Source organism: Capricornis sumatraensis, unplaced genomic scaffold (assembly GCF_032405125.1).
Source record: "Capricornis sumatraensis isolate serow.1 unplaced genomic scaffold, serow.2 scaffold13, whole genome shotgun sequence".
Classification (NCBI taxonomy): Eukaryota; Metazoa; Chordata; class Mammalia; order Artiodactyla; family Bovidae; genus Capricornis; species Capricornis sumatraensis.
In genome coordinates, this window is record NW_027184624.1 from 1,648,614 (window position 1) to 1,792,792 (window position 144,179).

General features: G+C 38.2%; 2 protein-coding genes and 1 non-coding gene across 3 annotated transcripts; 2 read left to right on the forward strand and 1 right to left on the reverse strand.

Annotated features, from left to right (window-relative positions):
* The first annotated feature begins 26,410 nt into the window (after positions 1–26,410).
* Positions 26,411–26,482, forward strand: TRNAS-GGA (transfer RNA serine (anticodon GGA)). The gene has a single exon. It is a non-coding gene; the product is annotated as a tRNA-Ser (tRNA).
* A 9,255-nt stretch (positions 26,483–35,737) lies between these two features.
* LOC138072378 (CDGSH iron-sulfur domain-containing protein 1) lies at positions 35,738–53,724 on the reverse strand. Its single transcript, XM_068963472.1, has 3 exons — positions 53,615–53,724; positions 46,277–46,482; positions 35,738–36,125 (listed from the first exon to the last, which is right to left on the reverse strand). Exons 1-3 carry the CDS (start codon positions 53,637–53,639, stop codon positions 36,036–36,038), a joined length of 321 nt encoding a protein of 106 aa, XP_068819573.1. The 5' UTR covers positions 53,640–53,724; the 3' UTR covers positions 35,738–36,035.
* Positions 53,725–55,328: 1,604 nt separating this feature from the next.
* Positions 55,329–106,125, forward strand: LOC138072381 (inositol polyphosphate multikinase). Its single transcript, XM_068963474.1, has 6 exons — positions 55,329–55,518; positions 75,514–75,599; positions 82,000–82,096; positions 89,392–89,564; positions 104,327–104,408; positions 105,503–106,125. The coding sequence occupies exons 1-6, from the start codon at positions 55,329–55,331 to the stop codon at positions 106,123–106,125; spliced, it is 1,251 nt and encodes a 416-aa protein (XP_068819575.1).
* The last annotated feature ends 38,054 nt before the right edge of the window (positions 106,126–144,179 follow it).

Here is a 144,179-nt window from a genome sequence, read left to right on the forward strand (position 1 = left end):
GGCTTACCTTGGCCAAAACGGGATAAAGTGTGCATTCCTAATTTCTTTCTGTATTTCTTTCTCCTTTTCAGAAACTTTCCTCCAGAATATCCTTCTCCTACCTTCCCTCCTCTTTTCCTTCTCTTTCCCCTTCCCTCCCTTGCACTTAAGACTGCACAAGAGACTTTGCTTAACCCTCAGGGTGATAAATGTTCCTTAGCGTTTAAAAATCCATGCCTTCAACCTAAAAAGAGAAGGAATAAATCTTGAGGACATTATGCTAAGTGAAAATAAGCCAATCACTAGAAGACAAATACTATGCGATTCCACTTATATGAGGTATCAAATTCACAGAGCAAATAGAATAGTGGTTTCCAGGGTATAGGGAACAAAAAATAATAAAAGAAAAGAAAATATAAAGTAAAATAGATTGTCAGAAATCCTAAATGGCATCCCAATTGTAAATATTTAAATCCAAAAAAAGTCCACATTTAAATTAAGGAAATCACTTTTAAGCCCTTTTTACATATATAGAAACTAAGATTTAAAGAGAAAAAGTTATTTTGTGAGGTCACATAACCTGTAAGTGACAGACCAAATATTCCATGTTGTTAGCCATGGCACTTTAGTCCCTTCCACTCCACTAGAATACACTTTTTCTAAATGTATAATATATGCTGTCTCAACAAATAATCCCCCTCTCTTGAGAACAGTTGATCTCTCAGTGTGGGATGTGGCATTCACTCTGCCAACCCTTCTATTAGAGAGACAGCAGATGGGTGACTCAACTCGGAGCCAGTCCCTTTTGCACACTGTCTCTGGCTTTTATTTGTGAGAGAACTCCATCCATTGTTGTCCTAAAGAAAAGATACATACTCTATCATTAGATGATCAGGAAATGCAAGAGATGAGAAGAGATTGAAAATAAAACAATCTACCTTGTAAAACTTAAAAAGAAGTCATCTGCCTAACAAACAGTGAAGAGAAAACACATTTGTCCAGGAGAAAATGTGCAAGACTTTGGGCAGAGGCCCTCTGTTTGCTAGGAGACAACTGTGCTGTTTTGATGCTTTCCTGTTGGGAAATCAGTTTAATTCAGTTCAGTCGCTCAGTCGTGTCAGACTCTTTGTGACCCCATGGACTGCAGCACGCAGGCCTCCCTGTCCATCACCATCTCCTGAAGTTTACTCAAACTTATGTCCATTGAGTCGGTGATGCCATTCAACCATCTCATCCTCTGTCATCCTCTTCTCCTCCTGCCTTCAATCTTTCCCAGTATCAAGGTCTTTTCAAATGAGTCAGTTCTTCACCTCAGGTGGCCAAAGTATTGGAGTTTCAGCTTCAACATCAATCCTTCCAATGAGTAAATATTCAGGACTGATTTCCTTTATGATGGACTGGTTGGATCTCCTTGCAGTCTAAGGGATTCTCAATAGTTTTCTCCAGTACCACAGTTCAAAAGCATCAATTCTTCAGTGCTCAGCTTTCTTTATGGTCCATCTATCATATCCATACATGAGTACTGGAAAACCATAGGGAAATGGGAGAGGGCAATTGTATAGAAATGGGAAAATGTCTGGCTTTTGACAAAAACATCCCATAAAGGTGCACTTATGTAAGTGACTGCTATTTAGTTAATTTCTTAAGTCTCCCCAGCCCACCACTCTAGTAGGGGATGGGAAAAAACTGAGTCACCTCTGAACATTAACATCCTACCAACCCCCAAATAAAATAAATGTTTGGCATCTGGATTGAAGTTTCTTTTGCCTTTGCAGGAAAAAGGAGGTGGAATTAGTGAGGATGTAGGTGTTGTAGTTACATAGCTACTGTAGCCTTCATACCTTAAAAAAGAAAATCACCTTATTCTGCTGGTGTTAAAATATCTCAGAAAACTGACAGGTTTAAGAACATTAAGCCTCTTGGAATAGTTTTCAGATATTTCTAACACAGAATGCTGGGGAAGGGAAAGGGAAAGAGAGAGAGTGTGGGAGAGAGAGACGCAGGAACCACAAGAGAGAAAATTCACTATCAGAGGCAGGGAAACTGCAAAGTCATCTCTGAATGTCATTTAATACTAGATTCCACAATCCCCTGGGTTACTGTGTAGTTTAGCATTTGAGCAGCCATAATACAGCTGCCCTGAGCTGAGATTATAAAGGAGTAGAATTTAATGACAATTACATTACATAGAATTATAAACACATGAATTGACCCAGTGGCATGCCAAGTGAGCTGTACACCCTGGGTACAGACTATATGAGGCTCATTGTAGAGAATTTAAGAATAATATAAAACTGCCTGTGATAAAATTCTCCTACCCACAAAAATCTTTCATTGATGTAAATTCTAGACTACTGCTGCATCTCCTTTTGAGTTTTTAAAAGTACCTTTACTGTGATATAATCCACATACTGTAAAATTCATCTGTTTATACAATTAAATAATTTTTAGTATATTCACAGAGTTGTTCAGCCATCACCACAATCTGAGTAGGGAACATTTTCATCACCTGTTGGGTTTTAGTAATACATATGTAAGCTTCTAATTAGCACATCTTTATTACTAATCCTTAATAGCTGTGCATACTACACAGAAGTTAATCTAGAGAATTCCAAATATACTGTTGACTTCTGACCCAGTAGAATTTAAATATATCCATTCATTTGGAAAATAAGATCATAATGATCAAGAATTGTTAGGTCTCTGGGAAGTTTTTGCCTCCAACCCTTGTAATATATATATTCTTAACATTTTAACTGCAGATTCAAAATAAGCAATAATAGCTGTAAGCTTTTTGTTGTTGTTGTTGTCTTTTTTTCTGGTATGAAAATTTTAGATAAAGTTAATCAGATATGAAAATGCTTGCAAACAGTGAGAACCAGACTTGAATATCTGACAAAATACCACACCTTGAAATTGCTCCCCATAGAGCTATGCATAGAAATTGAGGATTAAGCTATACAACAACCAAATGTAAGGAAATGGTATATTTACATTAAAAAAAGAAGAAGAAGAGCTCAAAGAATGCCCAAAGGAACAATGAAAAATCCTGGTCTTACATTGCTAAAAGAAATCAAAAGTCAATGTTTGAATCCCAAGCTCTGGACACCCATTTTAAAGCAATGAATAAAAATAAATGTCAATATTTACTATTATTCGTTCATTTTTTTAGATTTTGTAATGTGATACAAAAAGTTGAAAGTGTTTACTAAATTGCCGAGAAAGTAATCTCTGAGAAAGAAAACATTTTAATAGAAAATGTTTGATTGTGGGGACATTTGAAAGCCTCTAGAATCATTCGTGAAGACAAAGACATGAAGCATATTGCAGTTTCTGGAATTTCTTGTTAAATTTTATTTTTATAACTCTGCCAAATTTATCCTCATGTTTAAGCCTTTCCCTAACTCTTTGTCTGTTTTTTTTTGTGTGAAAGAAACTTGTCCAAGTTAAAATTATTAAAACATGTTGTTTGCTCTAAAGATAGACCGACAAATCTATTGAATGTGAAGAGATGAAGAAGGTCTGCTTTGATGAAGTCACTGACAAATTTCTCTAAGTCAACACCCCCAAAACAGAAAATGTAATGTTAATTATTTCCGTCACAGACAAATCTGTACATATTTTTCTTTTCTTTCAAGAAATACATGAGTGCAATTTTAAAACAATGCTTATTTTTCCTTTGTTTTACTGAAATATTTTTAGTTTTTACCAGCATGCTTATAGATAGATAGATAGACCTTTTTTTGTTTTATATATATAATATATATGAAGCTAAATAAAACAAAAATTTCTCCATCTCTATTTCTTTTCTGGCCACTATTATTATTTATTCCCTTTTATAATCTTACTGAGGCTTCCTGAGTAACACTAGTGGTAAAGAATCCACCTGCCAAAGCAAGCGATGTAAGAAACTCAGGCGAGTTCAATCCCTGGGTTGGTCAGATCCCCTGGAATAGAACATTGCAACCCACTTCAGTATTCTTGCCTGAAAAATTCCATGGGCAGAGGAGCCTGGCAGGTTACTGTCCATGGGGCCACAAAGAGTCTGACATGACTGAGGGACTGAGCACACACACACAACACAATATTGCTAAAGCTAATTTTTTCTTGTAGAATAGAACGTGTTTAAAGCAACAACAATAAAATAATCTGCTCTGTCCAGTAAGCAAGCTATTTGATCACTACATTGATCATCTTTGAAAATTACTTTTACGTTTGGTTTCTTTTTTCTTTTTTTTCAAACCTATGTTATCATAAATAAAGATAAACTTAGCTGGGAAATTCCTGGCAGTCCAGTGGTTTGGACCCTGTATTTTCACTGCCCTGTGGGGTGGGGTCGGGGGGGATGGGAGTGGTGGGGAGATAACATTAATGACTTCCTGAGAGCACATCTGGTATTCACATGTGTGAGATGCTAAGACAGTTTCTCCAGTGCTTGAATCAATCATCCCAACTCAGTGGGTAGGTCTTACTGTTTTCAACTTACAGGTGAGGTTTAGAGAGGTTTAGCAAAGTAAACCAGAGAAGGCAATGGCACCCCACTCCAGTACTCTTGCCTGGAAAATCCCATGGACAGAGGAGCCTGGAAGGCTGTAGTCCATGGGGTCACTGAGGGTCAGACACGACTGAGCAACTTCACTTTCACTTTTCACTTTCATGCATTGGAGAAGGAAATGGCAACCCACTCCTGCGTTCTTGCCTGGAGAATCCCAGGGACAGGGGAGCCTGGTAGGCTGCCATCTATGGGGTCGCACAGAGTTGGACATGACTGAAGTGACTTAGCAGCAGCAGCAACAAAGTAAACAAGTTTACATAGTAACATGCTTTCTAACTACTGGATTTGAATCCAGGTCTACTTGGATGAGAGGCCTTGTGTTGTTGGTGTTTACAGCCTAACTGGGAATTCAGAACCCATAACTGAAGATTAAAAAGATAAAATAAATAATACATATCAAGTGCCTGACCAACAACTTTACTGAGTCAAAAAATGGAGCCATTAAAAAAAAAAAAAAAGAACCATCATTAGGAGCTCTCGCAGTTGAGCAGGTTTTGTGGGGAGAACATGGAGCAGGGCCTGGAGGAAGTATTTATATACAGAACTATAAAAGAAAGAGGAATCTGCCTAAATATACACATACAAAATATACATTTTCACAGAAAAGATAGCTATGGATAAAGCACATGCATATTCTTTTGCACCTTTTAAAAAATTTAATATCAGTGCATAAAGGTATGCCTTAATTTTCTTTAATATTTATTCATTTATTTTTGGCTATGTCCAGTCTTAGCTGCAGCACATGGGATCTTGACTTGGGGTACGTGGGCTTAGTGGCCCCTTGACATGTAGAATCTTAGTTTCCCAGCCAGGGGTTGAACCTGTGTCTCCTGCAGTGGAAGGTGAATTCTTAACCACTGGACAACAAGGAAGTCCTGAATTTTTTATTTTTAAAAATAGTGAAAAAATTCCTTCATAGAGGTTGGCACTAGTAGTTTTTAACTTACCTAGGACCAAATTATTTTCTTGTAGAAACAAAAGATTGATCCAGGCTTTCCTGGTGGCTCAGTGATAAAGAATCCACCCGCCAATGCAGGAGACATGGTTTCAATCCCTGGTTCAGGTACACACCACATGCCGCAGAGCAGCTAAGCCTGTGTGCCATAGCTATTGAGCCTGCACTCTAGAGCATGGGAGCCACAAGTACTGAAGTCCATGCACCCTAAAGCCTGTGCTGGGAAACAAGAAAAGCCACCATAGTTAGAAGCCCGAGCACCAAAACAAACAGTAGCTCCCCCTCTCCACATCTAGAGAAAAGCTCTTGCAGAAACTAAAACTCAGAACAGTTGGTGGAGGTGGGGAGAGGTTGGGGGGGCAGGGGAGTGGAGTTGGGGGTGGGAAAGATTGATCCATTAGTATTTGTCCTGTCTTCTGGGTCCAATAAAGCAGCCTACCATGAAAGTGCAGTCAATTCATTTCAGTCCATATTTCTGGAGCCTGTGAAGACTGAGGGGGAGAAATGGGAACATATTGCAAATACTAAGAGAAGAAAAAAAAAAATCCTTCTTCACCAAAACACCCACTTTCACACAGGAAGAAAGTACAGAGAAATCTTGAAAGAAGAGCCCTTTCTTTTTTTTTTTTTTTTCCTAAGGCCCCTCTCACAGCCTTGAGAAGTCTAGGACAGGCAAGGTGAGGGGGTTGGGGGTCCCAGTCTTCAGACAGGCAGGAAACTCTGGCAACAGAGGTCAGGCTTGAGTAAGTGCACTGAGAAAATGGATATCATCAAGGTGCTCAGCTAAGAAAAAGTCTGGGTGGTTGGTAGTGGAGAGGAGGGAGAAGCTTTAGAAGGGGAACCAGTGGGAAGGATGTATCGGGCCTCTTGAGAGGCAGAGAGGAAAGAGATTATAAAAGGAAAAGGTAAGGGGAAAGGATTTGTTGAAAATAGGTTTATTATAATCTCTTTCCTGCCTTTATCTCTTGAGTTTTTTTCCTCTTTAAAGCCACTTCAGTACCAACCTAGACTCAAGACCACTGTTTTCCTTCTATTGAGATACAAGCCAAAGCATCAGGTGGCCTCATCTTCCTCTTCTTGCCTCTTTCCTTCTCTGTACCAAATGGTTGGTGCAAACCCCGGCAGATGGTTACCTCCTTTGTAAATGGGATCTTATCCCTGAACTCCTTACCCACTGCAGCAGACAGGATACATAATGTAGGGTGAATCAATTATCGAAATGCAGGCAGGATTTGCTTTGCTGAAAAAACTCTGAGCTCTTTCTACTTCCAATTCCATCACCAGGTCCTCCAGAAAATATCCCCTCATATATCAACCTCAAGAAGAAAATACAGATAAGATGCTGCTGCTGCTGCTGCTGCTGCTACTGCTAAGTCGCTTCAGTCTTGTCGGACTTTGTGCGACCCCATAGATGGCAGCCTACCAGGCTCCCCGTCCCTGGGATTCTCCAGGCAAGAACACTGGAGGGGGTTGCCATTTCCTTCTCCAATGCATGAAAGTAAAAAGTGAAAGTGAAGTCATTCAGTCGTGTCTGACTCTGTGCGACCCCATGAACTGAAACCCACCAGGCTCCCCTGTCCATAGGATTTTCCAGGCAAGAGTACTGGTGTGGGGTGCCATTGCCTTCTCCGAGATAAGATGCTAGTGGGAACTAAAAGTTCAGTAACTTTATAAATTCATAGACTAGAAGTTTGGAAAGAATGTTAAAGGGTCACGTGGTCCCATCATTCAACAAATATGGGAATTTCCAGACCAGTGCTCTCTAATGACAAGAAACTCTAGTAAGTTTGGGAACAGACAGCTCCAGGCATTGTTTCATCATTAACACTTTACAATAAGTCTAAACTTGATTTCCTTGTACTATTCACCTTGTAATATCTTTAGTCATGAAATAAATTTAACTTCTCACTCCTTTGAATGCTTATAGTACTTACTGTCTATGTAATTTCTGTAGGACTTATTATAATTTGTATGAGATATTTAATATGACAGTTTATCAGGGAACACCTATTGCTGCTCTATAATGTAGCAGGCATTTGCTTACATCCTATTATTATCTCAATGACTAAAACAGGTTCATACCCTCGAATCTGGAAGTATGTAAGACCATAAGCAGATAATAATAATAATTGTTAAGTGCTATCTGTACTAGAGGTTTGAAGAAAATACTATGGAACAACAAAGGAGGAAATAATAGAACAGATGGATGGGGTACCATGAAAAAACACTTACTTCATCATTAAATAAATATTTTATCTAGGCTTTGCATTTGGCAGGTGAAGGAATGGGGAAGTGATTTTAGGAGACATTGGTTTCAGAGATTTCTTTTGGGCTCATAGAAAGGCAAATTAGAGCTTGGAGACCTGCAATTCCTTGCTCCTTGTGGTGGACAGACTTTAAAGATGGCCTTCACTGATGCTTGCCTCTGGTATTGATGCAATTGTGTAATCCCTTCCATTTTATTGTGGGTGGGTCCTGTATTTTGCTTCTAACCAACAGAACATTGCAAAGGTGACAGTCTGTCACTTCAGCAATTTTACTATACATGGAATAATGCCCATCTCAACAGCAATGATGAAACAAAGTCTGTATTGGGAGGCCTACATGGTAAAGAACTAAGGGTGGCCTTTGGCCAGCAACCAGCCAAAACTGAAGATGGCATCTGCTGATAGCAAGAAACTGAAGATCTCAGAACAACTGGCCACCCAGAACTGATCTCTGCTAACAATCACCTGAGTTTGAAACAGGTCCTTGCCCAGTCAGACCCTGAGATGAAATGAAAGACTGGCCAACACTTTGATCTTTGGCCCCATGGGGCCCTGAAATAAAGAGTCATGACCCACAAAAGCTGTGAGATAATAAATGTGTATTGTTTTAAGCTACTAGATTTCTGATGATACTATTATGTGCTGCATAACAGTATTGCTATAGATAAGTGATACCTCAATGCATTTTCTCTTCCTGTTCCTTTTCTTCTTCTTCATTATCTTCCTTTGTTTTAAAGCATCTCCTTTCTTCACTCTTTCTTTCTTTCAAAGAGAGGAACTAAGCTGACTTTTCTGCCAGTCAGTCCAGAATGTTCTCTCTCCTGTGTATTTATTCGGTTACACTGGGTCTTCGTTACTGTGTATGGGCTTTCTCTAGTTGCGATGCGTGGGGACTACTCTTGGTTGTGGTTCACAGGCTTCTCATACAGTGGCTTCTCTTGTTGCAGAGCACAGGCTCAAGGTGCATGGATTTCAGTAGTTGCAGCATGTTGATTTAGTTGCTCAGCAGCATGCGGAGTCTTTCATTCTGGACCAGGGATCAAACTTGTGTCCCCTGCATTGGCAAGCAGATTCTTACCTATCTGGGGGAACTCCTCTCTCTTCTATAAATACAGCACGTAATAACTTTCGCATTCATCTTTATCTAGGAGTGAGTGAAAAATGGAACTGCGCCATTGGGTTTGTGGAGTCAGAAAGATTTGGGTTTGAATCCTGATCCATGCACATAATACCTATATGAACTGAGGCAAGTTAGTTATTGAATCTCTCTGTGCTTCACTTTAAGTAAAATGGGCATAAAATTATTGAACCAGGGCGGAAGATTTAAATTTTAGGAATTTCCTTGTAGTCAAGCTGCTTCTTCTATGGGCATCTCTAAATACTATGCACTCTGAGCAGCAGAAGCACTAGCAGCTAACAGTTCTCTCTAGCAACGCCAAGTAGCATTAACTGCTGCTGCTGCTGCTGCTAAGTTGCTTCAGTCATGTCCAACTCTGTGTAACCCCATAGATGGCAGCCCACCGCATGAAAGTGAAAAGTGAAAGTGAAGTCATTGTCGCTCAGTCGTGTCTGACTCTTAGTGACCCCATGGACTGCAGCATACCAGACTCCTTTGTCCATAGGATTTTCCAGGCAAGAGTACTGGAGTGGGGTGCCATTGCCTTCTCCAAGTATTAACTAGTGCCAAATATAAAACAGGTCCTGATTGTACAGGAGTGCTTCACTCTTATAACATCTGGGGAAAATACCATTAGATATTAAATTTTAAGTCCTGGTTAGTTCTTCTAAGAAAATGTACTTATTCATCTGGGGAGAGGAAATAATTTGCATATTTATTTTAACCTATTGAAATAATGGGAGATTTCAATTTTGCTTTTATTTTGCCTTTATAATGATTTAAACAGAGATGACCCCATTTTAGCAGGCTCTGATGGAATACACACCATTCACTTAAACAGTATTCCTAGTGTCTATTTCGGGCAAAATGCATTTTACAAAATTCGCCTATCCTAGAAATGAGAAAATATTTTATAGAGGAAAGTAGTCAAGTAAATTAGGGGAAAAAAAAAAAAAACATTCCTTATATTGTTTAAAAAGAGAAGAGAAGACAGAAGAGAAGTGGCTGTATTCCTACTCCCAACAGACACAGGAGATGAAAGGACACTTTAAAAATTAGGTGTCCAGAATGTCCTGGTCTCTACCACAGGGCTTGGCAGTCTCTGTATTTATAGCTTCTTCCTAGTGGAGAGAAACTGAGGAATAAAAGGAAGAAAATAAGGCAGAAATGAGAGGACAGGAAGGAAAAGGACTGGGAGGAGCACATTTTTTTTGAGAAACTTCACCCTCCTTTTTTAACTCAATCACTCTCAAGGGCTACAGAAAATAATCCAAGGCCTTCAAGAAACAAGATGAAGCTCACATGCTGGGCATTTCTCAAACAGAAGTCTTAGTCTCACCAGGGTCTTAGTCTCATCAACATTATCTTGAGAAGACAGGCTAGGTGGAAGTAAGTGTAGGGAGAAACATTAAGCGCTAGCTACTTCTATATGGGAAGTAGAAAAGGGAAAGGAACAGAGAAGTTTATCCTATAGGAGAGGCTATAACAGTGTTTGAGAAAGGATGCAAAAGCTAAAGTAGAGATAGTAGAAACTTTCTTCTGGTCGTTCACCCCTTTGGACTGTAATGTTGGAACAGGACTGTGGAGGCCCTTTCGTTGTTGGGTTACAGGGAAATAGGTAGAAGAGGAGTCTGGGAGAAGATACATGAAAGCTGGGGCAGCACTTGGGGGTTATCTCTGGGCAGTAGCCATTTGCCATCTGGTTCAGAGGAACTTCAATAATTTCACATCTTGAATGCCCATCCTGGTGCTTCCTGGCCTGAGCATCAGCCCTGCCAGGGTCCCTGCCCAGGAGCCCCTCAGGTTCTTAACTATATTTTCCTGAAATCAGTGAGGCTAATAGCTCAGCCATTGGGCCAAATGCCCCTATTCCTTTTTCTTTTCTAGTTTTCAGCGCCCTGGAATGAAGTACTGAAGTATCATTACTTTTCCTTCCAAACAACAATACCACCACCACACAGGTTTTAAAGGAAGTTCACTCTATGATAAATATTCGTCCACAGTTTGCTTTTCCCATATAAACATTTCACAAGGATCTTCCCAAGGTTACAAACTCCAGAAGCAAAGATATACCATATATAAGAAAGAAAGGGATTTCCCTGGTGATTAGGGACTAAGATATCGTGCTTCCAATTGCAGGAAGCTCAGATTCCATTCCTGGTCAGGGATCTAGATCTCACCCACAGCAACTAAAATATCCTGCATCCTGCAGCTAAGACCCAGCTTAGCCAACTAAATATATATTTTTAAAGTATCGAATTAAAAAAACATAAAAAGTAGTGTTTCTTTGGTGTACAGACACAGCATAGAACTCATCCAACTCCATGGAATAGAATTCCTCCACCACCTACCAAAGGTTCCCCCAGTCCTCCATTTGAAACCCTCTGTCAATACATATGGGCTTCCCTGGTGGCTCAGATAGTAAAGAAACTGCCTGCAATACAGGAGATTTGGGTTCAATTTCTGGGTCAGGAAGATCCCCTGGAGAAAGGAATGGCTCCCCACTCCAGTATTCTGGCCTGGAGAATTCCGTGGACAGAGGAACCTGGTGGGCTACAGTTCATAGGGTTGGTCGCAAAAAGTCGGACACAACTGAGTGACTAACACACACATCACTATGTATAATTTGCATGTCCTGACTCCAGTATTGTCATTGGATTTGGTGCTATCCTGCTGTTACCATTAGTGCCCAGAGAAGAGCTACATCCAATGGGGACTTGTCACATGCAATGAGCCCTGCTTCCTCTGCTTTCTCCAGACCTCCCAAAAGGAACCATCCACATCCCAGATCTTACAGCCCTTTAGTGGCATCGTGTTCTGTGCAGCCCTCAGTGTTCTGTGTGCGGCCCCTGGAGAGCATGACATATCCCTGCCTGTCTTGTCCAGAGTGCTCAGATATGGTCTCAGCTCCCAGCTCTAGGAACACTCTGCAAGACCAATCTCTTCTTATTGTCCAAAACCCTCTCTCCCTTGGCATACTCTACCTTCTTCCTTCTCTTTCTTGGTTTGGATCTTTTAAATCCCTTTGCTACTCCCTCATTCCTGGGGTTTAAATTGTTCTTATTGCTTGGGTTATCAGATGGGGCCAGGGATTTTCAGATTTTAAAGGTAGAACAGGTGGTGCTAGTAATAAAGAACCTGCCTGCCAATGCAGGAGACATAAGAGACATGGGTTTGACTCCTGGGTCAGGAAGATCTCCTAGAGGAGGGCATGGCAACCCACTCCAGTATTCTTGCCTGGAGAATTCCATGGACAGCAGAGCCAGGCAGACTATAGTGCATGGGGTTCCAAAGAGTCAGACATGACTGAAGAGACTGAGCACACAAAGCTAAGGCAAGCAACAAGGAAGAGGCACTTTCTGTGCTCTGTACAACTGATGGAGTACCTTAAAAAAAGCCAGCTTTTCATGCTGTTAAAATTAGCCTCCTGTCAACACAGCTCCAATAGGCTGAAAGGATGTTTGTCTCCTTCTTGGCCTTGAGTTGCATTACCAAGGCTCCTGTCTGTTTTCACAGGCTTAGTACATATCACGAGTCATAAAAGAAATGTGAGGAAAAAAACCTTGCCCATCCATGCCTTACACCACTGTGTCCCCTAGAATTTTAAAGAAACTATTTTCAGTTTTTATTTATAGAACCTCACTCCCTCTCTCTCTCCTCCTCTCCTCTCTGCCAGTTTTCCCCAGCAAACCCTGGGCATAAGCCCATGGGGGGAGTAGAGACTTGGATCAATGAAAAAAGTGAGTAAAAACATCACGTGTTACTTAAAATCCCAACTTCCCAGTGATGACTAAGGCTTTGGTACTAGATTAAAAGCTTGTCTCCTTCTCTCTTTAAATTATAACATATTTTAAGCATACAGAAAGGCCAAGTTATATAAAAGACCCCAGTTCAATTCCTACTACTCAGATATAATGAATGTTTATGTTCTGTGATGTCGAATATTACAGATAAAGACATTTCATTCCCTTAGTTCTTTCTGGAGAGGTAGCTCCTCTTTTGAAGTTTTGGTGATCTTGGTATATGCTTTTATAATTTTATCCCATTTCTGAACACATAGCTATGTATAATATTGGTTATATAATGTTAGATATACAATGCATATGTATCAGTTCAGTTCAGTTCAGTCGCTCAGTCGTGTCTGACTCTTTGAGACCCCATGAATCGCAGCACGCCAGGCCTCCCTGTCCATCACCAACTCCCAGAGTTCACTCAGACTCACGTCCATCTAGTCAGTGATTCCATCCAGCCATGTTATCCTCTGTCGTCCCCTTCTCCTCCTGTTCCCAATCCCTCCAAGCATCAGAGTCTTTTCCAGTGAGTCAACTCTTCACATGAGGTGGCCAAAGTACTGGAGTTTCAGCTTTAGCATCATCACTTCCAAAGAAATCCCAGGGCTGATCTCCTTCAGAATGGACTGGTAGTATCTCCTTGCAGTCCAAGGGACTCTCAAGAGTCTTCTCCAACACCACAATTCAAAAGCATCAATTCTTCAGTGCTCAGCTTTCTTCACAGTCCAACTCTCACATCCATACATGACCACTGGAAAAACCATAGCCTTGACTAGATGGACCTTTGTTGGCAAAGTAATGTCTCTGCTTTTCAATATGCTATCTAGGTTGGTCAAAACTTTCTTCCCAAGGAGTAAGCGTCTTTTAATTTCATGGCTGCAGTCACCATCTGCAGTGATTTTGGAGCCCCCCAAAAAATAAATAAATAAAGTCTGACACTGTTTCCGCTGTTTCCCCATCTATTTCCCATGAAGTGATAGGACCAGAAGCCATGATCTTCGTTTTCTGAATGTTGAGCTTTAAGCCAACTTTTTCACTCTCCACTTTCACCTTCATCAAGAGGCTTTTTAGTTCCTCTTCACTTTCTGCCATAAGGGTGGTGTCATCTGCATATCTGAGGTTATTGATATTTCTCCTGGCAATCTTGATTCCAGCTTGTGCTTCTTCCAGCACATATATATATATATATATATATATATATATATATATATATATATATATATACACATATGTATATAGATGTTAAAATATTAGCCATATTGGTTAATGATTTAATCATTATAACCAGATAAATATTATTCAGAGCAGAGCCACATGCATATATTTTTCTCATTCTGTATCATATTTATTTGTCCTAGAATTTATCATGCATCTACTAACTCCAAAATGACTTATCTGTTATTGGTTTGGCCTGGTGATCATTGGCTATTGGTTCATATTTTAAAAAAGGCACTGAAATGCTGGCTTCAGCCTCTGAGTGTGTCAACAGGGTTTGCTGACCCATAGGTATTACTTTAAGGTTATCTATTTAAATTACAATTGTCAGTGTTTTCTCGCAACTATTCTGAGTTGCGGTGACACTATGAACCAGATGTTTGTGTCCACCCCACCTTTAAGTTTATATGTTGAAACCCTAATGTATTTGGAGGCAGGTCCTTTGGCAGGTAATACATTCATGGATATGGAGAACCTATTATGGGATTAGTGTCCTTGTAAGAAGAGCGAGAGGATTAGTCCTCTCTCGGCTCTCTACCACGTGTAGATACAACAAGGACACGTTCATCTGTAAACCAGGAAGTGGGTTCTCACCAGTCAGTCACCAGATCTTCTGAGCACCTTGATCTTGATCTTAGCCTCCAGAACTGTGGAAAATAAATGACTGCTATGTAAGCTACCCAGTCTATGATTATTCATGTTCAGTTTAGTTTAGTTCATTTCAGTTCAGTCGCTCAGTCATGTCTGACTCTTTGAGACCCCATGAATCGCAGCACGCCAGGCCTCCCTGTCCATCACCAACTCCCGGAGTTCACTCAGACTCACATCCATCTAGTCAGTGATGCCATCCAGCCATCTCATCCTCTGTCGTCCCCTTCTCCTCCTGCCTCCAATCCCTCCCAGCATCAGAGTCTTTTCCAGTGAGTCAACTCTTCACATGAGGTGGCCAAAGTACTGGAGTTTCAGCTTTAGCATCATCCCTTCCAAAGAAATCCCAGGGCTGATCTCCTTCAGAATAGACTGGTTGGATCTCCTTGCAGTCCAAGGGACTCTCAAGCGTCTTCTCCAACATCACAGTTCAAAAGCATCAATTCTTCAGCGCTCAGCCTTTTTCACAGTCCAACTCTCACATCTGTACATGACTACTGGAAAAACCATAGCCTTGACTAGACGGACCTTAGTCAGCAAAGTAATGTCTCTGCTTTTCAATATGCTATCTAGGTTGGTCATAACTTTTCTTCCAAGGAGTAAGCGTCTTTTAATTTCATGGCTGCAGTCACCATCTGCAGTGATTTTGGAGCTAAAAAAAAATAAAGTCTGACACTGTTTCCACAGTTTCCCCATCTATTTCCCATGAAGTGATGGGACCGGATGCCATCATGTTCATTTTCTGAATGTTGAGCTTTAGGCCAACTTTTTCACTCTCCTCTTTCACTTTCATCAAGAGGCTTTTTAGTTCCTCTTCACTTTCTGCCATAAGGGTGGTGTCATCTGCATATCTGAGGTTATTGATATTTCTCCCGGCAAACTTGATTCCAGCTTGTGTTTCTTCCAGTCCAGCGTTTCTCATGATGTACTCTGCATATTCATGTTACAGCATCCCAAACTGAATAAGAGTGGAAGGAGAACTGTAAAGGAGTTATAAGCAACTCATCAGGAAAAGGAGCTGCAGGTTTTCACATTTAATAACAGATATCAACTTAACCCTTCTGTTTTCAACCCAATTTCCTGCTAAGTTTAGGGCCTGGAATCCAGTGTCCACTCATGACAACCTTTCCTCAGAATGAATTTCAAGTCATCTTTCAGAGAATGGAGGCATGGGAGGGACAGACCTGCCCATACAAGCCTCACAGGAAATTTGATGAGGGGTGTATACAGCTTCCTAGTCAGATGTTGAATATATTCTCTTGTTTTTAGTGCCATACCCCTTCCCCCGTGGTCACAGTTACTCCAATTCCTGAATCTCTGTAGAATTCTATTTTCTTATCAACATTTTTACCATGAGATTAAAAAAAAATTTTTTTGTTACTACAAAAAGTTGACAAAAAACATAATATATGTCTGCTCCAATATCCCCCGCCCCCCAAACTCCCAGTTTCTTGTTTGTTTTTAAATTTTATTTATTGGGTATTTGTCATGCAAAAAAAAATTTGTTTTTAAAAATGAAGTAAAAAATGATAGCTTCTGTGTTTGTGTTATAAAATTCCGTCCCACTTCAGGAGTTAAGAAATACTGTCATTGGAATTCCCTGGCCGTCCAGTGGTTAGGACTCTGCCTCTTATTGCTGAAAGCCAGTGGGGGAACTAAAATCCTACAAGCCGCACAGCGCAGCCATACAGATATACATGTAGGGACTTCCCAGGTGGCACAATGGTAAAGAATCTGCCTGCTAACGCAGGAGACACAGAGATGCAGGTTTGATCCTTGGGTTGGGACGATCCCCTTGAGGAAGATATAGACACCCGCTCCAGTATTCTTGTCTGAAAAATTCCATAGATAGAGGAGCCAAGCAGGCTTCCATCAATGGGGTCTCAAAGGGTCGGATAAGACAGCACACACACACATACACACAACAACAGTTCTGTTTTTTCTTCCAGACAACAACTGTTTCATACAACAACAGTTCTGTCTTTTCTTCCAGAACTTTATAATCTCTCATCGTCTTTAATTTTGAGAGAGGATTAGCAGTTATTTTAAGATCTCAGGTAGCAGCAGGTATCCCATTCTTTCTTCCCAGCTGGCTATTTAGTTGTTTCAGCACAGTCCTGTGAATTGTTTATTCTTTTGATGATGATTAGAAATACCACTTTTCCTTTAAGTTTTTATTTGACTTAATGTCCTTTATAGGAGGTTTCTATTCTTTTCATAGATTTTTTGGGGGTGTGTGTGTAAATTCATGCTCCATTATCACACCATTTCAATTATTATTGTAGCTTAATAACAGGTTTAACTATCTGAGGTTGCTAATTTGGGGTTTAATAATAGGTTTTGCTTTCCTCCTACAGCAATCTGGAGAATGCTCTGTAAATGCTCAGGTCAAAAGCCTTGCAGTAATCCTTTCTCTTTTTCTAACAGGCTACATTCTAACAGACTACATTCATATCAGTAAAATCCAAGCTATTCTAGTTTCAAACTATATCCTGCATCTGACCAATGTACTACTATTCTATCCCAGATGAAGCTGCCATTATTTCTCTCAATTGAGTTATTGGAGCAAACTCTGGAATGGTGTCCACATTTCTGTGCTTGGTGTCCCTACAGTTATCTCCATACAGAAGCCTGTGTTGTATGTAAGTTAGATGTTAGCCTCCTCCTCAAAAACCTCCAGTAGCATTTGATCTTACTCAGAGTAAAGACAAATACAAAGCTCTAACCTCATCACCTCCCACTCCTTCCTTCACTCAGCTGCAGCCCCAGGGGCCTCCTTGCTATTCTTGAAACACATAAACAAAAAACACTTAGCATAATTTACTCCAGGTCATAAAAACTGCTGATCTGCCACCCATAACTTATTTTCCTCAGATGCCTATTTCAGTAGGCAGCAAAGAGGAAAGAAAGGGAGAAAGAAGTGCAAGTATGCTCATGTCATAATTTTTGAATAGATAGTAGTAAGACTCTACCTAATGAAATAGAGGAGAAAGTCTATTTTATAATAAAGGTAACAACTAAAATAAAAATATGAACTTCCCCAAACTGTCAGATGAAAAACATGTACCATTATAGAACAAGCAGAGTGTATATAGTGAAAATCTATTGTGGAAAAACTAAAAATAGGAAGGAAATCCTTACAAAAACTATGGAACTGAGACTCATCTAACTATTGTATCCATAGGAGGAAATATGTTAAGAACTACCCATTAAATAAAAGACTCCTTAGTTCAGTTCAGTCACTTAGTCGTGTCCAATTCTTTGCGACCCCATGAATCCCAGCACGCCAGGCCTCCCTGTCCATCACCAACTCCTGGAGTTCACTCAGACTCACGTCCATCGAGTCAGTGATGCCACCCAGCCATCTCATCCTCTGTCGTCCCCTTCTCCACCTGCCCCCAATCCCTCCCAGCATCAGAGCCTTTTCCAATGAGTCAACTCTTCACGTGAGGTGGCCAAAGTACTGGAGTTTCAGCTTTAGCATCATTCCTTCCAAAGAAATCCCAGGGCTGATCTCCTTCAGAATGGACTGGTTGGATCTCCTTGAATGGACTGATTAGATCTCCCTGCAGTCCAAGGGACTCTCAAGAGTCTTCTCCAACACCACAGTTCAAAAGCATCAATTCTTTGGCGCTCAGCGTTCTTCACAGTCCAACTCTCACATCCATACATGACCACCAGAAATACCATAGCCTTGACTAGATGGACCTTTGTTGGCAAAGTTATGTCTCTGCTTTTCAATATGCTATCTAGGTTGGTCATAACTTTCCTTCCAAGGAGTAAGCATCTTTTAATTTCCTGGCTGCAGTCACCATCTGCAGTGATTTTGGAGCCCCCCAAAATAAGGTCTGACACTGTTTCCACTGTTTCCCCATCTATTTGCCATGGAGTGATGGGACCTGATGCCATGATCTTTGTTTTCTGAATGTTGAGCTTTAAGCCAACTTTTTCACTCTCCGCTTTCACTTTCATCAAGAGGCTTTTTAGTTCCTCTTCACTTTCTGCCATAAGGATGGTGTCAACTGCATATCTGAGGTTATTGATATTTCTCCTGGCAATCTTGATTCCAGCTTGTGTTTCTTCCAGTCCAGCATTTCTCATGATGTACTCTGCATATAAGTTAAATAAGCAGGGTAACAATATATAGCCTTGACATACTCCTTTTCCTATTTGGAACCAGTCTGTTGTTCCATGTCCAAAGACTCCTAGTGAATTATAAAACAAAGACCTTTATGCACTTCTCTATGTTTATTCTGTACATAAAGTACTAAAATTATTCAGAAACTTTGTAAAGAAAAGGATGAACAAAAATATCCTAGGGAAATACAAATAAAAGGAAGTAAAAGTGAAAATTGCTCAGTCGTATCTGACTCTTTGTGACCCCATGGACTGTACAGTCCATAGAATTCTCCAGGCCAGAATACTAGAATGGGTAACCTTTCCCTTTCCCTTTCCCTTTTCCAGGGGATTTTCCCAACACAGGGACCGGACCCAGGTCTCCCACATTGCAGGTGGATTCTTTACCAGTTGAGCCACAAGGGAAGCCCAGAGTCCTAGAGTGGGTAGTGTATCCCTTCTCCAGTGGATCTTCCCAACCCAGGAATCAAACTGGGGTCTCCTGCATTGCAGGCAGATTCTTTACCAACTGAGCTATCAGGGAAGCCCAAAAGGAGGTAGAGTTTAGGATATTAATATCATATGAGATTAAATTCTGGAAAACAATCACAAAGATGATACTTCATAAACTGTCCAATATACAATGAAGTTCTTACGGACAGTTCTGCCCGACTCATATGTACAATTTGACCAAAATGGTTGGAAATTACAGGTGAGGATGGGGGTGTGGTAGTGACAGAGAATCTGGAGGCCCCTGTATTGCTGTCTATGGCCTGTTTTTCAGTCACTAAGTCTGTCCGACTCTGCGACCCCGTGGACTACAGCACCCCAGACTTCCCTGTCCTTCACTATCTCCCAGAGTTTGCTCAAACTCATGTTCATTGAGTTAGTCATGCTATCTAATTATTTCATCCTTGAATCATCATTTGAGTACCATGTTCACTTTTTAGGATGTATCCAGATACTGCCTGTACAGTTATTTACCTTATGCTTTTCTTTGAAGTGACATATTCTTTAACTGAAATAAGTTTATGTAATATAAAAACTGGTAAATATGAATGTCATATCTAAGAAAGGAAGCTATTCCTCAGATTTGAGAATGTAGTTCTATGTTACTAAATTCTTCAAATAAAGCCAAAAATCTACCTTATTCTATAAAAATCTTCTGATTTTCTTTTAATATTAGCTTAAAAGGGCAAACAACACTTGCCTGTGGCGCTTTGGGCCTTGCATCTACCAGTTCTTTGTGTTCTGTAGGTGCTGGGGACACACAAAAGGGAAATCTCCCTCTCCCTCTTCTCCTTTCATCCTCAGCCACTGATAACACCATCTGTGACTATAAACTCCTTATCTGAACTGTAAACGCCTTAAGAGCAAGGATTATGTCCTAATTGCATCCCTCTCTGCCTCCCTTCCCCTCCCAGGGTTTCTGGTACTTACCAGGGGTCCATTCATTCATTTTTTTGTTCAACAAATGTTAGGTAGCAGGAAAAATATTTCATAGCTTAATTGAAAAGGCTTATAAGTATAATTAGGATTCAGAAAATAAGCAGAGTTCTGTGGGCTGCAAAGAAGGGACACCTAATCCTAACAGAGAGAGTAGGGATGGTTCCCAGAGGAGGCAATAACTCTCTGAATTGATTGATTGTTATTAAAAAAAAAAATGTGTGGGGAGGCATTCCAAGAAGAGAAAGCAGGGTGGTATGAGATTTAAATTAGGCTGGGGTTGCTGATTCCTAGAGCACGCGTTGGGAATGATTAATGACAGTGCTGGAGGATAGTCAGCCTTGGTCACAAACAACTGTGTTGAATCTGTAACTTCATACGACAATTAGCACTCTGCACAACTTGATGACTATTCACATTTTTTCTCAATGGGTTTTTTCCCCTGCATTCTATAAATTTCTTGTTATTTTCTGACTGGGAACATCTCATTTATCCTTCATGTACCAGTTCAAATGCCAGTTTTTTTGAAAAATGATCTCAACCTCTCTGTAACTCCTTTTATTTTTGTTGTTCAGTTGCTCAGTCATGTCCCTAATAATGGAATTTGAATTGATTGAACCACGGTACTTTGCACATACTTTTATTTTAGCTGTAATTATTTTGTTTATGTGAAAGTGAAAGTGTTAGTCACTCAGTCATGTCTGACTCTGTGACCCTATGGACTGTAGCCTACCAGGCTTCTCTGTCCATGAAATTCTCCAGGCAAAAATACTGGAGTGGATTGCCATTTCCTTCTCCAGGGGATCTTCCCAATCTAGGATTTGAACCGGGGTCTCCCGCATTGCAGGCAGATTCTTTACTGTCTGAGCCATTATAGTTATTATTATTAATTCTCAAACTAAGCTGGGAATGTTTTGAGGTCAAGGGCTGCTTTTTAGTACATCTTTGTCTCCAAAACATCTGTTAAGATATTTCATATTTGTTCCTCAAATGACTATCTCCATATTAGTGTCTTGGAAGTACAAAAGGAATGGGAGATTGTCATTAACTTCTCAGAGGAAATAGCATTTGCGGATGTTGAACAGAAGTGACATACACACAAAAAAAGTGAAGGAGGGCATATATGCAAATGGAATGGCACACATGAAGATGTGCCTTTTTAAATAATATAATTTATTTATTTTTTATCATGTATTTTGGCTGTGCTGGCTCTTTGTTGCTGCGAGCACGCTCTCTCTAGTTGCAGTGCTCAGGCTTCTGTTTTAAGTGGCTCCTCTTGCTGTGGAGTGTGGGGCTCTAGGGTGCTTGGGCTTCAGTAGTTGTGGCTCACAGGCTTCAGAGCAGGGGCTCAGTAGCTGTGATGCATGGGCTTAGCTGCCCCTCAGCAAGTGGAATCTTCCTAGAGGGTTAGAACCTGTGTCCCCTGCATTGACAGGTGGATTCTTAGTTACTAGACCACCAGGGAAGCCAAAAAATATGATTTCTTATTAAATCATTTGGATTAAAATGATTGTCCAAGTGATTAGTGGGGATAAAGAAAATTTGATAATATTTGCCTAGGAGGAAGATTGTAATAAAATTCCATTTCACACTGAGCTCTTCTATTACTTTATCCTTGTTCAAACATTTTTGAGGTGGTGGAGCTACTTGTTCTTGTGTGTGCATGGGCTAGTGCCGTTGAACAGAGTATTATGACAGGTCTTCTAGTCCTGTGTTGTTGTTTAGTCACTAAGTCATGTCCAACTCTTTTGTGACCCCATGGATGGTAACCCCCCAATCTCCTCCATCCATAGGATGTACCAGGCAAGAATAGTGGAGAGAGTTGCCATTTCCTTCTCCATGGATCTTCCTAAACCAAGCATCAAACCCTTGTCTCCTACATTGGCAGGTGGATCCTTACCACGGAGCCACCAGGGAAACCCATATTTTATCCCTTACTAAATGTATTTTAAGTTTGTTTTTGGCTCTCCTGTGAAGTCTTTCCCAACTATTGAAACCTCAAGGGCTCCTGTATCCTTTCTGAATTTCTCTGGACTTTCTGCTGGTTTGGTTCAGTTCAGTCACTGAGTTGTGTCTGACTTGCAGCACGCCAGGCTTTCCTGTCCTTCATTAACTTCTGGAACTTGCTCAGACTCATGTCCATCGAGTCAGTGATGCCATCCAACCATCTCATCCTCTGTTGTCCCCCTTTCCTCCTGCCATCAATTTTTCCCAGCATCAGGGTCTCTTCCAATGAGTCAGTTCTTTGCCTCAGGTGGCCAAAGTATTGGAGTTTCAGCTTCAGCATAAGTCCTTCAAAGAATATTCAGGATTGATTTCGTTTAGGGTTGACTGGTTGGATCTCCTTGCAGTCCAAGGGACTCTCAAGAATCTTCTCCAATACCACAGTTTAAAAGCATCAATTCTTTGGTGCTCTGCTTTCTTTATGGTCCAACTTTCCCATCCATACATGGCTACTGGAAAAACCATATCTTTGACTAGATGGACCTATGTTGGCAAAGTAATGTCTCTGCTTTTTAATATGCTGTCTAGGTTAGTGATAGCTTTTCTTCCAAGGAGCAAGTGTTTTTTTTTTTAACTTCATGGCTGTAGAAACCATCTGAAATGATTTTGGAGTGCAAGAAAATAAAGTCTGTCACTGTTTCCATTGTTTCCCCATCCATTTTCCATGAAGTGATGGGACCAGATGCCATGATCTTAGTTTTCTGAATTTTGAGCTTTAAGCCAACTTTTTCACTCTCCTCTTTCACTTTCATCAAGAGACTCTTTAGTTTTTCACTTTCTGCTGTAAGGGTGGTATCATCTGCATATCTGAGGTTATTGATATTTCTCCCAGCAGTCTTGATTTCAGCTTGTACTTCATGCAGCCCAGCATGTTGCATGATGTACTCTGCATATAAGTTATATAAGCAGGATGACAATATACAGTTTTGATGTACTCCTTTCTCTATTTGGAACCAGTCTGTTGTTCCTTGTGCAGTTCTAACTGATGCTTTTTGACCTGCATACAGATTTCTCGGGAGGCAGGTCAGGTGGTCTGGTATTCCCATCTCTTTCAGAATTTTCCAGTTTGTTGTGATTCACACAGTCAAAGGCTTTGGCATAGTCAATAAAGCAGAAGTTTTTCTGGAACTCTCTTGCTTTTTCGATGATTCAGCGGATGTTGGCAATTTGATCTCTGTTTCCTCTGCTTTCTAAAACCAGCTTGAACATCTGGAAGTTCATAGTTCATGTACTGTTGAAGCCTGGCTTGGAGAATTTTGAGGATTACTTCACTAGTGTGTGAGATGAGTGCAATTGTGCGGTAGTTTGAACATTCTCTGGCATTGCCTTTCTTTGGGATTGGAATGAAAACTGACGTTTTCCATACTAGACCATTCAGGTATGACTTAAATCAAACCCATTACAATTATACAGTAGAAGTGACAAATAGATTCAAGGTATTAGATCTGATAGTGTGCCTGAAGAGCTATGGACAGAGGTTCTGCTGGTACATCTTCTGCAAAGGCAGGATTATTTCTTTTGCAATTGTATACTTTTTATTTTGATTTGTATTTGTAAAGTGACTTTTTGACTTGGAGCTGATACATGCAAAATATAAATATTTATGAGAAAGAGAAGAGAAGGAAGAATAAAAAATGAAAAACAAAACAAAAAATATGTAAATATTTACCACATATATAAATACACAGAGAGAAAGAACTGACTCTTCATTTCACCTTCCCAGATAATTATAAGTGTATTGATCCTTCTTACCAAGAAGAAAAGGGCTTTCCTGGTGTTTCAGACAGTAAAGAATCTTCCTGCAATGCAGGACACCCAGGTTTGATCCCTGGGTCAGGAAGATCCCCTGGAGAAGGGAATGGCTACCCACTCCAGTATTCTTGCCTAGGGAATGCCATGGACAGAGGAGCCTGGCAAGCTACATACAGTCCACAGTGTCAAAAAGAGTCAGACATGACTGAGCGACTAAGATAGAAAAATAAATCTTATTTCTCTTTGGAAATTAGGAGATTAAGCCTAGAGAAATGTACTTCACTTAGGAAGTATTTTAAAAGTTTCCTACCATTTAAGATGTGTTTGAAGGCAATAGGAGATTAGAAATATTATTTGATATTACACATGGACTGTTACCAAGCTCTTCTCCTGCAAGTGTGCATTTTTTTCTGTGCTTACTGATAAAGAACAATCTCAAATCCACTTGCTTTCATCTGCTTATTATTTAGAGTTTGATTCTGCCCTTAGGGTTTACATTCTCTTCTTCGTAGGACACTAATAAAAACTGAACTGGATGAAACAGTTTCTTTGAAATCTTGTTAGTCAACAGTACTGTCCAGTTCAGTCACTCAGTCATGTCCGACTCTTTGTGACCCCATGGACTGCAGCATACCAGGCTTCACTGTTCATCACCAACTCCTGAAGTTTACTCAAACTCATGTTCATTGAGTCATTGATGCCATCTAACCATCTCATCTTCTGTTGTCCCCTTTTCCTCCTGCCTTCAATCTTTCCCAGCATCAGGGTCTTTTCCAATGAGTTAGTTCTTCACCTCAGGTGGCCAAAGTATTGGAGTTTCAGCCTCAGCATCAGTCCTTCCAATGAATATTCAGGACTGATTTCCTTTAGGATGGACTGGTTGGATCTCCTTGCTGTCCAAGGGACTCTGAAGAGTTTTCTCCAACACCACAGTTCAGAAGCATCAGTTCTTTGGTGGTCAGCTTTCTTCATAGTCCAACTCTCACATCTATGCATGACTACTGGAAAAACCATAGCTTTGACTAGACGGACCTTTGTTTGCAAAGTAATGTCTCTGTTTTAATAAGCTGTCTAGGTTGGTCAGACTTCCCTGGTGGCTCAGATGTAAAGCATCTGCCTACAGTGTGGGAGACACGGTTTCAAACCCTGTGATGGGAAGATCTCCTGGAGAAGAAAATTGCAACCCACTCCTGTATTCTTTCCTGGAAAATCCCATGGACGGAGAAGCCTGGTAGGCTATAGTCCATGGGGTAAAGAGTTGGACACAACTGAGCGACTTCACTTTCGCTTTCTTTCTAGGTTGATCATAACTTTACTTCCAAGGAGCAAGCGTCTTTTAATTTCATGGCTGCAGTCACCATCTGCAGTGACTTCTGAAGCTCCCCAAAATGAAGTCTGTCACTATTTCTACTGTTTCCCCATCTATTTGCCATGAAGTGATGGGACCAGATGACGTAATCTTAGTTTTCTGAATGTTGAGTTTTAAGCCAACTTTTTCACTCTCCTCTTTCACTTTCATCAAGAGGCTCATTAGTTCTTCGTAGTTGTTCTAATCTCAATTCAGTTCAATTCAGTTGCTCAGTCGTGTCCGACTCTGCAACCCCATGAATCACAGCACACCAGACCTCCCTGTCCATCACCAACTCCCGGAGTTCACTCAGACTCAGGTCCATCGAGTCAGTGATGCTATCCAGCCATCTCATCCTCTGTCGTCCCCTTCTCCTCCTGTCCTCAATCCCTCCCAGCATCAGAGTCTTTTCCAATGAGTCAACTCTTCGCATGAGGTGGCCACAGTACTGCAGTTTCAGCTTTAGCATAATTCCTTCCAAAGAAACCCCAGGGCTGATATACTTCATAATGGACTGGTTGGATCTCCTTGCAGTCCAAGGGACTCTCAAGAGTCTTCTCCAACACCACAGTTCAAAAGCATCAATTCTTCAGTGCTCAGCTTTCTTCACAGTCCAACTCTCACATCCATACATAACTACTGGAAAAACCATAGCCTTGACTAGACGGACCTCAGTCGGCAAAGTAATGTCTCTGCTTTTGAATGTACTATCTAGGTTGGTCATAACTTTTCAGATTAAATGTTAATAAACTTGCAAAATGAGAAAACTCCACTCTACCTAGTACCTTGCCATAGAAATCTGTGGCCAGGTCTCCCCCTGGTGGTCATGGTAAAAAGTACATGAGAGTCTTCAGAACTTTGCATTTCTCACTAGGAATTTTCATTCTTTGGAGTAGACATTAACAGAAAAGCTGCTGCTGCTGCTGCGTCGCTTTAGTCTTGTCCGACTCTGTGCGACCCCACAGACGGCAGCCCATTAGGCTCCCCCGTCCCTGGAATGCTCCAGGCAAGAACACTGGAGTGGGTTCCCATTTCCTTCTCCAATGCATGAAAGTGAAAAGTGAAAGTGAAGTCGCTCAGTGGTGTAGGACTCTCAGTGACCCCATGAACTGCAGCCTACTAGGCTCCTCCGTCCATGGGATTTTCCAGGCAAGAGTACTGGGGTGCGTTGCCATTGTTTTCTCCGTAATAGAAAAGGGTAAAGGACAAAACGAGCTTCCCTGGTGGCTGAGAGGTTAAAGCGTCTGCCTGGAATGCGGGAGACCCCGGTTCGACCCCTGGGTAGGGAAGATCTCTTTAAGAAGGAAATGGCAACCCACTCCGGTACTCTTACCTGGAGAATCCCATGGAGGGAGGAGCCCAGTAAGTTACAGTCTACAGAGGACAAAAGACTTCCCTGTTGGCTCAGTCAGTAAAGAATCTGCCTGCCAATGTAGGAGACAAGGTTTCTATCCCTGGGTCAGGAAGATACCCTGGAGAAGGAAATGGTAACCCACTCCAGTATCTTTGCCTGGGAAATCCCATTAGTAGGAGGAGCCTGGTGGGCTACAGTCCAAGGAGTTGCAAGAGTCCAGTACGACTTAGTGACTAAACCACCAAAGGACAAAAGGGGAAGGAGAATAATGTAACAATGTTTGGGTTACTTTTCTCAGCTTAAATTTCCAATCTTATTACCTTTGTGTGGTATGCTTATTGCTTCAGTTTTTTCCAGCTTCTTGTTCAGGATACTGATAAAATAAAGCAAGTAACAATCCAAGCCTCCTTACACTCAAATCTAAATATGGTTGGTTGGCTATAGTTCTAACCAAACAATAGTTTTTGATTAAGAAAAGGTTTCTTTGAATTGAAATGGTCACGGCAGATGCAATAGCAGTGATTCCTACAGCATTTTGATACACTGTTAAACAGCTAAAATTCAATAAAGGACAATAATAACTGAGTACACCTACCTGGGGCTGAGCACAGTGTGAAGTGCTTCACATGCATTTCATCTTCATGACAGCTCTGTTAGATAGCCCTATCATTGCTGTTTTACAGGGCTCAACTAGGTTAAGTGATCTGATCAAGTTCACACAGTGGAAAACACAGAGTCCCTAGCTCTTAGTCACTTCAGTTGTGTCTGAGTCTTTGTGACCCTATGGACTGTAGCCCATCAGGCTCCTCTGTCCAAGGGATTCTTCCGGCACGAATAGTGAACTAGATTGCTATGCCCTTCTCCAGGGGATCTTCCTGACCCAGGGATCCAACCCATGTCTCTTACATCTACCTGCAATGGCAGGTGGGTTCTTTACCACCTTTAATGCCACATGGAAAGTCCTTTCACTTCACTATCTTTTTGCTTTGTTAGGGACCCTCTAGCATGCTCATGGATGGGCAGTGAGCAACTAGGATGATTTTAGTATAAATACCCACTTAACCTTCTTCAAAATTACTTTGTTGTATAGTAATTTTAGTACACTCCAGTACCCCAGTTGTTTGGGGGTACTGGGGAGATTTATGTAATGATTAAAATTTGAAACATTTTCTTTCCCAGGGCTGAAAAAAAGTGAGTCGTGCAGCATTACCAATGTCTTGGCAAATCAAACACCAAAAGCACAAGAGAATCACAGAACTGTAAACTGAACTTGTAAGTCACTAGAATTATGGAGTTATTAAGGTTCTTGCAAACAGCTGAGAAAAGAAACTAAATGCAAAGGAGAAAATGAAAGATATACCCATTTGGATGCAGAGTTCCAAAGAATAGCAAGGAGAGATAAGAAAGCCTTCCTCAGTGATCAATGCAAAGAAATAGAGGAAAATAACAGAATGGGAAAGACTAGAGATCTCTTCAAGAAAATTAGATATACCAAGGGAACACTTAGTGAAAAGATGGGCACAATAAAGGACAGAAATGGTATGGACCTAACAGAAGCAGAAGATATTAAGAAGAAAGATCTTCATGACCCAGATAACCATGATGGTGTGATCACTCACCTAGAGCCAGACATCCTGGAGTCCAAAGTCAAGTGGGCCTTAAGAAGCATCACGACAAAGTTAGTGGAGGTGATGGAATTCCAGCTGAGCTATTTCAAGTTCCAAAATATGATGCTGTGAAAGTGCTTCACTCAATATGCCAGCAAATTTGGAAAACTCAGCAGTGGCCACAGAACTGAAAAAGGTCAGTTTTCACTTCAATCCCAAAGAAAGGCAATGCCGAAGAATGTTCAAACTACTGCACAATTGCACTCATCTCACACACTAATAAAGTAATGCTCAAAATTCTCCAAACCAGGCTTAAACAGTATGTGAACTGTGAACTTCCAGATGTTCAACCTGGATTTAGAAAAGGCAGAGGAACCAGAGATAAAATTGCCAACATTCACTGGATCATAGAAAAAGAGAGTTCCAGAAAAACTTTTACTTCTGTTTTATTGACTACACCAAAGCCTTTGACTGTGGATCACAACAAACTGTGGAAAATTCTGAAAGAGATGGGAATACCAGACCACCTGACCTGCCTTCTGAGAAATCTGTATGCAGGTCAGGAAGCAACAGTTAGAACTGGACATAGAACAACAGACTGGTTCCAAATAGGGAAAGGAGTACATCAAAGCTGTATATTGTCACCCTGCTTATTTAACTTGCAGAGTACATCATGCAAAATGCTGGGCTGCATGAAGTACAAGCTAGAATCAAGATTGCTGGGAAAAATATCAATAACCTCGATATGCAGATGATACCACCCTTATGACAGAAAGTGAAGAAGAACTAGAGTCTCTTGATGAGAAAGAGGAGAGTGAAAAAGCTGGCTTAAAACTCAACATTCATTGGGAGAATGGCATTGAAATATGTATATTATCATATGTGAAATGGATCGTCAGTCCAGGTTTGATGCATGATACACGGTGCTCAGGGCTGGTGCACTGGGATGACCCAGAAGGATAGGATGGGGAGAGAGGTGGGAGGGGGGTTCAGGATGGGAAACACATGTACACCGTGGCAGGTTGATGTCAGTGTATGGCAAAACCAATACAATATTGTAAAGTAATTAGCCTCCAAAACACTCAATTTTAAAAAATGAGTCTGAAAAAACCAAAACAAAACAGCTCAACATTCAGGAAGCTAAGATCAAGGCCTCTGGTCCCATCACTTCATGGAAAATAAATGGGGAAACCACGGAAACAGTGACAGACTTTATTTTCTTGGGCTCCAAAATCACTACAGATGGTGACTTCAGCCATGAAGTTAAAAGACACTTGCTCCTTGGAAGAAAAGCTATGACTAATCTGGACAGCATATTAAAAAGCAGAGACACTACTTTGCTGACAAAGGTCCATCTAGTCAAAGGTATGGTTTTTCCAGTAGCCATGTACGGATGTGATACTTGGACCATAGAGAAAGCTGAGTGCCGAAGAATTGATGCTTTTAAACTGGGGTATTGGAGAAGACTCTTGAGAGTCCCTTGTACTGCAAGAAGATCCAACCAGTCAATCCTAAAGGAAATCAGTCCTGAATATTCATTGGAAGGGCTGATGTTAAAGCTGAAACTCCAATACTTTGGCCACCTGATATGAAGAACTGACTCATTGGAAAAGACTGTGATGCTGGGAAAGATTGAAGGCAGGAGGAGAAGGGGAAGACAGAGGATGAGATGCTTGGATGGCATCACCGAATTGATGGACATGAGTTTGAGTAAACTCCGGGAGTTGGTGATGGACAAGGGAAGCCTGGCATGCTACAGTCCATGGGGTCACAAAGAGTTGGACACGATTGAGCGACTGAACTGAAAGGTTCTTCAGGATCAGGGACTCACCTCAAGTGCATATGCTGGATGGCACTGTTAAATTAAGACATGTAGTTCTCATGGTATAATATTCCCATAACAAGAGAGTCTACAGCAGGTGGTTTTCAGGGTCAGGATAAAAACAGTACCCAACAATGAAGCAGCTAGAAGCAGCTTCCCAGTGGGTCCTGAGAAATAGTATTAAATGAGAAAGGGATGAGGTTGCTTTATATGATGATCAAAATGCTCTTCGCCCAAAGAACTGCAGAGGTGAAGAGATAAAGGTTCATGTGATGACTGCCAGGCAGACTGCAAGTTGGAAAGATAAAGGTTGACCAATTCTAAAAATATAAAATCATAATGATATTAAAGGGAACATATAATATCTTATTGTTTAGAATGAGGAGAGGAAGTCAGTATCAAGAAAGTTTATGGTAAAAGAGTGCTGTGTAGAGATGGAACACATAAGTGAAACTCCACTTTTCATAGTTGGGAGATTTCAAAATAAATTTAACACATTTAGTTAGCTAAGTTTAATGGTTGATACAGACATAAGAGACACCATCTTTCATGCCTATTTTATACATGGAGTGAGATGAGCTGCTGCCTAACCCAATAATGAAAGTTGTCAGTCAGTATTATCAGCAGAAAACCAATTTATCCTATAGTAGTGAGCATGCAGTGGGCAATGTTCAAAGTTATTTCAAATTAGAAATAAAGCTGAGAATCTATAAAACTCTATATGCTTACAAATGAAAAAAAAACTTTTGAAATAGCACTTGAAGAACCAAGTCTTGACAGAAATTGGCTTCTGTTCATCTGTAAGGGTCAAGCTGGAAGAACAAGAAAGACATAGACTATCCTCAAAGACACAGGTATTACCGCAAGTGAAGAACATCTAGTTTCTACATGGCCTAGCTGACAACATTCTCAGCCTGGCACTGTTCAGTTCCATATTTGAGGTTGAACTGCCTTTAATGTTGTTCAGAGATCTTAGGATAAACATCATACCAATACCCTTAATTTAAAATCTGAATGATATTTACCCATTTACTGATTAACATTTGATTTCTAGTCTTTCCCCTTGAGCATGATTACTGGTAACTTCAGCTCAACATGCAATTCTTTTGTTTATGAAATACTGTTTAAGTCCATAAAAAATACTGTTAACTGCACATCTGCATTTTCTGAGAAAAGTATTTCCCCTGCATTGGCAGGTGGATTCTTTACCACTGAGCCAGTAGGGAAGCCCAGATTGACATTATTTTTAATCTTGATCATGATAGTAAGTTGAGTGTAAGTAAAATCCACTTTTCCTACATTAATAACTTTGCATGAAGTTTCACTCATTGTCTTAAGTCATATATGATTATTTTCAAATTTGCAAACTAAATATCAAGATCAATAAACCTATTGTTTTAACATCTTTATAAAATAATAACTAAGTCCCAGAACTTTAGAAAAACTCTTGGTTTAGTGGTTCCCAGACTTTTAGATTTCATGGAGCAGTTCAAGTGGGAGCTAATATGAGGCTGTCAACACTTTATTTTGCCAAGAATATTGGAACCAACTAATACTACTAACAATAGTATTTCATAAAACAATAGTTCAATACCACAAAAGTAGGGATTAATCATGTAATAAAAATGGAGTTCAAGTTGATCGTCTATCAACCCTTTTTTTCACCCCTTTGGGGATGCTGAAATTTTAGTTGTGGCCTAGAATTGGGGAACAAATGCCTAACATGCCATTTTGTCCAAATGTTCTAATTAAAAGGCTAAGAGGTGGCTTTGCCTGACATCAGTTGGTGTTAAAATTGGGGAGGAAAAGCACAGCTCCTGACAGCTAGTAGAGTAAAATACCCTGAGAGACTCAAGCATTAAACATGTTGCTAATTAGGAGGAACCTTAACCAATTAAAAAAGTTATGTATTTATTTGGCTGAGCCAGGTCCTAGTTGCAGTGTGCAGGTTCTTTAATTGTGGCATGTGGGATCTTTTACTAATAGCTGCTGTGTGTGAATCCTTAGGTGAAGCATGTGGGATCTAGTTCCTTGGCCAGGGATTGAACCCAGGCCCCCTGCACTGGAAGTGTGGAGTCTTAGCCATTGGACAACCAGGGAAGTCCTACCAATGTTCATTTTAAAATCTCTGATAACTAATATAAAATCAAATAAATCCACCTACCTGGTAGAAAGAATTGGGGTACTGACTGCACCTGTTATAATGTCAAGGAAAATAACCCAAATCATAAATTATCATAATAATATAAACTATGTCATAGATGATATAATCCAAACTGTGAGCTCTTAATTCTATAAAGTGTTTTGTTCTCAATTACACAGTCTATAATAAATGCTTAATGAATATCTGCATGAATAGGTGTATATCACTCTAAATAGCTGCAAAACAATTTCTTCATAAGAAACTTCCCAACCTGGCAGATTCTTACTGCAGAAATCCATAAAACATAAATGATATAAAGAAAAAAAGATAGTGATGGTATGGGGGAGTCCCACTTGCTTTTTCTCTAATCAAAGGAAAAAGCAATCAGAAGTTTTAAGGTGTTTAAGTGAGAACAGTAACTGTACACAACACCTACTTAACTTTTAGGTTAGTAACATGAAAAGGTTTTAAAATCCTAAAGGAATTCTAGTTCAAAAGCATGTAATAGAATTTTACATGACCCTGGAACTACACTTATCTAATTAAATGCTATAGTAGATCTGCCTTTCACAATAAGGTGGTCATTTCCAATTTTACCATAAACATACTCACCCACCTATACCATTGATAAAGTTTTGACAATTGGCACTAGTTTTTTTTCTTCCGCTAGCTATAAAAATGCATGACTCATAATTTATCATTTTAAATTCAAAATTAAGACTACAGAATTCACTGGTGGTCCAGTGGTTAGGATTCACAACTTCCACAACAGGGGGCACGGGTTCAATCCTTTATCGGGGAACTGAGATGCCACATGCCATGGCCAGAAAAAAAAAAAAAAAAAAAAAGCTTCGTCTGTTTAAAGGATGTCCTTTCATCAGTAAATCTGGGAGTTCATAGATGTATTTTTCTTTAAAGCAATTCACCTTTAAAAGCATGATGCTATTGCTGACCTAGTCATACTTATTATTAAAAGGGGGGAAGAGGCATGAAAAAATTCACCCTAAGAATTTTTCAGGTAGAATCAGAGTTTGTATACCATTACCAAAAGCTCTGCCTCTCTGTACACTGGTGCCAGTCAAACCTCAGAGATGGTTTTGGATGTAGTAGAAAGGATGGCTTTTATTGCTTTACCAGGCAGAGGAAGACAAACCTGGCTTCACCCTTGAAACACTGTCTCAACTGGAGACCTTGATGAGGGTTTCTCTAACAGTGGATCAAAAGTGGGCTCTGATAAGATAAGGAACTCCTAATCTTGATGACTATGCCAAAGCCTTTGACTGTGTGGATCACAATAAACTGTGGAAAATTCTGAAAGATATGGGTATACCAGACCACCTGACCTGCCTCTTGAGAAATTTGTATGCAGGTCAGGAAGCAACAGTTAGAACTGCACACGGAACAACAGGCTGGTTCCCATTAGGAAAAGGAGCACATCAAGGCTGTATATTGTCACTGTGATTATTTAACTTGTATGCAGAGTACATCATGAGAAACGCTGGGCTGGAAGAAGCACAAGCTGGAATCAAGATTGCCAGGAGAAATATCAATAACCTCAGATATAAAGATGACACCACCCTTATGATAGAAAGTGAAGAACTAAAGAACTTCCTGATGAAAGTGAAAGAGGAGAGTGAAAAATTTGGCTTAAAGCTAAGCATTCAGAAAACAAAGATCATGGCATCTGGTCCCATCACTTGATGGGAAATAGATGGGGAAACAGTGTAAACAGTGGCAGACTTTATTTTGGGGGGCTCCAAAGTTACTGCAGATGGTGACTGCAGCCATGAAATAAAAAGACGCTTACTGCTTGGAAGAAAAGTTATGATCAACCTAGACAGCATATTAAAAAGCAGAGACACTACTTTGCCAACAAAGGTCCATCTAGTCAAGGCTATGGTTTTTCCAGTAGTCACGTATGGATGTGAGAGTTGGACTATAAAGAAAGCTGAGTGCCAAAGAATTGATGTTTTTGAACTGTGGTGTTGGAGAAGACTCTTGAGAGTCCCTTGGACTGCAAGGAGATCCAACCAGTCCATCCTAAAGGAAATCAGTCATGCATGTTCATTGGAAGAACTGATGCTGAAGCTGAATTCCAATACTTTGGCCACCTGATGCGAAGAGCTGACTCATTTGAAAAGACCCTGATGCTGGGGAAGATTGAAGGCAGGAGAAGGTGACAACAGAGGATGAGACGGCTGGATGGCATCATCGACTCGATGGACATGAGTTTAGTAAACTCTGGGAGTTGGTGACAGACAGAGAGGCCTGGTGTGCTGCAGCCCATGGGGTCGCAGAGTCGGACACGACTGAGTGACCGAAACTGAATCTTGATGAGTTTTTTTGCTCCTTTTAATCTTGCCTCAGGTGATTTCTTGGCTGCTCTTCTCTTGATTTGCAACTGTTCAAATCTACCCTTTGGAATTCGTGGAAGATCACAATGGCTGGAGTCTTGCCTACAAGAAATGGGGGACAGAAAGACCTGGTAGAAAGCCCCACAGGGTTCCACTCAGTTTCAGTAACTTTAGATTTTGTGAAGATATGTCTTGAAGACAAGTTTAACTAAGACACGTGCACTACTTAAAAACTGGTACACACAATTTTGGGATCAACTCTATCTACCATAATATACAAAGCAATATGTTAAAAAAAATGCCAATGAGCATATTTAATATAATAACACTGATGTTTGGTTTCACTGACTTCTGTTACTTCCAAGGTAATTCTGGATTCTACATGACCGATTACTACTGAGAATTCAAGCATCTGCAAAGAAATGAGTTTACCTATTAACTTTGTCAGTTTCCAAATATGTCTGCCTATATACTATTCCTGTCTTCATTATTTTATTGCTCCTAAATATCTTCAGTTTTCATATTCTTTCCTAAATCAGCAATGAAATGCAAAGTTACTGGTCTGTCTTTGAAGAATATTACATAAAGAAAAACTTGTCTTCAAATTTTTGCTTTTAAGATTATATAACTTAAAAGAGGATGTAATTCTTATGTTTCTCTCCAAAATAGTTTCTTTTGTAACCATATGCCTGGTAATTGAGAATGAGGAAATAAAAATCTTCCCATGCCTTTGATCTACCCTCATTATCACCATTTCTGCCAAGGATGTGTGTTTAGTGTTCAAGAGACTTGGCATTATGTGCTCCAATTCCTTCAGTGTCCCTAGTTCAAGTGCTTGCCACTTCTTGGTGAGAATTCTGGAACCTAACATTTTAAGACATCCTTCATGACAACTTAAAATCTCTTATTACTTTCATCTAAATTTTGACTATTGGTTTCCTTAATGGATTGATGAAATTTCCAGGAAGATGAATACAAAGAAGTTACTGTCCCTTTATTACTGACCTGGCCTACTTATAATTAAGCAGAATTAACATTCATTTTGATTGAAAACCCAGAAACTGTATTTTCTTAATATCAGTACTACGATCAAGGAAAAAACCAAGGTCATAACAGGCTTTTCCTAGATTGTTATTAGGAGATTAATGTAGCTTTAATCACACCCATTTTACTTTCTAGGCTAAGTAATATTAAATGGTGATTAATTCTTCTTTGAAACTTACAAGTACAATCTGCACATACATGATTTTGAGAATAATTTAATACGTTAACTTTGACATACAACTATATTCTAATGTCAGTTTTAAATGTAAAGAAACAGATCCTTACAAGACCAAAATAACCCACAGGCCATGAGATTGGTTTTTGTTTTTCCTTTTTTGTTTCAACAGATGTGCACCACAATGGTTCCACATGTAAGGCAAATGCCGTGAATATGAAAGCTACAGTTTACCACACATCTAGAACCCAGGGGAGGTGAATTAGACGGAAGTGGTAGTCATTCTAATTAAACAATCAGGAAACATCATGACAAGTTGGTTTGCAGCATCAAAAGTGTCCATTTAAGTGTCTTTTTTCTTAATGATCAGAGGTCCCACGTTGTCTCCAGTTTCTTCATTGTGTTTTGTGTGAGATCCATCACAGAGTGGGAACTAGGAAGAGAAAGAATGTGAAATGTCTAACTGCAAAATCAGTATTATGTTTGGCAGAGTAGGGTGTCACTTAATTCACATATATAACACAATAACTCAGTAGATTTTTCTTGGCTACCTTAGAGATGGTTTTCTGAATGAGCATACGTAAAGTGTACACACTAAGGAGGAGAAAGAAATTGACTTGTGGATAAAACACAGATCATTAACTGCATTTCCATTTGTGATATCTGCTTATGGATGTGAAAAACCTTTTTTATGTTTATGTACTAGTCATATTTCCTTTCTAGTGAATTGTATCCCTGACCTATCTACTGGAAAGAGTTTAGGTTCATAATTTGTTCAAAATCAATCTGTTCATTATCCTTTTGCTAATCAACTTTATAGCAATTTTTCACCCCAACCCTTTTTATTTTGCTTATTTATTCATATCCTTAATTTCTGTACTTTCATACAAATAAGCCAGTATTTCCCTTGTTAACATCCATCATGGAGACTTCTTTCTCCTGGAGATGTGATAAATTTCCATTTGTTTTCAAGATCTCACATTGGGGAAAAGGGACAAAACTAAATATTTAACACGGTGCTTCCCCAGAGCTCACTGCAAAATAAGAAGTCCTGCAAAATATTCTGATTTGGCTTCATTTCGTATACAAAAAACATATACAGTTCTCTTGGTTAACAACATATATTATTATTTTAAAGAGGAACTACTATTAAAAACATACACACACGGGGTGGGAGTTGGGAGGGGTGGTTCAGGAGGGAAAGGACATATGTATACCTGTGGCTGATTTATACTAACGTATGGCAGAACCAACACAATATTGTAAAGCAATTATTCTCCAATAAAAACACACACAGATACACAATTTTAACCTCAAATTTCCTAGGCTGACTGGATTTACAAACACTTCTTTGATGTCCATTATCATCAGGTTCTGTGGAGTGCAACTTGCAAAATGCTGTTCTAAGAACAGCACTTAAGAATCTGTCGCTTCAGTATTATTAGAAGTGATTGCCTCCCAAATTGTTATACATTCATTCAAAATTTTATCAAAACTAAGTCTACATATAAAGTGCTTATTTATAGGTTCCACAACATCAGCCTATTACGAGATAATGACTGTGTTTAAAATTGCTTCAGTATTAGGTAGGGCTGGTTTTCCTTCATATTTCTTCTTTGTTAAAACTTTCCAATTTACCCTTTACCTATTTATTCTTCCAAATAAACTTGAGAATTTTTTGGCCAAGTCCTATTTTATTTCTCTTCTGTTCTTCATCCTCAGGTCTCATGCATTTTTCTGATATGAACATTTCTGCTTTATATGTTTTACAGGCATTAAGTATATATTTTCATATCTGACTATTCTTGATATATATCACATATATATAAATATATATTTGTGTGTGTGTGCCTGTATATCACTTGTTTTTTGCAAGTATATCCTCTTTATTGTTAAATGATGAAAATAAGAATTCAACAATGTTTTTAGGTGTTTCTCAGGATTTTATAATTATCAGTAAATTATTTTCTTTCCTTCTATATTTTACCTTTTATTTTTATTTCATGTCAAATGATGATACCTAGAATCTTTGTTTTATTCTTTTTGTCTGGAATGTAACTTCACTCTAGAATAAGGTATACTCTTCCACTGAAGGAGCCTATTTAGAAGAGTAAAGTGCTAGGAGTCTTGGTCTGAAGAGTAAGATCACCTTATTACTCCATCAAGGAAGTATAATTTTCAGTACCTGAAACTAGACAATGATGGTATATAATCTTTAACCTTGATGAAATGTGTCAAAGACTAAAGTGACATTCAGTTGATGTTAAAGAAGTTCAATCTTAATTTTACTATCTGTATATAATTCTGAGAGGCAGTAAATTAGTTAAAAACTACCTTGAAAAAAACTCAAGTTATCATCATATTGTAAATTTCTAGATGTAAAATCTATCCTGGGGTAGCAATACAAATGTGATATATATGAAATTTAAATTGTTTCTGTCAATAAGATGTGGCACAGTATATTCATATTACAAACAAGTCCTTGTAGAAAAAGATGAACTCAAGCTTTCAGGGTTTTCTTGCATGGATGACAAAACAGGCCATATAAAAATCAAATGGAACTGTATTCCAAAGCAAAGAACAGCATTTCAAAGTGACATATATTTAATATACAAACACAGGTGATTTTACAGTGAGAAAAAAGGTTTGCAGTGTTAAAAAAAAAAAAAAAACTCCATTTTAAAAATAGGGATTAACATATACACACTGTATATAAAATAGGTTAACTATTTGGTTAATGTATACAGGAAAAGAAACTAGAGTGGATATACGTATATGTATAACTGATTCACTTTGCTGTACACCTGAAACTAAGACAACATTGTAAATCAATTATACTCCTCCCCTCCTCCAAAGGGCTTCCCTTGTGGTTCAGCTGGTAAAGAATCCTCCTGCAATGCAGGAGACCTGGGTTTGATCCCTAAGTTGGGAAGATTCCCTGGAGAAGGGAATAGCTACTCACCGCAGTATTCTGGCCTGGAGAATTCCATGGACTGTACAGTCCATGGGGTCACAGAGTCAGACACGACTGAGTGACTTTCACTTTTGTTTCTCCTCCAGAAAAAAGGAGTGACTAAGTAGACCCTGGCTATTTCTTAATTAACTTTTATGCTTTTTTTTTCTAAGTATATAAACCTCTGCATGCCTTTAAAATGTAAACTCAGGATTCAAAATCATTCTGTTCAGAGGCCAATACATCTTTTAATAGTACTTCCTATATTACCTAATATTAGACAGAATAATTTCCCAAACTTCATGTGAAGATTAGGCATTCTGTATTTATCCATTAGTTCAGTTCAGTCGCTCAGTCATGTCGGACTCTTTGCGACCCCATGAATCGCAGGATACCAGGCCTCCCTGTTCATCACCAACTCCCGGAGTTCACTCAGACTCATGTCCATCGAGTCAGTGATGCCATCCAGTCATCTCATCCTCTGTCGTCCCCTTCTCCTCCTGCCCCCAATCCTCCCCAGCATCAGAGTCTTTTCCAATGAGTCAACTCTTTGCATGAGGTGGCCAAAGTACTGCAGTTTCAGCTTTAGCATCATTCCTTCCAAAGAAATCCCAGGGCTGATCTCCTTCAGAATGGACTGGTGGGATCTCCTTGCAGTCCAAGGGACTCTCAAGAGTCTTCTCCAACACCACAGTTCAAAAGCATCAATTCTTCGACACTCAGCTTTCTTTACAGTCCAACTCTCACATCCATACATGACCACTGGAAAAACCATAGCCTTGACTAGACGGACCTTTGTAGGCAAAGTAATGTCTCTGCTTTTCAATATGGTATCTAGGTTGGTCATATTTATCCATTAGAGATTTCTTATTTTAAGAAGATGAAAAGATTAAACTTTTTTTTTCCCAACAAACAACAAAGAGCCAAAATGAGTTATTTCAAGAAAGGGTTAGCAATTTCATAAAAATGTGCTATATGTATTAATGAAATATATTTATTAAAATTAACTCATACATCTAAATACAGTATAAACTAATGAATGGTAATTATTGGTACAAAAATTCAAGTGGCAAATTATCTGACAATATTTGTGTTTTTCAGAAAGTATCTTATTTCATTTTTTACCTTTCTGTGCAGGAGAAAGAAAACATGTGGTGGATATATACTTTCGAGCATAATCTAGGAAGTACAGCAGTTTTTGTATTAAATAATAATACAATGAAAACGAATTTTATTAGCCCTCTTTCATTTAAAATTTTAAATGTGTTAAAAATGTCAAGCAAAGAGCTGAAATTTTTTTTAAAAAAAAGGTATATTTAATTCAGTTCATGTAGTATCAATACTTAAAAGAATCAGAAAATTGATGAGGAGAAAACGTTTAGCTCACAGATGATTCTAAATTTGTTCTAAGATGTCACTGTTTATTTATTAACAAATCCTGGGGAAAACTTTGAGAATTAAATTGGCTGCCTTCTCTGTATGTCCAGAAAATATCCTATCATTTGTTAACCCAATTAGAAAATTACAAATCTTAAGCAGCTTTACAAGTAGAGAAGACAGGGTGTGGAGAAGAGATGGGAATAAATGTTTAGGGGAAAAAACCCTAGAGATCCTTGTTCTCCTCTTGGAAAGTTAGCAGACTTGGTAGGATGTTCATAAGAAAACACAAAATGTGTTTCTTCTTAATGGTTGGTTCTCACATCCCAAATTAAGCTGTTTCTGTTTTTAGGGAGATTCAACATAGAGGTAAATAAATACTCCTTGAATTATCTATTCTACTTGCAAAAATTAAAAAAAAAATTGAATCTTCTTTCTCTAAACTTTGTATTTTTAATTAGAGTTTGGATTATAATTTCCAAGGAGGCTGCCTGGGGCCATCTGGCTCATTACCATAAATTGTTCTGAGGAATGAACTTGCTTTGGTTGAGAAAGAACGTAAAAGCAATGAGATCTTTGAGACTACAAGAGAGAATATGACATTTTCTATCATTCTTATGTACTTAACTTTAGCAATGTTAAGCATAAGATAGTAGATATAATAGGAAAATACATAAGAAAAAATTAAGACTTTACAAGACTGTCTTCATATGGATTGGGCAAGCAATGTAACCAATATTTAGAATATTGTGTCTGTGAAGAAAGGGAGTCAGTGCAACACACCTCTAACCATTAATGGGATGGAGACTTTCCATAATCACAGCCCAGCTCCTCAAAACAAAAACAAACTCACCACTAACAAAAAACTGCAACTCAAATTCTGAAGTTGTAAAGGAAAGAAAATGATTCTCCAGTTACATTTCAATTTCAGTTGAGCTACTGACATGAACTGGCTCATCTTTCCCCTTATTTCTTAGTCTGCTTTCTCCTTCGGTCCTTGTTCAAACTTTCTCCTGCCTACCCAATGGCCACCACATAACTCAGTAAATGATGTAACCTATTTGAGGTGTGTAGGGGATGGGAATCTAGTAAGACTGCTGAAAACTGTTCCCTTTGATATCAAGGTTCCCTCATCTTGTTTTGAAAGACTATTTCTTGTTAAGGGCGAATCTCAAATCATTGCTTGTCCTTTTGTTTCCTTCCAGTCTCTCAACCCACCATGGTCTCAGATGGGATTTCTCCCTGTAGTTGTTTTAATCATTTCCTTTGTATTGGCTCCTTTTTCTCTCACTTTACTTAGGGATAGCCCTTTTGTGAAATACTATCAAACAAGCTAGTTTCTGAAGAGCAGAGGCCACACTAGGGGGGCGGGGTGTGGGTGAGAAGAGAGGAGGAATGAACCATGTTGCTGCTGCTAAGTCACTTCAGTCGTGTTCGACTTTGTGCGACCCCATAGATGGCAGCCCACCAGGCTCCCCTGTCCCTGGGATTCTCCAGGCAAGAACTCTGGAGTGGGTTGCCATTTCCTTCTCCAATGCATGAAAGTGCAAAGTGAAAGTGAAGTCGATCAGTCGTGTCCGACTCTTAGCAACCCCATGGACTGCAGCCTTCCAGGCTCCTCCATCCATGGGATTTTCTAGGCAAGAGTACTGGAGTGGGGTGCCATTGCCTTCTCCGAACATGACTAAGAGATCTGATTCATTAGGTCTGAGAAAACTACTCAAAATGTTAGAAACACAAAACAGGTTACTAGTGACTGTATCTTAAGAATGAATTAGAGGGGAGATGGACAAATTAAGAGTATAGGATTAACAGATACAAACTACCACATGTAAAAAATAGATAAGCAATATGGATTATTATTATTGGATATAATAATATCCAATATCTTGTAATAACCTATAATGGAATATAATCCGCAAAAAAAAAAAAAAAACCAAACTGAATCACTCCACTGTACACCTGAAACTTACACAATATTTTTTTTTTAACTTTTTATTTTGTATTGGGGTATAGCTAATTAACAAGCAATGTTATGGTAGTTTTAGGTGAACAGCAAAGGGACACAGCCAAACATATACAATGAAACTTACACAATATTGTAAATTGACTATACTTCGATAAAAAAAGAATGAATTAAAATTGAATTAGTTTATATCACATGAAACTTTTTTTTTGGATAGGAGCTTAAATTTTGTTATATTATTAATATTATAAAAACAACTGGTTTATATGAAGAAAAACTACTGAATGTAAACTCAATATAGGCATCTAATCAAAGTTATCAATTATAGGCCTTCTGTGCATAGACATGTAAATATATGACTTGGCACCTGTGTGACAACCTTAAAGAACCTCAGGAATGTGTGGAGTTTTCAAAAATTTCTGGAGAACAAGCACATCCACTAATTTGAAAAGCATTCAAAGTGATCTCTGAATCCACTCATGTGAGAATAAAAAGTGCCCAAGCTTCAGTGAAAATTCAGAACTGACAAATCATAGATGCAAAGAGGATTAATAATGACATAAAAGACAAGCCTAAAAAGAAAGAAGACATTGAGAAAATGGAAACATTTAAACCATTAGCTTGTGTTCATTTGTGATTTTTCCTGAAATACTTGAGATCTTAGTTTGTAAAAGCCCATATTTGCTTTATTGACCCTTTGTTGCTGTAGTTCAGTTGCTTAGTCATGTCAGACTCTTTGTGACCCCATGGACTGCAGCATGCCAGGCTCCTGTCCTTCACCATCTCCTGGAGTTTGCTCAAGTTCATGTCCATTGAGTTGGTGATACTATCTAACCATCTCATCCTATGCCACACCTTTCTCCTTTTGCCTTCAGTCTTTCCCAGTATCAGGGTTAATTCCAATGAGCTGCATCTTTGCATAAGGTAGCCAAAGTATTGCAGCTTCAGTTTCAGCATCCATCTTTCAAATGAATCTTGAGGGTTGATTTCCTTTAGGATCAACTGGTTTGATCTCCTTGCAGTCCAAACACCCAACCAAAGCAAACACTCTTGGCTTCACTCAAGCAGTCATCGTATTTCTTTTTTTTTCCATGCAGTGTCATATTTATACATTCATACTGTAACCAACTTGGACACAGCTCCTATTCTAATTATTCTGTTCAAATGATGCCAAAAGGTCAATTGCCTAATTGCTTTACCTCACAGTCTTAGTTTAACAGTCTATTCACCTCCTTGTCTTTTGCACACACTGATGTTCATAACAAAATCTTCTTTGAAACTTTTCCCTTTTTCACTCTGAAGCCACGATATTCTTAGTTTTCATTTAACTCTGGTGTCCATTTCATCTCCTTTTTTGACTCTTTTTCCTTTTTAGAAGACACAGAAAATTCTCCAAAGATTTCTTACTTAGCCCTTCCTTGATTTTTATCTGTACCAAGGATCTGCTGCATTCCTATTCTTGACTCACAGTTCTGCTGATTGCTATCTCCAACCCTGATGCCTCAACTTTAGTCCCACACTTCAGACTGCTGTATGTTTCTATTCAAATGTCACCTCAATGTCACTTTTGATATTGCAATTTTCATTGGTGTCCTGAAAAATCAGCCATTCACTCCGAATTTCTTATTTCCATTGATGGCACCATCTCATCTAACCCTACAATCCTATCTTAAGCAAGACACTTCAGTGAGCTTCAGTTTTCCTCCCTCAATCTTCCACACAAATCATTCACAGTTAATCCTTCCTTCACTGGCTAATCCTTCCTTCAAAATGTTTCATATATCTGTTCATTTTTCTTCATTCCCACAGTGAGCACTCTGGTTTAAGTATAACTTTATGTCTGAACTCCCTGACAGGGTGCTCCCCCATGTTGGGAGGCAAACTCCTTTCGAAGATGAAACAGGAGGGAAGGGCGCAGGGCACAATCTTTAAAAGAATGATGTAGCCCAAGGACATGACATAAACCGATTAGAACCAAAAAGGTCCAAGATGGCAAACAAGTCAACTTCCACTAGAACTTAAGCCTCCATATAAGATCAATGGAAAGCTGGGTTCCAGTCCCCACCACATGGGCTACAGTCCCAAGCAGGGTTCTGGCTGTGTTCGAGACCCTGCACATGGGTTCAAGTCCCAGTTTGAGGTGAACTGTTTCCTTGGTACTTAAGATTTTTGATTCGGACTTATTCTTTTGAGGAAGGAGGTACAAGGATCAGAGTAGAGTCTTCATTGATTCATCTTCCCAGGGGGCAATTGAACTCCTATGGATATCACTATGCCTTTCCAGAAAATTTGAGCCCACAGTGTAACAAGCTCTTTCTTTTATTTAAAGCACTCATAGTGCACCAACTATACACATCTATGACACCTGCTGTTTCACTATTTTAAGTGTTCTCATGCATGTATCTAGTAATAGAAACTAAATGAACTATTTTAGATCATTGACTAAAGGACCAATACAACTCTGGACTTAGGATTCATGTCAATGTATGGCAAAATTAATACAGTATTGTAAAGTAAAATAAAGTAAAAATAAAAATAAAAAAAAAAAAGAAATTTCTAAAGATATTACTAAATTCTTAATCTAAGTGGTCTGTCATCACTGGATTATACAACATCAACCGCAGCCAGAGAAGGGGGTAAGTAGGATTGCTTTCTAGTACCTGGTATGTGACTTCTTCCTTATCTGTAACATGTAATTTGTGATAATAGATTTCCACTGTGGGATGAGGTCCCGAATACAACATGCTTTCAGAAATAGATACATCATTTTTGTTGTCTATGTTCTTAGGCCTCATAGTATCAAATCTATTTTATTTAAATGCTAAATAGTGGCAGTACACACAGTATGTCATTGTATTTCTCTAAATATACCAGAAATTCTAAAGTCATTCAATGTATGAAGCTTTTCAAGATGACCTTAGAAGAACATTTTACCATCTTTAGATCACTAGCTGTCATCACTATCTAGAAGCTGCATGTATCACAGGCATACTTCCAAATGGAACTTGATAAAATGCAATTCTCACAAAAGAAAAAAAGATACAAAAAAATCTTGTGTTAGATATTTAAATATAGGAGTTGCAGCTTAAAGAAAGCTTAGGATACAGGGTCAGTCCATATGTACTAGGTAAGAAATCTTCAGGGGCAATTTTCTCATAGTTTCTCTTGATATTTCTTTTTTTAAACTAGCAGTTAATTTTTATTTATTAAAAAAAAAAAAAAACTTTCATTTTCTATTGAGGTATAAAATAAAGACTCAGTCATGTCTGACTCTTTGCGACCCCATGGACTATATAGTCCATGGAATTCTCCAGGCCAGAACATTGGAGTGGGTAGTAGCCTTTCCCTCCTTCTCCAGGGGATCTTCCCAACCCAAGGATTGAACCCAGGTCTCCTAAATTGTAGGTAGATTCTTTACCAGCTGAGCCACAAGAGACGCAAAAGAATACTGGAATGGGTAGCCTATCCCTTCTCCAGGGGATCTTTCTGACCCAGGAATCGAATCCAGGTCTCTTGCATTGCAGGAGGATTCTTTACCAACAGAGCTACTAGCTGATTAATAAACAATGTTGTGATAGTTTCAGGTGAATTTCTAGATATCTCCAAAACTTATCCTAGAATCCAGGAGCTTGAAATCCCAAGAGGAGGAAAAAAAAAAAAAAAAAAAAAAGACCTATTTCTCTTTGCATTTATTTATTATTTTAATTTTTTGTTTCTCTTTTTATTTAGGCTGCATACTCCTTTTCCTGGGATAGGGGACACTAAGACACACTTGGGGAAGAAATTCTAAACATAAGCAAAGGAATTTTTCCCTCTTCTTTGGCAAAGAATATGGTTACATTCACCTGACTCAACAAGGCTGTGATGTAACTTTATTGCGTGGTGGTTATACATTTCAGTAAATATATTCCTGAAGAGTACACAGAAAATAGAGATTCCATTAAAAAGAGAAAGAAAAGAAGAAAGGATGGTGGTGGTGGTGGTGTAGTTGCTAAGCTGTGTCTGATTCTTGAGACCCTATGGACTGCAGCCCACCAGACTCCTCCGTCCATGGGACTTTCCAGGCAAGAATACTGGAATGGGTTTGCCATTTCCTTCTCCAAGGGATCATCCCGATCCAAGGACTCCAGGTCTCCTACATTGCAGGTGGATTCTTTACCGATTGAGACACCAGGGAAGCCCAAAGAACAGATCTTAACAATTCATGACGATGCCAGCTTGACAAGATAGTTTAAAAAGGAATGTTACATTAAAAATGACATTGACATAAAGGACTTGTTTCTCTTACCTTTTTGGACCTCCAACAACGGCAGTACACGGCTTTATCTCCCAAATCCTCCATGTCAAAAGCATGTACTACCTTGGGGTTGTCTTTCTGGATGTGAGGGTTTACCATAGATTTGTTGCGATGATCTTTAACATAAAATCTTTTGTAAGCTAGATAACCAATTGCAGCTGTTCCAGCAGCAATGGTAACAGCTGCGATCCATTCAACTAGAGTAGGGAAGGAAAACAGGAATAATTATCAAAACCAAAACGCATACTTATAATCTAACAAGAACGTTCAGGAAATGCAAGTTTTGAGTATTAAGTATCCCAACAGTCAAAGGTTTTTAACGTTAACAAAATGATCAGAACACACTGGTGTAGTAGTCCCTTGTTAAAACTTTCCCCAGCCCTTACTGAGGCAATTGTATATTTTCTATTGAGTGATGTTAGTTAAATTAGTGAGCCTGCACATATCTATTGCTTAAAAAAAAGGCAAAAAAACCTCATACATAATGAAATCCAGATTACAAATAAGGCCATAAAAATTCAGATTACAAACAAGAACCTCTTATCCCTCTTACTATCAGGAGGTGATTATGTTAACAAAGTGATTCATTTAAATAGTAGGTCCTATAGTCATTTAAAAAGGAATAACCTCAAAGAGAAATGCAATCCAAAGAAAAAGCAAGAAAGGACAAAATTAAACCAAGCCTTAATATTAAACATTCAAAGTCACGCAAATTTTTTTTTTTAATTTCAAAGTGTCTCATTAAAATAAGAACCAGAATATACTAATTTCATAGAAAACATAATATAATTACAGTTAGATTCTCCTTTAATAAATTCTAAATTTACATGATCCACTAGTGAATGATGTGAATTCTCCACAAATTCATTTTAAATTTAACGACTGTTTGTATGGCTGAGTCCTTTCACTATTCACCTGAAACTATCACAACATTTTAAACCCCAATACAAAATGGTTCAGTGTTATAAAAAAAAAAAAAAAAATTAACTAAAAAAAAAAGACATTTTCCTGCCCAATTATTTGTTTGACTAATAGGCCATCTATTTGTTCTTTTTTTAAAGTAGCTTTTTAAGGATCCTTTGGAAATCCAAGCACTTAACAACTACCCCAGTTCCAGAGAATTGTGGAGAGAAGAGGGTGCTGCATAGTCTGGTTAGCCTCAGCCTCAGAGGAGAGTTGTCTAGTCCCAGCATGGAGTGGACTGCAGGAAGAAGTTGAACAGGGGTCAGGATAAACACACTGGACTGCGTCCCAGCATTTCCTGAGTCAGATCTTCTCAGTGTTTGAAATAAGTTCCCAGACTATCAAATAAAGCCCTAGAGAGATAAGTACAAAAAACACATTCCAAAGCCAAATAAAAACATAAAATGAATAATTAACTGTATGGCTTACTTGCACTACTGAGTCAAATTTCTTATTGTACTAATGTGAGTAATCATTGAATCTAATTGTACCTTACATAAAACTGGAGCTCATTCTTACAAAACTCTAATGGAAGGAAATAACCATTCTCACACTTAGTTCCTTTTATCTTAGTCTTCCCTTCTAGCTTGTTTAATAATTTAGTTTTTATCAAGTGTTTCTAATTAGCATGTTCCTTGGCTCCTGTTTTCAACCACAGTATTTTTCTCTGCGAAAAAATTTAGTTTGTTTTTCTGGCAACGTAACCCTTCTATTCCTCTCTGCTATAATCCCCTAGAACAAACATTAACTTTATACCCTTCCCATGTGCTGCATGACTGCAAAAAGTTAATAAGTCATTTGATAGCTTCAAACCTTTGGCCTCATTGAAAGATATTTTCAGCTACACGCCTTGTATAGATTTGTCTTGAATGCTATGTTTCATTAATCAAACATTTTTCAAAAATTTATTTCTTTATTACAAATGTTATTTTTTTCCTCAGTGATAAAGGTTATAGATTTTTTGTTTTTGGTGCCACTGTACATCTTATGGGATCTTAGTTTCCTGACTAGGGATTGAACCCAGGCCCATGGCAATAAAGGCATGGAGTCCTAACCTCTGGATTGCTGGGGAATTCCCTGCCTTGAATTTTACCTGCTTCATAGTATCATTCTGTGGCAACTCCAAGCAGGGCTGACACTAGCTCTGATTTCTAGTTTGATTCAAGATCTTCGTTTCTGATGCATTTTTTCAATCATGGAATTCCCTAGACAAAATGTCAGGAGGTATGGGAATCCACTTCTTAGCTAAGGGAAAGCCACTCTGAATAGCTAATTACCCATCACAAACTGGGCTAACATAGAGCTTCAAAGGTATATATTCAATTACGTCTTCTGAATGCTGAATCCTTAAGGCAGACTTAAAAGCGGCAAACAGCCAAAAGACTGAAATAAAATAATTCCCTAAATGCTGTTGATCTTAGTTACTACTTACTTTGGAGGTGCAATTTGAAGTATTGCTAACATATATGTTTTAATGGTGCTTACATATTATATAAATGTCTGAGATTGAAAACATCTGCAACTGGCTAGGATTAATTTGTCTCAAAACATGTACTCTGTTACCCTAACCCAAGGAGGGTCACTTATGACAGTACATAAATTTCACGGCACCATATGTGTGCTAGGGAAATGGCTTTGCATTTGCTCCAATGAGTTTGATAGAATCAGAGTCAGATAAGGTCTTAAGAAAACAACTTCCATCCCTCCCTCCTTCCCAAATTTTAATTCTCTAACCTAATTACAGACAAATATAAAAGTTCCCAGAATAAGAAAAATGTTGCTGTTTTATCATTTCATTACTGCAGCCTGAATCAGTCTTTCTGGCAAAAAGCTATGGATGCCACTGGCAACTCTAGGGAAAAGAGAGAAAAGGAAACTATATGGAGATAGATGAGAATAATGATGGATTCCAAAGTCAACAATTACAATGGACAAAGAATTGAAAACCCAAGACAGTAAACAGATAAAAGCAATAAGCAAAACCCTAACATTTAGTTCTTGACAGTGTATACATCTATGAAGAACAGACACAATCTCAGGGTAAACAAGGGATTTTATCAAGACCTAATTTCTAAAGAGATTTCAGTTGGCACCTTTCAGACATTCTTTCAAAACTGGGGTCCAGAAATATCCTGAGCTTTATTTCTGCCTCTTCTAGTTATCCTTACTTCCCTTTTTTGTATGCCTCTCTCAATGCACAGTAGTCCTATAGTTAGATCAAATGCTTCCTTTGCTTAACCATGCTTTCTATCCATACAATTATCACATATGCCAATATAGAAAATACAAAAAAATACATTTCTAAATAATCCTTCCCTTTCTTACTTTTCCCTTGGCTTACATTCTTTGTATATATTCTTTGGTTTTCTTAGTATTAATTACAGATATAGAAAACATCAACTTGTTCCCAAATCCCACACCCTCATTTATAACTCATTTCTTAAATTTTCTTTACTGTGGGAATCATTTGCTTTAACCCAAGACAGAAATCTCACCCTGCTTCTTTTCCTTTAGCCTCTTTTCAGCCCCAAACTGTCCTCTCCTATCCAGTGTCAACTGCCATGGAATCAGAATGTACCCTCCACCTCAGGAGAGGGGGAGGGGAGCTGTGCTTAAATCTCTGCCTTTCTTGGGTCTACCTCAGATCTGTAGGCTATGCCTGGTAATGTTTTTCTTTCCAGGACAAGTGTACAGGCAGTGTCCAATGTTAGTTCAATAAAAAGATGTAACAGATTCCTAATTTGAATTTGCTACTGCGTCTGTCTATACTACTATCACATTGCTCTCACAAAAATGACTTCTCTTTGGCCTTATCTTATCCTTCAGCATCAAAGAGTGGAATTCAAATACTTCCTGAGATTAAAAATAAAACTTCATTATGGAACGCTTCAGATCAACACAGAAAATAGTGTAATGAACTCCCACTTACCCTCACTCAGCTCCAACAAATATCAATTCTCTATCAATTTCGTTTCATCGATAGCTCCCAAGTCCCTTCATTATTTATTGCTTATAACCTATAGGAGCTATCTCCTTTATTTGCAGTATGATCTGCACATTCCTTCTCAGATAAAAAACAAATCCTTTAAATGACTTGATAAATTTATTGAACCCAAGCAGTATTTTTATATGTTGAGATTAAATGGAATGGAAAATCATAGTTAGTTTCAATAAAAGAGACAACGATATAACAGAGGATTAGTTTTGGTTACATGCATTGTAGTGGTGGTGGCTTCCTTGATGGTTCAGCGGGTAAAAAATCCCCTTGCAACATAGGAGAGCAAGATTGGAAAGATTCCCTGGAGAAGGAAATGGCAACCACTCCAGTATTCTTGCCTAGAAAATCCCATGGACAGAGGAGTCTGGAGGGCTACAGTCCATGGGGTCCCAAAAAGTCAGATACCACTTGGTAACTAAACCACCACCTCCATTGTAGTGCTCAGGGTTTGGGTTACATAACAAAGCACAAGGCAGACAGCCTAACACCTATTTTATACCTTGAGAGTAAAGTAGAAGGAAAGGGATTAAATTAAAGATGAGAGCAGATTCAGTGAGTTTTAGAGATACAGAGGAGCAAGAAGTTTAGTAAACTTCCTAGAAGTCATCTATTGGGTATGAGGAAGAGTCATTCGAGAATGGGGACTCTGTAGCAGTGAAAGCTGCTTAATGTTTCTTATAGTTTCTAAAACTGCAATAAATATTTGGTGTCCTATAAAAAGGGGCTTTTCAGGTGGCACTAGTGATAAAGAAATCTGCCTGCTAATACAGGAGATGCAAGAGTCTTGGGTTCAATCCCTGGGTCTGGAAGATCTCCTGGAGTAGGAAATGACAACCCACCCCCATATTCTTGCCTGGAAAATTTCATGGACAGAGAAGTCTATCAAGCTATAGTCCATGGGGTCCCAAAGAATTGGACATGACTGAGCACACATACAAACACACACTCACAAACATTACATAGAAAGTAAGTTTGGTATAAGAATGTCAATTATACATCAGGAAGGAAAAAAAAGTGGGTACCAAAAGCCATCTCTCTGACTGCGATTGTTGGATTACAATTCCAATTATTCATCCTCATTGCCTCTACCAGATTCATGTCCTGACCTGATTTTCATTCATCTTATTTCTAGCGCAACCATTATTTTTTTAAAATTTATTTTATTATTCTTATTGTAATTTATTTATTTAATTTTTGGGTGAGGCGAGTGGCATATAGGATCTTAGTTCCCGGACCAAGGACGGATCCCAGGACCCCTGCATTGGAAGTGAGTGACAGTTGCTCAGTCGTGTCTGACTCTTTGCAACCCCACAGACTGTAGCCTGCCAGGCTCTTTTGTCCATGGAATTCTCCAGGCAAGAATACTGGAGTGGGTTGCCATTTTCTTTTCTAGGGGATCTTCCCCACCCTGGGATCAAACACAGGTCTCCTGAATTGCAGGCGGATTCTTTACCATCTGAGCCACCCCAGAAGCTTACTATTATAAGAGACACTACTAAGTATAAAGATAGGTCAACTTAAAAAGTATCAGCAGATAAATGCTTGACTTTATCTTATAACTATAGACAATACATTAGAATACGTAATGAATTCACACACCTTTTCCAAAGGAATACCTAAAACAGAAGTAGCAATAAAGCTGTAAATGACAATCATCAATCAGATGAAATAATTTAGATGAAGCTTTTCTCTAAGAGATTTGCTACTCCATCTGTTCCGAGTCCTAAACACCAGACCCTCAAGGAAGTCTCCCACCCATTATTTTTTTACCTGAATATAAATAAGAATTCTGCATGCATATACACATCCTTTAATTTTTTATTTAACATTTATTTATATTGTGCTTTGTTGTTACGGTGGGTTTAGTTGCTAAGTAGTGTCTGACTCTTTTGTGACCCCATGGACTGTAGCCCACAAGGCTCCTCCGTCCAGTGCCAAACACCATCCTATTCCCTTTATAACAATATAATATATACACAAACTATAAAACATATATATATAATTCACTTACTTAACTGAGAAAAGACATGATCATCCTCCCCCAAATCAAAAGATTTAAGCTGATTTTCAATCTATAGCAATGAACAGGTTTGGTTTAAAAACAGAGTAGAAGAATTTGAGATCTAAATGGATCTGTCCCTTGCCACACCACAGTATTTGTGGAAGAAGGCACCCGTAGAGGTGATTTACAAAGGCTTTGGGCCCCTCCTCATAGTCCTCACAACAATCTTTATGCTTTTAGGTGAAATAAAAACTTTCAAAACTTGAAAATAAGTTGTGCAAATAACCAGCTCTTATATACTGCATTAGTAACTTAAAAAGGTCATGCATTATCACTCTCATTCAGTTAGGTAACTTTTGGCTACAAGTCAATTTTCCAATTTATAGAATCTATTACAAAATTAGGGCACAAGTTACCAGGGATCTGTTATAGAATCTGGCAATACATGAATCAATAAGGCTATTTTAAATTAACTTCTGGACAATCTTTTTACCTAACTACTTTTACAGGGAACCAAACCTTGAGGTGTGGTGTTTTATATCTGGGCAAAGATCACTTCTATCACGCAGCGGGTATACACTATTATATTAACAATTATACTACCACTAAGAGTTGCTATAAAGTGAAGCTCCATATTAATTGACTTCTAGAAAGTCCCTTAATTTTAATCGGACCTTCTCTGAAGTAACATTTCAGAAAGCTGGGTACCAGCACTAGGGAAGCAAGGCTGAGAAACGTGAAACGAGCTGTTTTTTAATCCTCGCTCCAGGACTACCGCCACCGAGCGCCAGATGCTAGAGGCATAATTGAAAAAAAAAGGGGGGGGGGGGAAACAAACTGGTAAAACTGAAGACCTCGGATTGGGTTTCTTCCTTTCAAAAAAAAATGTGCAAAACTAAAATGTGATTAGTCATGCCTCGCTTGAGAGCTGCAGGAAATCCACGTTTTCGCTCTACGGTGATTTAAACCTTGAGACGGGGGAAGTTTTTTTTTTTTTGCTTTTGTTTTTACCTTTCCTTTTTCCCCAAGTCTTGTGACCTAACAGAGAGGAGTTTCAGGGGAGAACAAGAAAAGCTAGCAGCGTAGCGGGCTCATTAGGATTTAGGGTTTAGCTAGCTAGGGGAAACGAGGTCTACACCTGGGGAGATACCTGCATGGCCCCCATGGCACTTATGCCCCGCGATCGTAGCCTGATCTCACCCCCTTGCCCCATGCGGCCCGGGGAGCCTGCAGGCCCGCGGAGCTTTTGCCCTTCTGTATTTCAAGGTTACAGGACTGGCGGGAACGCACGGCAGCAGTATCAGTCCAAGCAGCTGCAACCAGTGCGCAGGCCGACAGCCGCACCCACTCCCATGCCCCACTTCACCTCGTACGCTGGAAGTCATACTCATGGCGCCGACGCTTGCAAGGGTGTGCACAGGACACTGAGCACAAACCGGCTCTCGCGGACAGCAGGAGTCAAGGTGCGACAGGCGTACGTCCTAAGGGCACTGACTCCAGGCAGCTACCGCGCAGGCGCAGCGACTGGCCGTCAGCACGTGTGTATTAAGCACCCGGGCTGATACTGAGCATGCGCGGAGCTGAGTCCCGGACCTTTAGGAAGTGTTGAGTACGGATTTTGACAGCCGCAAGAGGAGGGAGGAGGGAGAGACCGAGAGAGGTAGCAACTGAGTTTGCGCAATCCTGAGGGGCTTGGTCCTGGAGCCCAGCGGACCCACCTTTGGAATAGAGTCCGGGCCAGGTTTTATGTCTCTCCCAGGTTTGCGGATTTATGAGGGCAGATTGTATGTGCTGATATAACACTTGCCATATTCGGATATCTAAGATTTCACTCCCAAGTTTCTTGCTTAGTCTGGTACCTGTAAGGCCAGGTCCAGTTTTCATTTGAAATGCCAAACACAGGAACCAACTGTGGTGTCCCATCCCAGAATCTCGCCCTCGCTCCCGGTGTGCACTGCTCCCCGCCCCCCCCCATTTCCCCCCCCTGATTTCGACACAGTTCTCCATCTATGGAGCATCTTGGAACTTGGGTTAAGGGTGCAGTGGGAGAGAGAGACAGGAAAAAAAAAAAAAAAGCCTGCTCATTTCTTTTAAAAAACGTACTCACTTAAAAAAAAATTAAGATTATTTCCTATCTTCTACAGTCTGAAATTAGTGTCGGTTTCAAAATTTTTTGAATAAGTTGTTTATAACTTGTTATAAGTTGTTTAAAGGCACCAATTTGGTGAGGAGGATAGGATTACTTAAAGGGTGTTTCGAAGGCTGCCTGGTTTTACTCCTATTGTATCTTTCCGGAGCGGGGAGTTGGAGGAAGGTGATTGCGGTAAAAGGCGGTCTCCCAAGCTACCCAGGGCAACGCTTCTGCCTCCCAACTCTTAACGAGTGACTGACTGCCTCTTACAACTGCAAGAACCAGACGTCTTTAAGCCGGGGACGCGCTGAAGCGCGTACTAAATGAATGAAGTAACAGCCAGGGCTGCACCAAAAAGGCCCATCGGGTGTGGATGAGAAAAGCTCCGCTCGTGCTCGCCCCTTCCAGGTCCTTCCGCTCGCCCGGGCAGCGCCAAGCGCGCGCCCCGCCTCGGGGGGTCCCGTCGGGCGGCCTCTGGGCATGCTCAGTAGCGGCGAGTCGCGCAGTAGGAAGCTAGCGGCGGAGGCGGCCGTGCAAGCGGCGCTGACGCGCGCGCGGCAGCTAAGGGGACTGGAGGACGGCGGGAGGGGGCGGGGGCGCGGGAGGTGGGGCTGTCGTCGCCGTCAAGGCCCCGGGGAGCGCGAGGCGCCGCCGCCGCCGCCGCTGCTCTTGTCCTTGGATCTGTCTCCAGGGCTGCGCCGGGATCGGCAGCCGCGGCGGCAGAGAAGCGGAAACCTAGAGCCGCCCCGAGCGGAAAATTGGGCAGGGGAGCGCCTGCGCCTCCGCGGCGTCATGGGCCCCCTCCCCGGGCCACAGCGGGCACCAGCCGCAGGAACCCCCGGGCCTCCTCGCGGCCGAGCCTGAGCGACCCTCGGGTCCTACGGAGCGCTCTCCCTCCGCCCTATTTTTTCCCCTGCTATCGCGGCTGCTGCCGCCTCGGCTCTCCGTTATGGCAACGGAGCCGCCATCCCCTCTCCGGCTTGAGGCGCCTGGCCCCCCAGAAATGCGGACCCCACCGGCGAGCGAGACCGCCCCCGAGGGCACTCCGAAGCCGGCGGGCGGCAGGCTCCGCTTCCTCAACGGCTGCGTGCCTCTCTCGCATCAGGTGGCTGGGCACATGTACGGGAAAGACAAAGTGGGTAAGTGGGGGTGGCGCGGGGCTCGCCGCTCCCCTTCCGCCTTCGCGAGACCCCGGCCGGCGGAGGCACCGGGGGCTCACTGATGGGCTTGTGCTGGTGTGCACGCCGCACCCTGGATCTCTTTCACTTCCCCCCAGAGCCTCGCGACCGGTGCAGCAGGGGCTTGAAAAGTGGGGCGATTTCTGGGATGTGGGGTGTCAGGCCTGCAGTGGGAGATGGCGAGAGAGGAGTGTCTGGTCTCCCCAGGGAGGGTGGATATTGATTGGAGACGGCGTTTATTGTTAGTGAAAATAAGGAACTTCGTTTTTACTGGATGGGGAAGTAAATTCTCCCCTGAGCACAAGGTCTGTTTATTATAGGCGGGTAGCTAGTATTGCAAAAGAAAAGGAATGAAACGCAGATGATGCTAATTTGCAGCTGCATAGCTGGAGGGGAAGAAAAAACAGTTTTGTTTTTTAATGTTTGTTTGTTTGGGTTCTGTTTTGTTTTGGGAAAGCTTGTCCTCGTTTATCTCTCTCCCCCGCCCTTTGGAGAGGTTTTTCTGATGGCTCTTGGATTTCTATGGGAGGCGTGGTTTCAGTAATGCTGAAACTCGGATTCATGGTCGAAAATACACCCTGCTGTTGTACCAGGATGGTACAGTTAAGACAGTCATTCTTGATCATCTTTTTAAGACTGTATCTTTAGCCTGTGTAATACATTTTTTGAGTCACAGCGTTTAAAGCACAATCCAGGGCCTTTTTATTCTCTTGGTAATGTAAAAGTTCAGTTTAGGAACTGGAATTCACCTGGCTTACTCACACTGGTTCCTAGGCCATGATTACTTGGGGAAATCAGATGAGTATGTGAGTAATGCGGATCTTTGACCTGGAAACCACTGAGGACGATTTGGTTTGTGCTGGTAAGATGATTCTGGCTTAGGCTAGTAAGATAATACTGACATTTTAAGCTGAGATAATAGGCCAAGACTGGTGGTTAAGTGACAAACCTAAGGTCATACAGGTACTGTGTGGAGAATATGGAAACCAAGGGCCCTGCCTCCTAGCACTTTTTTCCCACCATGTTCTCAGGTGGCCCAGTGGTAAAGAATCAGCCTGCCACTGCAGGAGACTGTGGAGATGAGTTCCATCCCTGGGTGGGGAAGATTCCCCTTGAGGAAATGACAACTCACTCCAGTAATGCTTGGGAAATTCCATGGGCAGAGGAGCCTGGCAGGCTGGCTACAAACCATGGGGTCCCAAACAGTTGAACAAGACTGAGTGAACACACACACATTGTGCTTGCAGAAAACCACTCAAACAAGGATTTTTGAAAATGGATGGGACAATGAATGTATGTTAATTGTCAGAGAACAACATTTTCCAATACTTTTATCTACTTTTCTCTTTTTCAAAGTTAGGAGTTAATGATGAGTCAATTGTATTCCTTTCTTCCCTTTAAATTGTTAAATTGTTACTTCCTTAGAGACTGAATCTTTTTATTCCAGTAGCCTCCTGAGTGGCCTGAGGCTCAGTTAAACTCCGGAAATGTTGAAAGAGTGAAAATTATCAGTTCTTTTGATACACCTAGGTTAGGAAACAAATAATTGTTCTCAAGTGCTTAGCTTAGAAGTAAGGAACATTATCAAGGTGCTTAGAATAGCACCTTGATAGCATTCTTCTATATGTCCCCTCTGTTAATGGAAGTTTGAGAGTAATTATGGAATACTTTTTAATAGATTTATAGTACATACCTATTGATTTATATTAATGAATTATAAAGATGATATTCTAAATAATATTCTAGAGGCATGAAAAAAATAATTGTTTCCCTGAGGGCCCCTAAGATGGACTTATGTACAAAGGAGAATGAACAAAATATCTGAAACTGAACCACAAACACGTTAGTGTAACCACTGCTTATCAAAGTATGTAATAGTGAACCTGTTCAGAGTTATCTGTGACTAATAACTAATGTACCTTAAAGCTACATTGTAAACAGTGACTGAAAGAGTTTGTCATCCAAATGAACTAATCAAAGGAGTAGTATAGATTCTAGAAGCTGGAATCCTTAGCTTTATTTATTATTACATTTAACTTAAAATGTTATTAGTGAAAGGACGCCTGATGATGATAATCTACTTTATTCATAGCATGGATAACCAGATGGTCAGTAATTCAAAGTTCGAGTTTATTATGTCTCTGTACTATCATAAATCACTTAGAGTTGTAAAGTACATATTGTAGTTCAAGATGTACTTTGGCTATCAACTGAAATTCTCAGAATAAACTTTGCTAAAGACATTGTGGATTTTTAAAAAGAAATTATTACTATTCATTTAGTAAGCAGGGTTCTTCAATTTAGGGTTAATGTCTTACCTATTTCCAAGAGGCTTTATTAAATTAAAATATAAAAACATATATAGCACCAAGTACTTGAATAGAAAAATATATCTTATATTATAACTGCTTAAGGTTATGTTATAGTTCTGATATCACAAGCTATATTTTTTGTTCTTCAGTGAAATTATTTCATCAAAGTGTATGTCTTGTTTTTAAGAATACAAAATATTTGCATTTTCAAGTTGTAAATTGTACATGATCTTTCAAGGTAAAAAGTTCAAATATATATCAGTGCCTTTCCCCCTATTTTCCTTCTCCCAGGGCAATCACAAACACTGGTAACTTTCTGGTGTATCCTTTCAGGCCTTTGTTTCTGGTCACATATGTAAACACAATAACACACTTCCAATTTTTCGTGCAAATATATCTGCAACTTCTGGCTTTCATTTTGTATTGTGTTACATAGTATGTCATATTTTCATGCTTATACTTCATCTAAAAAACTTGTATGGATAGTGGATAGTGTAGTATGGATATGTCATAATTAGTCCTCTGGAGATGAAATTTTAGATTTTCACTATTTTGTGTGTATGTGTTAAAAATAATGTATTAAACAGTCTTGTACATCACAGTATACCTTGCACATTATACAACCTTTTTTTGGCTATGCTGCAGGCCTTGTAGGATCTCAGTTCCCTTGACCAGGGATTGAACCAGGGCTTCAGCAATGAAGGCCTGGAATTCTTTACCACCAGGGAACTCCTGGGTCTTGTTTTATACAACTTTTTTATAGATATGTTTCACAAAAATGTAATTGCTACCAATTTGAAATCCAAAAGCTTGCCAAAATGTAAAATCCTTTTTTGTTTTGATATTTAACATGTACCATTAATTTCTTTCAAATGTCCTTGAGGTTTTAAACAAGTTGAAATCAGGTATTTGTATCTTAATCCAATTTAGGATATAGAAATGAAATGGTCTATAGGGAAAAGAAGGATTTAAACTGATATTGTCCTGGGGGAAAAACCCACAACTGTTTTGGCTTACTACTTGTCTATTTTTTTAAGATACCCTCTGAAACTAATTGACTTAAAATAATTTCAGGCTTCCAGAAGAGTTATAAGAATAATATAGGGAATTTAACATTTTTCTGAATTTATCTCTCTGTATATACATATTTATTTTTTTCTTGGGCTTCCCTGGTGGCTCTGTGGTAAAGAATCCACCTGCCAGTTCAGGAGACGTGGATTTGATCCCTGGGTTGGGAAGATCCCCTGGAGAAGGAAATGACAACATACGGCAGAATTATGTCTCTGAAATCCCACGGACAGAGGAGCCTGGTGGGCTACAGTCCATGGGGTCACGAAAGAGTCAGATATGACTTAGCGACTGAACAACATTTTTTCTTTATTATTTGAGAGGCACTACTATCATGTGCCTTTCTTTACACAGTAATACCTCAGTGTGTAAACTTAAGAATTAGTGTGTATTTCTGTAACCACAGCACATTTAACAAATATGGAAAATTTAACAGTTTGATACAGTGACAGAGCTGTGGAGCACAGCCCTTAGCACCTGACTGTCCCTGAGCTCCATTACCATCTCACACCAGACACCCGCACCCCCAAACAGGTAGCGGTCCTGTTCTGCCATTGGTTGACACCACAGTGGGCCTCTCCCACAAGCAACTGTCAGTGAGCAACGGGTAGTGGTCCTGCTCGGCCATTGGCCAGTGCTGTAGTGGTCCCCTCCCACGAGCAACCAACTGTCGGTGAACTACCATTAGTGGGGGATTCAGCCAACAGTTGGGGGAGTGATGGTCGCCAGGGGGGAGAGTGAGGTAAGAGGCAGACCCCAGCCTTTGCCTCGGGGGCCCCTCCAGCTCACCCAGTCTTGGGCCGCTGGATGATCTGGGGGGCCCAGGGAACAGACTGGGCGCTGTATTCCAGAGCCCTGGCCAGGGTCACCCACTGGCCTGGCCCAGGCCTGGGGACCATAGTGAACCTCTCCTCTACCCCTGCCTGTGCCAGCTAATGGCAGTGGTGGTCTGCATGGGGCCAATCTATGGGCGTTGGCCCCTGCCATTTGGACGGCCTGAGGAGCCTGAGGGCCAGGTGGGTCCAGGGCACTAGGCTCCCTCACCGATGACAGTTAGGCAGGGTCTGGGGACCTGGCCCTGAGAGAGCCACCAGCTGAGATCTGCCTCCTCTTGCTTAACCAGGACCTGGATCTCAAAGGGTGAAAGTTGTGCCTTGGGACCTGGTTCTTTCTTATCAGAACAGAAGATAACACATTAACACATAATTTGTTTGGTGGAGATTTATGGGAACATCATTACCTGATCATGACCTGACCTCAAGAACAAAGGATCTGACCCTGCAACAACTAACCACACCCCTCGCTCACCTTTCCTTTAACACTGCTTTGCTGATAGCCCTTGGGAAGTTTGGGGTTTTTAAGGCATGAACCACTGATTTCCTTGCATGGCCCTGCAGTAAACCTTTCTCTGTTCAAGTTTGTTTTGGTATCGTTTGACCTCACTGTGTGTTGGGCACAGTAACTTGTGTTTCGGTAATAATACAGTACTTCATCTATAGTCCATATTCTGATTTTGTCCACTGTTCCAATAATGTCTTATATTTGTTTTTTTCAGGATAGGGTCTAGTCTAGAATCATTTGTTGCATTTAGTTCTCTTGTCTCTTGGAATTCTATAATTTGTAACAGTTTCTCAGCCTTTTTAAAAATGAGAAGATTTTGAAGAGTACAGGCTAGTTACTTAATAAAGTATTATTTAACTTGGGTATATGATGGGTTCTTACGATGAGATTCAGGTTATACTTTTCTGGCTGGAATGTTATACAAGTGATATATAAGATATCCTTTTTAGGGTATCACATCTAGAGGTCCACACTGCCTATTTGCCTGTTATTAGTGATGTTCACTTGATCACCTGGTCCAAGTGTGGTTTGGCTTCTCTAGTATATAGTTAATATTTTCTCCCTGTGTTACTAAGCTGTCTGTGGAGAGATACTTATAAGTTCATGCAAATATTGGGATCCTCATACTTTACTCCTAAATTAGACATCTAATGATAATTCTGCCTGAAGCAGCCTTTACTCTGATAGTTGAAAAATTGTGATTTTCCTTTTTTCATTCTACCACTCTATTTTAATAGTCAACATTCTATAGTCAGTGAGGTTGCAAAGAGTCAGACACTACTGAGTGACTGAGCACTGATTCTAAGAAATAGCTCCAGGAGAGTGCAGGGGTTGGGGGGAGCCCTTCCACTCACAGATTTAGAGAGTAAACTAATGATTATTAGAGGGGATGCACACTGGGGAGCAGTGAAATAGGTGAAGGGGATTAAAAGATACAAACTGAGATATAAAATTAGTTACAATGATGATTAACATAGAGGATATAGTTGATATTTTACTTATTGAAGCATAGTTGACTTTGTAAGAAAAGAAATAGCTCTCTGTTATTCCTATATATGTGTTCTTTTTTATGATTAATTTGCAGTCATAGATTTTTATTTTATAGTGTCATAATCTATTATAGAACTTGTTTATTTTGCTGTTCAAATTGTCCCAGATTTGACCAGTTTGGAGCACTTCCTTCCTTTAACCAGGGAAGTCCACACAGCTCTGGAACCTGCCATTTCTCCAAGGAGCCCTGGTTCATTTTTAGTGGGAAATGGTTGTTAGAAACCAAGATCTGGGTGCAGGTTTGCTTGTTACCACTGGGATGTCACTGCTTCCAGGTCTTTTCAATGGATATTACTAAAAAGTGTGTATAAATATTTTAGAAATCATAATTGCATACTGATACTTCTAGTTTCATTCCAACTCCATGGAGTTCTTTTCCTTTTCCTGATTCTATATTTGTATTTTCCATTTACCTCAGTGAGCACCTGGCTCCCACAATATTAAATTTTTTTTAATCCTATGATCTTCAGAATTTCTGTGCTTTTGTCAAGATTAGATTCCTTTCATTGAGGGTATGTGGTTGGACACTTCTCAAAAGCTCTCTAGATTAGGATTTGTGTGTGTGTGTGGTTATTTTTACTTCCCTCTTCTCCATGGTAATATTATTCATTTGAAATATGTTTGTTTCTGTTTAAATTCATTTCGCTTCCTTCAGTGATCAGTTTTTGAATGCTTATAAAATTAATATGCTTCCAAAAGCAAAACTTTTCACAAAAGGTGTATCAGAAGTGTTACTCTCTTCAGTATTACTCCATCCCATTTCTCAGCATCCCTTGTAGGTTAACCAGTTTCATTGTTTTTGATTTATCTTTTCTGAATTTCTTGTTCTAGAATTAAGCAGATCTCTATTTTCTTCTTTTCCTTTCTTCCGACGAAAAGTAGTATGCTGTATATACTCTTTTGTACTTTGTTTTTTAAAGTTAGCAGTATTTCCTAGAAATCAGTATTAGCAGTTCATAGAGTGCTTCCTTATTGCCTTTTTACAACTTATTAGTACTCCATTGTGCATATATACCTCAGTTCTTTCAGTTTCATATTGGACTTGTTTTACTGATTTGTTTATCCTAGCAGTAATACCTCACTGTCTTAATTTAAACTGCTGTATAATAAATCCTGATGTATGGTAGAATAAACATCTCACTTCTGATTGTCTTGACTATTTCTGGCCATTTACATTCAGTGTAAAAGTCTTACACTAGATTTTACCTAAATAATTGATGCTACTCTATATCATGCTTCCTTTTTAAGGAATTTAAAACATTTCTGTGTTGGGAAACTTCAAACTTAAAAGTTGCAAATATAGAATAACAAACTATTACATATTACCATTCATCTGTATTTGGCTGTTAATATTCTGCCACAATTGCTTGGTAATGGTTTTGTGGAACCATTTAAAACCAAGTTGCAGGCATCATGACCTCTTGTCTATCTACTAAAAATAAGAACATTTTCTTACCTAACCATGGTAAAATTATCAAATTCAGAATATTTATCACTTTGCTTTTGCCACTATTCCTATAATATTTCTTTATAGCAGTTTTCCCTAATATTCTTTATAGCAGTTTTCCCCCATCTAAGGTTATATACATTGCACTTAGTTATTATCACCCTCTAGTTGCCTGTCATATGGAGCAGTTCTTAAATTTTTTCCTTTATCTTTTTTTAACTGTGAAATATTTGAAGACAATAGGCATATGACTTTTAGAATGTTCTTCAAGATTCTCTAATTATTTCCTTATGATTAGAATCAGATGAATGCATTTTTCTAAGAATACCAAATGAATTATGTTGTTTTCTTGAAGCATCATCTCATACAGCACAGGATATCAGTTGCATTACTGATGTTATAACTTTGATCAGCTGATTAAATGATGTCTGCCAGATTTTTCCACTGTTAAGTTTAATGTTTCCTATTGCAGGTAAATAATTTGAGAGGAATATTTTGAGACTGTTAAACATCCTGCATATCATTGGCATTTTCACCAAATGTTACAGCACTCGTTAATGATATTTGACCAACTCAACTTATTACCGTGTTAGCTGGAAAATGATGTTCTAATCTCTTATTCCTGTTACATTTGGTAGTTGGCATTCTTCTTTAAGGAATACAGATTTTCCTTCTCTCTCTAATTCGTAGGATGGATGGCTGGGTTTTCCAAATTTCTGTGGATCTTAGCCTTTATTGTTGCTGCTTAATTTTGATGCTCAATTGTCCCAGATTTTGGCAGTGGGAGCTTCTTCAACCTGGCTCCTGTGTCTTTTTAATGTTCCCATATTTTGAAGCATTTTCTCACTTTGTGGCATGAAAAGATGTCCCACGTTCATCTTATACCTTTCAGGTCCCAGCCTTAGAATAAGACACTATTTTCTCAAGAACCTAGTTCATTTAGGGGTTGTTGTTGTTCAGTTGCCCAGTCATGTCTGACTCTGCAACTCCATGGACTGCAGTATGCCAGGCCTCCCTGTCCCTCACCATCTTCTGGAGTTTGTCCAGTTGGATTCATGTTTATTGCATCAATAATGCTGTCCAGGCATCTCATCCTCTGATGCCCTCTTCTCCTTTTGCCCTCGATCTTTTCCAGTATCAGGGACTTTTTCATTGAGTCATCTGTTCGCATCAGGTGACCAAAAGACTGGAGCTTCAGCATCACAGAAGAGTAATGTCTCTGTTTTTCAACACACTGTTTTGGTTTGTCATCGCTTTCCTTCCAGGAAGCAATTGTCCTCTGATTTCATGGCCTGTAGTCACTGTCAACAGTGATTTTGGAGTCCAAAAAGAGGAAATATGTCAATACTTCCACCTTTCCCCCTTCTATTCCCCATGCAGTAATGGGGCCATTCCATGATCTTAGTTGTTTTAATATTTAGTCTTAAGCCAGCTCTCTACTCTTTTTCACGAACACAAAAGAATACTTTACACATGGACATCACCAAATGGTCAATACCAAAATCAAATTGATTACATTCTCTGTAACCGAAGATGGAGAAACTGTATATACGGTCAGCAAAAGCAAGACCTAGAGCTGACTGTGGCTAAGATGATAAGCTTCTCATAGCAAAAGTCAGGCTTAAACTAAAGAAAACCAGGAAAAACACTAGGCCAGCCAAGTATAATTTAAATCAAATCCCATATAAATTCACAGAGGTAATGAATAGATTCAAGGGACTAGATCTAGATAGCAGTGTGCCTGAAGAACTATGGACAGAGGTCTGTCATATTGTGTAGAAGGTGGCAAACAAAACCATCCCAAAGAAAAAGAAAAGCAAGAAGGTAAAGTGCTTATCTAAGGAGGTTTTATGAATAGCGGAAGAATGAAGAGAAGCAAAAAGCAAGGAAGAGATGGAAAGGTACATCCTTTGGGGATAAATCGTATTTAAAAATCAACATCTGGGCAACAGGTATACTCATTGCTTCTTGATTGTTATTACTATTGGTCCTTTCAGCAGAATGAATTAAGAAATAATTTCTTACTGGTAAAAATTAAAATTAATATTCATATCTATAATTAAAATCTAATATCACAGGGTTCTTCTCCCTGTTCTATATTCCTATCTCCCTTTTTTCTCAGAAAACTGTCTTCCCAAACATCAATACATTTACTCATCTTGGAATATTTAAATCAATTGTGCGTTCCTGGATTAAGGTCTATATGTTTGTGATAAATTGTTGTTCAGTTGCTCAGTCATGTCTGACTCTTTGCAACCCCTTGGACTGTAACATTCCAGGCTTCCCTGTCCTTCACTATCTCCCAGAGATTGCTCAAACTCATGTCCATTGAGTTGGTGATGCCATCCAAGGAACTTGTCCTCATGCCCTTCTTCTGCCTTCTGTCTTTCCCAGCATGAGGGTCTTTTCCAATGAATCAGCTCTTTGGAAGCATCAGGTGGCCAAAGTATTGGAGCTTCACTTTTAGCATCAGTCCTTCCAAAGAATATTTAGGATTGATTTCCTTTAGGATTGACTGATTTGATCTCCTTGCATTCCAAGGGACTCTCAGAGTCTTCTCCAACACCACAGTTCAAAAGCATCAGTTCTTCAGCACTCAACCCTCTTTTATGGTCCAACTCTGACGTATGTACGTGATTAATGGAAAAACCATATCTTTGACTGTAGGGACCTTTGTCGACAAAGTAATGTCTCTGTTTTTTAATATGCTCTCTAGGTTTGTCATAGTTTTTCTTCCTAGGAGCAAGCATCTTTTAATCTCATGGCTGCAGTCACCGTCCACAGTGATTTTGGAGCCCAAGAAAATAAAGTCTGTCACTGTTTCCATTGTTTTCTCATCTATACACCATGAAATGATGAGAGCAGATGCCATGATCTTAGTTTTTTGAATGTTATTTCAAGCCAGCTTTTTCACTCCTCTTTCACCTACATGAGGAGGCTCTGTAGTTCCTCTTCGTTTTCTGCCATTAACATGGTATTATCTGCATATCTGAGGTTATTGATATTTCTCCCAGCAATCTTGATTCCAGCTTGTGATTTATCCAGCCTGACATTTCACATGATGTACTCTGCATACAAGTTAAATAAATAGGGTGACAATATACAGCCTGACACACTCCTTTCCCAGTTTTAAACCAGTGTGTTGTTCATGGTGGGTTCTAACTGTTGCTTCTTGACCTTCATACAGATTTCTCAAGAGGCAGGTAAGGTGGTCTGATACTCCCATCTCTTTAAGAATTGTCTACAGTTTGTTGTGATCCACACAGTCAAAGACTTTAGCATAATCAATGAAGCAGAATTAGATGTTTTTTTTTTTCTGGAATTCTCTTTCTCTTTCTGTGATCCAGCAGATGTTGGCAGTTTGATCTCTGGTTCCTCTGCCTTTTCTAAATCCAGCTTGTGCATCTGCAAGTTCTTGGTTCATGTACTGTTGAAGACTATTTTGGAGGATTTTGACTATAATAACCTTGCTAGCATGTGATATGTGTGCAATTGTGGGGTAGTTTCAATATTCTTTGGCATTGCCCTTCTTTGGGATTGGAATGAAAACTGACCTTTTCGAGTCCAGTGGCCACTGCTGAGTTTTCCAAATTTGTTTGCATGTTTGGATTTGGTTTCTTAGTGTTTTTATTAAAGATTTCTGTGACTGTATTCATTTGAGATAATTGCCTATAATTTTAAGTCTTTGTTGAGGTTTTTAAAAATGAATATGCTGGCTTCATAAAGTGAGCAGGAAAATGTTCCCTACTTTTCTTGGTAAAACTGGTATCTTTTTCTGTAAATGTTGGATAGAATTTACTAATGAGCACATTTTGGCTTCATTTGTCTTAGTATATTTACAAATATGAAATCAATGTTTTTGGTATACATAAAACGTTAATACTGAGTCGTGTGTGACTCTTGTGATCCCATGAGCTGTAGTCCGACAGGCTCCTCTGTCCATGGGATTCTCCAGGCAAGAATACTGGAAGGGGTTGCCTTTTCCCTCTCCAGGGGAACTTCCTGACCCAGGAATTGAACCCAGGTCTCCTGCATTGCAGGCAGATGCCTTACCAACTGAGCTATGCAGGAAGCCCTTGGTATACATCAGTTCAGTTCAGTTCAGTTCACTCAGTTGTGTCCGACTCTTTGAGACCCCGTGGACTGCAGCACACCAGGCCTCCCTGTCCATCACCAACTCCAGGAGTTTAGTCAAACTCATGTCCATTGAGTCAGTGATGCCATCCAACCATCTCAGCCTCTGTCGTCCATTTCTCTTCCCACCTTCAATCTTTCCCAGCATCAGGGTCTTTTCAAATTAGTCAGTTCCTTGCATTAGGTGGCCACAGTATTGGTATACATAAATTAACTTAAACTTTTTATTCTCTGTCTAAAGGTGTTTGTACACTTTAAATTTTTTTTTTTTAATTTTATTTATTTTTGGCTGTGCTGGGTCTTCATAGGCTTTTCTCTAGTTGCAGTGAGCTGAGACTACTCTTTGTTGTGGTGTGTGGGCTTCTTACTGTGGTGGCTTCTTTTGTTGCAAAGGATGGGCTCTAGGTGCATGGGCTTTAGTGGCTGCCGCACATGGGCCCAGTAGTTGCAATTCCTGGGCTCTAGAGTACAAGCTCAGTAGTTGTGGCACACAGGCTTAGTTGCTCTGTGGCATATGGGATCTTCCTGGACCAGGGATCAAACTTTGTCTCCTGCATTGACAGGTGAATTTTTTACCACTGAGCCACTGGGGAAACCCCTATCTAAGCTGTTGAATTTATTGGTGTGAAGTTCATAATTCATTTATGCTTTTAATGTTTGTAGCATTTGTAGTGACATCTCATCTTTCATTTATTTCTAATAATGATTATTTGTTTTCCTTGATCTGTCTAGCTAGAGGTTTATCAGTTTTATTGATCTCAGAGAACCTTTTAATTTCACTGATTTTTTTCTGTTGTCCATTTTTATTGCATTGTTTTTTTTTTTTTTTGCTCTTGTCTTTCTTTAATATCTTTTCCCCCCTGCATCTTAAGTTGGAACCTTCTTTCTTTTGCAATATAAGCATTTAAAACTATGCATTTTTCTGTAAGCACTATGTGGTACTTTTAGTTGCATTCCACAATTTTGATATGTTGGTTTCATTATCACCTAGTTAAAATGTTTCCTAATTTCCCTTGTGAATTTTGATCCATGGATTAGTTAGAAGTGTGTTTACATTCTGTCTATTTGGTATTTTCCCAGATGTCTTATCATTGCTTATCATTGTGGTCAGAGAATATTCTCTGTGTGATTTTTTTTCTGTAGTCCAGCAGATGGTCAGTTTTGGTAAAAGTTCCATTTATACGTGAAAAAATATATATATTCTGTTGGACGTAGTATTCTATAAGTGTCAGTGTAGTCAAGTTGTTTGATACTGTTGTTAAAGTTTTATATATCATTACTAATGTTCTGAATACTTGTTTTTATGAATTATTAAGATAGTAATTGTGAGTTTATCTTTTCAGTTTTTGTTTCACATATTTTGAAACTTTGCTACCATTGTGTCTTAATGAAACCTTCTTATCATTATGGTATGTCCTTTACATTCAGTATTTCTTTTCTTGAAGTCTATATGACATTAGCGTAGTTTGATATATAAGAATATTAATATATCAACTATCTTATGAGTAGTATATCTTTTTTTAATCCATCCTTTTAACCATTTTTGTTTTTGTATTTAAGGTTTGTATTAAAATGTCTAGGAGGTTTTTTTTTTTTTTTTTCCCATAGTATGTATGATTCTCTGGGCTTCCTGGCTCTATAGTTTGTTTTTATTAGTTTTAGAACATTTTAGACATTGTCATTTTGGTCATTAAAAAAAGTCTTTTTAATAACTTGGTTACATAATTGAGATTATACAGAGTATGTAATTATTTAGTGTATATGTTTTCCTGTGTCAAGTATGTTTTCTATTAATGAAAGCAAAATATGTTTATTATAGAAATTTCTGGAAAAAGTTACCCCAAAAAAAGAAAAAAGTTAAAAATTACCTAGACTATTCTATCTGCAGATAGAAAAAACACACAGTTTTTTTTTCTCTTTTTGTGTTTCAATTTGGGTAATTTCTGTTGCATGCAGAAATTGCATGCATGTGTGTGCTAAATCACTTCAGTCATGTCTGACTCTTTGTGACTCTATGGACTGTGGCCTGCCAGGCTCCTCTGTCCCTATGGATTCCTTGTCCCCACATTTACTGATTTCTTCCTCTGTTGTTTTATGTCTACTGGTAAACTAATAGAAAGCAGTTTTTAATCTCTCTTACCATGTTTTTTTATTTCTTACATTCCATTTAACTCAAAATTTATCTGTGCTGAAATTCCTCATCTTTTCATGCATGTCTTACCTTTCCTGTTACAGTTTTTAATAGATTAATTATGGTTATTGTAAGTTTGATAATTATAACATCAGTGTAATCTCTGAAACTGTTCTGTATGTTGCATTATCTCTTGGCAGTGTTTTTTCCCTTAGTTTTTTATATGACTTGTGATTTTTAAATTAAAATCTGGATATCATATGTAGGACTGAAGTAACTGAGGCAAACAGTATTTATGCCTGAAATGAATATACCTCTTCTGCTAGGCTGTTAATGTTGGTGATTGAACCAGTCTAGTCAGGAGTAGAGCCAAGTGTGAATTATGTTGTAGTTACCTTTTGTTGTAGATTGACTGTTGTGCCCTCCAAAATTAATATATTGAAACACTAACTCCCAATATGATTGTATTTGGAGACAAGGCCTTTAAGATTAATGAGGAAAGGCTTCAACCCATCTTCAGTTAGTTTAGTCGCTCAGTCGTGTCCGACCCTTTGCGACCCTATGGCTTCCCTGTCTATCACCAGCTCCCAGAGCTTGCTCAAACTCATGTCCCTTGAGCCGGTGATGCCATCCAATCATCTCATCCTCTCTGCCGTCTGCTCCTGCCTTCAATCTTTCCTAGCATCAGGATATTTTCCAGTGAGTCAGTTCTTTGCATCAGGTGGCCAGAGTATTGGAGTTTCAACCTGTCTTGTCTCTCTCTTTTATAAGTTTTGTCTCCTCCACCCCCCCGCCCCCCCTCCCCTATCCAAATTAGGGCTAGCTAGGAAGGGGGTGTGTTTGTTTCACCTGAGGTATTGGTACTTCGATTTTCTTTTGTTCTGTTTTTGAGGGCTTTTCCGTTTGTCTTTTAGCCATTCCTTTTTCTTATTATAACTAAACAAGATCATAAGGTGGGGCCTGATCCCATAGGATTAGTGTACTTCTAAAAATAGACATGAGAGCGTATCCTCTTGTTTCCCCACCATGTGAGGACACAGTGAGAAGGTAGGAGCTGTCCACAGGCCTGAAAGACGGCTCTTGCCAAGGTACCTGGCACCTTGATCTGGGCCTTCAAGCTCTATAACTGTGAGAAAATAGATTTGTGTTGTTTAAGCATCCAATCTTTGGTATTTCAGAAGTACAAGCAGACTAACATACCTCTAGTGTATCTTGGGCTTGAAATTTCTCTGTTTTAATCTTACGTTTAGAGTGAGAGTGATTTGCTGGAGGATTTTTCTCAGTATTCCTTTCCAGCCCTCTGCTTTAGGTCTTCTTTGCACCCATGCTTCAGAAGTTTTTTTTCTCTATGTTCATGCCCCTCCTCCATCTGTAGACTACTGTTGCTTATTGGTGACAGACCATGTCAGAAAGTGAGAGCTGGCCCAGGGCATGGGGGTCTTGGATTTTAAGGGCTCGGTAATTTCATGTGCTAATGAGGGTGGTGAGTATTCTTGTTACGTCTGGGAAGGGTGGGGATTTCCCAGGGTTTGGGCCACTGCCCACCTTCTGACCTTTTATGATCTAACTGTCTCAGCTTAAGTGGGGGTGATTTTTAGTACTGGTTGTGGTTGTATGTGTTCAGTTGTGTCTGACTTTTTCGACCCCATGGCCTGTAGCACACCAGGCTCCTCTGTCTGTGGAATTTTCCAGGCAAGACTATTGGAATGCATAGTCATTCCTTTCTCTAGGGGATATTCCCGACCCAGGGATCGAACAAACCCATGTCTCATGTCTCCTGAATTGACAGGCAGGTTCATTACCAACTGTACCACCTATTACAATGAAGGTATAATGAACTAAAGGTCAATGATTGGGCTGTTCTCAGAGCCACCTTAGTTTTAGCTGGTTCCAGCCAGTCTGTATCCCAAGGGTTGCACCCCTTCATTTATCTAGCATGTGTGTCCTACCCTTTTCCCTCCTGTCTCATGCTCCTTTTTATTTTTTGTGGGAGACAAACTCTTTAGCAAGTGAGTTTCTTTCTCTTCCCCCAGCAATAGGCCACCTCTGGAGTCAGGATTTATCATGCTTTTCTGGTTCCTGTTTGCCTCCAGGATTAAGGATTTTTTTTTTTTCTTTTACTATTCTCCCCATCTTTGTGCCTTGGGGGCAACATGATTTACTGCCCTTACCCTAGAAGTTTTAGAATTTTGTTCACAGGGGAAAAGGTTCTGGTAGGAACTGTTTTTTCCTGTAGTCGTGTTACCTGAAAAATTGGGTTTCTCTTGGTGGGTGTTGAGCCAAAAGACATAACCAAGTCAAAGATCGGGAGAAGAAGGATTTATTACCTATAGCAAGTAAGGAGCTCTTTCCCAAAGCAATGTCTCCCCAAATGGTAAAATTGGGGAAACTTTAAGTTAAGGAATATTCATGAAGGGGCTTGAGGAGAGAATTCAGTATAGAATTGGTGCAGAGATCGACAGAGTCCAAGTTTTAGTTGATTGAAATCGCAGAGGGTTCGAAAAGGAAACCTCATCATTCCATCCTTCACTTGAGTAGGGGTGTAGTTCCTGAACAGCTATGATCTGTATCAGATTGTTATAATATATAACTTGAGGAGGAACTAGGACTTTATCACTGAACTATTGTTTCTTGGGGCTTCCCTGGCAGTTGAGAAGGTAAAGAATCCATCTGCAATGCGGAAAATCTGGGTTTGATCCCTGGATTGGGAAGAACGCCTGTAGGAGGAAATGGCAACCCACTCCAGTATTCTTGGCTGGAGAATCCCCATGGACAGAGGAGCCTGGCAGGCTACCGTCCATAGGGTCGCAAAGAGTGGAACACTAGCGAGCGACTAAGCACAGCACCGCACATTGTTTCTTGACTGCTTTTCCTTTGTTCCTGCAATCCTTCACTTCATTGTTCAATTGCTAAGTCGTGACACTTTGTGACCCCATGAACTGCAACATGCCAGGCTTCCCTGTCCTTCACTATCTCCCAGAATTTACTCAAACTCTTGTCCATTAAACTGATGATGCCATCCAACTTCCCTTAAGATTGTTAATTACTGAGTCCTGTTCAAGGGCAAGCATTGTGGCCAGGCTTAGATCCCCAAACAACTTAGACCTAAAATGATTTCTCTTATGTCAAGAAAGCTGTGCCTGGTTCTTTTTCTCCAGGGACTCCCTGCCCTATCTGCTTACAGGAATGGTGTCTACTTCCTCAAGGACTGTACCTTTGAGGGTTGCTTTTTATCTTTTTATTCAGTTTTTTTTTTTTTTTTTCTTTTATTCCAGTCTTTTTCTTGGACAGAGGAGAGGGGTTTCTGGAAAAGATAATGCAAGTGTTTTGTAACTTTTTGAAGTCAGTATTCTCTCCCTAACCTGTATTTTGTTATTGTTAACTGTTTGTTAAAAATATTAGCTAAATTATTCTTACTGCCTTGTAAGGTAGTCCCATCTTCTTGCCATGTGCTACCATAAGCAAGGGAATGTTCCCATTGGGCATATCATAGTGGTTAGATTATATGTTTGTAGTTTACAGTCTCAGTGCGCTAATAGTTTCAAGAAAAGTTATAATTTTGTAGATTATCTAACTTTTCCTTATTTTAAGATGGGAGTGGCGTTCTTTCAGCTTTTTGTATACTATGTAGAAGTGGAAGTCCAGAATTATTTTTCTGACCCATTCTCATTTCTCCTTATGATACTCCAACTGTGTATTTGTTAGAATACTTGATATTATCCTACAGGCTGCTAGTGCTTTATTCCGTTTTTCTTTTTAGATACTTTTTCTCTCACTGCACTAGTTTAGATATCTTCTATAGACCTTCCTTAAAGTTTATTATCAGTCTCTTCGATTGCCTGTTCTTAATCATCTGCTGATAATTGTATTTCAGATACTGTGTCTTTTTACTTCTAGAATTTCTTTTGGTTCTTTTTTAGACTTTGCATTTCTCCCGAAGTATCTATTTAATGTTGATATCCAGTTTTTCCTAGAGTTTCTATTGCATCATACTTATAATTATTTTAACATCCTTGTTTGGTAGTTATAAGTACTCGTTCATCTATGTGTCATCATCTGTTGACTGTACTTTCTTTTGGTTATACATCACACTTCCTTCTTTTGTTATGTCTCAATTTTTAAATTGAAGTTTGGATATCTTATTTTAAATAAAAGTGAGAAAAAAGAAAAGAATGCTGGGAAGTGAAATATATTATTTTTTGTTTTGTTTTGTTCCACATAGAGTATAAGCCCTTCCCCTCTGTTTAGCGTGAGGAATGATAAATCATATTCCCTCTAGAATTTAGTTGAACTGGGGCTGGGCTGCATTCTTAGATTCAGTTCATGTGGTGTTGGCCCAGCCTTCCAAGATGTTTCTTTTCTTATCCTGACTGTTTTTCAGCTGTGAGGGATTTGGCTGCAGTGTAAGATACTAGTGGTTTACTTTTAGATCCTATAATTCATTCACTGGGAGAATGCCTGGTATTACTGTCTCCTTCTCCATGGCTTCTTTCTCTGAAAACCTGGAGTGGTATTTTTCAGAGTGAATAGTGTGGGAGAATTGCTGGATAAAGCAATCTGTTTTTGTATGAGGACTATTGTCTCTAATCCATCCTGCTACTCCACACTGTTGTCTACAGTCTGATTTCTGCTTGCCTGCTAAGATGTTTGTCTAATGGCAGACTCACCTGTATCTAGATGAGGTATCTGCTTCAAGGTGGGGAAGCTTCATAGTTCTCTCTTCACTGATGAATGCTCCCTGCTCCCTCCCAATTTAGCTCATCAATCCTTTTTTTTTTTTTTTTTTGAAATAAAGTATTTTTAAGGTTTATTTATATATTTATTTTTGGCTGTTGATTAAATTCTGCATTTTTGTTGTTGCTGCACACGCTTTTGTCTAGTTGCGGAGAGGGGGCTAATCTGTAGTTTTGGCGCATACACTTCTCATTATGATGGCTTCTCTTGTGGAGCACAGGCTCTAGGGCTCGTGGGCTTCAGTAGTTTGTGGCATAAAGGCTCAGTATCAGCTCCTGGGCTCTAGAACAGAGGCTCAGTAGTTAAGGTGCAGGGGCTTAGTTGCCCTGCGGCATGTGGGATCTTCCTGGATCAGGGATCGAACCTGTGTTTCTTATGTTGGCAGGCTGATTGTTTACCACTGAGCCATCAGGAAGCTCCAGGGCTTTTTTACATCTGCCTTTATTCATTAGCCCATTGAAAATATTTGTTACCATGGGTGTGAAGGCTCTCCCAGACTTTGGGAACAGCTATGTTAGACTGTTCTTTGAAGTCCCAAAATCTTTTCATTACTTACCAACCAATCTTACCCATATGAATTAATGTTTACCTTCCTTATATTCTATAAGTAGCACTTAAACAAACTCAATCACTATATCTTTTAGGTTGATAGTTTGTAGATTAAATTCTGCATTTTTGTTCTTAAAAATTCCTGACACTTGCCAAAGAAATAGAAACTTAAGTAGTGTATTTTATCAAAATTGGAAGTAGATTTATTTGAGTTCTGTTGTGTTCTAACTGGCATGATTTTATGAAATCTCAATATATGAAAATTTAAAATTTTCACATATAAATGAAAACCAGCCTCCCCTTTGAGTGGGCATGTCGTAAAATGGTGCCTCTTCTTGTCCAGGCTTGGTGCCTGATTTCAGCTCCTACATTTCGCATTGGCTTGTTGCCCTCATGCTATCAGTACAGCTTTACACAGTGCATCTGACTCAGGAAAAAACTTTAGTGGCTTTCTTATAACAGATGAGATAAACTTAAAAAAATGAAAAAATGGGAAATTCATATAGAACCACCATTAACATTTTTTTGTTTGCTTATAAAAGTGGGATCAGTTTATGCTGCTGCTTTTAATTTGCTTCTTGAAAGTGAAGGTCACTCAGCCGTGTCCGACTCTTTGCGACCCCATGGACTATACAGTCCATAGAATTCTCCAGTCCAGAATTTGGGGTGGGTAGCCTTTCCCTTCTCCAGGGGATCTTCCCAACCCAGGGGTCAAACCCAGGTCTCCCTGGGCATTGCAGGTGGATTCTTTACCAGCTGAGTCACAAGGGAAGCCCAAGAATACTAGAGTGGGTAGCCTATCCCTTTTCCAGTGGATCTTCCTGACTCAGGAATTGAACCAGGGTCTCCTGCATTGCAGGTGGATTCTTTATCCAACTGAGCTATCAGGGAGGCCCGATTTGCTTATTTAACTATTAATTAATATCTCCTGGAAAATCTATTGCTGAAGAGTTTCTATAAAAATTTAAATATGTTCTATTTATCAGAAAGTCTGAGGGGGCTATAAGGGGCATAACAGTTGGAGACACCAAAAGGAAGCTATTTAGAATTTGTTTTCCTGGTGCTTTGCCTATAACAGGCACTGAAATATGTTGTTTAAATGTTTCAGTTTCTGAAATAAATAAAAGGAAACTTAAATTTATGAAATTGGCTGTTAAAGCATTTTAGAATATCTTATTTTTGTTCTGTAGGTATACTGCAACATCCAGATGGCACAGTTTTGAAACAATTGCAGCCGCCTCCAAGGGGTCCAAGAGAGCTGGAATTTTATAATATGGTAAGTGAGGTAAGATTTATTTTGTTGTATTCAAAGTGCTTTTCATAATTTTATGCTGCTGACTCAGTAAGAAATACATTTGATAACATGTCTTCTTAGTACACTGTGCGACTGAAACAATAGCTCAAAAAAATACAATGTTTATCTTTACTAACATATTCTATATTCTCTATTCTATTTCATTTTTGAGTGATTCTTATTTTGATATACTGAATTAATTTTGATTGATGGGTTTTGACCTACATTTTTGAAAAATACTTAGATGATAGACTGTATTTTTCAGAAATGCTGAGTTTAAATAAGTACTTTTTTTTTTTTACTATAGAATTTCTTAGAGCTTTGAACGTGAGCTAGTGTGTACTGTGAAACTCCAAAGGAGAGTAGAGGGGAAGGGTTGGTGGACAGTTAACATTTAATTAACCTTATTACTAGGAATAATTTTTAGAAGATTTCACAATGTTTTGCAACCATCACCTCTATCTAGTTAAGAAAACATTTTTAGCACATGCAAAAAACCCTGTACCCAATTAAGCCACGATGTCCTATTCCTCCCTCAGCCCAATGTCTTCCACCCACCAACCTGCTTTCTATGGATTTAGTTATTCTTGTGGCTAGCTTCTTTTGTTAAGCATGTTTTTAAAGTTTGTGGTAGGCATTAGTACTTTGTTCCTTTTTGTGGCTGAGTAATACTTCATTAAATTTACATACCACATTTTGTTTATTCATTCACTCATTGAAGGACATTTGGATTGTTTCTATCTTTTGGCTTTTGTAGATAAGGCTGTTATGAACATTTATGTATCAGTATTTGTTTGAATACCTGTTTCTAATTCTTTTAAATATTAGAATTGGATATGGAGTGGAATAACTGCATCATATAGTAATTCTACATTTAATTATTTGAGAAACTGTCAAAAGTGTTTCCCAAAGTGCCTGCCCTATTTTACATTTTCACCATTAATATATGAGGATTCCAGTTTCTTTATATCCTCATCAACGCTTGTTAGTTTTGTTTTTGTTTTTAAATGGGCATTCAAGTGAGTGTGAAGTGTTAATCGTATTGTAATTTGCTTTGATTTTCATATGTGACTTGTAAATATTTCCCCTCTTCTCTGAGTTGTCTTCATTTTCTTGTTAGTGTCTTTTGAAGTGCAGACTATTAGTGTCATATTTAATGTCATGAAGGTGAATGCTCATATTTTCTTTTAAGAATTTTATAACTTTACCTCTTAAATTTAGGTGCAAGTAAAAAGATAATGCAAAACAAAAACCAAATGCTTGCTAGTAATGCTTTACCAACTCATTTAACAACAACCTGTGGGTTAGATACACTGTTATTATTCTTTTTATACTAAAGTATGATTAATTAAAATAATTTGACCAGGATCATTCAGATAGTTAATGATGGTCCCTGGATTTGAACATAGGCAGTCTGGCATTAGAATATGCTTTCAATTGCTGACACTTCCTCTTTTTCAAAGAAAATATTTTATATTTACTCTGTAAAAGTCTTGCACATACTTTGTTGGATTCATTCTAAGTTGGGTTTATTCTTATTTTTTGTTTCTATTGTAAACAGAATTTTTTTGAGTTAAGTTTTCCAATGGTTGCTAATACACAGGAATGAGATATTTGTGTGGTGTTCTTACGTGCAGTAATATTGGTGAACTCGTAGTAACTTATATTTATCTGAGACTTTCTAACAATTTTAGTTGCTTTCTGTATAGATGGTTACATCTTCTGTGATTGGAAACTCTATTTGTCCCTTTTGAATCTATATACTTCTATTGAGGATTTCTATATAGTTCAGTGTGATGAACTGAAGCAATGGTGGGGGGAATCTTCTCCTCATTTAGTAAAAGTGTTTCTAACATTTCCCTGTTAAAGTATGACTTTCAAGCTAAGTTTTTGAGAGATACTTCTCCACAGATTAAGGAAAGTGCTTTCTTTGTGAGTTAAGATTCTCTCAAGGAACAAATGATGCACTCTATCAGTTTAATAAAAGGACTGTTTACAATGATGTAGTCAGAGTTTAAGGTCACCTGCAAGAGAGAAGGCTATACCATCTGTAGGCCTGGTCAGCATGGAGAGGGAGTGGTTGCTGGAACTCAGCAAGGTAACTTTAAGAGAAGACTTGGACTGATAAGGAGGAAACTAGAGAAGTAAATAAGTGACCTCAGCTGTTCACCAACTCCCTAGTCTCTTGTACCAGGAAGAGACAATGCAGGAGGGCAAAGATTTTCTGTATCTGTTGAAATGATCATGAGTTTCCTCTTTTAATCTGTTAATGTGGTAAATACCCTTGTGCATTTGCTAAGTTGTGTCCAACTCTTTTGACCCCATGAACTATAGCACACCAGGCTTTACTGTCCTTCGCTATCTCCCAGAGTTTGCTCAGACTCATGTCCATTGAGTCAGTGATGCCATCCAACCATCTCATCCTTTGTTGCCTCCTTCTCCTCCTGCCCTCAGTCTTTCCCAGCATCAGGGTCTTTTCCAGTGAGTCAGCTCTTCATATCAGGTGGCCAGAGAACTGGAGCTTTAGCTTCAGCATCAATCCTTCCAATGAATATTCAGGGTTGATTTCCTGTAGGATTGACTGATCTGACTTCCTTGCTGTCCAAGGGGACTCTCAAGGGTCTTCTCCAGCACTGCATTTCGAAAGCATCAGTTCTTTGGCACTCAGCCTTCTTTATGGTCCAACTCTGACATTTATACATGACTACTGGAAAAACCGTAGCTTTGACTGAGATGGATCTTTGTTGGCAAAGTGATAACTGTTTTTTAATATGCTGTCTAGCTTTATCATAGCTTTTCTTCCAAGGAGCAAACGTCTTTTAATTTTGTGACTGCAGTCACTGTCCACAGTGATTTTTGAACCCAGGAAAATAAAATTTGCCACTGTTTCCACTTATCCACTTTTTCACTATCTATTTTCCCTATAGTGATGGAACCAAATGCCGCAATTTTAGTTTTTGAAAGTTGAGTTTTAAGCCAGCTTTTATACTCTCCTCTATGGAATTCTCCAGACAAGAATACAGGAATGGGTAGCCATTCCCTTCTCCAGGGGATCTTCCCAACCCAGGGATTGAACCCAGGTCTCCTGCATTGTAGGCAGATTCCTTACCGTCTGACCCACTGGGGAAGCCACTGGTAAATGCCATAACAGATTTCTAATATTACATTACCTTTGATTTTTGAAATAAAACATACTTGGACATGTCATTTTTGTTTTTTAATAATATGCATTACTGTGTTTTGTTTGCTAGTGTTACATATATAAGATTTTTTCCAGCTATGCTTATGAATGAGATTATTATTTTCTTCACATATTGTCCTTGTCTTGTTTTGATACCAAGTTTCCTTTAGCTTCATAAAATGAGTTTTGAGGGACATTCCTTTTTCTTTTCTGTGGAAGAATTTGTATCAGATAAGTATTTTATTCCTTAGACTTGATAAAACTTACCTATAAATTCATCAGAGCAGCCTGTTCACTTGTCTCTTTTTTTTCCATAAGTCCTTTCCATCTTTCTTTTCATTTGTTCCTGGGAAAGGATATATTTTTTAACTAATGATTCAATTTCTTAAATGTTTTGATTTTCTTTGTTAATGTGGTATTAAAATATAGATTCTAGTTTTATGTAATTATCCACCTGATAAAGTTCTTCATAGTATTTTTTAAAATGCTATGCTAGTTTAATTATGACTCCCTTTTTATTCCTGTTTTTTTTTTTTTCTGTATTAGCTTGACCCAGAGCATTCTTTACTCTCCCTCTTTCAGTATCTCTGTCCTCATCTAGGACTGATCCTAAGTTCAGAGATCCTTTGGTTCAGGTCTTCAGAGTGGACCTCTGAGCCCAAATATCACTGTTCAGCTTAGTACTTTGGGTTTCCTCTTTATTTTAGATCTCTGTGAATTTCCTTTTTTTAATCATAGTAGATCAGCTATGCATTTAAGAAAATATTATATTTTATCCTACGTTTCTAGGTACAGAGTTGTTTAGGTTATCTTGTTTGGCATGTTGTAGTAAAGATCAGTCTTACTACTTAAAAAAAAAATATTTAACATAAGAGAAAGTTTATGTTTCTACTCTTCTAGTTCTTTTATCTTTTCACTTATATCGTGGACTTCTTCAGGTTAAGCACATAGAGGTGTATTTGGCTCCTCCATCTTGTTAGGTCATCATGAATACTGTGTCTTCAATGTCTTTGTGCCAGGAACAAAGGGATTTGATAAGGTACACCTTGCTTTTAATTACCTTGACCAGGAAGTGACTGATATCATTTCTGCTCACATTTCAGTAGGGGAAGCTGGAAAATAACAGTATATCACGTTTGGTGAGTTTCTGCCATACTTGAGTTTATTAAATAGAATTATGTCATATATAACTACTTGATGTGAATGTGGTTTGACATATATAATTAGAATTCTGATACTGAGATTTCATAAGCATTTTACATGAGTAAACTTAAATGGCTTTGAGTACTTAGGTAGACCATATTTGGCAAGAGTTAATGGGTAAGATGTCTTGCTAGTCATTATTATTAGTAGACCTATTTGGCAAAAGTTAATGAGTAAGATGTCTTGCAAGTTATTATTAAACCTTTTATTTTGTATTGGAGTATAGCTGATTAACAGTGTTATGATAGTTTCAGGTGGATGGCAAAGGGACTCATCATATATATACATGTATGCATTCTCCCCAAACTACCCTCCTATCCAGGCTGCCACATAACATTGAGCAGACTTCCCTGTGCTATACAGTAGGTCCTTGTTGATTTTCCATTGTAGATATAATGGTGTGTACCTGTTAGCCCAAACTCCCTAACTATTCTTTTCACTCACCCTTTCCTGGACAACCACAAGTTCTCTACCTGTCTCTGAGTCTGAAACAAAAAATATTTTCTTTCTGCTTTTCTAGAAGAAAAATTAAAAATCTAGTTCCAGAATATCTGCATATTGTTTTCTAGAATTATTACTGGTTATAAATAAAATAATTAAATGAACAGTACTTAGACTTACACTGAGTTAAATGATACATTTTTTAAGGTAAAATCACAATTTCCTTACAGATATAAAATAAACACATGTTAAAGATTTTGTTTAAACTCATTTAATGAGGTAAGTGATGTGAAAATATTGACTTTGTGTGCCGATACCAAACAGAAATATGGAAATAGTTATGGAAGAGAGAGAAAAAGTGACTTTATTTCTTTGCCAGGCAAAAAGGGAACCCAGCAGGCTATCCCCTCAAGAACTGTGCCCCCATCTCTGGGCAATAGGGAAAGGTCTTAACAGACATGAGGTGGGGGTAGGAGATAAGGATCAAAGCAGTGACTGGCTTGCATTCTTCTGATGGGTTAGTGGTGAGGTAAGTAGGAGTCAGTGTCATCAGCTTTCAGGTTCAAACTTGTCTGGGGTCAAAACAGCTCAAAGATCATGTTGTGTGTATCCCTTGATGGGGAAACAGGAACTTCCTGCAAGGCTGCTCTTGACTGTTTCTTCCTGGTGTCACTTCACCTCTCTTTCCTATTTAGTAACTGCTTGCATCTGCCCATTGGAACTCAGGGAAGGTCATGGAGGCTGAATGAAGCCTCTTTCTTAAAATCAAAGAAATAGGGGATACGGAAAGGCTTTGTGCTCAGGAGCCTCACAGGGCCCTACTTAGTATCAGAAAGAACTAAGCCAACATTAAAACTAGTTCAAAAGAAAAGTCAAAGAATCACAAATTTATATGGCATAAAGGGAAGGTGAAATGAGTGTACATAAGAACACTGTAAAGTCTCCCTTTCCAGGGAGGTTGGAGGGAAGTCAGTAATCCTCCTCTGTTGCTGTTAAGTGGTCAGTTGTGTCTCACTCTTTGTGACCCCATGGGCTGCAACCCGCCAGGCTCCTATGTCTACGGAATTTCCCAGGCATAAGTATTGGAGTGGGTTGCTGTTTCCTTCTCCATAGGATCTCCCTGACCCAGGAATTGAACCCATGTGTCCTGCAAGTCTCCTGCGTTACAGATGGATTCTTTACTAACACTGAGACTCCAGGGAGGCACAGATCCTCCTCTGGCCAGAATTTATTCTTTGTCTATGGACAAGAATTCTTTCGCATTTGCTAAGAGTTATCTACAGCTTACTTTGTTGTAAAATAGTTCAAGGACAGTGAAAGGCTAGAATTAGATAACCAAGAATATGCTCTAAATAATACAGAGTTTCTCATTGGAGACACATAGAGATTTCTTTTTTTCTTTTAGCTTATTCCAGACTTAAACTTATTAAATTCCAGTTAAAACTCATACTAGATAAATTATGATTCATTGTATTATGTTATTTGAGAAATGTGTGGAGCAGTTAGAAAGCATTACAAGGAACTAACTTGGAAATGTTCCATTTCTCTTTGTTTCAGGTTTTTGCTGCTGATTGTACTGATGATATTCTTTTAGAGCTACAAAAATATTTGCCAAAATATTATGGCATCTGGTCACCTCCTACTGCACCAAATGGTAATCTTTTCTTTAAAATCCATCTTTTAGTCTTAATTCATGAGAATTGCTTTTTAAAAGATTTAAGTAAGATTAAGCCTCGTATTATTAAAACAGAATATATGTGTTTTTCTTACTACTCTTTTTCTTATTCATAAGAAAACTAATTAATATTTTGCTTTTCATAACCAGTTTCTTAAATAGCATATACAAATTAATGACCAATTTCTTAAACAATTGAATGAACATATATATATGTGTATATATATATACACACACTAGTACTTAATACTCTTAATTATCAGATGTTCTTTTTTCCAAACATTTTGAGCAATTTCTTTTCCCATTTTGAAAAAATAAAAATCAAGAATTTTCTTTATATAACTTCCTTCCTATCTTCTGTTTTGTTCCTTCATTCCCTACTTGCATGCTTTAAAAAAAATATTGGTAATTTTCTTATAGAGGACAAAATTTTTTATGTAAGGGCACAGAATTTCTCTCTTAATATTAGTTAATACTTGAAGCAGTATTTGCCACATTAAGGCCTTTGACAGAACAGACAAAAGTCAGTTAAACTGGTAACATGACTGCTAACCATTGAAGAAGATTCATGAATGAGGGAAGAATTTCAGACTTGATTGAGTTTAAGAAAAACCCATAGTCTTGCTAAAATGCAAATTAATAGGCTCAACTCTCAGACATTTTGATAATGCATATCTGTGTTGGAGTTCATGATACGCTTATTAAATGAAAGTGTGTTTGTTGTTGTTTTTTTCCTAGTGGATACAGAACTTGAACCACATTTTGAGAACAGGAGATGGGAACTCAAGTTTGAGCTTGTTCTTTCCTTCAGTTCTTTGTCATTACTTGTGCTAGGTTTCATTAATAAGGAATCATAGTATCTCTTGTGAGTATCCTCAGATAATAGTAAGTCAGTGGCTCCCCAGGATTTGTAGGATTCTTCTGTGCTTCATTTGAGGAGGCAAGGGACTTGAGCTTTGCTCTGCTCTGCTTTTCCTTTCTTTGCCTCCTTCCTCTCCTCCCCCTTCTCTTCTCACTTTCCTTTGCTTCCCTTTCCCTTTTTCTTTTCTCCCTCCTTTTTTCTTTCCTTGCCTTTCTTCCCTCTTCCCTTCCCTCCTTTTTCCTTATCTAATCTGTATCTAGTTAAATGTTAAGTTTAAAAAATTATTTAGAAGGGGTAGAGAGAATTCTCTGGTAGTCCAGTGGTTAGGACTCCACACTTCCACTGTAAGGGGCACAGGTTCAAGCCCTGGTCAGGGAACAAGATGCTGCATGTCACAAGGCACAGCCAAAAAAAAAAAAAGTGGGTCAAATAATTGAGCCAACAGCATCATTATTTTGAAAAGAGAGTATACAAGAAGAATCTGGGTAAGAGAAGAAATGTTTTAATTGAAACATTTTATAGTCTAGAATTATATAATTTAAAATAATTTAAAAATCAAAGACTTGCTAGCAATCAACGCCTTTTTGGTTTTCAATACCAAATAATCCTGAGGGATATCTATGCTAATGTAGAAAGATCAGTAACTTTGAAGTCAGAAGGCTTGGCTTCTTCGTTGGATATTTCCAAATTTTGTAAACTACTCTAACTCATTAACCTTTTGGAGCTCCACTTTTTCTTCTGTACATTGAAAATAATATCACGTGGAGTTGTGAAAATGCATGTAATTTATGTGAAAATGCTTTGTAAACTCTGAAACTCTTATTTTGAGTATAAATGGAGATGTTGGTACTACTAAGTTGAAAAGATGAGGTGACGAAAATGAGAAAAAAGAGGAGAAAATATAAAAAGAAGTATACATGTAAATAGATGTGGTCCTGTAATACCAACAATTGCCTTAGGAAATTTCCTATTCCTTTGTAATATTTTGAAAAATATTTTATTTTTTTAAATTAAAAACATATTTTTTCTTTTTGGCCACACTGCAACTTCCTGGGAGTTCCTTTGATCAGGAATTGAACTTGGGCCACAGCAGTGAAAGCACTGAATCCTAACCACGGGACAGTCAGGGAACCCCCTTCCTTTCTAGTTTTTAGCTCTGGAAGTAGAACTGCACCACAGAGATTGTTAAGCTTTGATCTTTCTGATTTTATCATTTTGATTGTAAATGAAACAAGTATAAGATGGGAAACTTTTTGACATCTTTAGTGTACAGGATCATGAAAATAAATATTTTCTTAAATTTTAATAGAACATTGTGATTTGCATTACTATACTTTACATAGTATTAAATTGATATAATTTATTTCTCAACTCTTTTTCCCGTCTTTCTACTTGAGCATCTTTATTTATTTATGGCTGTGCTAGGTCTTCGGTTACTGCATGTGGGCTTTCTCTGTAATTGTGGTGAGCAGGGGCCACTTTTAGTTGCGGTAAATGAGCTTTTCATTGCAGTGGCTTCTCTTGTTTTGGAGCAAAAGCTTGGGGCTTCAGTAGTTGCTGCATGCATGCTTACTTGCTCAGAAAGCATGTGGAATCTTCCCAGATCAGGGATCAAACCCGTGTCCCCTGCCTTGGCAGGAAGATTTCGTATCCACTGCTCCACCAGGGAAGTCTCAAGGTAAAGTGTTATACAACTTTGTATAATTCTTAGAATCCAAAGTTGTAAAACATAGAAATATAGAAAGTTTTGCCAGTTTGCACAGCAAGTTATTGTCACTTAAAGGAAGCATAAGGATGTCCTGACCAACAGTTTTTTACCTTTTAAATTTTTTATGGCAGTTTTATTGACATTTAATTTATGTACCATAAATTTCACCCATTTAAAGTGTATAGTATAAAAAGAAAAAAAAAATAAAGTGTATAGTATAGTAGTTTTAAAATTAGTCATAGAGTTATACAAAGATCACATTAGCAAACCTTAGAATATGACTAGTGTTTTTTTTTTTTTAAGGTAAAGCATTTGTTACAATTATATTTGAAGATTTGAAACTAGTTATATATGTTAAATCTCATTTTACTTGTGTATAAGCACATAGATACCTAATTACATGTACCATCAAAATTTATTTGGAGGAATAGAAAAGTATATCTTCAAGTAGGTTTGAGCAAATTGAGAGTTCTCAAATGTAATCTCTAGTCTCATTGATTGATAGATTTATGGATCTCACTGCTAGTCAGGTTTTAAGAAGCATGGATTAAAATAAGCTGTTCCCTTTCTCCCCCTTCACCCTACATTTGGAGACTCAAGGGCTCTTCTATTTATAATCCCTTATAGTTCAAGCTTCTGTTGCTCTCAGAAATAGCTGATGATTGATGTAAAAGGCAGAAGAAAGGCGTCCTGTTTTTCCATTTGGCTTCATAAATGGGCATGGTTTCACCACCCGGCCTTTTTTACATTTTTGGAGGTTCAGAAATGAAGATGGTAGCCAATGCCTAGATAGGGTGGGAACGAATGTGATGAAACTTGGAACCTATGTTGTAATGATCTATATCATCTATATTCATTAAGAGGATCTGAATAAATCTTCAACTCTCTAAATGTCCTCACCTTTGTCTTTCCTTTAAAGGAATAGTTATCTCATCTTTACTGTTTATAATTATTTGCAGATCTTTCAGTTTTCCATAATATTTCAAATGTTTTTATTTTTTCTCCTTTGTTACTGGGGAATTTTCTGCCTTTTTTTTCTTTCTTAGTATCAGGACTGTATTCCAGCAGCAGAATATTTTTATGTGTAATGTATTAGAAAACAATGTAAGTATTTAATTTATATATGATAATTATATTTAATTGTATATATTTGAATAGAAAATATATTGAAAATAGAAAAGCTTTTTCATTCATAGTAACCTTGTGTAATCTTAAACATACTATCGTCAGTAGCATGAAATATATAAATATTTTGAGCATATTAACCTTATTGTTGGTACAGCCACTGATAAGTCTTAACTTAATAGACTGCTTATAAAAGCATGAAGTGGTATATTTTGGACTACCTGGTAGATATTTTTTATGATTTTTACCTCAAAAATTTAAAGAACTATAGAAATTCTATATACATTTTCCATAAATTAATAGGTAACAGATTTCTCTCTTACAACCATAGAAAACTATACTTCTAGTCAGTGTGACTTCTTATAATGAGATCCATATATTTATGAAAAGTAGATGTCCTGTTATTTATTACACAAATATTAAGACTAAGCTTAATGGATTATCTCTTAGATTTGAGGTTCACAAATGTCAGTCTTTAGACCTCTGACAGACTGACTGGCTTCATCAGAATCTGTTGTACTAAATAGAGCTTTTAAGAATTTAAAAAAGTAAATATTGTTATTTTTGATCATCTATATGCTTTATATATGCATTAATTCATATGTATATATGAAAAAATCAACTTTTCTTTATTTTTTAATATTTAAAAATATTAAATGTTTTTTAACTTTTACTTTCCTTACAAGTTACCTCATAGCAAACAGTCATAATTATTTTCCAAACATCATATCAATATAGTTTAATTTATTTCCTTGACTTTGGTCAAAATGAACCTAAACTATTCCAGATAGAACACTATCTTATTCTTAGTCCATCCGATTTTTGGGACATATTTTCTATATACCTAAAAATTGAGAACTATTGTACCATTCTATACCCAGAGGGGCTTTGGCTGAGTGTCCTTTGTTATCTGTACCATTGCCTTATAAATGAGGCTCTCCTGTAGTTAAAATGCCTTTGATCATTTAAGTTATTGTCTTGAGATTGACTTACTTTGAATTAAGCTCTCTCGCATTTTTTTCAGAGAGAATCAGTATTCAAATTTATTTCTAGTGATGATAATCTGAAAAAAAAAATCAATTTAAATCTCAGTTCCCACATCATGTCTCATTCCCCTATTTTATTCAGAAGAAACTGTGGGAAACTGCTAGATATATAACCTTTTTTTTTTAACTATGCATCTCTAAAGCAGGTTTTGATGTTGATTTTTTTTTTTTTTTTTTTTTTTTTTTTAGTAACTTGGAAAGAGAAACAAGAATCTCAAAATTTCAACTTTTCACTTAGAGAACCAAAAGAATACAGTAAACCAACTCTCAGTAGGCCTTAATTTAAGGATTATGAACTTAAGGCTAATAATTAGCCATTTATATGTGTGTGTGTGTGTGTGTGTGTGTGTGTGTGTGTGTGTATATATATATATATATATATATGTTTTATATGATTTGGTAATTCAAATCAAATAAAGCATATCAAGAATCTGAAAGTAAGATAAAAACACATTTGCCTAGTCAAGTATTAGCCACTCAGTCCAGCTCTTTGCGACCCCGTGGGCTGTAGCCTGCCAGATTCCTCTGTCCATTGAATTCTCCAGGCAAGAATGTTGGAGTGGGTTGCTGTTTCCTTCTCCTGGCGGTCTTCCCCACCCAGAGACTGAACCCAGGTCTCCTCCATTGCAGGCATATTGTTTATCATCTGAGCCACCAGGAAAACCCTTGCCTAGTCAAAATAAATGTCAGATAAAACTGATGATACTTAGGCCTGTTTACTGAAGGAATGGCTCAACTTATTACAGGATGAAGAAGGCCAAACCCAAAGTCCCTTTGGGCAGAAAGAAAATGAGAAGGGCAAACATTGATTCACTCAAGCAGACATTTATTGTATTCCTACTGTAAGGAGAGTTTGTATTTGTATTTTTTCCCTTTCCCAAGAGAGGATGAAATAGGGATTTGAAAAAAGTCTTTAGCTTCTCTTGTTTCTGTTGTTTGTTCAAAAAACAGTTTTTGTTTTTAATCACTACCAAATTGGCAGGTAGAAAATAATAGCCTTACACTGAACTGTAGATGCTGTGATGTTTAGCTAGATTTGCACACTGTCTATCTTCCCATGTATAGCCTTACCTCACTAAGGCCTTCAAGGTTTCTTGAGTTATGGAAATTAATGATGATAAACTTGTGAATGCTAATGATTTACTGTATTGAGATCTAATTAGTCTCTTGTGATATTTGAAACATAAGCCTTGTTACTGAAATTTCTATACAGTTTTAGGGAGAGGATGGACCCCTTTGTTTCTCTTTCCTCAAGGTAGCTGAAAATGGGAAGAGTGTGAAGGGGACTGCTGTGCTTCCTCCTTCCCCATCTTATCATACTTTCCTGTGGTTACCTTTTTAAAGTACAGAAATGGGGTGGGTTCCAGTTTCTTGAGTAGGATATTCCTACTTGTCTCATTATGTCTCACCATCAACAGGTTCATGTCTGTGTCCAGACCTTTTATGTTGTTGAAAATGTCCCTTTGTTAGAACCTTTCTTTTAAATGTGGCATACTTCTTTTAGTTTCTGTGAGTGCTAGTCTCTTAGGCTACAGTTCATTTTTTGTCTCTTAACTTCACCTGGTTCTACACAATCCTCCCTGTCTCCATTTTCCTTTGACTAAGGGAAAAGATTTTAAAACATAAATTCATTTATTTCAAAAAATCAAACCTTGTTACTTTGATTAAAAAGTAAAATATTTTCTGTTTGTAAGGAAAGGTTTTTACAATAAGTGCTTCTTATGACATGACTGAAATTTGTGATCTCATTCAGAATTTTGTTTGGGAAGATTTATTCACCTAGGAAGGGGGAAAGACTTTCTTTTCTTACTTGTTTCCCTCAGTGCACCCAGACCTGTATTTTCAACCTAAAACTATAAGGTTGGCTATAGTGTATGGTAACTGAGATGTTTGTAATTTTTTTACTTGAATCTCCCATTATAATAGTTTTCTGAGGGTGTAAACAGGATGCCAAAGTTATTTACAAATGAACTTTTGAGGACTTTTTGTGTTCTGAAAAGCAGGGTGTTTCTTTTTCCTTTAGGACTAGTAAGTCTAGAATGTGTATTTGGCATCAACATCATTTGGATTAATTTACCTTTCTTAACCTATACCTGTTGTATCCTCTGTGGAAAGGATTTATTCCTTTTACTATTCTTAAATGAAGAATTTAAAACATTGTTAGAATAATAAGATGCCTGCTGAGGTACATAGGATGTAAATCATGTTCAAAAAGGGAATGTATTCAAGGACAGTTTTTAAAAATTATCTCATTCCCTTTTTAATGCTCTTGGAAGCCTTATATCTAATTCAGACCTTTTATTTATGGTTGAATATTTATTCCACCTCTTGCAAGAGTTTCTCTGTGATATTTATACCTGTTATAAAATTTATTAGTCAGTCTTTTTTTTTTCCCTCCAGGTGAAGTAATAATAATTGTTGACTCTGGATTAGTTTTAACTTTTTTCTCAGTTTTAAGATTTCCTCATTTTTGTTTTCTCTTAAGTAGTAATATGTTTTCCTATTACTAATTAGGGTTTTTCTTTAATAACAGATTTATACCTAAAACTGGAAGATGTGACCCATAAATTTAATAAGCCCTGTATAATGGATGTAAAGATAGGGCGGAAAAGCTATGATCCTTTTGCTTCATCTGAGAAGATTCAGCAACAGGTCAGCAAGTACCCATTAATGGAAGAGATTGGGTTCTTGGTGCTTGGCATGAGGGTAAGAGTGATTTTTAGTGTAATACATACATTTCTCATTACATGTTTTCTTGAAGGTTATAGATGTCACATATATTTTAGAATTAGGTTATCCATAACTCCTCAGTGCAGGCAGAGATTTTTATCTCTTGTTCACTGGTATATGGGCAATGTCTGGATTTATTCTGGGATGCAGTACATATTAATAAGTGAATGAGTGGCTGAACCTCAAAGCTCTGACTCTAGTAATTTTATTTTAAAGAAGTTTTAAGTTTAGTGCAAAAGAAATAATATGATAAATAAATGTGATATTATTTGTGATTTTTTTTTCCCATGAGAAAAGTGCCAGTAATTTTTTCTGTATATTTAAAACAAAAAGGGGAAATAAATTAGGTTACTGGTTTAAGAATGTGATTTAAACCCATTGTTTTCTTTGCTTATTTTTCCCTGGACTGGCAATTTACAATGGGCTCAGGTGGTCAGTTCTGATCTCATCCAGAGTCCCTCTTGTGACTGTACTCATCTGATGGCTCCTCTGGATCTAGTTGGTCCAAGTGACCTCACTCTTATGTCTTTCAGTTCAGTTCAGTTCAGTTCAGTTGCTTAGCCGTGTCTGACTCTTTGCGACCCCATGAACTGCAGCATGCCAGGCCTCCCTGTCCATCACCAACTCCCGGAGTTCACTCAGACTCACGTCCATCAAGTCGGTGATGCCATCCAGCCATCTCATCCTCTGTCGTCCCCTTCTCCTCCTGCCCTCAATCCCTCCCAGCATGAGAGTCTTTTCCACTGAGTCAACTCTTTGCATGAGGGGGCCAGAGTACTGGAGTTTCAGCTTTAGCATCATTCCTTCCAGAGAACACCCAGGGCTGATCTTTAGAATGGATTGGTTGGATCTCCTTATAGTCCAAGGGACTCTCAAGAGTCTTCTCCAACACCACAGTTCAAAAGCATCAATTCTTCGGCACTCAGCTTTCTTCACAGTACAACTCTCACATCCATACATGACTACTGGAAAAACCATAGCCTTGACTAGACGGACCTTTGTTGGCAAAGTAATATCTCTGCTTTTCAATATGTTATCTAGGTTGGTCATAACTTTCCTCCCAAGGAGTAAGTGTCTTTTAATTTCATGGCTGCAGTCACCATCTGCAGTGATTTTGGAGCCCCCCAAAATAAGGTCTGACACTGTTTCCACTGTTTCCCCATCTATTTCCCATGAAGTGATGGGACCAGAAGCCATGATCTTAGTTTTCTGAATGTTCAGCTTTAAGCCAACCTTTTCACTCCCCTCTTTCACTATCATCAAGAGGCTTTTTAGTTCCTCTTCACTTTCTGCCATAAGGGTGGTGTCATCTGCATATCTGAGGTTATTGATATTTCTCCCAGCAATCTTGATTCCAGCTTGTGCTTCTTCCAGTCCAGCATTTCTCATGATATACTCTGCATATAAGTTAAATAAGCAGGGTGACAATATACAGCCTTGATGTACTCCTTTTCCTATTTGTCTTACAAGTTGATATTAACTGTTGGCTGGGCTTTTTCCCATCAGGTTCCTTCCAGAAGGCTGACTGGAGCTTCTACATGTACTATATACATTTTAGGAAGGCAAGAATGAAAGCTACGAGGTCTGTTGAAATCTAGGTTAAGAAGTTACCTTCTGTCACTTTTATGAAATTATATGGGTCAAAGTATGTCACAGGGCAATCCATATTCATAGGAAGGAGAAGACTCCACTTCTGGTTGTGGAAAAAGAGAAGTCACAATATGAATGGCAGTGTGCATAAGGATGTTGAGGCCCTCTTTGCAAACAGTATGCCATAGGTAATGTGGAATGAAATTCTGTAAACAAGTGATGCCTATTTAAACCTTCACTGTTTTCAAATCATTCACCCTTCCACTTTCCTCCTCTTAGGAGATAATTTTGGCTCCTGCTTCAGAAAAAAATAAGCCATTATACAGGGTTTCCTTTAATTTCCAGCTAAGAGACATAAACATCTAACCTGCATATGCTTTCATTTCCTCATTATTCCTCTCTACATTGAAGAATTTTCCATCCTGCTGTCAGAGGCAGCCCTTCCCTTTGCCCTCTGGATTGTCTTTCTCTTCTGCCTCTTCTCAACCTAATATTGTTGATTCTGTCTTGTTATTTTATTTTATTTTTTATCTTCAACTTTGGTCTCTCTTTAGTTGTTTTTCCTTTTTGTTTCAAATAATGTTCAAATCACTCTCAATTGAAAAAGAAAAAAATCAAAACCCACTTTTATCCTGCTCTGTTCTGCAGCAGTGCATTTAAATTGCTTCCTCTTCGTACCCAAGCTTGTTATATTTGTTACTGTTTCCTTACTTGCCATGCTGTATTCTTTAACCCATTTTAATCTGGCTTTAGCTTCATCATGCCACCAGACTGGTGCCTCATGAAGGTCCCTAATGACATCTCTGTGTCACTAAATTCAAATGGCATTTTTCATTATTCATCTTACTTCACTTTTAAAAGCAGTCTTCAACATGACCATGTCCTCCTTGAAACATTCCTTTTGTGTCCATAACACTGCAGTCTCTCCTGTTTTTTCCCTAAGAGCACTTTGCAGTCTTTTTTTTTGCCAGCTCATTTCTTTGTTCTTTAAATATTGAGATATTCCATTTAGTTCCATTTACTGCCTTCTCTTTCTTCTCAAGTAGTGTCCTTTATTCTCATTGATTCAGTTTCACTTACACTGATAACTCCTGAACATACATATCTAGCCTCTGGTTTTTCTGTGATTTCCTAATCTATATAGCTAACAGCCTATTCAACATTTTATTTGGATAACTTAAAGACATCTAGGACTAACTGTAAAAAACTGACTTACATCCCTTTTGTGAAATAACAACCAAAGCATTAACAGCAAATCTCTTATTCTCCGTGTCAGTGAATGACATTATCATACGTCCAGTTTTATGAAGGAGAAACCTTTTAGTACCATCATCTCTCAAAGCCATCCATCAATTTTGTTGATCTTAATTTTCAAGCACCTGAGTACCATTTTCAAAATTACTCCTCTCTAGACAAGTATCTTACCTCTCAATTTCAGTTTTGTTCTCTTCTGGTCTGTTCTCCAGACGTTTTAAAATGTATATCTAATTTTGACATTCCCCAGCTTAAAAATTCTTCAGTTGGTTTCCATTGCCTTTATATGTGTGTGTGTGTGTGTGTGTGTGTGTGTGTGTGTGTAAATATAGACACACATTAGAAATAAATAAGGCACTGCCTGATTTTGCTCTCTGTGTGTTATTTCCCCAGACAAATAGAGGTTCCTCTGTTTGTATTTTTTAATAATGTTTTTATTGAGATATGATTTACCCACCATTCAATTCACTCATTTAAAGTAGCAGTTCATTGGTTTAGTATACTCATAGAGTTGAGCAGCCATCAAAGTATTCAACTGTAGAACATTTTTTTCATCACCTAAAAAGAAAAGCTATACATATCAGCAGTCACTTATTTCCTTCCAACTCAGTAGCCATAGACAGCTCTAATCTACTTTCTGACTGTATAGCTTTGCCTCTTCTGGACATTTCATATAAAGGGAATCATGTAATACAATAGGTAGTCTTTTGTGACTGGCTTCTTTCATAATGTTTTCAGAGTTCGTCCATGTAGTTAGCACAAATCTGTATTTTATTCTTTTTTGTTTTTGTATGGATATACCACATTTTGTTTATCCATTGATCAACTTCGGGTTGTTTCCACTTTGGGGCTGTTATTAATAATGCTGTTATGAACATTCATGTACAAGTTGTTACATACATATGTTTTTTAAGGTATGTAGTTCCTGAATTTGAGATTAGTGAATGCCATGATTAAATTTAAATTTTAAAGAAACTGCCAAAGTGTTTTCCAAAGTTCTTACACCATTTTATATTTCTACCAGTGATGTATAGGAGTTTCAGTTTCTCTGCATTGTTACCCAAAGCCCAAACCTTGTTATTCTGCCTCTCTTCTTTTTTTATAACTTATTCTAGTGGGTGTGAAGTGGTATCTCATTCTGGTTTTTATTTACATTTCCCTAATGGCTCATGGAATTGAGCCTCTTTTCATGTGCTTATTTATCCATGTGCATCTCATCTTTGGAGAAATGTCTATTCTGGTCCTTTGCCCACTTTTAATTTGGGTTATTTTTTTCTGTGGGTTGTTTTTTTACTTTTTTGATAATACCTTTGGAGTACAAATAATTTTTTTGAAGTCTAATTTAATTTTGCCTTTTATTGTTTGTGCTCTTGGCTTCATGGCTAAGAAACCATTGCCTAACCTCAAAGATCACTGATCACAGCTAACATAGCAATACAGTAATAATGAAAAAGTTTGAAATATTGCAAGAATTACCAGATGGGACACAGAGACATGAACTGAGGCAAATGCTGTTGGAAAAATGGCTCCGATAGACTTGTTCATTGTGTTTTCTTTTTCTTGGGTGTATAATGGTAGTTCTTTTTTTAAGTTTTTGAGGAACTTTCATACTGTTTTTTATAGTGGCTGTACCAGTTTACATTCCTACTAGTAGTACTCAAGGTTTGCCTTTCCTTCATATTCTCAACAGCACTTGTTAGTTTTCCTATCAAATTGTGTGACTTCTTTATATGTTTTGAATATTAACCCTTTACCAGATACATTGATTTGTAGCAGGTATTTTCTCAGAATCACACTGTCTTGTTTTTGGAGCAGGGGGGCTGTACCACATGGCTTGCTAGATCTTAGTTCCCTGATCAGGGATTGAACTCTGGCCCATGTCAGTGAAAGCACTGAGTGCTAACTACTGGACCACCAGGGAATTCCCAATAACCACACTTTTTTGATTAATGTAGCTTTGGAATAACTTTTGAAACTGGGAATTGTTAGACTTCCAACTTTGTTCTTTTCCAAGATTGTTTGGACTACCTAGGGTCCCTTCAACTTCCTCATGAATTTTAGGATCAGTCTGTCAGTTTCTGCAAGCAAGTGTTCACCTGGGATTTTGGTAGAAATTATGTTGATCTGTAGATTAATTTGAGTTCTCCTAATTTTATTCTCATGGCTTTCCTTTGTATAGTAGTTAGCAGTTTATAATTACATATAGTTTGCTTATCTGAGAAAGGATATGATTGCAGTGTGAAATAATGAATAAGAATGAGAATATAAATATAGACTAAATTATATAATTCTAGAATATTAAAATTGGGAGATATAACTTGAGTTTTAATAGGAGTTCTATTAGGATTTTTTTTTCAGATAGTTATTTCCTTAGTGTTTGGTAAATTTATTAAACTGTTCAATCACAATGGGTTTATAGATTAGTACTAAAGATAGAGTTGGATAATTTTAGAATAAGTGTTCCAAATTTAAAAAATTTTCCTCCAAGACAATCATGCCCAATTTAAATTAAAAAAACAAAACAAAACAAAATCCAAAACCAACCCTCACTGAATATACTGAAGTTTACCAAATATATCAGTTTTAAATTGTTTTTCTATTATGTTTAACCAGTAAGTAGGAAGAGGTTTGGTGGGCAAAAGAAAATGCCAATTTACTATTTCCTTATAATTAATTAATTATATGCCAGCAAAGGTCTGTATAGTCAAAGCTGTGGTTTTTCCGGTAGTTGTGTATGGATGTGAGAGTTGGACTATAAAGAAAACTGAGTGCTGAAAAATTGATGCCTTTGAACAGTGGTGTTGGAGAAGACTCTTGAGAGTCCCTTGGACTGCAAGGAAATCAAACCAGTCCATCCTAAAGGAAAAATCAGTTCTGCATGTTCATTGGAAGGAAGGTCTGATGCTGAAGCTCCAATACTTTGGCCACGTGATGTGAAGAACTGACTCACTGGAAAAGACTTTGATGCGGGGAGGGATTGTGGGTAGGAGGGAAAGGGGACGACAGAGGATGAGATGGCTGGATTGCATCACCAACTCGATGGACATGAGTTTGGGTGAACTCCGGGAGTTGGTGATGAACAGGGAGGCCTGGTGTGCTGTAGTCCATGGGGTCGGAAACCGTCAGACATGACTGAGTGACTGAACAGAACTGAATTATATATAATTATTTCTTATATAAATATAAGGAGTTTATTCATATAAATATATCTATAGGAACTTATTACATTACGGAATTTATTGCATATAAATACATAATTTCCTTATATAAATTCCTGACATTAATTAATTAAATCTTTTGGTTGCACTGTAAGCATGTGGGATCTTAGTTCCTTGACCGGGAATCAAACCCATGCCCTCTGCATTGGCAGCACAGAATCTTAAGCACTGGACTGCCAGGGAAGTCCCAGGAATTCCTTGTTTTTAAATTACTGTCAACAATTATACTGTTATTTCCTTGACCCAAGATGGTATAGATGATAAGACTCACTTTAATTTAAAAACAAAAGATTTAAGATAATTTGTAACAAAAAAGAAACAAAATAGGAGCTATAAGAGCAAATCAGTCAAGAGAGGAGGAGTATAAAGTGACTTTGGAAAAGAGTATTTTGAATTGGCAACAGGGAAAATAGGTAGAAAACCAAGAAGCAGAGCATTTTTTGAACTAGTTGATGAAAGGTGATTGTAAGTTTATGTAAGGAGCATATATATAGGCAGGTGGAGTGTATTTTAGCTTAAAGTATCAGACTTGAGACAAGTAAATATATTAGCAGCTTGCTTTGGGACTTTCTGCCTTTTTCAAGTAGCGTTCTTAGTGGTCAACTATTAAGTGAATGAATGGTTGTTTAATTTTCCAGTTTTATATTGACTTTTTAAACATGTGCTGTATAACTGTGGGGATTATTATATTTATTGGACTTCCCTGTTGGCTCAGGCAGTAAAGAATCTGCCTGCAATGCAGGAGATTTGGGTTCAATTTCTGGGTGGGAATATCCCCTAAAGAAGAGAATGGCTAACCACTCCAGTATTCTTACCTGGAGAATTCTGTGAACAGAGAAACCTGTTGGGCTACAGTCCTTGGGGTCGCAAAGAGTCAGACATGACTGAGAGACTAACACTTAAAATATTAACTGCAAATAATTGAAATACAATTTGTAGAAATTCACCTGAAATTTCTTTAAAACATGTAATTCAAGATTTTAGTTGATTTATACTTGTCATTTTCTCCCCCTCCTCATGTCTTCCAGGTTACCTTTCCTTTAAAAAAGATTAAGTATCTTTTTTGTTACCTGTTTAGATATTTTCAAGGTGGCACTGTTAACTCTTGATTTACAAAAGTCTTTGTAACTGATCAAGACTGGGTAGTGGGTTGAGATTGGAGACATTCTCAGATCTCTTTACATTCTAGCTTTAACTAGTAAAGTAGAAGTAAACAGACATGCCTGAAATGAATACAGCATTGTAAATCAACTATACTTCAATAAAAAATAAATGAATAAATAAAATTAAGTAAGTAGAGAGAGAATATAAATAAAGGTGTCTCATTGAAACTAGTTAGCTTTAATCTGTAGCTGAAATCTAGATTTTTCATATGTGAAATTTAATTTAGCTCAGAAAATACATCCCTGGATAGTAGAATGGTGAAGTTTTGAGGATCCTTTTTTTTGGATTCTATAAACATTTCCTAGTTGGTAGTTTCAGAGAAGGCAATGGAAACCCACTCCAGTACTCTTGCCTGGAAAATCCCATGGGTGGAGGAGCCTGATAGGCTGCAGTCCATGGGGTCGTGAAGAGTCGGACACGACTGAAGCTACTTAGCAGGAGTAGCAGTTGGTAGTTTACATGACTGCTGCTGCTGCTAAGTCACTTCAGTCCTGTCTGACTCTGTGCGACCCCATAGACAGAAGGCCACCAGGCTCCCCTGTCCCCGGGATTCTCCAGGCAAGAACACTGGAGTGGGTTGCCATTATATGACTGGGTATTTGAAAATTCTTCTCATTTATTTTTGTATTTAATTTTATCACATTATTTATTTTCTCAATTTCATCTTTTTATTTCAAGATAAGTGACACATGACATTGTGTGTTTGAGCTGTACAGCATGTTGATTTGATAAATTTATATATTGCCATCTTATTGCCATATAGTATTAGCTAATACCTCTGTCACTTTGAAAATCCTCTTTTACATGTATTTCTGGGCATAGAGAACATGAGTACTTTTTAAAAAATCACTTTCTGGGTATAATTAACTGTCCTTATGAAAATAATTTTTCTTGTAGTCAAATGTAATTTTGGTATATATATAAAGTGTTTTTCTTCTGTTCATAGTAACACTTTGTTCAAGATAAATTGTTTTTCTTTAAATAGGCTGCTAAGTGTATGTAAAAAGAACACTGTACTATTTGGATTTTTTGAATAAAGTGAAGCATTTGAGATAGAGAGTAATTAGCCATATCATACTGAAAGTTATAAAATACCATTTTCTAAAGCAATGTATTCTTAATGCTTCTTAAAAATATTTAATTAAAAATTAATGAAATACATCACTGTATGGTTCAGATGCCAAAAAGTATAGAAACATATACTGCAAGAAGTCAGCCTCCCCACACAGGATATTATATTAATAGTGATTTTTTTTTCCTCACCAATGTATCCTTCCAGAGATATTTGTTCCTATATTGCAAAATCATCTACTTTGAACACTGTTCTGTATCTTGCTTTTTTTTCTGTTTAACATATAATGGAGATTTTTCCATAGTGGCATTACCAGCTGTCTGTAATGGATCTTTTGACTTGTTTCCAGTCTTTTGCTATTACGAATAACGTTTGAAATGAATGACTGGAGACCTTCCTCATTTCACCAGTGTGCTAGTGTATTTATGGAATAAGTGCCTAGAGGGGAATTGAGCTTGTATGCATTTATAATTGTGGTAGATACTGGCAATCTGCTTGATACAAAGCAGTGATTTGGAACCAGGTCAGTTCAGTTGCTCAGTCGTGTCCAACTCTTTGCAATCCCATGAACTGTAGCATGGGACTATTGCAGCATTCTAACTGTTGCTTCTTAACCTGCATACAGATTTCTCAGGAGGCAGGTCAGGTAGTCTGGTATTCCCATCTCTTTAAGAATTTTCCACAGTTTGTTATGATTCACACAGTCAAAAGCTTTGGCATAGTGAATAAAGCAGAAGTAGATGGTTTGAACCAGGGGCAGTTTAATTTCCCAGGGAGTCATTTGGCAGTGTCTGGAGATACTTTTCCATGGGGATTGTTTTGATCCCTGTCTCCTGTACAATGTCACAAACCTCATTCCGTAGTTCATCAGGCACTCTATCAGATCTAGGCCCTTAAAATTATTTCTCACTTCCACTGTATAATCATAAGGGATTTGATTTAGGTCATACCTGAATGGTCTAGCAGTTTTCCCTACTTTCTTCAATTTAAATCTGAAATTCGTAATAAGGAGTTCATGATCTGAGCCACAGTCAGTTCCTGGTCTTGTTTTTGTTGACTGTATAGAGCTTCTCCATCTTTGGCTGCAGAGAATATAATCAATCTGATTTCGGTTTTGACCATCTGGTGATGTCAGTGTGTAGAGTCTTCTCTCGTGTTGTTGGAAAAGGATGTTTGCTATGACCAGTGCATTTTCTTGGTAAAACTCTATTACTTTGCCCTACTTCATTCCCCATTCCAAGGCCAAATTTGCCTGTTACTCCAGGTGTTTCTTGACTTCCTACTTTTGCATTCCAGTCCCCTATAATGAAAGGGACATCTTTTTAAGGAGTTAGTTCTAAAAGGTCTTGTAGGTCTTCAAAGAACCATTCAACTTCAGCTTCTTCAGTGTTACTGGTTGGGGCATAGACTTGGAATACCATGATATTGAATGGTTTGCCTTGGAGACTAACAGAAATCATTCTGTCGTTTTTGAGATTGCATCCAAGAACTGCATTTTGGACTCTTTCGTTGACCGTGATGGCTACTCCATTTCTTCTGAGGGATTCCTGCCTGCAGTAGTAAATATAATGGTCATCTGAGTTAAATTCACCCATTCCAGTCCATTTTAGTTTGCTGATTCCTAGAATGTCGACATTCACCCTTGCCATCTCTTGTTTGACCACTTCCAATTTGCCTTGATTAATGGACCTGACAGTCCAGGTTCCTATGCAATATTGCTCTTTAGAGCATCGGACCTTGCTTCTATCACCAGTTACATCCACAGCTGGGTATTGTTTTTGCTTTGGCTCCATCCCTTCATTCTCTCTGGAGTTATTTCTCCACTGATCTCCTTAGCATATTGAACACCTACTGACCTGGGGATTTCCTCTTTCAGTATCCTATCATTTTGCCTTTTCATACTGTTCATGGGGTTCTCATGGCAAGAATACTGAAGTGGTTTGCCATTCCCTTCTCCAGTGGACCACATTCTGTCAGACCTCTTCACCATGACCTGCCCGCCCTGGATTGCCCCACGGGCATGGCTTAGTTTCATTGAGTTAGACAAGGCTGTGGTACTAGTGTGATTGGACTGACTAGTTTTCTGTGAGTATGGTTTCAGTGTGTCTGCCAAATTCAGACTTAAATTGAAGAAAGTAGGAAAAACCACTAGAACATTCAGGTATGACCTAAATCAAATCGCTTATGATTATACAGTGGAAGTGAGAAATAGATTTAAGGGCCTAGATCTGATAGATAGAGTGCCTAATGAACTATGGAATGAGGTGTGTGACATTGTACAGGAGAGAGGGATCAAAACCATCCCCATGGAAAAGAAATGCAAAAAAGCAAAATGGCTGTCTGGGGAGGGCTTACAAATAGCTGTGAAAAGAAGACAAGCAAAAAGCAAAGGAGAAAAGGAAAGATATAAGGATCTGAATGCAGAGTTCCAAAGAATAGCAAGAAGAGGTAAGAAAGCCTTCTTCAGCGATCAGTGCAAAGAAATAGAGGAAAAGAACAGAATGGGAAAGATTAGCGATCTCTTCAAGAAAATTAGAGATACCAAGGGAACATTTCATGCAAAGATGGGCTCGATAAAGGACAGAAATGGTCTGGACCTAACAGAAGCAGAAGATATTAAGAAGAGGTGTCAAGAATACACGGAAGAACTGTACAAAAAAGATCTTCACAACCCAGATAATGACGATGGTGTGATCACTCATCTAGAGCCAGACATCCTGGAATGTGAAGTCAAGTGGGCCTCAGGAAGCATCACTATGAACAAAGCTAGTGGAGGTGATGGAATTCCAGTGAGCTATTTTAAGTCCTGAAAGATGATGCTGTGAAAGCGCTGCACTCAATGTGCCAGCAAATTTGGAAAACTGAGCAGTGGCCACAATACTGGAAAAGGTCAGTTTTTATTCCAATCACAAAGAAAGGCAATGCCAAAAAATGCTCAAGCTACCGCACAGTTGCACTCATCTCACATGTTAGTAAAGTAATGCTCAAAATTCTCCAAGCCAGGCTTCAGCAATATGTGAACCGTGAACTTCCTGATGTTCAAGCTGGTTTTAGAAAAGGCAGAGGAACCAGAGATCAAATGGCCAACATCCGGTGGATCATGGAAAAAGCAAGGGAATTCCAGAAAAACATCTACTTCTGCTTTATTGACTATGCCAAAGCCTTTGACTGTGTGGATCACAATAAACTGTGGAAAATTCTGAAAGAGATGGGAATACCAGACCACCTGTCCTGCCTCTGGAGAAATCTGTATCCAGGTCAGGAAGCAACAGTTAGAACTGGACATGGAACAACAGACTGGTTCCAAATAGGAAAAGGAGTACGTTAAGGCTGTATATTGTCACCCTGCTTATTTAGCTTATATGCAGAGTACTTCATGAGAAACGCTGGGCTGGAAGAAGCACAAGCTGGAATCAAGATTTCCGGGAGAAATATCAATAACCTCAGATATGCAGATGACACCACCCTTATGGCAGAAAGTGAAGAGGAACTAAAAAGCCTCTTGATGAAAGTGAAAGTGGAGAGTGAAAAAGTTGGCCTAAAGCTCAACATTCAGAAAACGAAGATCATGGCATCCGGTCCCATCACTTCATAGGAAATAGATGGGGAAACAGTGGAAACAGTGTCAGACTTTAGTTTTGGGGGCTCCAGAATCACTGCAGATGGTGACTGCAGCCATGAAATTAAAAGACACTTACTCCTTGGAAGGAAAGTTATGACCAACCTAGATAACATATTGAAAAGCAGAGACATTACTTTGCCGACTAAGGTCCGTCTAGTCAAGGCTATGGTTTTTCCTGTGGTCATGTATGGATGTGAGAGTTGTACTGTGAAGAAAGCTGAGTGCTGAAGAATTGCTGCTTTTGAACTGTGGTGTTGGAGAAGAGTCTTGAGAGTCCCTTGGAGTGCAAGGAGATCCAACCAGTCCATTCTGAAGATGATCAGCCGTGGGATTTCTTTGGAAGGAATGATGCTAAAGCTGAAACTCCAATACTTTGGCCACCTCATGTGAAGAGTTGACTGATTGGAAAAGACTTTGATGCTGAGGGGGATTGGGGGCAGGAGGAGAAGGGGACGACAGAGGATGAGATGGCTGGATGGCATCACTGCCTCGATGAACGTGAATCTGAGTGAACTCCGGGAGTTGGTGATAGAAAGGGAGTTCTGGCGTGCTGGGATTCATGGGGTCTCAAAGAGTCGGACACGGCTGAGCGACTGAACTGAACTGAACTTGAGACTGAACTGAACTGAACTTGAGATACTTTTGTTTGCCACAGTTTTGGGATAGTCAGTTTTCCTGGTATGTTTGAGACCTGATTTTAGTGAACTCTTCAGATTCCATTGTTCATTTTCCCGTGAGTAAACATGCTCTTTGTTCATCAGATACATTTCAAATACCTTTTTTTTTTTTTCCTGTTTGTCTTTTGATATTTGAATGGCAAAAACACTATCAACATTTTAAAAAGCATATTGTATGTGGTAGATTGAGTTTTAATTGGAAATGCCTTCCCTGGTTACCAGTTATTTAAGGATTCTGCCATCTTTAGGTGGGAAGGCATTTTATTTTGTTCACTTTGATCTTTGATGTATTTGGATTAATATTAATATTTTAGTATAAGTTATAAATACAACTTATTTTTTTCCAGATCCCCACTGAATGAATGATACTAACACCATTTAATAATCATTCATCTTTTTGTACTGGTTTAAAATACCATTATCACATACAGGCTTCTCATGTGTTTTTGATTCTATAATATGTTTTATTAGAATTATTATCCTGAAGAGATATCTCTACTCCTGTGTTCATTGCAGCATTATACACAATAGCCAAGATGTGGAAACAACCTATCTGGGAGCAACCTAAGTGTTCATATACAGATTTATGGACATAGAAGGTGTGGTTCTTTACACAGTGTAATATTATTCATGCATTATAAAGAAGGAAGTCCTGCCGTTTGCAACAACATGGATGAAACCATGCAATAATGCAATAAACCAAAGAAAGACAGATACTGTGTGGTGGCACTTACATATGTAGTCAAAAACAGAAACTCAAAAGACAAAGCTGATTTCATAAAAAGAGAAAATGGAATTGGGCTTTCTAGGGACTTGGGGAAGGGAGAAATGAGGAGATCAGAAGATACAAACTTTCAGTTGTAAGATAAATTCATATAAGCTAATGTATAGCATAGTGGCTACAAGTGTGCTAAGTCGCTTCAGGTTTGTCCAACTCTTTGCGACCCTGTAGACTGTAGCCTGCCAGGCTCCTCTGTCCATGGGATTCTCCAGGCAAAAATATTGGAGTAGGTTGCCATCTCCTCCTCCAGGGGATCTTTCTGACCCAGGGATTGTAGCTGCGTCTCTTATGTCTCCTGCATTTGCAGGTGGGTTCTTTACCAGCAGTTTCACCAGTTAATAATACAATATTCTTGAAATTGGCTGAGAGTAGATCTTATATACACACTAAAAATTAGTTAACTGTATGAAATGGTGCATGTGTTTATTTTCTTGATCTTAGTAATCAATCTACTATGTTTAGTTTTAATTCAGTTGCTTAGTTGTGTCCAGCTCTTTGAGACCCTATGGACTGCGGCACACCAGGCCTCCCTGTCCAACCCACTTCAGTATCCTTGCCTGGGAAATCCCATGGACAAAGGAGTCTGGTAGGCCACAGTCCATGGGGGTCTCAAAGAGTGAGACATAAATGACCGATTAACCCTTTCACTTTTCCATTTAATCTCTTTTACATTTTATCTTATAAGTACTTTGCACATAAGGTTCATGCCTTCTGTTTATTCCTTTGTTTAATTTCTTAACTTGATTTATAAATGGAGTCTTACATTTTCTAGTCAGTTGTTTGTATATATGAAAGGTTATTTTCTATTTACTAATTTGTACTGTCACCATTTCAGGTTTTTACTGTTTGTGTTAACTTTTTAAATTGATTTTTCCAAATATATAACCCTTATGTACAAAGGGTAATATTTTTTTCCTCCTTTTCAAATTATGCCTCTTATTTCTTGGTAATCTATTTGGATTTGCTAGAAGCTCTGGAACAATATTAGGTAATAATAATGATAAAAGGTATTGTAGTAGAGTAGTTTTTGTGGAAGTTTCTTCTGTTTTAAGACAGATACTTCCTTATTTCATTTTTAAACTTGAGACTAACTTTTGATGGATTGAAATGGATAATTTTTTCATATTGGAAATACTTAACTATCTTTTTAGAGAGTTTTCATCAGTAGTGGATATAAATATGCTAAATGCCTTTTCAGCATCATTGATATGACACTATGACTCTCTTTTTTCATCTTAAATCCACTAGAATGAATTATATGAGTAGATCTTCTCATCTTTAGCCATCCTTTCATTGCTGGGATAAAACCCCCAGGGTTAAGGAGTATTCATTTTTAATATTCAGTATTTTTTTCTGACAGGTTTATCATGTTCATTCTGATAGCTATGAGACAAAAAACCAGCACTATGGAAGAAGCTTAACAAAAGAAACTCTAAAGGATGGTAAGGATTGAAAAACCATACTTCAGTGCTTTTTATTATTATAGAATTAATCAGAATAATTCTAAAGTGATTTCAGTTTTAATTCTTCTTTGGTGTAGTGATTCAATTCTCAATTCTGTCTTAACATATATACTTCTAAAATGTGTATGGCCGAGATATTATAAAAGCAATGATAAAAGACTTGCATATATAATGTTCTGTTAAAGTTTATTATTAACTGTACCCAGGATGAGGAAGAAATTGAGTAGTGTAAATAGTTGAAAAAATGTTTATGCTTACAAAATACTCATCTACGATGTGCTCTTAACAGTTGATACTTGCCTTGGTAAACTTAACCAATAGCAAGATAACATTCAGATTGGCTCTATATTAAAATATTTCTCAGGCCAATATGAATATATATTTTTAGCAGTTTTTATACCAAAGTAGGGGAACAGCAAAAATCAAATTCCATGAATTCCCAAATATGATAAAATATGCATAAATAATTTTAAGAGGCCTAATATGATAGGTTAAAACATTAAGTCTCAATATTGAATAACATACTTAACTTGGACTACTGCTAGTCTGCAAAGTGAGCTCACCTTTTGTGAAAAGGCTGGTTTAATTAGTATTGTTGAGAGCATGAAAAATTAAGTACAGTTATGATTTGGTATTTTGGTAATGGGCTGTTGACATAATTGAAAATGATTATGCTTTGACTCTAGGTTCTAGATTAGTTCATGATTCTAACAAACATATAGTCTTACTATAAAATTCTTCATAATAGCAAATGAAGCAAATCTTGGAATCCTGTTCCTTAAGAGAATATATATAGATGGCACTAAACTAGTAGTCTACCTGTAGTAAATTTCTTGTCTAAATAATGTATTTTGCTTTACTTAAGTGTCATTTGTATGTTTTCTAAGAAGAACATCTTCACCAGAAATTAAGTTGGGCTCCAAGATTCTGTGTTTAACTGGAATTCTTATCTGTTTACTTAATTGCAGGGGCTGATGGGAGAAAGTTTAATAATTGTATCTAAGATGAAATTACTTTCCAAGTGATGGTTATTACATAATTTCATTATAATCCTAGTATTTTCCTTCTTATAGGAGTCTCCCATTTTTTTCATAATGGATTCTGCTTAAGAAGAGATGCTATTGCTGCCAGTATTCAGAAGATTGAGAAAATTCTCCAGTGGTTTGAAAGCCAGAAGCAGCTTAACTTTTATGCAAGTTCATTGCTGTTTGTTTATGAAGGTTCATCTCAGCCAACTACTACAAAATTGAATGACAGGACTTTGGCAGAAAAGTTTTTGTCCAAGGGTCAGCTCTCAGACACAGATGTACTGGAGTACAATAATAACTTTCATGTGTTAAATTATACAGCGAATGGAAAAATAGAAGCTTCAGTGGGTAAAAGCTTGTCCAAAATGTATGCTTGTCACAGAAAAATGTATTCAAAAAAGCATCACAGTCAGACTTCATTGAAAGTTGAAAATATAGAGCAAGACAATGGGTGGAAAAGCATGTCACAGGAGCATTTAAACGGAAATGTACTTTCCCAACTGGAAAAAGTTTTCTACCATCTTCCCACTGGTTGTCAAGAGACTGCAGAAGTAGAAGTGAGAATGATAGACTTTGCTCATGTGTTCCCTAGCAACACAGTAGATGAGGGATATGTTTATGGGCTGAAGCATTTAATTACTGTACTGCAGAGCATATTAGACAATTGAATCTTTTGCTGCAGTCTTTTAAAGGGGTGGGGCAATCATAACAAAGAGCAGCAGTTAATAACTCTGCACTTGTAGTGCTGTGTAAAAAATTTGTATTGTGAGTCTACATTTTGTCTTTATACTTTTGGTAGAAGAGTTAACTTTTTTATAATCTTACTCAGGAAAACTAATTATTTGTTCATTAAAAAACTATAAAGAGTAAAGAAACTTAGGAATGTTATGCAGGGAATGTGGTGGTACGTGGCTTAAATGTCTGTTGGCTCAAGCAAAATGCAAACTATTATTCAATCATAATGAGTCTAGTTTGTTTTCTGTAGCCATTTATCATGAAACCTCTGTCTACCTGGCCATGGTGAGCCATATCTATAACTCATTACATTATTAAAACACTTAAAAAAATGTAGAAAGCATAGGCTGATATCCTTAGTATTGCTATGTATGAAGTTATTAAAACTGGAGAGAATTCTACAGAAAAAAGTTATTCTTTAGGTTTTGTATTAAAAGTTCAAACCAGCATATCAAAAGGTGCTTCTTAGTAAAATGATTTAGAATTATTGCATTCCAAAAGCAGATTTTTTCCTTTCATTTTCACTTATATACATACTTCATGAAAAAGATCATTGAAATGGATAAAAACAACAACAACAAAAGTCTTAAAATTAAGGGCACTTATTAGTCTTGCCAGGGTTAGGGAAAAGAGAAGATATTTGCCAGGAACAAAATATTTTTTTTTTTAATGTTTAATTTATGAGAAAATTGGAATATGTATTTATTACATTGTGACAAGTATTTATAAACCATAAAGTACCTTGCCTTTTACTCTGTAGCTTCAAAAAGATGGATGATTGAAGCTCTTTTTGTTTCCCCTTTAAATAACTCATTTTGAGGTTTTTCTTTTATAATTCATGTATTTATATGTGCCCTTTTAGTTAAGCAGTGGTATGACTGTATGTTGCTAAAAAGCGTTTTTCAAAATTCTAATAAGCAGTGAAGGACAACATTCAGTTGTCAAAAATACTGTGTGTAAATTAGTACATCATACAGAGCTTGGTGCATATCTAAATTCATGCTTCTGTTTCATTCTTACTCAAAACAGTTTTATATCATATTCAAGAGAGAGATTATAATTTAATTTCATGAAAGGGACAGTGCTAATTTTCTTGGAAAAAGTCGATCTGTAAGTATTATCTCTGTTTCACATTCACCACCTTAAAAAAAAAAAACACGTTATTTTCAGAAACATTTAAAACTTTGAAATTAAATTTGCAAAAATGTTAAATGTTTGTTTTCATTGAACTTTGATTTACCAGCAAAATGTCTTAAGTAATTAATAGTCTTGTCATATTCTTGGAAGTTGTTTTAGAGTTGTAAACTGTTAGGCTCTTCCCTTTCTTTCCCCCTCAGAATTAAAATACCCTTTTTTAGTGTGAAGGAAAGTATCACAGTTTTATCCCACCTTCCCAACCCTCTCTCTGAATGTACTTTTGTAATCATCTGAGCACAAAGAGAAGTATGAAATTAATTCTATGCTTAGTAAATTTATTAAGCTTGTATACCTTTAAAATTCACATGCATTTATTATAGCAAAATTTGATTATTTTACATTTTTTATTTAGGGTCAGTGTAGGTATTTTCCATAAGGACTTCATATGTTTGCCTATTGCCTAAATGGGTATTGCTGTAGCTTTTTTTGTGGGGATGAAATTCAAGTCATAGTGAATAGAAATTTTGTTTTGCTTTTTTCATCCTACAATGTGGACTTTTGTTGTTGTTGTTACTTGGATAGTGATTCAGTAAATCTTAAGCTCAGATAATTAAACACTATTTTGAATCTTAACAAGATACTTTTTAGTATGGGATAGTATCAACCTATTACAATGAATTAATAAATTTAAGTATTATCATATTTTTTGTGCATTTTAGCTCAATAAAATGTGAATCTGTTGTTCCAGATTTTCTTTATCCATATTTAGAAATGATAGATTTGTAAAATCAGTGTCTTACCTTTTTGATAGATAATGTTTTGTTTTTATAAAGTGAGAAATACTTTTATCTTTTTTTCTTCAGGGAAGGGATTCACCTTTTATTCTGTTTACATTTTTTTTTTTAATCGCTGTTATTCATTTGGTGTTATTGTATAAGTAAGCTTACATGTAAGAGAACAAGTATTGGTTTTTGGTTATCTACATGTGACTATTTTATTGTCTAGTCCAATCATTTAACATTATGCTGAAATTTACCACTGTGGGGATGAAAGATCACTAGTCACCAAGCATATTTAAACATTTAAATGTTTAAGAAATAATAATAAGGATATAGTTTGGGTTAATAGGATTACCATAGTTTCTTCTCCCTAGAAATCATAAATAATGATTTTTGTGTGTTTCTTATGAAATGCACTCATGAAAAATACTTTAATTATGGATAGTGAATAATACATTTCTCTAATAAAAATTTAAATTGTATAATAGTTTTATAATAAAGTATTTACAGTAATCAGTATTTTAATATGGATAAAAGTTGCATAGATTCAGATAAATTTAAAATTGATGATAAATGCTAAATATTTTATCTAAATAGTTTTTCAAGAAACAGTTGTGAAAATGTGTGTATTAAATGACTCTAAACTGGAGCATGTGGTATTTTCAACTCTGTATTCATTATTTGTTTAATGTGTCTGGAAATTGTACTTTCTGTGCCTCTTTACACTACAATTTGCTATTGTGGGGCTTTAGATTGTGTTCAGCTGAATAAGATTTTTTTAAAAATTTTAATTGAGTATAATTTACTGTTTTATGATTTCCAAGATCTTCATATCTCTGTACCATATATATATATGTATTGTATATCAAATTTATAATGTAACAAGATAAAATTAATTTTCAGAGGTATTTCAGTTGCAGTTTTCTCATTTCATGCAACTGAAAACACTTTTGTTTCTAGGATTTGGAATATTAAAGAACATGTAGGATGAAAAAAAATGGTAGAACAATGAAAGAATTTTATTTGTGAAATTACAGAAATTCTGTCCACTATTTTAAAGCATTGTCATCATTTTAGTACCATCTGCTCTTAGTAGTTTGGCATTTGATACTGTAAAATTTGATTTGCTTTAAAAATTGTTTACAGTGCTTTGTAATAATCTTCCTTATCCAGTGCCTTTAACCTTGATTTGATATATTTGTAGCCTTGGTTATCCTTCCTTACATCCTGTAATATCTTCATAGCCTACACTTAAATTTAAAAAAAGTCACTTTGGTCAAGTGAAGAAGTAGCAATTATCTGCCAGTGCTTTGGGAAAATATGTAATGTTGTCTATGGAGGCCAGGCATCTTAGTTCATTCAGAAATATAAATGGGACAAACATTTTTAACCCCTGAATATATAGTTGTGATCCAATCAGACAAAGCCCTAATATTTCTAACATTCTGTCTAGATTGACTGGGTTCAGGGCTAAATGAAAATAGAGATATGGAGAAATGCTTATTTAAAGGTAATAGTTAACTAACATTCAACTTCATGGGAAGATAAGTAATTGAGTTGAGATGAAGCGACTAACAATATGTTAGAGGTTAAAAATAATAGTTTGCCGCATTGTACCCTCTATTTGACATTTGAGTTCAGCTGTAATTATTGATAGCATTAAAAGGCCTTAATTTTTCTTGCTGGTAAAGGTACGTGTACTTAGACTGATCATTTAGAGTAGTATTTTAACATAGTATTACTGTGAAAAACATTCCATTACAAATTCACAAGCAAATTACTGCACGTTTAAAAAATTGTACTTTTCAATTTACTGCAAGTGTTTTAGACCTCTGTCTTCAAATCATAGGTATTTTAATTTGGCAATGAATATGAAATTACTTTTTGACTTAAATGGTCATATTACTAAAATGCTTATTAATATTTTAGGAAGGTTAGAATCTCCATGTTTTTGGATTTAATATTTAAATTCTTATTACTTATTTTGATAGTATTTAGTAAGAGGAAATAGTACCCATGCAATTAAACAAATTAGAATATACTGTAAAGAATTGTTTTTTTTTTAATTGTTGAAATTTGTCATCACTGGGGTTAAATTTTGGCCTGGTATTCACTTACAATATACATTAACACATTTAATTATGAAGTAAAATAGTCTTAAGTATGATGTATGATACACCTATATATAAATGAAAATGGTGTGCACAAAGACACTTTACTGTGGGAACTGAACTGGAAGATTTATGAAAGCATGTGAAATTGCACCTAAAATTGTGTTGTTAGTGACTATGCTAAATTTATTGTACTTGATGAATGAATGTATTTAGTCTAGTCAAAGTTACTTTGGTTTAAATGTCTAAACAATGTCTTTTTTAAAAAGTGTAATTTGTACTATTGATGAGGGGGGTATTCTTGGACTGCAGGGGTTGTTGTCAATGTGTGATTTGTGTTTTTATAGTGTCATCTAATGTGATATACCAGTTTTTATATAAGTGATATTTAGGTAATTCTAATAACTGTATATTTGACCATTTATTAAAATGTTTTGCATTGGAGCTTTTTTCAGTAATTGTGATATGCTCACAGACTCCTGGTAATTTGAAAATAACTTATTCAACAGATATTTGAGTACATGTTATATACCAAAAACTATAGGAATCATTGGGGAGTCAAAGATGGTTAAGACAAAATATTAATAGAAGTGTATGCATTGGAAATGAAAAAGTATGTAGACTATTTTGTATTAATATTTTTTTCTATCTTTGGAATCAGCCTAGTAGGAGGAATAGACTATAAGAGAAAAATACTGACTTAACTGTGAAAATATATACTATAATTTAAAACTTCAGATATAGGTAAGATATTTTTGCATGTATTTGAAACTTCATGAGTCACTTAGTCTTTCATTCATTGATTAAGGAGAGCACAATCTGACATCTATCTACCCTGTATCATGCACTGTATTTGGCCTTGGAGATTCTAAAAAGCTGAATAAGGGATCTAGTACTTGGCCTCAAGATATACACTGTCTGTTAGAAGAAAAACATGTAAATGTGGGGAAAATGTTATTGGGGCTATGATGCTTATTTATCAATACCCAGCAAAGATGGAGAAGGGGAATCAATTCTGATGGCATGTAAGAGGGTGAACACTTCACAGCAATTGTGAGTCAAAGCTCTCAAAGGTTGTGTGGTATTACTCATGCCTGCTGCTGTGCACTGTAGGGAGAAGCAGTGCTGTGTGAAGTACACTCCTTCAGTATCTTTGGGATTGGTTTCAGAAGCCCCCACAGATACCAAATCCACAAGTCAAGCGCCTCATATAAAATGGCTAGTACAGTCAGCAGTCCATATTCATGGGTTTCAAATCCATAGATATAGAGGGCCTGCAAACCATATGTAAGTGGACACACCCAATTGAAACCTACAGTCTTTTTAAGACAGGCTCTTTAAGGAAGAAGGAAAAAAAAAGACTGCCTGCCTAACCACTGAAAACAATAGGGAAATCCACTGCCATGGTCTCCAAGTTATGGCTAAGTATAAGAACTAAATAGAGCCTGAAATGAAATAATAAATGAAAATAATAGTAGTATAATTAAGAGTGAAAAGTAATCACTTGGAGATTTTTTTTTAAAATGCAGATTCTGATTCAGCATGTTTGGATGGGGTTTGTGATATTCCTGATTCATGGACCACACTGAATAGCAAGGTTTTCAGAATGTTTTTGTGTAAGGTAGAGTGTATAGTGGAACTTTATCCAAGAAATAGAGCCATTTGAAAGCTAGGAGAGTTCTGGGAAAGAAAATGGTTTACAGTGTGAGAAAATAGAATCAACAAGGGTTCAAGGTAATGGCTATTCTGTTAGGCCATTGAACCTTCCTTTTGCAACAGATCTTAAGAATTCTGTAATCAAATCATAGACATTCATTTTCTGTTATTTGCATGTGAATGTTGACTAATTTGCCAAATGAAGAAAACATCCTATATATGCTTGATAATTATGTTGTACCTGCCATCTAACAACATTCTAGAAGTGCTTTAGGCATAAATGACATGGTATCATTAGCTTAGATACTCTGAAATAGTCAGATCTGTGTGTTTCTAAGAGAAGTTAGTTAAAATTGTTATTTAAGTTAATATAATTTGACAATATGCCTTGGGGTGGGCAGAAAAAAGTGATGAATGGTGGAAGAACCATGTGGACATGTTAGTCTATGGGAGAATGAAAGAGTATCACCTCACATTTTGAAGAATATGAATTTAAGTTAAATATATAGGCTTAACTTAGAGATTATAGAGCTTGGATCCTGTTCAAAGAGTATCTTTGTTGTAAATTTGTTTAGAAGCTATAATACAACTTTAAGTTCTCATCCATCTTAACTTCCGTTTTTCACTCTAATATGGTTGACTGTAACCCATTGTAGTTTGAGCAAGCTCTGGGAGTTGGTGATGGACAGAGAAGCGTGGTGTGCCGCAGTCCAAGGGGTTGCAAAGAGTCAGACACAAAGAGTCAGACAGAGGCTGACTGAGCGACTGAACTGAACTGAACTAAACTGAACTGAACCCATCTAGGTTATGCCAGAGGCAGAGAAGACAGTCTAAGTTGCAGTAGCCTGGCTACCCTGTCAGCAATTATTGCTGCAAACACCTCAAAATGTAAGTGGCATAAACAGCTAACCATCTTTTATTATTTGTATGGATCTGTAAGTTAATTGAGTGGTTCTGCTAATCTTGGTTGGACTTGGGCACCTATAATCAGCTGGCAGGTTGGCTGAGTGGGGCCTAGTGAGGATGGGTGGTGAGCTAGTCCAGTCAGGCAAGTCCAGGCATTTTCTCTTAATAGTAGTTTCAGGTCCAAGAGATGATTGCTAAATCCTGAATCAGTGAGGGAGGACTCTACAGAAAGACATGCCAGGAGGCCATAGTGCAATCAACAGCATGCTCTAATCTCAGACCAGCTCACATGGGGCCCCAGAAAATCAAGTCATATCATGTCATTAATGGTCCATGGTTTTTTATCAGGAAGAAGTATTAGATCAGGTTCAGTTCAGTTCAGTTCAGTTGTGCAGTTGTCTCTGACTCTTTGCGACCCCCTTGAACTACAGCACGCCAGGCCTCCCTGTCTGTCACCAACTCCCAGAGTTTACTCATGTCCGTTGAGTCAGTGATGCCATCCAACCATTTCATCCTCTGTCGTCCCCTTCTCCTGCCTTCGATCTTTGCCAGCATCAGGGTCTTTTCCAATGAGTCAGTTCTTCACATCAGGTGGCCAAAGTATTGGAGTTTCAGTATCAGTCCTTCCAATGAATATTCAGGCCCGATTTCCTTTAGGATGGACTGGTTTGATCTTCTTGCAGTCCAAGGGACTCTCAAGAGTCTTCTCCAACACCACAGTTCAAAGCAGCAATTCAGCACTCAGCTTTCTTTATAGTCCATCTCTCACATCCATACATGACTACTGGAAAAAACATAGCTTTGACTAGATGGACTTTTTTTGGCAAAGTAATATCTGTGCTTTTTAATATGCTGTCTAGGTTGGTCATAACTTTTCTTCCAAAGAACAAGCATTTTTTTAATTTCATGGCTGCAGTCACAATCTGCATTGATTTTGAAGCCCCCAAAATAAAGTCTGTCACTGTTTCCACTGTTACCCCATCTATTTGCCATGAAGTGACGGGGCTGGATGCCATGATCTTAATTTTCTGAATGTTGAGTTACAAGCCAACTTCTTCACTCTTCTTTCACTTTCATCAAGAGGCTCTTTAGTTCTTCGTTTTCTGCCATAAGGGTGGTATTATATGCATATCTGAGGTTATTGATATTTCTCCTGGCAAACTTGAACCTTGTGCTTCATTGAGCCTAGTGTTTTTTTTGATGTACTCTGCATATTGGTTAAATAAGCAGGGTGACAGTATACAGCCTTGACATACTCCTTTCCCTATTTGGAACCAGTGTGTTGTTCCATGTCTGGTTCTGTTACTTCTTGACCTGCATACAGATTTCTCAAGAGGCAGGTCAGGTGGTCTGGTATTCCCATCTCTTTTAAGAATTTTTCACAGTTTGTTGCAATTTACACAGTCAAAGTCTTTGGCATAAGCAATAAAGCAGAAGTAGATGTTTTTCTGGAACTCTTTCGGTTTTTCGACAATCTAGTGGATCTTGGCAATTTGATCTCGTTCCTTTGCCTTTTCTAAATTCAGCTTGAACATCTGGAAGTTCACAGTTCATGTACTGTTGAAGCCTGGCTTGGAGAATTTTGAGCATTACTAGCTTGTGAGATGAGTGCAATTGTATGGTAGTTTGAGCATTCTTTGGCATTGCCTTTTCTTTGAGATTGGAATGAAAACTGACATTTTCCAGTCTTGTGGCCACTGCTGAGTTTTCCAAATTTGCTGACATATTGAGTGCAGCACTATCACAGCATCATCTTTCAGGATTTGAAATAGCTCAGCTGGATTCCATAATCTCCACTAGCTTTATTCGTAGTGATGCTTCCTAAGGCCCACTTGACTTTGCATTCCAGGATCTCTGGTTCTAGGTGAGTGATCACCCCATCGTGGTTATCTGGATCATGAAGATCTTTTTTGTACAGTTATTCTTGCCACCCTTTCTTAATATCTTCTGCTTCTGTTAGGTCCATACTGTTTCTGCCCTTTATTGTGCCCATCTTTGCATGAAATGTTCCCATTGAATCTCTAATTTTCTTGAAGAGATCTCTAGTCTTTCCTATTCTATTGTTTTCCTCTTATTTCTTTGCATTGATCACTGAGGAAGGCTTTCTTATCTCTCCTTGCTATTTGTAACTCGGCATTCAGATGGGTATATCTTTCCTTTTCTCCTTTTCCTTTCGCTTGTCTTTTTTTCACAGCTATTTGTAAGGCCTCCACAGACAACCTTTTTGCCTTTCTTTTTCTTGGGGATGGTCTTGATCACCACCTCCTGTACAATATCACAAACCTCCATCCATAATTCTTCAGGCACTCTTGTCTCTTAGATCTAATCCCTTGAATCTATTTATCACTTCCACTGTATAATTGTAATGGATTTAAGTCATACCTGAATGGTCTAGTGGTTTTCCCTACTTTCTTCAATTTAAGTCTGAATTTGGCAATAAGGAGTTCATGATCTGAGCCATGGTCAGCTCCCAGTCTTGTTTTTGCTGACTGTATAAAGCTTTTCCATCTTTGGCTGCAAAGAATAGAATCAGTCTGATTTCTGTATTGACCATCTGGTGATGTCCATGTGTAGAGTCTTCTCTTGTGTTGTTGGAAGGGGGTGTTTGCTATGACCAGTTCATTCTCTGGCAAAATTCTGTTAGCCTTTGCCCTGCTTTATTCTGTACTCCAAGGCCAAATTTGCCTGTTACTCCAGGTGTTTCCTGACTTCCTACTTTTGCATTCCAGTCCCCTTAATGAAAAGGACATCTTTTCTGGGTTTTAGTTCTAGAAGGTCTTGTAGGTCTTCAAAGAACCGTTCAACTTCAGCTTCTTTAGCATTACTGTTAGGGGCATAGACTTGGATTACTGTGATATTGAATGGTTTGCCTTGGAAACGTACAGAAATCTGTCATTTTTGAGATTGCATCCTAGTACTGCATTTTGGACTCTTTTGTTGACTATGATACCTACTCCATTCTTCTATGGGATTTTTGCCCACAGGATAGGTATAATGGTCATTTGAGTTAAATTCACCCATTCCAGTCCATTTTAGTTCGCTAATTCCTGAAATGTCGATGTTCACTCTTGCCATCACTTGTTTGACCACTTCCAATTTGCCTTGATTCATGGACCTAGCATTTCAGGTTCCTATGCAATATTGCATTTATAGCATCAGACTTTACATCCATCACCAGTCACATCCACAACTGGGTGCTATTTTTGCTTTGTTTCCATCTCTTCATTCTTTCTGGAGTTATTTCTCCACTGATCTCCAGTAGCATATCGGGCACCGCCTGGCTTGGAGAATTTTGAGCATTACTTTACTAGCATGTGAGATGAGTGCAATTGTGCGGTAGTTTGAGCATTCTTTGGCATTGCCTTTCTTTGGAATTGGAATGAAAACTGACCTTTTCCAGTCCTGTGGCCACTGCTGAGTTTTCCAAATTTGCTGGCACATTGAGTGCAGCACTTTCACAGCATCATCTTTCAGGATTTGAAACAGCTCAATTGGAATTCCATCACCTCCACTAGCTTTGTTCATAGTGATGCTTTCTAAGGCCCACTTGACTTCACATTCCAAGATGTCTGGTTCTAGATTAGTGATCACATCATGACTATCTGGGTCATGAAGATCTTTTTTGTACAGTTCTTCCATGTATTCTTGCTACCTATCGTCTGCTTCTGTTAGGTCCATACCATTTCTGTCCTTTATCGAGCCCATCTTTGCATGAAATGTTCCCTTGGTATTTATACCAGACCACCTGACCTGCCTCTTGAGAAATCTGTATGCAGGTCAGGAAGCAACAGTTAGAACTGGACATGGAACAACAGACTGGTTCCAAATAGGAAAAGGAGTACATCAAGGCTGTATATTGTCACCCTGCTTATTTAACTTCTATGCAGAGTACATCATGAGAAACGCTGGACTGGAAGAAACACAGGCTGGAATCAAGATTGCTGGGAGAAATATCAATAACCTCAGATATGCAGATGACACCACCCTTATGGCAGAAAGTGAAGAGCTAAAAAGCCTCTTGAAAGTGAAAGGAGAGCGAAAAAGTTGGCCTAAAGCTCAACATTCAGAAAACGAAGATCATGGCATCCGGTCCCATCACTTCATTGGAAATAGATGGGGAAACAGTGGATACGGTGTCAGACTTTATTTTTTGAGGCTCCAGAATCACTGCCGATGGTGACTGCAGCCATAAAAGACGCTTACTCCTTGGAAGAAAAGTTATGAGCAACCTAGATAGCGTATTCAAAAGCAGGGACATTACTTTGCCAACTAAGGTCCATCTAGCCAAGGCTATGGTTTTTCCTGTGGTCATGTATGGATGTGAGAGTTGGACTGTGAAGACTGAGCGCCGAAGAATTGATGCTTTTGAACTGTGGTGTTGGAGAAGAGTCTTGAGAGTCCCTTGTGCTGCAAGGAGATCTAACCAGTCCATTCAGAAGGAGATCAACCCTGGGATTTCTTTGGAAGGAGCAATGCTAAAGCTAAAACTCCAGTACTTTGGCCACCACATGAGAGGAGTTGACTCATTGGAAAAAACTCTGATGCTGGGAGGGACTGGGGGCAGGAGGAGAAGGGGACGACTGAGGATGAGATGGCTGGATGGCATCACGGACTTAATGGACGTGAGTCTGAGTGAATTCCGGGAGATGGTGATGAACAGGGAGGCCTGGCATGCTGTGATTCATGGGGTCGCAAAGAGTCGGACATGACTGAGCAACTGAACTGAACTGAACTGACCTGGGGAATTCATCTTTCTGTGACTTATCTTTTTGCCCTTTCACATTGTTCATGGGGTTCTCAAGGCAAGAGTAGTGAAGTGCCTTGCCATTCCTTTCTTCAGTGGACCACGTTTTGTCAGAACTCTATACCATGACCGTCCATATTGGGTGGCCCTACACAGCATGGCTCGTAGTTTCATTGAGTTAGACAAGGCTGTGGTCCATGTGATCAGACTGGTTAGTTTTCCGTGCATGGTTTTCAGTGTGTCTGCCCTCTGATGGAGAAGGATAAGAGGCTTATGGAAGCTTCCTGATGGGAGAGACTGATTGAGGGGGAAACTGGGTGTTGTTCTGATGGATGGGGCTATGCTCAGCAAATCTTTAATCCAATTTTTGTTGATGGGCGGGGCTTTGTTCCCTCCCTATTATTTGACCTTAGGCCAAATTATGGTGGAGGTGAAGGTCCCATGCAGGCACCGTTATCAGTGTCCCGTACCCTGCAGCAGGCCTCAGCTGACCCATGCCTCTGCCAGATACTACTGGACACTTACGGGCAAGTCTAGGTCAGTCTCTTGTGGGGTGACTGCTCCTTTCTCCTGGGTCCTGGTGTGCACAAGGTTTTATTTGTGCCCTCTAAGAATCTGTTTTCCAGTCCTGTGTAAGTTCTCATGGCTCTATGGTAGATTAATGGCAACCTCCTCCCAGAGGGTTTATGCCATACCCAGGTCTACTGTACCCGGAGCCCCTGCCTCTACAGCAGTCCATTCCTCAGGAGATACTCAAACACAGTTCTGACTCAGTCTTTGTGGGGTCTCTGGGTCCTGGTGTGCACAAAGTTTGTTTGAGCCCTCTGAGTGTCTCTGGTGGTATGGGGTTTGATTCTAGACTGATTTTGCCCCTCCTACCATCTTGCTGGGGCTTCTCCTTTGCTGCTGGATGTGGGCTGTCTCAAAGTCGTTCCAGTGCCTCCTAGCCACTGCTCCTGCTGTGGTGCTGCTCAGCAAGTTTTAATTATGAAATGCATCAAATATCCAATGGATATATTATTATTATAGTCACCATGCTGTGTACATTATATCCCCATGAATGACTTACTTTATGGCTGGAAGTTGGTACTTTCTGAAATACAGAAAGTATTTCTGTAATATATAACTTCTCCCCATATAAAAGTATTTCTCCCCATATAAAAGCTGACTTAAAACTCAACATTCAAGAAACGAAGATCATGGCATCCAGTTCCATCACTTCATGGCAAATGATGGGGAAAATGCGGAAACAGTAACAGTTTTCTTGGGCTCCAAAATCACTGTGGCTGGTGACTGCAGCCATGAAATTAAAAGATGCTTGCTTCTTGGAAGGGGAGCTGACAAACCTAGACAGTGTTATTAAAAAAGCAGATCACTTTGCCAACGAAGGTCCATCTAGTCAAAAATATGGTGTTTCTAGTAGTCATGTACGGGTATGAGAGTTGGACCATAAAGAAGGCTGAACGCTAAAAAATTGATTCTTTCAAATTGTGGTGCTGGAGAAGATTCTTGAGAGTCCCTTGGACAGCAAGGAGATCAAATCAGTCAATCCTAAAGGAAATCAACCCTGAATATGATTAGAAGGACTGATGCAAAAGCTGAAGGTCCAATCCTTTGGCCACCTGATGCTGGGAATGATTGAAGGCAAAAGGAGAAGGAAGTGGCAGAGGCTGAGATGGTTGGATGGCATCACTGACTCAGTGGACATGAGTTTGAGCAAACTCCAGGAGATAGTGAAGGACAGGGAAGCCTGGTATTCTGCAGTTTATGGGGTCGAAAGAGTCAGAGACGACTTAGTGACTGAACAACAACCCATTTTGTACCCCTCACCCTCCACCTCTGGTAATCACCAATCTGTTCTTTGGGTCTATGAGTTCTTTTTTCTTTTTTTAATCCACATATAAGTAGGTTCCAAAGATCCTACTGAAGGAATCATGACTGAAGTGACTTAGCACAGTAACATAAGTAGGATCAGGTGATGTTTGTTTTCTCTGTTTTTTTTTTTTTTTTTTTTTTTCCCAGCCAGTATAATGCCTTCAAGGTCCACTATGAGCAACATGGAGGTACTCTGCATGGTAAAGAGGATGTTGAAAAGGCCAAAACTAAATACTGGATTATTTCTATGTGAGAGTAGTGCCTAACACAGGAAAAGAGTTTAAATAGACTCTTAATTACATTGATTCAGATTATATACATGAATTAAAATTTTTAACTTGTAGCGAACCAGAGAGTTTTTTATGAATATATAGACAAAGTATACGTAAATTTCAAGATGTGCCATGTATGGAGATGTTTATTTTAGCTTTTTTCCTCTTTGAACTATTTTACTGAAGTACAATTCAAGCTGGTTTAGCAAAAATTTATGATTTAAATTTGTGAGCCATCACCACAGTCCAATTTGGGAACTTTTTCATTAACCCCCAGATTTCCTTTAAGCATATTGCACTTTTTTCACCGTTCTTAACAGGACCGAGAGAGGAAACACGGGCGCGTGCGCGCGCGCGCGCGCGCACACACACACACACACACACACACACACACACGTCTCACTTTAAGGGAAAAGAAAAATTACCTAGTACCACCTAGTGGTTTTTGAGTAGACAGCAAGTTGATATCTGAATTCCTGAAATCCTGAGATTCATGTTTCCTTGTTTTCTTCCGTGGGGTCACTAAATCAGCTATAAATATTTACAGTTTATGAATGAAATTCAATTTGAAAGCATCTACAAAATTATCTAAAACCATTACTAGATAAATTTTAAATGCTTAATCAAAAATTATTGGCATTCTTCAAATGAAAGTTTACTTGAAGTCTCAATATGTTTACCTGATAAGTGCTTCACAACTGAAGCAGGGATGGGGACTGGTTGTTCCCCTACTTGATGAAACTAATTTTATAAATACAGGACTGGAGGAATACACAAAAAATAAAAGAGTGGTTGGGTACTAGGAAATGAATAAATTCTTCCTCTTGGTCTTATTTCTGTCTCGAGTGTGTATTCATAGTTGAACACTTTTATTTTTAAAGGTGAATATCAAAATTTTTAAATATTGCAAAAATATCCAGCAAAGTCTGTGAAAGATAGTAATTTTCCATTACTTCCCCGTTCTGGGTTCTTCCCTATTGGTGGCAGTAAATACATTACTCACAGGCTAGGAATGAAGGCAGTAGCTAACACAAGGAGCCCCTGACTCAGCCTCAGAGCTTGACTTTTTTGCTGGAGACCCCACATGTTACCTGAGTTCATTGGAGCTCAGTGACCCAAATTTAATTAAATTGTGATCAACAGTGTAATATTTGTCTGGTGGAATGCACATTACCTTCCTAAACAACAATACCTTATTCTAGAAATATGTTTCAGAGAAACAATAATTTCAGTTATATAATTAAAAATGTCAAATTGAATAATAATATAATTACCTAATATAGGTTCCAATTCTGCCTAAACTCTTACTATTTGTGTGATCTTGGGCAAGTCACTGGACCTCCATTTGCTGAATCTCTCTCAATTTAAAAGCTGGAGATAATAATGCATGTATACCATATAGTATGAACACAATGAATGTTAGATATCATTGCTATTGTTTTACTATTAGTATTATTTTCTTAGAGTGGTGTATGAGGGATGGCTTAACCTGTGACTGTAGAATAAATCTTGTCACACCACTTTCATAGGTGTAAATACAAAACTAAAAGTATGGGAATGGGAAGGCTCAGGTGCTGTCCTTGGTTCTGAAACCACCATCACTCAGGAGGGCAAGATTGTTGTGAAACCTTAGGATATTGGTGATTTCTAAGTGACAGGAAATGTGTACACACACACACACACACACACACACACAGGAGGGGGGAGAGTGTGAGGAAGAGAGAGAGAGAAGCATAGCTCTGGAGAATTTGCAAGGATGATGAATGGGAAAAAAATGGTGCTTCGTATTTTCAAATTTCACTTCTTGCTATCATGAAGACAGAAATAAATACCTTGCTTTTGGCAGAAAGCTATGGGCATGTATATAGGGGGTAGTTTACATATTTCTTCCTTGAACTATCATTGTTGTATTTTCTTGTCACACTAAGTAATTGCTTTGACATTAGTATTTAATCACTAAGCTGTAAGTCCCCTGAGGGCGGAGACTGGGTTTTGTGCCCCCTGATGAGAACAAAGAATAATGCCTCTTTCTTAGTCAGCTCAAGCTGCCTTAACAAAATACCATAAATCAAGTGGCTTAAATAAAAATAATTTCTTTCCTCACAACTCTGGAGGCTAGAAATGTGAAATCTTGGTGTCAGCATGGTTGACCCCCTTGCTGTGTCCTGATATGGTAGAAAGAGAGAATGAGAGAGAGAGAGAGAGTCCTCTGGTGGCTCTTCTTATAAGGATACAAATCCTATCGCTGGGACTCTAACCTTATGACCTCATCTAACCCTAATTACTTCCCAAAGGCCCAACCTCCAAACACCATCACACTTGGATTTAAGGCCTAGACATGGATTTTGGGGGGGGGGGGTGGATGAAAACATTCAGTTCATGGCAACATGGAAAGTGGGAAATACACAGTGCTGGTCACACTGAAGGCCCTCAGGAAATGGCAGTTATATACAAAGGGAAAACTGTAATCTGGGTCTCAGCGTTTCAGTTTCACTATGTAGTTCTTTTCCATGTTACAGGTAACATATTATGAACCGGGTAGCAGCATATACAGCTTTGTCATTGTCGTTGTTTCTTTAGCTACATGCACCAGTTCAGCATGGAAGATGTTCAGACTGGCTCTGCTGAGAGAGGCAGTGAGACAGAGATGTGAAACACATCAAGATGGAGCCTGAGCACCAGAAAAGGTCCTGCTTTCAGTGGAACAGTTGTTGGCTGGAGCCTATGTGGACTACGTTCTAAAGGTAGTTTAACATAGCATACAGTCACAGGTAAGACTTGCAGAGCTGTTATTATGGGCCAGCTATTCTAAGCTCTTATATATGTTGACTCATTTTAGTAATTACATAAACTCTTAAGGGGTAAAAAAATTATTATTGTGATTTCACAAATGGGGAAACAGGTAAAAATATGTAATGGACACAGTTCAGCTCAGACACCATCTTTTACCAACTTTGGTGTTTATAGCTCCTCTTAATCATTTTCCATTTTTGCCTATCTTGTACCTACTCTTCCCTGCTAAACCTCTCCCAAGACTTCAGAAGTAGGCTTGGGGACCAGCGAAGGGTAATGCCTCTGCACAGACACATACCTGGTACCAGCACTGACTCTGATAGGCAGCCAGTGGCACCCCAGGAAAGAGATAGTGTCATCACTTCCTACATTATTCTCTCTTTTATGCACTTTTGGGGAACAAATGCAAATGTTAGATGGATTTTACTTGTGTATCTACATTTCTTTGAGTGCTATGGGGGACAGCAGAGAAGAGGTAGAATAAAAAGTGGTATTTCATCCTGTTCAGTCAATGGGGTGAGGATATTGGACCCTTGATCAAAGATCTGCTGGCCCTTAATGTAAGTGCAATGACCTTGAACTCTAGTGCTAGCACCTTGCTTTGTGTCACAACCCTCCACCTCTTGGTTTTTGCTTTTCTACCCATTTATTCTCATTTTCCTGCTTGCTTCTATCATGAGTCAGTCATAGGTGACAGTAGGTCTCTTGATTCTTTCTCTGTGTGACAGAATCTTAAGATTTTGCCTTGCAGGTTGAAGACTAGAATGTTTCTGTATAAAGAAATCAGACTTTTATAAACTGTTAAGCCTGGGCTATCTTGTTTCCTGGGAAATAAGTGGAAAGGGTCTGAGAGGAAATTATGGCTTTTCATATTAATTGAGAGGAGTCAGTTATTCCAAAGAAAATATTCTGCTCTGTATTCAGTTAAACAATGTATTTGTCAAATACCCATTCATTTAATAGAGATATAAAAGAGGTGTTAAAATTCTTGTCATAGCATGCAAGGAGGTTTATACATTTTTCTTGGGGTGAAGAATTGAAAAGATAAAAGCATTAGTAAATCATGGAATATCATGAACAGAAATGCAAAATAGTCTAATTTTAAGTATACATAGTTGACTGCCATCAATCCTCAGGGTCTGAACTTCCTAATCAGTTCCACTTTATAAGACCACAGATAGCATTAATTTGAAAACTACATAAAAGGTACATGCTTAAAAATTAAATATTTTTTCTTTCCAAAGCTAATTTTGGCATGTTCCTGAAACCCAAATCTGAGCAGCAAAGACATTTTTACAACTAAATGAGAACATCAGAAGGGAGCTGAAACCTTCATAGAAGTCCAAGGGTAAAAATAATTAATTCATTTAAGTCAACTGTGACAGAGCATGCCAGCTCTCTGCTCAGTATCCATTCTCTGCTCCTTCAACAGTAATGTAAAACGCCAGTTATCATCTTGGTATATGGAAGCCATACTATAAAATATACATATCCCAGACCTTAAGAAAGCTCTGAGGTGTCATGTATAGTCATATGACCAAGTTCTGGTCTGTTGGTTTTGAGCTGTGGTCATGTGTGTATTTTTCAGGCCATGTTCTTTTTAAAGGAAGGCATTTCCCATTCCTCTCTATTTCCTTCTTTTTTCTGATGTCTGGAATGCAAATGTGGACTATGCAGATGTGTGTAACAAACCAGCCTTGTATCTCATTGTTTTCATTTGCTTATCTCTGAATATTAATGAGGCTGAGCATATTTTCATATACTTATTAGTCATTTAAGCACAGCATCTAACTCAGAGAATTGAGAAGGGCAACAAAGCACATCCAAAGAGGTAAGAAGAAAAGAAGTAATAAATATTTCTATTTTTAACCTTAATTCTTAATGAGTGCTTGTAGAACAATCAATTTCCTTCTAAGTGTTGGCTTAGCTATATCAAGCAATTTTTTACATGAGTGGTGTTCTGTTCATGTTCAGTTCTAGGCAGATCTTTATTTTCTCTGTTTGTTTGTTTGTTTGTTTCACTCCATGAGTTACCTGGTCTTATGTTATTTAATTTTCAAGCATTTGAAAGGTCTTAATAACTATATATTTTTTAGCATTAATTTCAAATTTTATTGCACTATGGTTGAAGTAATCTGAGTTGTATATTGATCTTTTGGGATTTATTAAGATTATTTCAAAGGCCTAAAATTGTTTACTTTTATAAATGTTGTATGTGCATCCAAAAAATATATATTCTTAATGGCTCTGTGTGTGTGTATTCCAACATTTAATATATTTGATAAATCCAGTACAGTATTAATTGTTCATATCTTTGATATCATCACTTATTCTTGTCTGTTTCTAATATTACTTTCCGAGAGGACTATGCTGTAAATATATAACATAGTTTTAGAATTATGGTTGTTCTTTTTAGAATAATGCTTTTTGCAATTACTTTGATGATCATCTTATGCTTCTTCTGGTGTTTGCCAAACAATTATAGAAGTTGATTGTGTTTATTTCTTGGCTTGATTAGATCTTTTCAATGATTTTGGCATTTGGAGGGCATTCTTGAGAGGGAAATTTTATTTTAGTTATTATTTCTCTCTCTCCTACTCTGCTCATCCACTCTTCTTTAGTGGTTTCAAAACTGTAAAAAGAAGTGTGAAATTTCAACAAGAATGGATATTTTCAGGGAGTTTTACCCAGAATGACAACATTACAAAAAGATTTAGCTGAAAATGTGGGGACTGTGCTGAATGAATGGTTATGCTTAGTACTGGCAGGGTCGTGTATCTCTGGGAGGGGAGTGTGGAAGTTTATGTTGAATCCATGTTAGCAAAAATCTTTGAAATGAAGCTCTTCATTTTATTCTGCAGACTTTGTACAGTTCTGAAATACTCTGTTGGTTTGGCTTTGCTTCTGGTTTCTTAATAATAGAACAGGGAAAACATTTACTTACTATTATTCTCAACGTTGTCATGTAAACTACTTGTGACTGTTTGTGACATTATTTGAAGATCTGAAATGATAAACTCCCAATGTCTGAAAAATTATTTCATTATTACTTTCAAAAAAATGTCATCAGTGAATGTCTACAGCTATATAAGTGATGTACCTAAAGTCTCTGGCTGACACAGTTTGACTTTTATCATGATTTAGTATTCTTCTGGATCAATGATTCCCTAATTTGACAGTGTTACCAGGAGACCAGTTTGAATTATAGCTGCTTAGAGTTCCAGAAATATAAAGTCAAACGTGTCATTCCTTTATTTTGTTTTATTATCACTTACTAGCTTGTGTTGCACTATAATTATTTAGCTCATTGTATTAAAAACTTATAGTTTCCCCCCAGTACTCATTGTTCTCTCCCCAATTTTTAAACTCCAATTTTTGGTTCAGTGTCTGGTTCCTCAGAAAAAAAGAACAGATTTCCCAGCCTCTTTTATAGCTGCTGCTGCTGCTGCTAAGTCACTTCAGTCTTGTCCGACTCTGTGCGACCCTATAGATGGCAGCCCACCAGACTCCCCCATCCTTGGAATTCTCTAGGCAAGAACACTGGAGTGGGTTGCCATTTCCTTCTCCAATGTGTGAAAGTAAAAAGTGAAAGTGAAGTAGCTCAGTCATGTCTGACTCTTAGTGATCTCTTGGACTGCAGCCTACCAGGCTCCTCCATTCATGGGATTTCCCAGGCAAGAGTACTGGAGTGGGTTGCCATTGCCTTCTCTGACTTTTGTAGCTAGATATGGCCAAATGATTATGTTCCAGTCAATGGGATGTATCTGGAGGTAATGTACAAAGTTGAGGGGGGAGGGAAATCTGTCTTCTCTTATACTTTCTTATATGTGTTGGGGAGATAAAGATGTAATAGCTGGAGCTACAGCATTTATCTTGGACAATGAGGTGACCCTTAGACTAGAAATCCTACAGAGAGCAATAACAAGATAATTAAGTTTTATGTCTTATACTACAAGTGCTTTAACAGTTCTGATATGACTACCATTTGCCTTCTTGAATATGAGAGAGAAATAAACTTCCATTTTTGTTTAAATCACTATGATTTTTAGCTATTTTGGCACTCACATTCTAATATAATCTTAGCTAACAGACTCTACAATGTTTTTGCATGTCAAACATACACTTTCCATTCTTCAGGATATACTATCTCAATTTTCCTATTTTTATACATGTGATTAGATGAGGCTGAGACTAGTCCCCCAGTTACAAGGAAGGGCATATGAGCCTTGCCTCACCAATCATAGCATTCCATCTAGTGGGCCTCAGTGTTTGGTTCACAGATAGTCACAGGATCCATCCCAGACTAAGGAGGTACAATCTGGGACTTTTATTGGAACTAATAGGAAGGAGAAGCTCTTTTTCCACCACAGCTGATTAACTATGAGGATTTGAATCTGCGTGCTTGTCTGAAAGAGAGGCCAACACAGGAATAATATTGGCATGGAGTTAACACACACACACACACACACACACACACACACACACACACACACACACACACACCAAAAGATTGTAACATCATTTGAGCGCTTTTTTCTAGCCATCCCTGAAGCTAAATATCCCTGGCCTCTAATTCAGTTCAGTTTAGTTCAGTCACTCAGTCATGTCCGACTCTTTGCGGCCCCGTAAATTGCAGCACGCCAGGCTTCCCTGTCCATCACCAGCTCTCAAAGTTCACCCAAATTCATGTCTATCGAGTCGGTGATGCCATCCAGCCATCTCATCCTCTGTCGTCCCCTTCTTCTCCTACCCCCAATCCCTCCCAGCATCAGAGTCTTTTCCAATGAATCACCTCTTCGCACGATGTGGCCAAAGTACTGGAGTTTCAGCTTTAGCATCAGTCCTTCCAAAGAACACCCAGGACTGATCTCCTTTAGGATGGATTGGTTGGATCTCTTTGCAGTCCAAGGGACTCTCAAGAGTCTTCTCTAACACCACAGTTCAAAAGCATCAATTCTTGGGCACTCAGCTTTCTTCACATCCATACATGACTCTCACATCCATACATGACTACTGGAAAAACCATAGCCTTGACTAGACGGACCTCTGTTGGCAAAGTAATGTCTCTGCTTTTCAACATGCTATCTAGGCTGGTCATAACTTTCCTTCCAAGGAGTAGTGTCTTTTAATTTCATGGCTGCAATCACCACCTGCAGTGATTTTGGAGCCCCAAAAATAAAGTCTGACACTGTTTCCACTATTTCCCCATGTATTTCCCATGAAGTGATGGGACCGGATGCCATGATCTTCGTTTTCTGAATGTTGAGCTTTAAGCCAACTTTTTCACTCTCCACTTTCACTTTCATCAAGAGGCTTTTTAGTTCCTCTTCACTTTCTGCCATAAGGGTGGTGTCATCTGCATATCTGAGGTTATTGATATATCTCCCAGCAATCTTGATTCCAGCTGTGCTTCATCTATCCTGGCTTTTTGCATGATGTACTCTGCATATAGGTTAAATAAGCTGGGTGACGATATACAGCCTTGACATATTCCTTTCCCAATTGGGAACCTGTCTGTTGTTCCATGTAAAGTTCTAACTGTTGCTTCTTGACCTGCATACAGATTTCTCAGGAGGCAGGAAAGGTGGTCTGGTACTCCCATCTCTTTAAGAATTTTCCACAGTTTATTGTGATCCACACAGTCAAAGGCTGTGGCATAGTCAATAAAGAAGTAGATGTTTTTCTGGAACTCTCTTGCTTTTTTGATGATCCAGTGGATGTTGGCAATTTGATATCTGGTTCCTCTCCCTTTTCTAAATTGAGCTTGAACATCTGGAATTTCACAGTTCACGTACTGTTGGAGCCTGGTTTGGAGAGTTTTGAGCATTACTTTGTTAGCATGTGAGATGAGTGCAATTGTATGGTAGTTTGAACATTTTTGGCATTGCCTTTCTTTGAGATTGGAATGAAAACTGACATTTTCCATTCCTGTGACCACTGCTGAGTTTTCCAAATTTGCTGACATATTGAGAGCAGCATTTTCACAGCATAATCTTTTAGTATTTGAAATAGCTCAGCTGGAATTACATCTTCTTCACTAGCTTTATTCATAGTGATGTTTCCTAAGGCCCACTTAACTTCGGACTCCAGGATATCTGGCTCTAGGTGAGTGATCACACCATCATGGTTATCTGGGTCATTAAGGTCTTTTTTGTATAGTTCTTCTGTGTATTCTTGCCATCCTTTCTTAATATCTTCTGCTTCTGTTAGGTCCATACCATTTCTGTCCTTTATTGTGTCCATCTTTGCATGAAATATTCCCTTGGTATCTCTAATTTTCTTGAAGAGATCTCTAGTCTTTCCCATTCTGTTGTTTTCCTCTATTTCTTTGCATTGATCACTGAGGAATGCTTTATCATGTCTCCTTGCTATTCTTTGAAACTCTGCATTCAAATAGGTGTATTTTTCCTTTTCTTCTTTGCCTTTAGCTTCTTTTCTTTTCTCAGCTATTTTTAAGGCTACCTCAAACAACCATTTTGCCTTTTTCTTGAGGAGGATCTTGATCACTGTCTCCTGTACAGTGTCACAAACCTCTGTCCATAGTTCCTCAGGCACTCTGTCTATCAGATCTAATCCCTTAAGAACCCCAGGATTAGTAGAAGGAAAAAAATCTTAACAATTAGGGCAAAATAAATGCAACAGAAACAAAAGAGACCATAGCAAATATCAACAAAGCTAAAAGCTTGTGCTTTGAGAGGATAAATAAAATTGACAAACCATTAGCCAGACTCATCAAGAAACAAAGGGAGAAAAATCAAATCAATAAAATTAGAAACAAAAATGGAGAAATCACAACAGATAACACAGAAGTACAAAGGATCATAAGAGACTACTATCAGCAATTATATGCTAATAAAATGGAAAACTTGAAAGAAATGGACAAATTCTTAGAAAAGTACAACTTTCCAAAACTGAACCAGGGAGAAATAGAAAATCTTAACAGACCCATCACAAGCACAGAAATTGAAATTGTAATCAGAAATCTTCCAGCAAACAAAAGCCCAGGTCTAGACGGCTTCACAGCTGAATTCTGCCAAAAATTTAGAGAAGAGCTAACACCTATCCACTCAAACTCTTCCAGAAAATTGCAGAGGAAGGTAAGCTTCCAAACTCATTCTATGAGGCCACCATCAGCCTAATACCAAAACCTGACAAAGATGCCACAAAAAACAAACAAACAAACAACAACAGCAAAAAAAAAAAAAAAACACAAAAAACAAAAAAAACCCTATAGGCCAATATCACTGATGAACATAGACGCAAAAATTCTTAACAAAATTCTAGCAATCAGAATCCATCAACATATTAAAAAGATCATGCATCATGACCAAGTGGGCTTTATCCCAGGGATGCAACGATTCTTCAATATCCACAAATCAATCAATGTAATACACCACATTAACAAATTGAAAAATAAAAGCCATATGATTACCTCAATAGATGCAGAGAAAGCCTTTGACAAAGTTCAACATCCATTTATGATAAAAACCCTCCAGAAAGCACGAATAGAAGGAACATACTACAACATAATAAATGCTATATATGACAAACCCACAGCAAACATTATCCTCAATGGTGAAAAATTGAAAGCATTTCCCCTAAAGTCAGGAACAAGACAAGGGTGTCCACTCTCGCCACTACTGTTCAACATAGTTTTGAAGTTTTGGCCACAGCAGTAAGAGCAGAAGAAGAAATAAAAGGAATCCAGATTGGAAAAGAAAAAGTAAAACTCTCACCGTTTGCAGATGACATGATCCTCTACATGGAAAACCCTAAAGACTCCACTAAGAAATTACCTAGAGCTAATAAATGAATATAGTAAAGTTGCAGGATATAATATCAACACAGAGAAATCCCTTGCATTCCTATACACTAACAATGAGAAAACAGAAAGAGAAATTGAGGAAACAATTCCATTCACCACTGCAACAAAAAGAATAAAATACTTAGGTCTATATCTACCTAAAGAAACAAAGAGAAGGCAATGGCACCCCCACTAGTGCTCTTGCCTAGAAAATCCCATGGATGGAGGAGTCTGGTAGGCTGCAGTCCATGGGGTCACTGAGGGTCAGACATGGCTGAGCGACTTCACTTTCACTTTTCACTTTCATGCATTGGAGAAGGAAATGGCAACCCACTCCAGTGTTCTTGCCTGGAGAATCCCAGGGACAGGGGAGCCTGGTGGGCTGCCCTCTATGGGATCGCACAGAATCAGACATGACTGAAGTGACTTAGAAGTAGCAGCAAAGAAACAAAAGACCTGTATATAGAAAACTATCAAACACTGGTGAAAGAAATCAAAGAGGACACTAATAGATGAGAAATATACTGTGTTCATGGTGCAGAAGAATCAATATAGTGAAAATGAATATATTACCCAAAGCAATCTATAGATTCAGTGCAATCCCTATCAAGCTACCAACATTATTTTTCATAGAGCTAGAACAAATAATTTCACAATTTGTATGGAAATACAAAAAACCTTAAATAGCCAAAGCAATCTTGAGAAAGAAGAATGGAACTCCAGGAATCAACCTGCCTGACTTCAGGCTCTACTACAAAGCCACAATCATCAAGGAAGTATGGTACTGGTACAAAGACATAAATATAGATGAATGGAACAAAATAGAAAGCCCAGAGATAAATCCACACCCCTATGGACAACTTATCGTTGACAGAGGAGGCAAGAATATACAATGGAGAAAAGACAATCTCTTTAACAAGTGGCGCTGGGAAGACTGGTCAATCATTTGTAAAAGAATGACACTAGAACACTTTCTAACACCATACACATAAATAAACTCAAAATGGGTTAAAGATCTAAATGTAAGACCAGAAACCATAAAACTCCTAGAGGAGAACATAGATAAAACACTCTCTGACATAAATCAGAGCAGGATCCTCTATGACCCACCTCCCAGAATATTGGAAATAAAAGCAAAAATAAACAAATTGAATCTAATTAAACTTAAAATCTTCTGCACAACAAAGGAAACTATATGCAAGGTGAAAGGACAAACTTCAGAATGGGAGAAAATAATAGCAAATGAAGCAACTGACAAAAAATTAATTTCAAAAATATACAAGCAACTCCTGCAGCTCAATTGCAGAAAAATAAAAGACTCAATCAAAAACTGGGCCAAAGAACTAAACAGACATTTCTCCAAAGAAGACGTACAGATGGATAACAAACACATGAAAAGATACTCAACATCACCCATTATCAGAGAAATGCAAATGAAAACCACAATGAGGTGCCATTTCATGCCAGTCAGAATGGCTGCGATCTAAAAGTCTACAAGCAATAAATGCTGGAGAGGGTGTGGAGAAAAGGGAACCCTCTTACACTGTTGGTGGGAATGCAAACTAGTACAGCCACTATGGAGAATGGTGTGGAGATTCTTTAAAAATCTGGATAGAACTGCCATATGACCCAGTAATCCCACTGCTGGGCATATACACCAAGGAAATCAAAATTGAAAGAGCCATGTGTACCCCAATGTTCATCGCAGCACTGTTTACAATAGCCAGAACATGAAAGCAGCCTAGATGTCCATCAGCAGATGAATGGATAAGAAAGCTGTGGTACATATACACAATGGAGTGTTCAGTTCAGTTCAGTTCAGTCGCTCAGTCGTGTCCGACTCTTTGCGACCCCATGAATCGCAGCACGCCAGGCCTCCCTGTGCATCACCAACTCCCAGAGTTCACTCAGATTCACGTCCATCGAGTCATTGATGCCATCCAGCCATCTCATCCTCTGTCGTCCCCTACTCCTCCTGCCCCCAATCCCTCCCAGCATCAAAGTCTTTTCCAATGAGTCAACTCTTCACATGAGGTGGCCAAAGTACTAGAGATTCAGCTTTAGCATCATTCCTTCCAAAGAAATCCCAGGGCTGATCTCCTTCAGAATGGACTGGTTGGATCTCCCTGCAGTCCAAGGGACTCTCAAGAGTCTTCTCCAACACCACAGTTCAAAAGCATCAATTCTTCAGCGCTCAGCCTACTTCACAGTCCAACTCTCACATCCATACATGACTGCTGGAAAAACCATAGCCTTGACTAGACGGACCTTTGGTGGCAAAGTAATGTCTCTGCTTTTGAATATGCTATCTATGTTGGTCATAGCTTTCCTTCCAAGGAGTAAGTGTCTTTTAATTTCTTGTCTACAATCACCACCTGCAGTGATTTTGGAGCACCCCAAAATAAAGTCTGACACTGTTTCCACTGTTTCTCCATGTATTTCCCATGAAGTGATGGGACCGGATGCCATGATCTTCATTTTCTGAATGTTGAGATTTAAGCCAACTTTTTCGCTTTTGTCTTTCACTTTCATCAAGAGGCTTTTTAGTTCCTCTTCACTTTCTGCCATAATAGTGGTGTCATCTGCATATCTGAGGTTATTGATATTTCTCCCGGCAATCTTGATTCCAGCTTGTGTTTCTTCCAGCCCAGCGTTTCTCATGATGCACTCTGCATATAAGTTAAATAAGCAGGGTGACAATATACAGCCTTGACGTACTCCTTTTCCTATTTGGAACCAGTCTGTTGTTCCATGTTACTCAGTCATTAAAAAGAATACTTTCGAATCAGTTCTAATGAAGTGGATGAAACTGGAGCCTATTATACAGAGTGAAGTAAGCCAGAAAGAAAAACACCAATACATTATAGTAATGCATATATATGGAATTTAGAATGATGGTAATGATAACTCTGTATGCAAGACACCAAAAGAGACAAAGATGTATAGAACAGTCTTTTGGACTCTGGGAGAGGGCGAGAGTGGGATGATTTGTGAGAATGTCATTGAAATGAAGTTGAATATGTGAAATGGATCGCCAGTCCAGGTTTGATGCATGAAACAGGATGCTCGGGGCTGGTGCACTGGGATGACCTTGAGGGACAGTATGGGGCGGGAGGTGGGAGGGGGTTCAGGATGGGAACATGAGTACACCCGTGGTGGATTCATGTCGATGTAGGCAAAACCAATACAATATTGTAATGTAATTAGCCTCCAATTAAAATAAAAAAAATTATATAAAATAAAATTAAATAAAACACAGGAAAAAAAAGATCTAATTCCTTGAATCTATTGGTCACTTCCACTATATATAATCATAAGAGATTTGATTTAGGTCAAATCCTCTCCAGATTATATATAATAACTAATATAATAAATGCTATGTGAATGGTTGTAAATACAATGTGAAAGCCATGTAAATAGTTGTTGGTGTCTGGCAAATTCACTTGCCTTTTAGCACTTTCTAGAAAAAAAAATTTTTTTCCAAATAGTTTGATTCACAGGTTGGTTGGATCCATGGATGTGGAACCTATAATATGGTGGGCCGACAGTATTCCTTTTATTTAATATGCCAAGGAGTTTCTTTCACATATTACACTGCTATGATAGTTGTAATCTTATTTCTTGTGATTTAAAATAAGAATTTTATTCTTTCCTTTTATTGTTTTTCACATGAGTCTTGCAGAAAAAGCATAAAGTTACAATATGTTTTTTCTTGTCACCATCACTCAACTATCGTCTGTTTCTCTAGGAAGAACGATGTAACAAAAAGTTATTTAAATGAGTTCCTCTTTTTTTTTTTTTAAATTTTCATAAGGAAGTATGCTTTCCAGTCCATTTTTTGATTAAAAGAATATCAAAGAGGTAATCATATTTCCTGCTGTCTTATAGAGGCATCTAGCAATATTTTTTTTGTGTGCTACCATGGGAAAATCACACAGGAATAAATTTTTATTGTGAGCTGAATAAATTTGGAACTTGTTAGAAGAATTTACCTTTCAAATGTTTGACATTACAGTACAATCTAGACCCAAAGGTTCAAATGATATATTTCTGCCGGTAAGATAAATCAGTTATCTTTCATTCATATGACCAAATCAATATTCCTATAGGTGAAAATGCATTTTCTTTGCCAGTTAATGAGTTTCCTTTCCCTCAATCTCATGTGAACTTGGATGATTTCCAAATATCCGATTAAATAACGTCTTTCTTAGGATGTCATCTTGACTGATAACTTAAGAATGTCAATAACTTTGATGTGATACATATTAAGGCAATTGGAGGGTCATAGCCCTTCAAGTTTAAATAGCCAAGAGTCAGAGGGCTGAGGGAGAAGCCTTGAAGAAGGGGCTGTTGTAGGGCTTCTTAGAGCCTGGAAGCAGAGGCAGATTGGAGAAGATGCTCCTGCTTTGGTCTACTTGGGAGCCAGCAGCAACCAGAGGACAGGCCATGCACATGCAGTGACCTTCCTTCAACTTCGCCAAATAAGACAGGTCATTCCTCTTCTCTGGTGGAAGCAAGTGAGGGAAAGAGGAACCAAGGGCTGGCAGAAACTTTCCCCTTAACATTTAGGGTAAAATTAATTCTGAAAGTTCCCATTAAATGACCCAATGTAGGAACAAAGAGAAAGAAAGAGAAGGGCTCCTCCTGTGGTCGGGAGCAGAGGGTCTCAAACCATCAGAATCACTGGGAGTTTTAAAAAATTATATTGATAAATATTGGGCCCTCAGAAGAATTAGATTCAGATGCTTCAGGATGGAGCCTGGGAGCCTGTATTTCTGAAAATCTGGGCAGGAAGTTTTGATGATTCACCATATCTTGAACTATTGACTTAAACCCTGGGAGCTCTGTCTTCCTAAAGTTATTTCAGAAGCCAGATAGACATTTTTTTCTGCTGTGAGGAAATAGTCCAACATATATGAGTAAAACAATTCCAATATAAGAAATTAACACCATGGAAAATGCTCACAGATTTAGATTATCTTTACATTTTTTGTCTTAAATTGCTTGGCAAACTGTAAATATTTGCAAATGTTTATAAATAATGTGAGTGCATTATACTGATATTGTCCAATCCACTAGAAAGGAATTTTAAATATTATGCAATGGTCATTTTGTGCAACCAAAAGAAGGACTGAGGCTGAGATGTACACCATTGTCAAAGCCAGGACAGCCATCCTGGGCTTGCTGCTGTCAGAGTTGGTGGTCCAGCAATGGTTTTGTGGTTTCTTTCTTCATCATGGCACTGAACCATGCTTTCAGCAACAGCTGTCAGAATTAGGGTAAGAATTAGAGCCACTGAACTGAACTGAACTGATAACAGTTTTTTCTTTTCTTTTTTTTATGGAAAAGTGGAGCTGTTCAGTGTCTGATTTAAGTTTAAATGGCATCAGATTGAGATGTTTCTTTTTTGTTTTTACTGGGCTGAGAATAAGCTCTCAGGGAGAATGTATAACATTGTGCTGCAGGAAGGGAGTGTAGTGCAGTGTTCAAGAGCCCAAATTCTAGAACTGGCTGCCCATTGCCTGGATTCAGTCCTGGCATCCTTAAACACTTTTATCCAAACTTTCCTTTGGCTTTCGGCACCAAGGAAAATTGGGACATGGAAATTCCCTGTATGTAGGGAAGACCTTTAATTCTTCCAGGCTAACTGGCACAGGGTATTGACAGTTGATTCTGTCTCACTGGAGTAGTAATGTAGGTGAAGCACAGGGCCTGGTATGTGGTACCAGCTAATTTCAGTGGTGTCTGGATAAATTCTCCTGTTAGCTGTTAGTCCTTTTTCATCTTGAACCGGGAAGAGTGCAAAGAGGATAGACTGCATTGTGGAGGTGGCACCATGAGGAAGAAAGAGTTAGTTATCCCCATAGATTTCTCTCTCTGAATCCATTACCTGGTGATCCATCCCCACTTACGTTAGCTGTAGGGCAGCTCTTACTCTGTCTGGGGAAAGGGCACTAAACCACATAAGATACATCTATGTCTTTGCTTTGACAAGATCCTTAACCTCTACATCTAATAGCTGTTCCTCAATATCTCCCTGTAAGTTCATGTTTATTCTATTTAGTGTCTTTATAACTATCATCCAGGGAAAGAGGGCTGTTCAGTCTGCTGAGCTGTGACCCCCAGGCATTTCCTAGGGACAGAACATTTTGATTGAATTGTATTTTATGAAATATAAATTTCAGCACCAAAATACTACAGTCCTTAGTGAGTGAGTGAGTGATGAGTGCAACTGTTTGTATTTTTAGGTTTAGTGTTTAGGTGTTACTCAGAAATAATACCTCCCACGGTTACCCCCAGCATTCTAGAAATGACCTTAACTAAAGAGCGTAAAACTGAAGTACGCCTGAAATAAAGCAGTCACTTCTCCCTGAAGACTGACAGAATGTTATGCTACCTCTGAACACTAGGTGGCAGACGTGCTCTAGTTAAGACGACGACTGAGTTTGGAGAGTTCCTTTGTCCTGCCAGAGACAGTGCTCTTTCTTAATTAAGCAGTCACCTCCTCACACAAAAAGGCCACACAGGATGTTCCCATCGAAATAGACATCACTTTTGCAATCCGCGGGGACCATGTTTTTACATTATTGATGGCTTGGCTGAGGATGCTTTTTTGAGGCTTTTCAATTCATTTCAGTAATGGAACGGAGTCACGCAGGCCTCAACCTCTCATTCATCAATGGTGAGCATTAGGAGAAAAATGAAATCTGATTTAAGGCCTGGATGTCATGCTTGGTACTGAAAATCAATGCCTAAAAATTTGGGGGCTTTAGAAGAGGCTAACAGAACAGACAGAAGGATGTAATTTTCTCTCATGATTGTGGAGAAAGAGAAGTTTCACTGAATATCATAGAACTTGAGAGACAGATTGACCCTCATTGGTCACCTGATTAGAATCTCCACAGAGAGGGAGTCAACCTTGACTGTGGCTGAAATTTACCCGGTTGCCTTCAAGAAGTACGGATGCCTGGATGCTAGAGACAGTATCCCTGGAGGCGGAAACATCCACAGGCATCTTCCGTTTGAGAATGGGTGAATCTGGAGTGAAATTTTCACCCTAGAGTAACACTTGTAATCTCTTAAGCATAAAGTAAACACATTCTCAGGATCAACTTCATAAGCTAACAGACCACAGTGGTGGTTTCAGGAGCACAGAAAGAACCCTGAGGTCCCAAGTTCGTTCTACCCTTCAGCCTGTAAGAGGTTTGAGTTTTCTCTCATCATTAACCTTTAGCTTAATAGTTTTGAGTTGTTTATTGTGTAATTAAAAGCAATCCTGGTAGCTCAGTGGTAAAGAATCCCCCTGCCAAAGCAGAAGACAGAGTTTGATCTCTGATCCAGGAAGATCCCTCATGCTGGAGCAACTAAGCCTGTGCTCTGGAAGGTAAAACTACTGAGTCCACATGCTACAACTACTGAAGCTGGTGTGCCCTACATTCTGTGCCCCTCAACAGGAGAAGCCACTGCAATGGGAAGTCCATGCACCACTGCTAAAGAGTAGCCCCCTCTCACTGCAACTAGACAAAAGTTTGCATGGCAATGAAAACTGAGCACAGTAAAAAAAAAAAAATCAATAAATAAAAATTTTAAAAATCTTGAAGAAAAGCAGTCAGTAAAGCACTGGACATTAAGCACTAGGTTGCTCAGAAATGAGGAAGTTTTAGGATTTTGGTGTCCTCTTGGTAAGGGCAGGCTTGGCTATGGGGACATACAGAAATTCACTGGACATCAGAGCAAAATAAGGTAGGAGAAGAAATCTGGTAAGAAGGTCTGGAGGTTTCCTAAAGCAAACTTTGTACATTTTCTAATTTTGCAGTGTACTATCCCAGGCACAGTTTTTAGTATGGAGGAGTCCACTCTATGGTATACTTCTTCCTTGGGGAGGAATGAAGAAGTTAAATCCAGTGGTATTAAAAACATGTTCTAACATGCATGCATGATTTGCATATATTGAAGAATCCTTGTATCCTTGGGATAAACCCCACTTGATCATGGTGTATGATTCTTTTAATGTTTGTTGGATTCTGTTTGCTAGAATTTTGTTGAGGATTTTTGCACCCATATTCACAGTGATATTGACCTGTAATTTTCTCTTTTTGTGTGTGATATCTTTGTCTGGAGAGATATACCATGTTCTTGGACTGGAAGAGTTGATATTGTCAAAATGATTATACTACTCAAAGCAATCTACAGATTCAATGCAATCCCTATCAAATTACCAAGGGTATTTCACACAGAACTAGAACAAAAAATTTCACAATTTTTTTTAAAAGTTTAAATTTATTTATTTTAATTGGAGGCTAATTACTTTACAATATTGTATTGGTTTTGCCATGCATCAACATGAATCCTCCACGGGTGTACACATGTTCCCAATCCTGAACCCCCCTCCCACCTTCCATATGGAAACAGAAAAGACCCAAAATGGCCAAAACAATCATGAGAAAGAAAAACAGAGCTGGAAGAATCAACCTCCCTGACTTCAAAATATACCACAAAGCTACAGTCATCAAGGCAGTATAGTATTGGTACAATAACAGAAATATAGACCAATGAAAGCCCAGATAAACCCATACACTTATGCACACCTTATCTTTGATAAGGCAGGCAAGAATATATAATAGAGAAAAGACAGCCTTTTCAATAAATGGTGCTGAGAAAACTGGACAGCCATATGCAAAAGAATGAAATTAGAATACTTCCTAACACCATACACTAAAATAAACTCAAAATGGATTAAAGACTTAAATGTAAGACCAGAAACTGTAAAGCTCTTAGAGGAAGATATAGGCAGTAAACTCTTCGACATAAATTGTAGCAAGACATAAATTGTACTGTCTCTGATCTACCCCCCCAGATTAATGGAAATAAAAAAATAAACAAATGGGACCTAATAAAACTTAACAGCCTTTGCTTAACAAGGGAAACTATAAACAAAATGAAAAGACAACCCTCAGAATGGGAGAAAATAATTGCAATTGAAGAAACTGACTAAAGGTTAATCTCCAAAATATATAAGCAGCTCAATATCAGAAAAACAAACAATCCAATAAAAAATAATAGGCAGAAGACCTAAACAGACATTTCTCCAAAGAAGACCTACAGATGGGCAATAAACACATGGAAAGATGCTCAGCATCACTCATTATTAGAGAAATGCAAATTGAAACTATAATGAAGTATCACCTCACACCTGTCAGAATGGCCATCACCAAAAATCTACAAACAACAAACGCTGGAGATGATATGGAGAAAAGGGAACCCTCCTGCACCATTGGTAGGAATGTAAACTGATACAGCCATTATAGAAAACAATATGGAAATTCCTTTAAAAACTAGGAATACATCTACCATCAGTTCAGTTCAGTCGCTCCCATGAACCGCAGCACTCCAGCCCTCCTGACATCTACCATATGACCCAGCAATACCATTACTGAGCATATACTCTAAGAAAACCACACTTCTAAAAGACAAATGTACCCCAATGCCCACTGCAGCAATATTTGCAATAGCCAGGGCATGGAAGCAACCTAGATATCCATTGACAGATGAATGGGTAAAGAAGCTGTGATACATTTATACAACAGAGTATTATTCAGCTATTTAAAAACGAACAAATTTGAGTCAGTTGTAGTGAAGTAGATGAATCTAGAGCTCTTATACAGAGTGAAGTGAGTCAGAAAGAGAAAAACAAGCATCTATTAATGTATATATATGGAATATAGAAAAATGGTACAAATGAACCTAGTAAAGAAAGGACTTGTGGACACAGAGGGGGAATGTGAGGGTGGGACGAATTGAGAAAGTAGCCTTGACATATATATTACCATGTGTAAAATAGATACCCAGTGGGAAGCTGCTAAAAAATACAAAGAGTCTAGCCTGGTGCTCTGTGGTGATCTAGAAGGGTAGGAGGGGAAGGAGGCTCAGGAGGGAAGGAATATATATATATATATATATATATATATATATATATATATATATATATATATATATATATATATAATTATAACTGATTCATGTTGTTGTATTGCAGAAACCAACACAAAATTGTAAAGCAATTTTCCACCAATTAAAAGACAATTTTTTTTTAAAGGTTAGTTTTATGTTATATGAATTTCACCTAAATAAAACAGACACACACATGATAACTGGAAAAGGCAACATTTCCCACTTGGGGGAAACTTTCTGTTTGTCAATTCTAAATTAGCCATCTACAACATGTCTTTTTTATCACTAGAATTTTCCTCTGTATTGGTTTTTATTATACTCAAGGAAGGCAAGCATAGAATATTCAGGATATAGAATGAACTGTGTGCAGTGACATTTGGCGGTCTCTGGGTGCCCATATGGTTAATCAGTCTCAGTAATCTTTGGAAATAGATTTGCGTAGCCTTCCAATATGAATAATGATGCTATCCCAATTCCTAATTTATGGGCAGGTTGTAGCCACTTTGTAAGAATTAGGATTAATCAGAGAGGCCTGCAGCCAGGGCAGTCTACACTACCACTCAGAGCAGCCCAAGCCTCCGAGTTTTACCTGTGGCACCCAGGCAGCACTTAGGGTTGGAGAGATGAGCCCTAGTCCTCTTGTATCATAGATTCTAAAGTTCTGTGAACCCAGAAAGAAATATACAGTTTTCAAACTGGTTATACATATTTTTTTACAACAGGGGGTTTTGGAGATTGCAATTCTTTCTCTAGAGAAAAACATCTCATAAATATTCCTTAGGAATTTAGTCAAGTATTTATAACTTTAGCTCAGAGGTGGAATTGTTGGCAACTGTAAATATTTCTGACATTATGCCTTAATGCTTCTCCTCTCCAAAGTCACAGAAAGCATGGTCCAGGGCTTCCCACTTGTTGAAATAGTAGTACACAGAGCTCACAGGAGTGCAATGGGACAGAATGAAAAACTGGCTTCTCAATCTACAAGGATGAATGCTAGTTAAAATCAGAGAATCCAGAGTGATTGGATCCAACTCGATGCTTGAAGGATCCTCCTTTTATTTTTTTTTTTCAACATTGACCCATTTTATTCTTCTCAGAAATATCTTAAATTTATAGAAAATAATATCATCTAGTATTTAATTTAGAGCAACATGACATACATCCATATGCATCTTTGAGAACTTCATATCTCTATGGTCTGCTTAAAAAATCAGAGCTAAAATTATTTGAGACACTAAAGATAATGAGTAGGATCCTCCTTTTAAATAAATAACATGGGAACGCATGTACACCCATGGTGGATTCATGTCAATGTATGGCAAAACCAATACAGTATTGTAAAGTAAAATAAAGTAAAAATAAAAATTAAAAAAAAAATAAAGATCAACATTCAGAAAAACTAACTAAATAAATAAATAAATAACATAAAAATGATTTACTTTGTTCATGGAGAAAGCAAATTTCTCTCCTTTTTTTTTTTTTTTGGATTTTCAATGACAAATCCGTTATAAATAAATTAGATAATGTGGTTACTATCTATTTTCCCATGATTGATTGGATAAAAAGAGCTTTTGCTTGGTTTAGTCCTTCACAGTCAGACTCCTTTGCTTGATGAAAGGTGCTTTCAATGATGAACTGACTGAAATAACTCAAGTGGCAGAAAAGATAGAGCTATTTGCATAGAGCCTCTGTGGTTTTGCCTGATAAATGTGAACTGCTTTATCTAGGTTTCCAATAAATAATTTGTCTACATTGTAATGAAAATGATAATGGAATATCCCAAATGCTATGCCAATGTCCTGTTCATCATGAATTGTACATGTAATTGCTACAGTTTTTTGCATTGTGTGAACTATAGGGATCAGGCCAACAGATGCTTTGCAGAACAGAAATTTGCTAATGTAATTTGACTGGAAAGTAGGAAAGCTGATGATAAACAGTGAAAAGATCTCTCTCCCCTTAAATACCTCATAAATCATAGAGCACATTTAAGCCTGATAATTAATTTGAGCTTAGTTTTGAAGTGAGACAGAAATTTTTGCATGTTTTGAATTATTTTGTTAATTTCATATAGTTGCCAGTTGATGTAATCTATGCCAAAATCATCCTACAGACGTGTTCTGTTTAACCTTCATGCTGTTCCCCTCCACCCCATATTTCCATTTATCATCATCTTGTTTTTCTTATAGTCAAATAAAAAGGAAAATGCAATTAAGTCATAAGAATATTTTCCCATTAAAAGTACAGAGTGAAGTAAGTCAGAAAGAAAAACACCAATACAGTATATTAACACATATATATGGAATTTAGAAAGATGGTAATGTTGACCCTATATGCGAGGCAGCAAAAGAGATGATATAAAGAACAGACTTGGACTCTGTGGGAGAAGGCAAGGGTGGGATGATTTGAGAGAACAGTACTGAAACATATATATTACCATATGTGAAGTAGATGACCAGTCCAAGTTCAATGCATGAAACAGGGCACTCAAAGCCAGAGCACTGGGACAACCCAGAGGGAAGGGATAGGGAGGGAGGTGGGAGGGGGGTTTGGAATGGGGGACACATGTGCAGCCATGATTGATTCATAGAAGTGTATGGCAAAAAATCACCACAATATTATAAAGTAATTAACCTCCAATTAAAATAAATACATTAATTTTTAAAAAATTTTAAAAAGGAAGGATAAACATAAAATTCCCAAACTCCTCCTCTGACAGTTTATGATTCCATATAAAGAAACAAAATGTAACAAAAAAAGTAGAAAAGTAAAATCCAAACCTAGAAGGTCATGGCTTTTCTAGAAGAATCAAAGAACGTGTGTGTGTGTTTGTGTGTATGTGTGACTGGAGGGTACTCTATATGCAAAAAGGGTCTTTGTCAAAAGAGTAAACTTAAATCACCATTACATAACAAACCTTGTCTGTTTCTTTTCTTAGCATTTTCTATCTGAACCCTATATGTCATTTTGGCTTGAGAACACTATTTTAAATAAGAATGGAATTTTCTCTTGATGCTTTGTACTTTTTTTCTCCTGTTTTTTTTTTTTTTCTTTTCTACTTTTCTATCTCTAGTAAAAAGTGATCATGTCTTTAGTAAAAAGCGAACAATGTCTCAATTTATTATTATTATTTTTTTTTACTTCTGCCTATTCTGTATCTAATTGTTCAATGTCCTGAAACATTGCTTGAGCATTGGTCTTAATTTTGGCTGAATATTGGAGTCCTCTGGAGAGCTTGAAAAAACAAACAAACAAATAAGCAAACCACCCCACCAACCTCATATATAGGTCTCATCTCTACAGATTCTGATTAAATTAATCTTTCACTAGGGAGAACAAGATGGTGGAGGAGTTGGTGGACGTGGAGTACATCTCTCTCCACGGATACATCAGGAATACACCTTCAGACACAGATGTGCATGCAGAAGACCAGCTGAGAGCAGACAGGAGTACCTGACCAGTGGAAAAGAATATATAGACCTACACAAAACTCAGTAGGATGAAAGAACTAGGAGGAAAAACAGGAGTGTTAGTAGGGCTGGACCTGCCCTGAGCAGGTGGGGGAACTGAAGCAGGGGTCCACTCACCACACTGGGGCAAATATCTGAGTCAGAGGAGAAACATTTAAGGCTGAGAGTGAAACAGCTGATCTGTGGCAGCCTAAATGGAATGAGAATCAGACAGTCCTTGCCACAGCCATACAAACCCTGGACAGGGTCATAGATCCCCTGGAAGTTACAGCGGCTGGGAGCTGGAGTTTAGGGATTGTGGAGCAATCCCAGGGTAAGGGCTGCTGTTGACTGCAGAGAGATGGATTGAGGGGATGTAAGGGAGGAGATCCAACCAGTCCATTCTGAAAGAGATCAGCCCTGGGATTTCTTTGGAGGGAATGATGCTGAAGCTGAAACTCCAGTACTTTGGCCACTTCATGTGAAGAGTTGACTCAGTGGAAAAGACTC

What these genes read in the sequence shown, in the direction of transcription:
- LOC138072381 (XM_068963474.1), top strand. Translation starts at nt 55,329, where the DNA reads ATGGCAACGGAGCCGCCATCCCCTCTCCGGCTTGAGGCGCCTGGCCCC. An exon ending in GTACGGGAAAGACAAAGTGG is followed by an intron (nt 55,519 to 75,513) that starts GTAAGTGGGGGT and finishes TTTGTTCTGTAG; the next exon opens with GTATACTGCAACATCCAGAT. An exon ending in AAAAGAAACTCTAAAGGATG is followed by an intron (nt 104,409 to 105,502) that starts GTAAGGATTGAA and finishes TCCTTCTTATAG; the next exon opens with GAGTCTCCCATTTTTTTCAT.
- LOC138072378 (XM_068963472.1), bottom strand. Translation starts at nt 53,639, where the DNA reads ATGAGTATGACTTCCAGCGTACGAG. An exon ending in TATGACTTCCAGCGTACGAG is followed by an intron (nt 46,483 to 53,614) that starts GTGAAGTGGGGC and finishes TCCCTACTCTAG; the next exon opens with TTGAATGGATCGCAGCTGTT. An exon ending in GTTGTTGGAGGTCCAAAAAG is followed by an intron (nt 36,126 to 46,276) that starts GTAAGAGAAACA and finishes TTCTCTTCCTAG; the next exon opens with TTCCCACTCTGTGATGGATC.